Source organism: Salmo salar, chromosome 15 (assembly GCF_965601325.2).
Source record: "Salmo salar chromosome 15, fSalSal1, whole genome shotgun sequence".
Taxonomy (NCBI): Eukaryota; Metazoa; Chordata; class Actinopteri; order Salmoniformes; family Salmonidae; genus Salmo; species Salmo salar.
The window spans coordinates 51,109,273-51,253,451 of NC_138305.1; the positions used below are offsets into that span (position 1 = coordinate 51,109,273).

General features: G+C 43.3%; 3 protein-coding genes and 1 non-coding gene across 4 annotated transcripts; 1 reads left to right on the forward strand and 3 right to left on the reverse strand.

Moving 5' to 3' along the window:
- Window positions 1-14,428: 14,428 nt before the first annotated feature.
- trnat-ugu (transfer RNA threonine (anticodon UGU)) lies at window positions 14,429-14,500 on the forward strand. The gene has a single exon. It is a non-coding gene; the product is annotated as a tRNA-Thr (tRNA).
- Window positions 14,501-23,533: 9,033 nt separating this feature from the next.
- Window positions 23,534-38,733, reverse strand: LOC106571682 (isthmin-2). Its single transcript, XM_014145036.3, has 6 exons — window positions 37,297-38,733; window positions 33,717-33,971; window positions 28,639-28,966; window positions 25,917-26,057; window positions 25,639-25,707; window positions 23,534-25,507 (listed from the first exon to the last, which is right to left on the reverse strand). Exons 1-6 carry the CDS (start codon window positions 37,426-37,428, stop codon window positions 24,990-24,992), a joined length of 1,443 nt encoding a protein of 480 aa, XP_014000511.1. The 5' UTR covers window positions 37,429-38,733; the 3' UTR covers window positions 23,534-24,989.
- A 585-nt stretch (window positions 38,734-39,318) lies between these two features.
- On the reverse strand, window positions 39,319-63,043 carry sptlc2b (serine palmitoyltransferase, long chain base subunit 2b). The gene is made up of 12 exons (XM_014145035.3): window positions 62,789-63,043; window positions 59,545-59,736; window positions 58,510-58,664; window positions 57,304-57,452; window positions 55,921-56,045; window positions 51,379-51,472; window positions 50,844-50,949; window positions 49,243-49,462; window positions 48,530-48,656; window positions 43,530-43,665; window positions 43,115-43,244; window positions 39,319-41,649 (listed from the first exon to the last, which is right to left on the reverse strand). The coding sequence occupies exons 1-12, from the start codon at window positions 62,951-62,953 to the stop codon at window positions 41,497-41,499; spliced, it is 1,752 nt and encodes a 583-aa protein (XP_014000510.1). The 5' UTR covers window positions 62,954-63,043; the 3' UTR covers window positions 39,319-41,496.
- A 31,988-nt stretch (window positions 63,044-95,031) lies between these two features.
- LOC106571721 (SNW domain-containing protein 1) lies at window positions 95,032-106,699 on the reverse strand. The gene is given in 17 exon segments (XM_014145123.3): window positions 95,032-95,123; window positions 95,126-95,160; window positions 95,162-95,209; window positions 97,731-97,894; window positions 98,032-98,149; window positions 98,845-98,947; window positions 99,402-99,485; window positions 99,488-99,545; window positions 99,864-99,980; window positions 100,827-100,867; window positions 101,032-101,139; window positions 105,136-105,337; window positions 105,886-105,934; window positions 105,936-106,009; window positions 106,235-106,282; window positions 106,284-106,389; window positions 106,686-106,699. Coding segments are annotated over 17 exon segments (1,461 nt in total).
- Window positions 106,700-144,179: the final 37,480 nt, after the last annotated feature.

Here is a 144,179-nt window from a genome sequence, read left to right on the forward strand (position 1 = left end):
AAGAATGCAAAAACCTAAGAAATAAATTGAGAAACCTGTCCAACCAAAAAATATAGAGACCCAGAAAACCTGAGTCTACGCCTTCACTATGGTGAATCACTAAAACAATACAGAAATACACTACGGAAAAAGAAGGAACAGCACGTCAGAAATCAGCTCAATGTAATTGAAGAATCCATAGACTCTAACCACTTCTGGGAAAATTGGAAAGCACTAAACAAACAACATGAAGAATTATCTATCTAAAATGGAGATGTATGGGTAAACCACTTCTCCAATCTTTTTGACTCTATAACAAAGAACAAACAGCAAAAACATATACATTATCAAATACAAATCTTAGAATCAACTATTAAAGACTACCAGAACACACTGGATTCTCCAATTACCTTGAATGAACTACAGGACAAAATAAAAACCCTCCAACCCAAAAAGGCCTGTGGCGTTGATGGTATCCTCAATGAAATGATAAAATATACAGACAACCTTTTCCAATTGGCTATACTAAAACTCTTTAACATCATCCTTAGCTCTGGCATCTTAACCCAATATTTGGAAAAAGTGGAGACAAATTTGACCACAATAACTACCATGGGACATGCGTCAACAGCAACCTTGGGAAAATCCTCTGCATTATCATTAACAGCAGACTCTTACATTTCCTCAGTGAAAACACTGTACTGAGCAAATGTCAAATTGGCTTTTTACCAAATGATCATACGTCAGACCTCGTATTCACCCTGCACACCCTAATTGAAAAACAAACAAACCAAAACAAAGGCAAAATCTTCTCATGCTTTGTTGATTTAAAAAAAAAAGGTCTGCTATACAAATTGATGGAAAGTGGTGTTGGGGGAAAAACATACGACATTATAAAATCCATGCACACAAAAAACAAGTGTACGGTTAAAATGGGCAAAAAACACACATTTCTTCCCACAGGGCTGTGGGGTAAGACAGGGATGCAGCTTAAGCCCCACCCTCTTCAACATATATATATATATAAACGGATTAGCGAGGGCACTAGAACAGTCTGCAGCACCCGGTCTCACCCTACTAGAATCTGAAGTCAAATGTCTACTGTTTGCTGATGATCTGGTGCTTCTGTCACCAACCAAGGAGGGCCTACAGCAGCACCTAGATCTTCTGCACAGATTCTGGCAGGCCTGGGCCCTGACTGTAAATCTCAGTAAGACCAAAATAATGGTGTTCCAAAAAAGGTCCAGTCGCCAGGACCACAAATACAAATTCCATCTAAACACCGTTGCCCTAGAACAGTGGTTCTCAATCCTGGTCCTGGGGACCCAAAGGGGTGTACATTTTTGTTTTTGCCCTAGCACTACACAGCTGATTCAAATGATTTAACTCATCAAAAACAAAAATGTGCACCCCTTTGGGTCCCCAGGACCAGGATGAGAACCACTGCCATAGAGCACACAAAAAAACTATACATACCTCGGCCTAAACATCAGTGCCACAGGTAACTTCCACAAAGCTGTGAACGATCTGAGAGACAAGGCAAGAAGGGCATTCTATGCCATCAAAAGGAACATAAAGTTCGACATACCAATTAGGATCTGGCTAAAAATACTTGAAATCAGTTATAGAACCCATTGCCCTTTATAGTTGTGAGGTCTGGGGTCCGCTCACCAACCAAGAATTCACAAAATGGGACAAACACCAAATTGAGACTGCATGCAGAATTCTGCAAAAATATCTTCTGTGTACATCATAAAACACTAAATAATGCATGCAGAGCAGAATTAGGCCGATACCCACTAATTATCAAAATCCAGAAAGAGCCGTTAAATTCTACAACCACCTAAAAGTAAGCAATTCCCAAACCTTCCATAACAAAGCCATCACCTACAGAGAGATGAACCTGGAGAAGAGTCCCCTAAGCAAGCTGGTCCTGGGGCTCTGTTCACAAGCAGACCCCCAGGACAGCAACACAATTAGACCCAACCACATCATGAGAAAACAAAAAGATAATTACTTGGCACATTGGAAAGAATTAACAAATAAACAGAGCATACTAGAATGCTATTTGGCCCTAAACAGAGAATACACAGTGGTAGAATACCTGACCACTGTGACTGACCCAAACTTATGGAAAGCTTTGACTGTGTACAGACTCAGTGAGCATAGCCTTGCTATTGAGAATGGCAGATCTGGCTCTCAAGAGAAGACCGGCTATGTGCACACTGCACACAAAATGTGGAAACTGAGCTGCACTTCCTAACCTCCTGCCAAATGTATGACCATATTAGAGACACTTATTTCCCTCAGATTATACAGATCCACAAAGAATTTGAAAACTAACCCAATTTTGATAAACTCCCATTTCACCCAGTAGATATACCACAGTGTGCCATCACAGCAGTAAGATTTGTGACCTATTGCCACAAGAAAAGGGCAACCAGTGAAGAACAAACACCATTGTAAATACAACCCATATTTGTGTTTATTTATTTTCCCTTTTGTACTTTAACCATTTGCACATCATTACAACACTGTATATATACATAATATGACATTTGTAATGTCTTTATTATTTTGGAACTTCTGTGAGTGTAATGGTTACTGTTCATTTTTATTGTTTATTTCACTTTTGTATATTACTTCACTTGCTTTGGCAATGTTAACATATGTTTCCCATGCCAATAAAGCCCCTTGAATTGAATTTACTCAAATATCACATTCATATCCACCAGTGGAGGCTGATGAGGGGAGGACGGCTCATAATAATGGCCGGAATGGAGGGAATTGAATGGTATTAAACATGTATTTGATACCATTCCATTCACTCCATTCCAGCCATTATTATGAGCCGTCCGTTCCTCAGCAGCCTCCAGTGATATCCGCTGTATACATGAATCGGAACAAAGTTGGTTACTGTTTCAGTCATGTCTTTGGTCATGTTCGCGTGGTCAAGTGAGTATTTCGGTCTGTAATAAAGCCCTTTTGTGGGGAAAAAACAAATTCTGATTGGCTGTGTCGGTGCCTGACTCCCAAGTGGATGGGCCTATGCCCTCCCAGGCCCACCCGTGGCTGACCCCTGCACAGTCATGTGAAATCCATAGATTAGGGCCTAATGAATTTATTTCAATTGACTGATTTCCTTCTATGAACTGTAACTCAGTAAAATCTTTGAAATTGCTGAACATTTTGAGTTTATATTTTTGTTCAGTATTGTTTTCGTCCTCATTGCCAAACTTCATAAAGACCTTCAACTTCAAAACTCCTTTGCTTGTTATACAATCATGTAACTAAGAAATTATCTGGAAATAACTATGGTTTTGTTGAATAATCATGACTGGTTAGAGATATCTGAAGTAATACGGTAGTGGCGAAAGATATCATTGCTACTTAACGCGGATGGATCCATGTTCTGTTTTGAGATCCTCTAGCATAGGGTAGACTGGATGTTTCTGATTGGAACTGTGACAACGGGCAGCCTCTCCCTGCTTGGCTCGATGGGATGTGTAATGAGTTTGCCAAAACAGCCAGATATGTAGTCTTGTACCCTTACCATTTTTTTTAACTGACTATCATATTTGTTGATTAAATCTGACTTTATTAATATAACGTGGAGCTCCTCCTCACCACTCTATTGATCCTATATCCATTTCAAAGTAGTCAATTTTCTTCTTCTTTTGTGTTTGAAAAAAGCGTAACGCTAATATTGGTGATTTACCACCACCTGCAGTGCTGGAGTCCTGATATTTTTTTTCATTGTAGCCACTAGATGGCTGTGATATAGCTTAAAGCCATTTACTAAACATAGGCAACGTAATTTGAAGAAAAAGACAATGCTCTGGTTATTGGCTGATCGCTCCCAACCCATTGGAATCCCCATCCAGTTGACCTGGCTGACGACACCTTTAGTCCCCACATAAACTAAGCAAAAAAATAAACGTCCCTTTTTCAGGACCCTGTCTTTCAAAGATAATTTGTAAAAATCCAAATAACTTCACAGATCTTCATTGTAAAGGGTTTAAACACTGTTTCCCATGCTTGTTCAATGAACCATAAAAAATGTATGAACATTAACAACCCTCCAGACGAGCTTCAATGCCATTCAACTCTCCTTCCGTGGTCTCCAACTGCTCCTAAACACAAGTAAAACTAAATGCATGCTCTTCAACCGATCGCTGCCTGCACCTGCCCGCCTGTCCAGCATCACTTCTCTGGACGGTTCTAACTTAGAATTTGTGGACAACTACAAATACCTAGGTGTCTGGTTAGACTGTAAACTCTCCTTCCAGACTCACATCAATCATCTCTAATCCAAAGTGAAATCTCGAATTGGCTTCCTATTTCGCAACAAAGCATCCTTCACTCATGCTGCCAAACATACCCTCGTAAAACTGACCATCCTACCAATCCTCGACTTCGGCGATGTCATTTACAAAATAGCTTCCAATACCCTACTCAACAAGCTGGATGCAGTCTATCACAGTGCCATCCGTTTTGTCACCAAAGCCCCATATACTACCCACCACTGCGACCTGTACGCTCTCGTTGGCTGGCCTTCGCTTCATAATCGTCGCCAAACACATTGGCTCCAGGTCATCTACAAGACCCTGCTAGGTAAAGTCCCCCCTTATCTCCGCTCACTGGTCACCATAGCAGCACCCACCTGTAGCACGCGCTCCAGCAGGTATATCTCTCTGGTCACCCCTAAAGCCAACTCCTCCTTTGGTCGTCTCTCCTTCCAGTTCTCTGCTGCCAATGACTGGAACGAACTACAAAAATCTCTGAAACTGGAAACACTTATCTCCCTCACTAGCTTTAAGCACCAGCTGTCAGAGCAGCTCACAGATCACTGCACCTGTACATAGCCCATCTATAATTTAGCCCAAACTACTACCTCTTCCCCTACTGTATTTATTTATTTTATTTATTTTGCTCCTTTGCACCATATTATTTATATTTTATCTCTGAACTTTCTTCAAACTACAAATCTACCATTCCAGTGTTTTTCTTGCTATACTTTATTTACTTTGCCACCATGGCATTTTTTTGCCTTTACCTCCCTTATCTCACATCATTTGCTCACATTGTATATAATCTTTTTTTTTTTTTTTTTCTACTGCATCATTGATTGTATGTTGTTTTACTCCATGTGTAACTCTGTGTTTTTGTATGTTGTCGAACTGCTTTGCTTTATCTTGGCCAGGTCGCAATTTTAAATGAGAACTTGTTCTCAACTTGCCTACCTGGTTAAATAAAGGTGAAATAAAAAAAAAAATAAAAAAAAAAATAAAAGGAATGAATACGAATATGTACATAAAAATATATAAATGAGTGATGGCCGAACGGCATAGGCAAGATGTAATAGATGGTATGGAGTACAGTATATACATATGAGATGAGTATTGTAGGGTATGAAAACATATAAAGCAGCATTGTTTAAGGTGGCTAGTGATACATTACATCAGGATGGCAAGATGCAGTAGATGGTATAGAGTACAGTATATACATATAAGATGAGTAATGTAGTGTGGCAAACCTCTTCAAAGTTAGGAGCGTTTGTCACAAATTAAGTGGGAAACTGTCACAAAAGTCAGCCCAGAATGAAAGTTATTTCGAACATGACAGTACCTGTGTGTTTGTTTCGCTGTCCTGGTCCACCCAGGCCGCAGGTAATGTCAAGGATAGCAGGGTTCGGTACACAAATCTGGTTCTCGGTAGGTCCAGGTCTAAACGCCAACAGGTAAGTCCAAAACAGTCCAGCTCGTACACGGTAAATCCAGCCAATGTAGATTGTCTCTTTCTCTATGGTTCATAGATCCTTCTCGCCCTCTCTCTCTCTTCCTGGTTTTTCTTGTCCCTTTATCTGTGGGTCGGCTCCACCTTCTGAGGGTTCCCCTTGCTTCTGGGAATTGTCGTTTTGGCAGTCGGCCATTTTGTGATCTGTAGTTCTGATCGGGGTGGCCATTTTAGTGATCGGGCAGAGCCCGTTTATTAGTTCTGCCCTCACATATCTGCCATTTATCACTCGACCCCCTTCTTTGCCACAGTAGGTTCTGAAAACATATAAAGTGGCATTGTTTAATACATCTAGACGTTCCGCTAGCGGAACACCTGCTCCAATATCCAATGATAGGCGTGGCGCGAATTACAAATTCCTCAAAAATCCCCAAACTTCCATTTTTCAAACATATGACTATTTTACACCATTTTAAAGACAAGACTCTCCTTTATCTAACCACACTGTCCGATTTCAAAAAGGCTTTACAGCGAAAGCAAAACATTAGATTATGTCAGCAGAGTACCCAGCCAGAAATAATCAGACACCCATTTTTCAAGCTTGCATATATGTCACAAAAAACAAAACCACAGCTAAATGCAGCACTAACCTTTGATGATCTTCATCAGATGACACGCCTAGGACATTATGTTATACAATACATGCATGTTTTGTTCAATCAAGTTCATATTTATATCAAAAAACAGCTTTTTACATTAGCATGTGACGTTCAGAACTAGCATACCCACTGCAAACCTCCGGTGAATTTACTATATTACTCACGATAAACGTTCACAAAAGACATAACAATTATTTTAAGAATTATTGATACAGAACTCCTTTATGCAATCGCTATGTCCGATTTTAAAATAGCTTTTCTAGCCATCACGGGCTAGCTATTTTGACACCCACCAAGTTTGGCCCTCACCAAACTCAGATTTACTATAAGAAAAATTGGATTACCTTTGCTGTTCTTCATCAGAATGCACTCCCAGGACATCTACTTCAATAACAAATGTTGGTTTGGTTCAAAATAATCCATAGTTATGTTCAAATATCCTCTGTTTTGTTTGTGCGTTCAAGACACTATCCGAAGGGTGACGAAGGGTGACGCGCCCGACGCGTTTCGTGACAAAAAATTCTAAATATTCCATTACCGTACTTCGAAGCATGTCAACCGCTGTTTAAAATCAATTTTTATGCGATTTTTCTCGTAAAAAAGCGATAATATTCCGACCGGGAAACCCTGTTTTCGTTCAAAGACGAAAAAATAAAAACATGGTGTCGGCTCGTGCACGCGCCCCCAGTCTCATTGTTCTCTGATCGACCACTATCCAAATGCGCTACTGTTTTTCAGCCATGGCCTGCAAAGTCATCATTCAACGCTTTGCCGCCTTCTGAGAGCCTATGGGAGCCGTAGGAAGTGTCACGTTACAGCAGAGATCCTCAGTTTTCAATAAAGAGAGTGTAGAAGGCCAAGAAATGGTCAGAGAGGGCACTTCCTGTAAGGAATCTTCTCAGGTTTTTGCCTGCCATATGAGTTCTGTTATACTCACAGACACCATTCAAACAGTTTTATAAACTTTAGGGTGTTTTCTATCCAAATCAAACAATTATATGCATATTCTAGTTTCTGGGCAGTAGTAATAACCAGATTAAATCGGGTACGTTTTTTATCCGGCCGTGCAAATACTGCCCCCTACCCTAGGGTAGGTGGCAGGTGGCACCAAATCGGGTAGGTGGCACCAAATCGTCCCACCTACGCAACAGCCAGTCTAATCCCGTGGAGCGATATTCAAATACCTTAGAAATGCTATTACTTCAATTTCTCAAACATATGACTATTTTACACCATTTTAAAGACAAGACTCTCCTTTATCTAACCACACTGTCCGATTTCAAAAAGGCTTTACAACGAAAGCAAAACATTAGATTATGTCAGGAGAGTACCCAGCCAGAAATAATCACACACCTATTTTTCAAGCTAGCATATAATGTCACAAGAACCAAAACCACAGCTAAATGCAGCACTAACCTTTGATGATCTTCATCAGATGACACTCCTAGGACATTATGTTATACAATACATGCATGTTTTGTTCAATCAAGTTCATATTTATATCAAAAACCAGCTTTTTACATTAGCATGTGACGTTCAGAACTAGCATACCCACCGAAAACTTCCGGTGAATTTATTAAATTACTCACGATAAACGTTCACAAAAAACATAACAATTATTTTAAGAATTTTTAGATACAGAACTCCTTTATGCAATCGCGGTGTCCGATTTTAAAATAGCTTTTCGGTGAAAGCACATTTTGCAATATACTGAGTAGATAGCCCGGCCATCATGGCTAGCTATTTTGACACCCACCAAGTTTGGCACTCACCAAACTCAGATTTACTATAAGAAAAATTGGATTACCTCTGCTGTTCATCGTCAGAATGCACTCCCAGGACTTCTACTTCAACACCCAATGTTGTTTTGGTTCCAAATAATCCATAGTTATATCCAAATAGCTGTGTTCTGTTCTTGCCTTCAAGACACTATCCGAAGGGTGACGCGCCGGCGCGTATCGTGACAAAAAAATTCTAAATATTCCATTACCGTACTTCGAAGCATGCCAAACGCTGTTTAAAATCAATTTTTATGCGATTTTTCTCGTAAAATAGCGATAATATTCCGACCGGGAGACGTTGTATCCGTTCAAAGACTGAAAGAAGTAAAATGGAGTCGTCACATGCACGCGCGCACCCGTGTCATTGTTCTCAGATCGACCACTTTCCAAATCCCCTACTGTTTTTCGCCCAGGGACTGTAGAGTCATCATTCCCCATTCTGGCGCCTTCTGAGAGCCTATGGGAGCCTTAGAAAATGTCACGTTACAGCAGAGATCCTCTATTTTCCATAAAGATTCTATAGAAGAGAGGGCACTTCCTGTATGGAATCTTCTCAGGTTTTGGCCTGCCATATGAGTTCTGTTATACTCAAAGACACCATTCAAACAGTTTTAGAAACTTGAGGGTGTTTTCTATCCAAATAAAATAATTATATGCATATTCTAGTTTCTGGGCAGGAGTAATAACCTGATTAAATCGGGTACGTTTTTTTATCCGGCCGTGAAAATACTGCCCCCTATCCTAAACAGGTTAAATGTTTTACTCACGTTGGCTGCATTGAAGGAGAGCCCGCAGGTTTTGGTAGCGGGACGTGTTAGTGGCACTGTATTGTCCTCAAAGCGAGCAAAAAAGTTGTTTAGTCTGTCTGGGAGCAAGGCATCGTGATCTGCGATGGGGCTGATTTTTCTTTTGTAGTCCGTGATTGACTGTAGACCCTGCCACATACCTCTCGTGTCTGAGCCGTTGAATTGCGACTCCACTTTGTCTCTGTACTGACGCTTAGCTTGTTTGATTGCCTTGCGGAGGGAATAGCTACACTGTTTATATTCGGTCATGTTTCCGGTCACTTTGCCCTGATTAAAAGCAGTGGTTCGCGCGTTCAGTTTTGCGCGAATGCTGCCATCAATCCACGGTTTCTGGTTGGGGAACGTTTTAATAGACGCTGTTGGTACGACATCACCGATGTACTTGTTAATGAACTCGCACAACGAGTCAGCGTATTCGTCAATGTTGTTGTTCGCAGCAATGCGGAACATATCCCAGTCCACGTGATCGAAGCAATCTTGAAGCGTGGAATCCGATTGGTCGGACCAGCGTTGAACAGACCTGAGGGCCTGGCATTTCCTGTTTTAGTTTCTGTCTATAGGCTGGGAGCAACAAAATGATGTCGTGGTCAGCTTTTCCAAAGGGAGGGCAGGGGAGGGCCTTATATGCGTCGCGGAAGTTAGAATAACAGTGGTCTAGGGTTTTGCCCACACTGGTAGCACAACCGATATGCTGATAGAATTTGGGGAGCCTTGTTTTCAGATTAGCCTTGTTAAAATCCCCAGCTACAATAAATGCAGCCTCAGGATATGTGGTTTCCAGTTTACATAGAGTCCAATGAAGTTCTTTCAGGGCCGTCGATGTGTCTGCTTGGGGGGGATATACACGGCTGTGATTATAATCGAAGAGAATTCTCTTGGTAGATAATGCGGTCGGCATTTGATAGTGAAGAATTCTAAGTCAGGTGAACAAAATGACTTGAGTTCCTGTATGTTGTTATGATCACACCACGTCTCGTTAATCATAAGGCATACAGCCCCACCCTTCTTCTTACCAGAGAGATGCTTGTTTCTGTCAGCACGATGCGTGAAGAAACCAGGTGGCTGTACCGACTCAGATAGCGTGTCTCGAGTGAGCCATGTTTCCGTGAAACAAAGAACGTTACAGTCTCGGATATCTCTCTGGAATGCTACACTTGCTCAGATTTTGTCTACCTTGTTGTCAAGAGACTGGACATTGGCGAGTAGTATGCTCGGGAGCGGTGCGCGATGTGCCCGTTTACGGAGCCTGACCAGAAGACCGCTCCGTCTGCCCCTTCTTCTATGACGTCATTGTTTTTGGTCGCCTGCTGGGATCCGATCCATTGTCCTGGGTGGTAGGCCAAACAGAGGATCCGCTTCGGGAAAGTCGTATTTCTGGTCGTAATGTTGGTGAGTTGACGTTGCTCTTATATCCAATAGTTCCTCCCGACTGTATGTAGTAAAACCTAAGATTACCTGGGGTAACAATGTAAGAAATAACACATAAAAAAGCAAAATACTGCATAGTTTCCTAGGAACGCGAAGCGAGGCGGCCATCTTTGTTGGCGCCGGAAGTATTGGCCTAAATGGGGTGTGGGCATGGTTGACTTGGGGGGGTGTTGATTGATTGGTTGGGGTGGGGGTGTGTGGATGTGGCTGGTGGTGTTGTGGTCTGGATGTAGGTCCTCTATGTGTAGGGCCGGGGGGGGGGGGGGGCGTTGACTTTCCGCTTGGGGTTGCTCGTCTGTGGGGTTATATAATGAAGAGGTCTGGTCTGACCCGCTCAGGGTGGGGGTATCTTTCTCAAGGGAGAGCTTCTCCTGCTGAGCTAATTATTTGATTAGGTGAAAGTCCAGCTGAAACTGTTTGGAGTTGCCCTGTACCAATACTGTTCCAGACTTATACAAATTTATATTAGCTGACTCTGAGTCCTCATTGTCTAATATCCTGAGTTTCCACCCCTCGTTAACACCCCCCCTCTTAACAGAGGGGTAGTGTGTTAATATAGCACTGTGCCATGCCAGGGGATGGTCTGTGTGGAAGATTAAGTTGCTTATGTTCCCATTTTTATAACAGTCAGCAAAAAGTGTCTCTTGATCTTCCACAAGGAGCTCCATTTTATTACACTTTTCTTGCCTTATCATTTTTTTACATACAGAGGGTACTGTATTTGAATTACCTCTGAACAGCGGGAGGCAGCTTCAAAGTCCTCTGCATTTGGTTGGGGTAGCCTGTTTGATTCTCCCTGCCATTGTTGGGCTAAAGGGCTCGGACTCCTCTCACTTGACACTTCAGTGCTAATTGAAGTTGTATCTCCTTTTCCTAGAAAGCTTGCTAGTCCAACTCAGCATTCACTCCTCATAAAGTGAAATATAGCATTGTAATGTATTTTTCTTCTTGGCATTTGAATATAAAACATAGCTTCAGACTAAACATTACTCACTCAGTTCCAGGTTGGATGGTGTTTTCAGTTTGTGTACGAGAGCATTTGCTGTACAGCTTGGGCCTTCCAGGTAATTCCGTAATTCCGTCCAAAATCAGGTTTTTGGTTTTGAGTTTTGATCTGGAGTGAAGGTTATGCTGTGGAGGGTAGAATCCTGTACATGTCCCTGCCAAAGAATCCAAGTTTATCTAACTCAAAATCTATATTTTTCCAAGAACATGCTGAAAACTGCAGGAGCTCATCTGCTCATGACCTCTCTCTCTCTGCCTCTTATTAGCTAGTCTCTCTCTCAATGATTGATTGTACAGTGTAGGGCTAAACACAAATTATTTCAGTTTGTGCGTGTGTGATATGGGGGTTGGAGCCATGTTTATTTAGACACTATAAAGAAAAACTTTTAGAAACAATGGCAACACTGCCATGTTGATCTGAGCCTTGCTGTTGGAAAACCGAGTGTCCCTGCTTTCCTCTTCAGTCTGTTGCTTTCGCCTCGCCACTCAAACGCGCCCAATGTCTTCTGTCAGATGGGAAGAGGGAGCGGCACTGCTCGGCGGAATATCTGTATTGCTCCAGCAGGTGGTGTTTTTTCATTGTTTCGCCCACCAAGCAAGTTTTTGTGTCGAGGCTAGTGTCAAATGTATGGCTTATTTGCTATGTGAGGTTTACTTGATCTAATAGAAGTTTCGTAATGCATACGTTATGTGTGTGCTGATATAAGTAGGACACTTGACATCCCATTAACTTTGAGAAAAAACCCTTTATATCGTCGTTATCTCGAGATGGCTATGTGTAACGGTGTAAATAGGTTGTTACATTTCTGCATAAAATGGATATTATGCCACTTCGTGGTGGATTAGTGTGTTTACGCTAACTAAATTTCCCTCTTTGAAGTTGGTAGCTAACTCGAAAATGCATTTTCTTTACGAGTGCTATTTATATCCCGTTACTACTCATCATTCATCCATACTGTGTGTGTGTCCCACGATTGCAGGTAATTTATGACAAATGTATAAAGTATATGTTTTATAAATTCATGAGCACCAGCTAGCAGCATATTATCCTGGTTTTGTTAGCTTAGGAAAATGTGGTACATTCTATGTGTAATATATTTCTTCGCCACAAGAGTGTAACGTTGAGTCATTTTTCAAGGTCATTTTATATATTTTGAATACTAAAATGGATGATAGTTTATTCTGATGTTGTGAACATAAGATTACACATGAAAACAATATATATTTATTATAGTAAATTAGGAATTATTCGAAATTGTTAAATCCACTATACGATCACAATGACTTTGATAGACATTTCAATTGTTCTTTAGTTAGTATATTATACAGCAGATTTATGGGGAATTGCTGTGGGGGTGCTATTTATATCCCGTCGACAACTCATCATCCATCCATACTGTGTCCCCCCCACGATTGCATCTTTGGAAATAAATGAACTATCCATCCATTACTCCTTCCTGTGTTCTCACTATGGCCAGAAATGTCACATATGTATATTCTTGGCATGAAACTAGTAGCATAGTGTCTCATTGAATACAGGCAAACAACCCTCATACAATATTTAAAAAAAGATTACAACAATGAGATGTATCCACCAATTCAAAGAAAGGATAGACGAGCCTCATTGTGGACAAAGACTTACATTGTTAGGGCGGAGAGACATGTGTCTTGTCTGGTATCCATAATCTTTTCCTTCTCGCTATCTGATGGTCATGTCTAGATGGGATACAGCATTTGTCAAATTGACCTCAAAAGTAGATATTTTTTGTGTGCAATTTCGCTAACCCTAGCCCCTTTCCGAACCTTAACCTTATGCGCTAAACCTGCAACGAAAACCTGTATCCATTTAGACAAAACCCTATCTGACATGAGACAAATGCGGGGTTGACCACTGAGGTATAAGACCAGGTAGGCGGGAAAGGATATACGGACACGCCTGGTGCCCTAAATGATGAAGTGAGTCACGAAGTGAGTCGAGACGAACGGATTCGGCTCAGTATCCTACTACCCTTCCCAGCTAGCGAGTTTACGCTTGTGTCAAGAAACTTCATCGAGAATGTGAATCTTGTCCGCCAAAGTTGGGACTTGGGAGTATTCCGAATAATTGGTTGCATTATTATTATTTATTTTTGTACAAAAACGTAGACGTTAATGCCGTAATTGTACATTTTCGGTAAATCAATACATTAAATGTTCTTTAGCTGTCACCCTGGCCTGAAATTGGCTACACTATATAGCTACTTGCTTCCCTGCGGCAAACGGGAGCGATGGACACTTAAAGAATTGAGTGTGTGCGCGATCATGCGAGGGGGGGGGGTTCTGTCGGGAGGGTAGCAGACTGTATGCTGACAGTCTACTGACGGCCAGCATACAAATGGTTACTATCAATATTACAAGTTATTTTGTCGTGTAGGCTGCTATCCTACTCGAAATAAAATCAAGTGGGATGGAACAAATTACCCACGTTAGCTCCAGCCATCGATATGTGCTAGCCTACATCTCACTGAGGCTAGCTAATTGGCATGTCACGGTGACGTCCAGATGGTGACCGATACTACAAGTTATTTCTACCTCGCCCGTCGAAAAAACCCTGCATAAACTAGCTAGCTGAGTAAGGGCTCATAAGGTCAAAGACTGAATGAGCCGAATCCATTCGTCTCCACTTTCTACTCTCAGCTGCGCGACATACATCATCAATTTGGGCACCATGCCACAGACAAGGGGGTTAGTTATAAATATCTTCGAAAAGGAGTTTCCTTATAGGCCCTCGCTGTGTGGACTCTTGGTGCTTTCATGACAACTGGGAAGTCCGATTAAAACGAGGTCAAATCATGACGTCAGTGATCTTCATGTCGGAAAGTTTACGGTTTGATATTTGGTCGTTCAAAAGATTATTCCGACTCAGAGCTCGTTTTTTCCCGAGTTTCCAGTTGTCTTGAACACTCGGATGTCGGAGATTTCAGAATTGTCAGTTGTTTTGTCGCGGCATCAATATCAGAGAACACTACCAATGTAGTTTCTGCGTGCTGAAACCGGCTCTATAGCTCAGTGGCAGAGCACTGGTCTTGTAAACCAGGGGTCGCGAGTTCGATCCTCGCTGGAGCCTAATATAACAATTTTTCTGCCACACATGGTCGCTGAGAACTTGCGGAAGATAACCAATAAAATGACCATGGCATTTATCTGATGTATTTTGCACTCATTTTGGGTGTCATTTTAGATGGATGTCATTTTAGACACTTGTGGACTGAATTGCAAGTGTAAGAATGATACTTAGATTTTTATGATGCGCACATTGTTTAAACTCAGCCAAGTGTGAAATGTCTTCTGTGTTCAGCTATGATGTTACTATAGGCCAGTCAAAAGTTTATAAACAATGTATCCATTGTTTGAATTGGGTCAATATGCAAGTGTATGGATGAGTATAGCTATCATAATTTTCACAAAGCAGTGAAGAGGATTTAGTCAACATTTCAGTTGACTAAAAGCAAGCGAGTGCATTATTATGGTGCAGTAATAACATGTGTATAGCCCTATGTATGTTATGACATGTATATAAGACGGTAATAACAGGTCACAGAGATAGAAATGATAATGTGATCATGATGGAATTTTGAGTCTCTTGTGAAAGGAGTTCGAAGGAGTCACAAAACTGCACTACTGATAAAAAAATAGGCTTTTTAAAAGCTTTGTTCTAACTTCCAGCTCAATCAATTGAGAGAAGAGAGTATGACTCATGTGAATATACTGGGTGCTCAAGTATAACCTAGGCCTAACTGATGTGTCATAGATACGTGACATGCACTTGTTGCATTGTAAAAATCTGCTCATGCATTTCCCCCTAATTGAGTGTTAAGGAGAGGTGAATTATAATGTTCCATGTCTCTGAACTTCTCATTGAGTTAGACCTCCATATCCTCTCATCCACAGTTAGGTGTGTATGTGTGTGTGTGTGTGTGTGTGTGTGTGTGTGTGTGTGTGTGTGTGTGTGTGTGTGTGTGTGTGCGTGTGTGTGTGCGTGTGTGCGTGCGTGCGTGCGTGCGTGCGCGCAGAGGTGTGTGGGTATCTTCTCTCTGCCCATACATTGCGTTGAAATCTCATCTGCTCCAATGAAGAGGCAGGGAATTCCTTCTTTGGCTCAAAATAGGAGCATTGTTTTGCTAGCCAGGCGTAGAATGGTGTATGTTGAGCTAACTAATCCCACACTTCACTGCCTAAAAACACCTATCCCTCTCGGTTGCAGAGCAGAGCGGGCATCCCTTAGAAATACAATTACACCCTGATGATGGGGTAATTGTGGGAGTCATTTGTGGGAGTCAACGGATATCAAAGTGAGTTCAAAAGTGAATTCAAAATAGCAATTCACTGTGGAGGAGGAAGCAGTGATGCACATGAACATTGTCAATGTGAAGGTTGAATAGTTCTGTACGTTGCTCTGACTATGTTTATATCTCCTTGTTGAATGCATTGTGGAGTGCTGTCTCAATGTGTGGTTGGGGGGAGAAGAGAGGCAGGGGCACAGACAATGGATGACTATGGATCTGTTGGCTAAACATGAAGTTTCATGGTCATGATTTACTTTGACAGGATATCAGGGGAGTTCTTGCTGTTTGTGATTCTTCAAGGGAATAAAGTTGATCACTTCTAATGTCTTCGTGCATCAGATTAAGAAAGTCATTGTTCCACATGAGAGGCTCTCTGTTTCATAATAAAACCTGTAGCCTACCTACGACAAGTCATTATTGGTATGGAAATACAATTATCATCCTTGCTTAGGATGAACTCTATTTTAATTTGTCAGCCACACACCAGACAGAACAGTAAATTCAGGTGAAAAAGAAGACCAGTGTTTTCAGTTCAGATCACTATTAATAAAGGAGAGGAGAGGAGGAATCATCTCTAGACTATTGAGATGCTCCCGAGAGGCACAGCAGTCTAATGCACTGCATCTCAGTCCTAGAGGCATCACTACAGACCCTGGATCGATTCCAGGCTGTATCACAACCGGCCGAGATTGGGAGTCCCATAGGGCGGCGCAAACCCTAACCAGCGTCGTCCAGGTTAGGGTTTGGCCGGGGTCGGCTGTCATTGTAAATAAGAATTTGTTCTTAACTGACCTGCCGAGTTAAATAAAAGTTAAATAAAAAAAATATAAAATAATAAAAAAGATGCAGCCCATGGCTCAGTGATGCATTGAGGTATGTCCAACAGAGGACGCCTCACTAGACTGTTGAGATGCAGCCCATGGCTCAGTGATGCATTGAGGTATGTCCAACAGAGGACGCCTCACTAGACTATTGAGATGCAGCCCATGGCTCAGTGATGCATTGAGGTATGTCCAACAGAGGACGCCTCACTAGACTATTGAGATGCAGCCCATGGCTCAGTGATGCATTGCGGTATGTCCAACAGAGGACGCCTCACTAGACTATTGAGATGCAGCCCATGGCTCAGTGATGCATTGCGGTATGTCCAACAGAGGACGCCTCACTAGACTATTGAGATGCAGCCCATGGCTCAGTGATGCATTGAGGTATGTCCAACAGAGGACGCCTCACTAGACTATTGAGATGCAGCCCATGGCTCAGTGATGCATTGCGGTATGTCCAACAGAGGACGCCTCACTAGACTATTGAGATGCAGCCCATGGCTCAGTGATGCATTGCGGTATGTCCAACAGAGGACGCCTCACTAGACTATTGAGATGCAGCCCATGGCTCAGTGATGCATTGCGGTATGTCCAACAGAGGACGCCGCACTAGACTATTCAGATGCAGCCCATGGCTCAGTGATGCATTGAGGTATGTCCAACAGAGGACGCCTCACTAGACTATTGAGATGCAGCCCATGGCTCAGTGATGCATTGCGGTATGTCCAACAGAGGACGCCTCACTAGACTATTGAGATGCAGCCCATGGCTCAGTGATGCATTGCGGTATGTCCAACAGAGGACGCCTCACTAGACTATTGAGATGCAGCCCATGGCTCAGTGATGCATTGCGGTATGTCCAACAGAGGACGCCGCACTAGACTATTCAGATGCAGCCCATGGCTCAGTGATGCATTGAGGTATGTCCAACAGAGGACGCCTCACTAGACTATTGAGATGCAGCCCATGAGTCAGCGATGTATTGAGGTATGTTCAACAGCAGGGGTCACTCTATGTTAGGTTTTGAAGATCCTTCCTTCCTAGTGTCATGCTGAGGGCCTTTGCACTGCCTCACTTACATAGGTTAGTTAAGGCAGTGATTCTCAACAGGACCCTTGGGGGTACTTGGCCTATCCACAGGGGGTACTTGAGAAGACTCATTAGACCATAGGCCTACTGGTAAAATACACATGAGGGGGTACTTCAGGAGTACTTCAAACAGAGCTAAATGTACTTGGTGGTACCTTAACCAAAAAAGGTTGAGAACCACCGAGTTAGGGAATAGGATGAAGTTGCTCCCAGATCTAAGGTCAATTTCTCAATCACACAATTTCAATCAATCAGTAACCTTGTCCCCAGGCTCAATTGAGTGAGCTGGCTGGTGGATGAGATTAACCAATGAGTTATTACCATATTTATTCATGTTTTATCAATCTTTTACAACCTCCCATAGATTGTAGATTTCTCCTCTCTGAAGAACTGTTTGTGTGGTGACGTATCAATGATACGTTATCGGCCATACCCACCATACAGGCTACTGGGTAGATAAAATGAAATCCCAAATGAACTCAGGCAGTATGTAGGTTATACTTCACCTTGTACTACTAAATCTCATTCCCCTCTATGCCAACTTTATACCTGTACATATTGTTCCCAATAATTTCAGTAGTACTCCGCTTTCTTTATTCACAGAGGGAAAAGAGGAGCAATCATCATTTTGAACTGGTCCTTGGCTCAGTGGAAGGCTATAAGCACCGGAGGCTGTTCAATGTTGTTATTGTTATGGCTGGCTCGCTGCCGTCCCAGTAGTATCACTAGGCTGGCTTCTCTTCTCTAGGCAAGGCTGAGGCTCATCATGTTGCAGGGTATTGTCTTGGCTCGTCTTGTGGTTACATTAACAGCAGACAGAGAGAGGCGGGGAGAGAGAGGAAGAGATACAGAGAGAAAGAGAGAGACAGAGCAGATAACGCTAAAGAGAGAGAGAGACACGGAGAGAGAAAATGTATTATCCTCCTGGAAAACAGCATCTAAACAAACGTTTCTGGAGTATAATTTCACAGAGGAATTTGTTGGTCCTTTTTTTGGGGGACTTTTTTAAGGAGGATATTGCTGTCCCGTATTGGGATCATCGTGCTGAAAATTGCTCAAACAATGTATTGGAATCACTCCACTGTAGGAAGTAATGCCACTATATACAGTAGATATGTCAATGTCAACCACAATTGCTTTAACAACTTCTCCAGAACTCATAGAATACATGGAATAGAATACAACTTTATTATCCATTGGTTAGAAAGAACACACGTTGAGAGGCACAGGGTCAGCAGCAGTGCAGTGCCCTGGATGGAGAGCAATTGTGGGGGGTTAAGTTCCTTGCCCAAGAGCACAATGGCAGGAGATGGTACATTGGATCAGAGACCATGTGCCATCATCTACCAACTCTGTTGGAAATGTGACCACAAGAGAGACCTCACACATACTCAACCACAACATTCTAACAACATGCAGGGTGGAAGGGATGTGAACCATTTTTATTCCAAAAACAACCCCTGATTCCTGTCTTTCTGTGTACCTTTGATTGACTGTGTGTGTTGCTATGTTTGTTTGTTAATTGCATGTAAATCATAAAACCCTGCTCACAAGAAAGAAAGCATGTGACCGCCTCAGAGGCACACAGATGTTTACAGGTCTCCTGGGGTTACCGATTAGCTGGAGTAGATCACTTCTGTATGACAGTCTCCAATGGCGTCAGTTCTAGTAATTGATCCGTATTTGTGTCTAAGTGTGTGTGCATGTGTGGCCTGTGTACTACTCTCATATGCGGACCACAGTGTGTGTTTGGGGGTTGGGGACTCTGTTGGGGACATAGGGAGTGTAGTGGTGGAGAACTTAGTCCACTATATGCCGGTCCTGGTCCACTGCGGTGCACTAAACATGCTGAGGAAATCTCATATTCCTGTCAGCCTAGCAGAGTTAACAGGAGCGTAACCACCAAGTCCTGGCTCTAGGCCTGGCCAGTCATGACTAAGACTACATCCATATACTTTCACGTCATCCATCTGCACAGCTTCCTCTCCGATGCCTCACCTACTGTAACGTCGCTTTTACTAGTAGCCTTTTCTATTCCCCCTTATTCTTCGTCCACCCTTTGCTTCACAAAGATTTATCACGCATGGTATTGTAAGAGTGTATTACAGTGTACAGCAACTGCATAGTGAATTGTGTATTCTGATCTCAAGATCCATAAATGAATGTCTAGTTCTGTTATGAACATCTGTGTTTTGGTGAAATATGGAAATGATAGAACCATGCCGTGAGATGATGTGCGTGTCGCGCTCATGTTGAGTTGAGCAAATATATGCAGCTCATTGAAAAACACCTCTTTCTTGCATGATTCAAGATTTCAGATAACATTTTTAGTCAGTTCCAAAAATGTCTCCAATCCTTTTTATGCTCTTTCCTTGAGCATTTTATTTTCTCCTTCTCTGTAGACCTGGGTTCAAATACTATTCAAAATCTTTCAAATACTTTGTGCATTTCTTTTAGCCTGACTAGAGTGCCAGATAGGCAGGGATTACACTTGTGGGACTATTCTATTGGTCCATTAAGCCAGGCAACCTCAGTCAAGCACAGATAAAGTATTTGAAATGATTTCAAAGAGTATTTGAAGCCATGTCTGCTTCTCTGTTCTGTCTTCACATCTGTGGATATTTATCTACTTTTCAGAGAACAAACGTGGTCAGCATCTGTCTGGATGCATTCCACAGACAGCTCATCTGTAGTCAACTTAGAACTAGAACTAACTGTAAAACGTTATCTAGCACAGATTTGTTTATAGTTAAACGATTCTACCGGCAGCTCAAATACATTCAAATCTTCACATACTGCATTATATGTGTGCATACTTTCACATACCAATTTTGGGTACAGCCAGAAAGGGACTGGCATCTCATCGGAGCCTGGTTCCTCTCTAGGTTTCTTTCTAGGTTCCTGTTTCTATGGTGTTTTTCCTAGCCACTGTGCTTCTGCCTCTGCATTACTTTCTGTTTAGGGTTTTACGCTAGGTATCTGTAATACACATTGTGACAACTGCTGCCGTAGAAAGGGCTTTCTAAAATAAAGTTGACTGATTGAATTTAGAAACTTGGAACAATATAACTGTAGAACACACACACCATCAACTCCTTATTAACCAGTCCTGCATTTGTGTGAATGAGCGAACCAACACTGGTGTTTCTTCTTTAATTACACATATTTCAAATCAGTATAGACTCAATTGCCACCCTGACCCATGAGCAACCTAATGTTCCGTTCTAGAAGTATCAGTGTTCCTCTGGTGTTCTAGTTTCTTACAGGTGACAGAGAGGCAGGAAAACATGCTATGCTATGAATTATGGTGAGGACCTATAGGAATTAAGAGAATCTAAAAATGGTTAAAAAAAATGTTATACTTGACAGACAAAAAAGTAGAAGTAACAGAAAGTTCAAGACTGTACCTTCCTTTTGAGAAGGAATGATACGCCTGTGGATCTGCATTGCCCTGACCTCTGAATCTCCATTATTTAACCCCCCTGTAAGAGTATACAGAGTTACGGACAGACATGATCATGTAGCTACACAACTTTAAAGACCAGAACAAAGCTGTAAGAACATGTGGAGTTACGGACAGACACGATTATGTACAGATTACAGAACCGAGAACAACCCAGAAAACAGACGAGATTGTTGGCTATGATGCCATCTGTGAGCTATAGAATCAACAATCAATGCGGATGTGATGTGCCTTCCTCACCCTATAGCAAGTGAAACCACATTATCATCCCTGCAATTGATGCTTCTTTGTGTCAATAAGAAAGAGAACGAGGTTCCTGTGATTTCTGTAGTAATTAATAGGTCATCATGTTTTGGTCTAAGAAGCATTCGTTCCGTTATTAACTCCGGGTTCTCCAAAATCTGGGTTGGACTTTGAAAACAAATTGAAGCCATCTGGAGAACACAGTCGACGAAGCAAATTGAGTGTGATTCTGTTGATCCATGGTGTTTCACTACGGTAATGTAATAACGTAACCAGTCTGAGCACTCTTCATCCATATGTGATTGAATCAGGGTGCAAAGTTCAATCCTGCTTCTCATCATTTCAGTATAGAGAGTCAATAGTCACGACTAACGTGGCACAGAACTAACTTTTCATTTTGTTTCCAAAGAGGATCATTGAACTACATAATAAAGATACATTTATGAGCCAATGTTGCTTCGTGTCTTGCAGCTCAAGTTCAGGATTTGGAGGTGGAGAATAGAACTCACCTCAATGGTCTACTCAATCATTCTCCAATCCCCCACTTACTAAGAAAATCAACAACGACAGACAAAAGCCTCTTTGATCCTGCCTTTTTGTTTGCAGCCAACAGAACATAGAGGAGCTCGCTCCGAGAATAACCAACATGTAAAAATAAAACATTCTGCCTGTCCTAAAATGTATAACGTTTCAGACCGTTTGGTCTCCAATTGAAAGCAGATTGCTCCACACATGCTGAGGCTGGGGTTGAGCCTTGTAAGATCAGTCAGCAGGCCATGCCTGGATGGCCCTGGTTAAGGCACAGCAAGTGGAAAAACAAAGACATCAAAACGCAGTCAGCTTCTCTTCTTCTCTGCCTGCCTGAGACCCTGAGAGAGAGAGGGCATGCTCCACAGATCAGGTTCTTGTGAAAACGTTCAATTTGGAAGTGATACTACTGAGTAAAACACAGGGCCGTTAAAAGTTCACCGATGTTGCTTCTCAACTTTGTTTTTTTTTGGTGGGGGGTAGTCGACAGCCTTTTCTGATGAAGACCTTGGGCCAAAACATCAATAAACTTAAGTACCTCTAGAAAGAAAGATTTGCGGCCAACTTTTCTTATGCTTTACTGTGTTTTGAAATCTAGTAGATGAGTTGTGGATTTGTGTATGATGAGGAAGTCAACTACACAGAGAAACTACGCGGATTTCAAAGACATCTGATAGTATACAGAAGGACAGAACAAGGACAATCATGAGCCAGACAATCAATGCAAACGTCTTTATATTCCTCATTGTATTTGTCACAACATATTTTCATAGCACAGAAGTACAATAAAATGATAAAACGATACAGACACTTGATGGAGTTGCTGTTGGAGTGGTCATATCATGTGAGGCAGGTCGTTTCCCTTCTGACGTCACCGTGGTGTCAGTGTCTCAGTCCGAAGTAGGTTTTAAAGATTCCAGAACCTTTCCCGAAACAATTCCAGGAGTTTTCCAGAAATCCCAGTTGAAGAACTCCAGGTTGGATGATTCCCTCGCAGGTTATGCCCTGCTGATTCCAGAAATATTCCAGCTAGGATTTTTTTTATCTGGGTATTTTGGGAAAGTGAATGTTGTGAATTTTGCAACCCTAGTAGTGCACCATGTGGGTTTTAGTAGAGTCGTTTCAAAGCTTTAGCAGACTTAAAAAAACGGACAATAAATACTGTACAAGACAATATGGTACACTCTTAGAAAAAAGGGTTCCAAAAGGGTTCTTCAGCTGTCTCCATAGGACAACCCTTTTGGCTCCAGGTAAAACCCTTTTTTGTTCCAGGAAGAATCATTTTGGGTTCCATGTAGAACCCTCTGTTGAAAAGGTTCTACATGGAACCCAAAACCGTTCAACTTGGAACCAAAAGGATTCTACCTGGAACAAACAAGGGTTATTCTAAGCGTTCTCCTATGGGGACAGCCAAAGAACCCTTTTAGGTTCTAGATAGCACCTTTTTTTCTATGAGTATAGTTATACTAGTTTAAGAAATCACAAAATATCAACCATGCTTTTAAACAGAAACTCACATGATAATATACTTTACAAATGAACAATGCAGCATTTCTGGCAAGTTACCCTTTCACAATTATAACATTATAACATATAAACATTTGATTTTCATACATGCCATCATTTGTATATATATATATATATATATATATATATATATATATATATATATATATATATATACCTTAAATAAAGTGCCTTCCTTTAAAAAAACAAACAACATGTGATTTCAAAATGTAATGCATGTTTGCACACATTTAAAAAAAAATTGAATTCCTGAAAGAGGTTTGGAGCATAAATGTTAAGACTTCAAGCCAACAGTTCCCACTCCTACGAAGTCTTTGCAAAAACAATGCAACATATCGCAATGGAATAGAACAGCTATTCAACTTTAATTACATTGACAGAAAAAATGGCTTGCCAAAAACCGCACAGAGCATCATTTCATAACTTTATCTGAATTAATACTGTATTTATCCGCTCTTCATCCATTTACACTGTAGATCCAACTTTTTCGTTTCCGTAACAGGTACCATTCTCATCTTTAATGTGCGCTCTGAAGTACAGTCCGAAGTGCACTCTGAAGTACAGTCCGAAGTGCACTCTGAAGTACAGTCCGAAGTGCACTCTGAAGTACAGTCCGAAGTGCACTCTGAAGTGCGCTCTGAAGTAGTGGTTCCCAATGCTGCTCCACTGTTGAGGTACATATGGGCTATAATCTCTAACAATATGAGTCCCCCTGAGAAAACTGTAGAAACATCCATGATTGAAGGTTCTCAAACTGTCATTGTTGAAACAGAGGACGAGAAGTTCAGTCCAGACCAGAAGACTGTCTCCACCTCCAAGCTTCTAAGAAGTTGTTCTGTTGGCATATTATCAAGAATGAGCATGAGGTGCTGGGTGTGGTTGTTCGTGCTTGTAAACTTCTTTCTTTTGACCAAATTCTCTCCTCAGCTTTAGATTATATTTTTTAAGAATAACCTTTCAGCAAATTCATGTTTGTTCAATCATATATCCCCCTCTGGTACCTATCTAACTTCATCTTCTCATAGCAGCATAGTTATGACTATATTCATGTGTTGGGCATGACACATTCCACAATCCCCTTTTCAAAATAAGACTTACTACAGTATCAAACATCTCACACAGCAAAATCAAATCAGGAAGTACATTTGGGATGTTTATGTTGCTATCGTCAGTCACACAGAGCCACAACACCTACAAAAAGCCACAAACAGGCTAGACGACAATGTCATGCTTACATACAGACAGAAGTGCATACCAGACTAAGGGACAGACAGTGAGAGAGAGACAGAGAGCTTGGTACCATGCTGGATGCGAAACACGTCGGCAAGCATTGACAGGACTGCGTCTTTTTAGTTGTTGTTCAGTTCAATGAAGTTCAGTTCTGTTCTGTTGGGTCTGGTCACAGGGTGTTTAATGTGCCAAATCCTAACTTGAAATCAACTTCCACCTCAACCTTGCAACCGCCATACCTCCTTATATGCAAAATGCAAAAAGCTGTGCAAAACAGTCCTACACGTGCTCCCTTCTCAAGTTAGGATTGGGCCCCACTGTACGGGTGAATTCTGGGTAGTGTAGTTTTGGCTGCTGCGTGTGTTTTCAGTATTCCCGGGCCTCCTCCAGCTCGTTCATGAACACATCATGGTGGGGGTTCTCCGGGCAGACCAGGCCGTTGTTGGGCGGCCGCACCGCGTGGAAGCGGCTCCAGTCCCCTTTACACAGGATCCAGGGAAGCACGTCCACCTTGAAGTGGAGCTCCGGGGAGAAATCCGTGCTGATCAGGTTGGGCGTTCCCGCACCCTTACCCCGTGTGATCAGACAGCCACGGTCGTCGTAGCAACAGTGCTGGGCGCCGAGCGTAGTGACATCGCTAGAGAGGGCCGAGCGGATGCAAGTCCTCGCAGAGGGTTTGTAGATGTCCAGGCGTTCTTTAGGGCCACTGGCGTCATGCCAACGGAAGGTCCAGTCGTGTCCCTCGTCGAAAACGCTGACCACGGTGTAGGCGACGGCCGAGGGGTAGGCACAGGGGCAGCTGGGTAGTTCTGACAGGACCTGGTTGAGGTACCTCTGGAGGAAGTCGCTCTTACAGTTCAGCCACTTCTCACATGTGTCCACATCTAGAGGGAAAGGAGAGAGAGACCATGTTAGATGTAATTAGATCAGTAGGTACATTCTAACTACCCATGTTTGCTAGTTTGATTAACCTATTTGCTTAACCATTTGCTAAGTGTACATTGATTCGAAATACCTGTGCCAAACGGTTCAGTGCCGTTCTCCATCTCGAAGGGGAAAGGTTCAGCCACTGTGTTGACATCGTCTGCAGAGACAGGAACGGTACCATTTAGTTAGATCACGTCTCTAGCTCACATTCACAGATGATTCAGCTAATCGACTAGTCGATCAGCTAACTTAAATTAGCTGAATTGGGTTTGTAAGTGCTCGGCTGGAGCAAAAGCCTGTACATCCTGTGGCTCAGGACTAGGAGTTGGTGACCGGAATCTAGAATAAACGTTGTGTGAAGCTCACCTGGACAAGGCTCCATGTCACATTTGGTGGCCTCTGTCAGGGTGCAGCTGTAACCACAGGACCGTGTCCTCTTCCTCTCTCCATGACCACAGGTGACTGAGCACAGAGACCAGGCACTCCACTCCTCTGTCCCCTCCTTCTCTGTACGGGGGAAGACAAAACAACAAAACCGAAACTCATTAATGATAAGGATTTGGATTTACATAGTAGTTTCCATTTTGTGGGGTAACTGTAACTCATTAGCCTGGGACCAGACTAATACAGTTCTTTGTTTCACCTTTGGCTTAACTAGAATAACTTCTGTCTGGTCACAGTAAGCTAGTATCTGACTCCTTCCATAACGGATGTGTAGGAACCACAACTGCACACCCCTAGAATTCCCCTAATGCTCACTCTCTAATCAGAGAGAGTTGAATTCCTCTCCCAGCTGTAGGGTTCCCTAACTAGGTTCCGTAACTGTGTAGAACTCCCATTAAAAGCATTTGGTTTGTTCACCACATACATTTAACAAGCTATCACGGAAAAGGAAAACAACAACTTGAAAGGATTGATTAGGAGTGGGCACGAAGGGAAACTCTGCATATCAAATAGTGATGCTGGGAAACAACGCTAGATTAGGTTTAGATGCCTTTCCTGAACCGAAGTATAAGCCGGAACATACTGTAGACTCTTACACAGGAGTAGCGTTTCCCTCTCAAAGACCCCTTAATTGGCAGTTTTTCTAAAATAATATTATCTGCAAAAAAATCTATCGACTAAATGTTAATATTTGCTATTATAGCTAAGCCATAACAAGGCCTGTATATAAGTTTTCTATCTCAGGCAACAGTATAATTTTCCTCGGGTCTAACCTTCTCCCAGCCCCATAGTCCTGTAATGTAGACTCTGCCAAATTAGAGACAAGTCTCTGCAATGAGGCTGAAGTTCTCCATCTGCTTCTGAGAGGTTTGAGTCTGGTGTTAATGATACCGAAAACATGTCCGCCCTCGATTACAGACAAGACGAGGTGGGCGCAGAAATGGCAGCTTTGTTGGCAGTGCAGCTTGTGCCTTTGTGGCGCTGCCAGCTCACCATGTGGCCAGAACACAGGAATAGACTCTTCTCAGTACAGGAGCGTTTTAATTACAGAAGGGAAGCCCCAACATTACATTACGCTAGTCTGGCATAAATACTTTATGTTCACTACAATCTTATTTTACATCTGACCACTTAATAGACATGGTCGCCTTGTTCCTAACCAACATACACCTCATTTAGCAACGTTCAAGCCAGATGCACATGTGCATACACATCCTATACTCAGTGAAATTGTTCAACTGACTATGTTATCAGATTGTGCTGTGTTTTGGTTCATTGAGGTTTGAGGTTAAGAGCAATTGCCAGAGTTAACAGTCAGTCTCTTTTGTCTGAAATCAATCCCTTTGTCTGATCTGAAGGGTAGAGGCAAAGGGCACACTGGCTAAAATGACTGACTTAGAATTAAACAGGGAGATCCTCTGCCTGTGCACTATCAACGTAAACATTCATCAAACTACGAACTTGTAACCCCTCTCTGCCTATCCTCCTAGGCCGGATTCTCCCAGCCCACTGTCTTTTCCATTCCTTTAAAGTTTCCACAAGTTTCCACATCCATACTCTTCCCTTCTCTTTTCATTGGCTCTGCTCTGCAGGGCTGAATAAAGCTATCTGCCTGTGCAACCAGAAGGCATGCTGGTCTTTTCCCACCATGCAGAAGGAGAAAACAGACTGAGGAGAATTAAGAGAAACAAAAAACAATAGAGGAGTAAATGTTCTGCACAGCCCTGAAAGCCCCCAAATTCTTGAACTGTCTCAAAAGGCCTCGCCGCCTAGGGCCCAGGGCAGAGGGCCGAGCCAGGGTCTGGGGGCCTGGGGTCCCGGAGGGGGGATGAAAGACCCAGCCGAATGGCCCCTGTCATCCCCTCTTCCCAATCTGCCCTCTAATTGTTCACAAGCAGTGAGCTGTTTTGTCTGTCAGGGGGAACAGGCTCACGCTGCCATTAGCGAGTGCATCGGGCCCATCTTCAAAAGACAGCAGGCCTCCACAGTGAGCTGCGAGCTGGGACCCAGTGTCCACTTCAAAGGCTTGGGCTCCACAATGGGCCTGACGGTCGAGTGCTCGCAGAGTGGAGAGCTCTCTTGCTCGCATGCTCAGTCAATACTTCTGTCTCTCAACCTCTCTCAATTCTGTGTTCTATCTGTCTATATTGTACCACTTTTCTACATTAACTTCCTATAAATCTCTTTATCTCCCACCATTTTATCTCCCACCATTTCAAAACATCCTCAACTTTTGGATGCCATTTTATCAACTACTGTCAGACAGGCATGCCAAAGACCAGTGGATCAAAGATGAAAGTTTTTCCAATTAGAACGATTTTTGGAAAGACTTTGGTCCAGAACCGTTGCCTGGAAGCCAAAATGATTGCCTAGATTATCAGTTGCTACTGGCATGTAGAGAAATGTTGACTCTACAGTACTGTACTCAAAGTGATCCCAAGTTAGGTGTTAACTAAGATGGCTGGTGTGACAGCTAGACAGACACTGTGCCACTTAGGCGTTTACACAGCAGCACAATTCTGTTCTTTTGCCCAATTATTGGCAAAAGATCTGATCTGATTGGTCAAAAAAAACTATTATTGGCAAAAGATCAGAATTTGGCTGCCTGTGTAAACTCAGCCTTTGCGAAGACAAGAAGCCTCACCATAGTAGCTATGAGTGGCGTCCCAACCCTCGTTCCAGCGACTGTCCCAGTCTCCCCCCACTCCACTTGGGAGGGGCTCCTCACTACCGTACTCCAACAGGTAATCCTCCTCCTCCTCCTCCTCCTCTTCAGTCTCCTCCAGCCCTGAGCGGCCCGTCCCATCCTCACTGGAGTCAGCGTCTGTGTAGCCCCAGAACAGGGGCCAGAACAGCTTCTTACCGCCCAGCCAGTCTACAGTGGACGGAGAGGAAGGAGGGATCCAGTCCTTGTCCTTTACCAGATCCATCTCCACTTCTATGTTAGGGTCATCCACCACCTCAATGGTCACCTGGGACAGGGGGAGAGGAAAGAGGGTGTTAGTAAATGTTATTATATAACGTACAAGCTTGGTATCAAAGATATGCGCATGCTAAACTGGCAACCTCTACATACTCTGGTGTATTCGTGCCCACAAAGTCTGTACATAGACGTACTTTTATGTAAAAAAATTATATAAATTTATATAAATTATCTAAAGCGGGTGTTTTCAAAAGCCACAATGAAACCAAGATATGACTGAGCAAACTCATCGAAAATAATCTCAACCTCCGGAAGTATCAGGGAAATTGACCTGCCTAATTTATAGCTCTGACTTGGCCAGGCAGAAACGAGATATGCATTGAGCACTCAATCAGATGATCCTACTTCCTGAGCATTTATTATGAATTTGACTACTCATTAGATTGGTAGGTGACTACTCATTAGATTGGTAGGTGACTACTCATTAGACTGGTAGGTGACAACTCATTAGACTGGTAGGTGATTACTTATTAGACTGGTAGGTGAGTACTCATTAGACTGGTAGGTGATTACTTATTAGACTGGTAGGTGACTATTCATTAGACTGGTAGGTGACTACTCATTAGACTGGTAGGTGACTACTCATTAGACTGGTAGGTGACTACTCATTAGACTGGTAGGTGACAACTCATTAGACTGATAGGTGATTACTTATTAGATTGGTAGGTGAGTACTCATTAGACTGGTAGGTGATTACTTATTAGATTGGTAGGTGACTACTCATTAGACTGGTAGGTGACAACTCATTAGACTGGTAGGTGACAACTCATTAGACTGGTAGTTGACTACTTATTAGATTGGTAGGTGACAACTCATTAGACTGGTAGGTGATTACTTATTAGATTGGTAGGTGATTACTCATTAGACTGGTAGGTGATTACTTATTAGATTGGTAGGTGACTACTCATTAGACTGGTAGGTGCCTACTCATTAGACTGGTAGGTGACAACTCATTAGACTGGTAGGTGACTACTTATTAGATTGGTAGGTGACTACTCATTAGACTGGTAGGTGACTACTTATTAGACTGGTAGGTGACTCCTCACTATACTGGTAGGTGACTACTCATTATGCTGGTAGGTGAGTACTCATTAGACTGGTAGGTGACTACTTATTAGACTGGTAGGTGATTACTTATTAGACTGGTAGGTGATTACTTATTAGACTGGTAGGTGACTACTCATTAGACTGGTAGGTGATTACTCATTAGACTGGTAGGTGACTACTTATTAGACTGGTAGGTGATTACTTATTAGAATGGTAGGTGATTACTCATTAGACTGGTAGGTGACTACCAATGTAACAGTGTAGGTTCCGTCCCTCTCTTCGCCCCAACCCGGGCTCGAACCAGGGACCCTTGCACACATAACAACTGACACCCCACGAAGCATCGTTACCCATCGCGCCACAAAAGCCGCGGCTTTTAAAAAAAATTAGATTGGTAGGTGACTACTCATTAGACTGGTAGGTGACTACTCATTAGAATGGTAGGTGACTACTCATTAGACTGGTAGGTGACTACTCATTAGACTGGTAGGTGACTCCTCATTAGACTGGTAGGTGACTCCTCATTAGACTGGTAGGTGACTACTCATTAGATTGGTAGGTGACTACTCATTATGCTGGTAGGTGACTACTCATTATGCTGGTAGGTGACTCCTCATTAGATTGGTAGGTGACTATTCATTAGATTGGTAGGTGACTACTCATTAGACTGGTAGGTGACTCCTCATTAGACTGGTAGGTGACTACTCATTAGACTGGTAGGTGATTACTCATTAGACTGGTAGGTGACTACTTATTAGACTGGTAGGTGACAACTCATTAGACTGATAGGTGACTACTTATTAGATTGGTAGGTGAGTACTCATTAGACTGGTAGGTGATTACTTATTAGATTGGTAGGTGACTACTCATTAGACTGGTAGGTGACAACTCATTAGACTGGTAGGTGACAACTCATTAGACTGGTAGTTGACTACTCATTAGACTGGTAGTTGACTACTTATTAGATTGGTAGGTGACAACTCATTAGACTGGTAGGTGATTACTTATTAGATTGGTAGGTGATTACTCATTAGACTGGTAGGTGATTACTTATTAGATTGGTAGGTGACTACTCATTAGACTGGTAGGTGCCTACTCATTAGACTGGTAGGTGACAACTCATTAGACTGGTAGGTGACTACTTATTAGATTGGTAGGTGACTACTCATTAGACTGGTAGGTGACTACTTATTAGACTGGTAGGTGACTCCTCACTATACTGGTAGGTGACTACTCATTATGCTGGTAGGTGAGTACTCATTAGACTGGTAGGTGACTACTTATTAGACTGGTAGGTGATTACTTATTAGACTGGTAGGTGATTACTTATTAGATTGGTAGGTGACTACTCATTAGACTGGTAGGTGATTACTCATTAGACTGGTAGGTGACTACTTATTAGACTGGTAGGTGATTACTTATTAGAATGGTAGGTGATTACTTATTAGATTGGTAGGTGATTACTCATTAGACTGGTAGGTGACTACCAATGTAACAGTGTAGGTTCCGTCCCTCTCTTCGCCCCAACCCGGGCTCGAACCAGGGACCCTTGCACACATAACAACTGACACCCCACGAAGCATCGTTACCCATCGCGCCACAAAAGCCGCGGCTTTTTTTAAAAATTAGATTGGTAGGTGACTACTCATTAGACTGGTAGGTGACTACTCATTAGACTGGTAGGTGACTACTCATTAGACTGGTAGGTGACTCCTCATTAGACTGGTAGGTGACTCCTCATTAGACTGGTAGGTGACTCCTCATTAGACTGGTAGGTGACTCCTCATTAGACTGGTAGGTGACTACTCATTAGATTGGTAGGTGACTACTCATTATGCTGGTAGGTGACTACTCATTATGCTGGTAGGTGACTCCTCATTAGATTGGTAGGTGACTATTCATTAGATTGGTAGGTGACTACTCATTAGACTGGTAGGTGACTCCTCATTAGACTGGTAGGTGACTACTCATTAGACTGGTAGGTGATTACTCATTAGACTGGTAGGTGACTACTTATTAGACTGGTAGGTGACTACTCATTAGACTGGTAGGTGACTACTCATTAGACTGGTAGGTGACTCCTCACTATACTGGTAGGTGACTACTCATTATGCTGGTAGGTGACTACTCATTAGACTGGTAGGTGACTATTCATTAGACTGGTAGGTGACTACTCATTAGATTGGTAGGTGACTACTCATTAGACTTGTAGGTGACTACTTTTTAGACTGGTAGGTGATTACTTATTAGACTGGTAGGTGATTACTCATTGGACTGGTAGGTGACTACTCATTAGATTGGTAGGTGACTCCTCATTATGCTGGTAGGTGACTACTCATTAGATTGGTAGGTGATTACTCATTAGACTGGTAGGTGACTACTTATTAGACTGGTAGGTGATTACTTATTAGACTGGTAGGTAACTACTCATTAGACTGGTAGGTGCTTACTCATTACATTGGTAGGTGATTACTCATTAGACTGGTAGGTGACTACTTATTAGACTGGTAGGTGATTACTCATTAGACTGGTAGGTGATTACTTATTAGATTGGTAGGTGATTACTCATTAGACTGGTAGGTGACTACTTATTAGACTGGTAGGTGACTACTCATTAGATTGGTAGGTGACTACTCATTAGACTGGTAGGTGACTACTCATTATACTGGTAGGTGACTCCTCATTAGATTGGTAGGTGACTCCTCATTATACTGGTAGGTGACTACTCATTATGCTGGTAGGTGACTACTCATTAGACTGGTAGGTGACTACTCATTAGACTGGTAGGTGACTATTCATTAGACTGGTAGGTGACTACTCATTAGATTGGTAGGTGACTACTCATTAAACTGGTAGGTGACTACTTATTAGACTGGTAGGTGACTACTCATTAGACTGGTAGGTGATTACTCATTATACTGGTAGGTGACTACTCATTATACTGGTAGGTGACTCCTCATTATACTGGTAGGTGACTACTCATTAGACTGGTAGGTGACTACTCACTATACTGGTAGGTGACTACTCATTATACTGGTAGGTGACTACTCATTAGACTGGTAGGTGATTACTCATTAGATTGGTAGGTGACTACTGTAAGACATCCTGTACGTTAACACTCCAATTGGCATCCTTTTCTCTATATAGTGCACTACTTTTGAGCCCCAGGGAATAGGGTGTTATTTGGGCCACAGTCTCCATAGTAGAGGATGTCAGGACCAGGCAACAGGGGGGCTATAGTGAGGGACTTCCATCCCCATTAGAGGGCAGAGCCAGCCTGAGGTCATTACGTGCAGCTTCAGCTGACCACATCCTGGAATCGACCAGAAGATTTAACCAACTACCGTGAGATTGAGTTGAATGGAAGGGCATGCTGAAGACATTGAGGCTAATCGCTGGAGAAATCACAGGAAATGGGAGGAATGAAAGGGATTTTCTACTAGAGGTAGATTTATGTGATGTGGAGCTGACTTGTCCTTCTGCTGAAATTCTCTGAAATATCCCACTCATCATGCCACAGAGAAAATCAACACCATAGAAAGGAATTAAGTCTCTATACTGCCTAACCAAGTGGGCACTCTGCTACACATTGGTATTGGATGAGTTTCCCACCCTACAATGTAAAGAGAGAACAATCTCTTTGAGAGTGAGATTTTCTTTCAAATATCCAATGAATAATCATCACCACTCACCTGGATGTTGGGGTTCTGAGAGCTGATGTCTGCGTTGGCCAGCTCAGGGAAGTTCTTGAGGTCCAGAACGAAGGGTTTCATCTCCTCCTCCGGCTCAGGCTGGGGCAGAACCCCTACGGAGCGGTGCTGGGAGTGAGACCACCTCCTCTTGTGGCGGTGCTCCGTGTCAGGGGGGAGGAGGCTCTGGACCTGGTTCTGCTGCTCCAGGGCCTCCGGTCCACGATGGACCCCACTGGCGGGCGACTGAACACGAGCCTGAATAAAAAGATAGGAGACCTCAATTAAGCATCATGATGAAACACAGTGGACTGGACCATTTTGAAAACTTGGATGACATGAATAACACACAGTAAGTACATTTGCTACTGGCTGGTTTAAAGCCACATAGATTAAGTTGCTAGTTTAATTTAGCAGGTTGTTATATGAAAGCTTAAAAACATTGGGGTTTTCATTGTCAACCTCCTGTAACATTTCCACCATGTTACTACCATGTTTCCACTGTCCATGTTGTAAGACAGTTCTGAAAACCATGAGGGCAACAAACCAACCAACCTAGTCCATCCATTTCTCCTTTTTCCCACAGCAGCCAAAGCCCTGGCATCCAGGCCTTTGACAAAGAGGAGACTGTGCCAGATTCTCTAGTTTTAATGAGAGAGCCTCGGAGTCGTGGGACCCCTGGGACGGTGGGCAGGCTGGCCTTGTGTGTCTCAACCTGCCGTGCCGCCACACAGCTACCCGCTATACACAGCTACCCACTATACACAGCTACCCACTATACACAGACACAAGCTGTAGGGGTCCTCCTCAGTCAGATTCCAACCATCAGACACCTGTCAATGTCTTTTTCTGAACTGAAGCTCATCAGAGAGTAGGATGAAGTTCTCCCCTAATTCTGAGCTAAAATCAGTTTGACGTTTCTCCACTCTTATAGTTAAAGTTTGAATTTAGGGAGGGTGAGCTGAACCTAGATCAGTGCCTAAGGGTAACTTCTACTACTCTAAGCTTTTAATTCAGCCAGCATCTATAAATAAATAGCCCAAACATCTGACGGGGCCTCAGTGTCTGGAGCCGTGCCAGTTTGCGGTCGAAAATGTGGTGCCATTTAAAACAATGAGGGGGAAAAAAATCTGGAGCTGTGACAAAACAGTTGAGCAATTGTGGTTATGGGGCCCGAAAACAGACCATACTTTTTCAGTGGCTGCAATTGTCCCATAAAAAAAGTCCATCAGATCAGATCCAACCATGAGAACACATGGTCACCATTTAGAGGTAACCCCTGTCAAACAGCATGAGGACGGGAGAGGAAGACGGGGAGAGAGAAAGGGGAATGAGAAAGAGTAAACAGAGGAGTCTGACGAGGAGAGCGAGTCAGAGGGGGATCAGGAAGGCTTCCCCTGGGGTCTAGGCAGGTCCCTCTGAGGCTTAGCATTAAAAGATCTTCACTGCATGGTTTCTACCACTTGTATCCTAGTCTGACTAGAGAAGTATTGTCAGAAGTTAGATCTAGTTAAAGGAGCTCGTATAAGATACTCCTGACACACACAGATATACACCGACAAGACTAAGATTGGAGTCATGAAGGGCCACATATTTTCACACCTTCCTCATCTTGTCTTTTTTACACATCTGGATTCTGTATTCAGTCTCCTCCTCCTCTCTCCCTCCTCCTCTTTCTCTCTGATCCCACTCTCTCCTCTCTCTCTCTCTCTCTCTCCGGGGCTCCCCTGATGATCAAAGGCCTATTGGTTGATGGTATGCGGTCTGTCTTTACGAGCCACTATGGATGTGCAGCAGTGGGAGCCCTGGCCTTTCCGACACACAACAAAGGAATTACCATTAAATTCCTCTTCCGTCATGAAACAAAGCTTAGTGTCCTTTGTAGGGGGTGGCTGGGGGGACACTGGAGCCATTTAGGCCGGCCGGCCTAGTAGTCGGTGGTGACACACATTCAGCGGGGACAGAAGAGGAAAGGAGGGGAGGTGGATGTACAGTACTGTATGGATGATGAAGCAGAGGAGAGGAAAACAGGCAGGCAGGCAGGCAGGCAGGCGGCAGGCAGGCAGGCAGGCAGGCAGGCGGGCGGGCGGTGTGGCAGGCAGGCCTGATTTATGTGTCCACAGATATCAAAGCCTCTGCACTTGGCCATTTTCAAACCATTACAGAAGAACAATAAACTATGGGGTCCTTTGATCGCCTCTTTGAAAATGTGGAAAAGAAAAAAGAAAAAACAAGTGCAAGCGCTTGAAAGAGGGAGAGAGGAAAGGAGAGGAGGGGGGGGGGGGGGGTGAAACCGAACAGATAAATAAAGCAAACAGGTCTCAATATTTGGGAATGAGGCCATGCACACTTCACACCCCTCCTCTGCCCCCCATGATGATGGGGAAACCAAAAACAGGAAATTCCACATTAACTCAGTAAAGAGCCAACATAAACAATCAACCAGCCTGACCTCTGAACTTATTCCAGTGTGAGAGAGAGCTGCTGAGGGTTCCTTTTACCCCACTTGGTTATGTAAGCCCTTGTTATTGTGCCTCTCCTTCCTCTACTGTACAAACCACCCCCTCCTCTATCCGCTTACAGTGGCAACTAACAGGTCACCAAGAAAGGTGACACAGGGTCACACTCGCTGGTGCCCAAAATGCGCATTCAGCACCAACAGTCACACTCTTCCTCTCTTCCTCACTCCCCCTCTCAGTTTCTCTCTCCCTAGCTGTTTGACGTCCAACTGACATGAATCATCCATCAGTTATAGGCTATGGGCATCGGGACATCAATAGGGCACCCACTGGAGGAGACCCAGGGGAGAGAAAGTACAAAGGAACGACTTCATAACACAGATCTGGAATCTGTCTGTTTGCACCTTTCTTTCATTCGTACATCTGATTCTGTTCATGGTGACCTTCAAGCCCTCTATACACACGTCCATGAGCCGCACAAATACCCCCATTGGATCCGGTTACAGATGTGAGCGAGGTGTGTGTGTGTTCAAAGGGAATACAGCCTTCGAATGTATTGTAGCTGCTGTGTAATGCTATGCTGCTTAGCTCAGGCTGACCTTCTCTGGATGCTCAGACACCTTACTATACATGGAGAAACACAGAACAACACTTTGCGCCAAGGCCCTAGAGCTTTATTGAAACAAGTTTCCTTTGGTTCATGAACAGGGAATGGGCAATGACAGTCCGCCATGAGTGCACAGCATTGTAAGTCTGTCTGTGATGCCGTGATTATGGTTTGCTATCAAGTAAACTTTTGAATGATTTGAAAGATAATGCAGAATGTTTTTGGCAGGAGAGTAGTAGTTATTTTCTGGAAACGAATTAAGTTATCACATTTAATTTGACTTAAATAAATAATTGGCATGATGGCATCAAAATAACTCATACTGTAATTTACATGTAGACATGTTTTTGTAATATATTCAAATATTGTAGTAATTAAATATTAAATTATTTACACATGCTCAATTAATTTAAATACAATTTGCATCACATTTAACTCTTGTTACATTTGGAACGCATGGCACGGAATTGGCCAAATCTGTGTAGATGAAAATAATCAAGAAAATACATTTGCTTACCTCCAAAGACACGCCGTTATGCAGTTTGTTGTGCTGTTTGGTGGGAAAGCCCATCACCAATCCAACAAAAAGTACTAAAAAGATAATCAGTATTGTCAGACATCTCGCTCCGACTTGAATCATTTTCTCCATTGAAGTGACAACTAACAAGTAATTTGAAGTCCCCAATCTATCCAATTTATCCCTAACTTGTATATTCTTTACGTCGCGAGAGAAACGTTGTTTTCTGTCCTCTCAAAACTTCTCTTTCCAGAACTTGTTTCCTTACGAGAAAGTCACCTATTCAACCAGCAACAACAGCTTTAGAGTCTTCCTCTTGATAGAGATGCGCGCTGATGTCCGATGGCATCCGACGCACAATCCATATCCCTCTGCCGCACTTCGACGCAACTCTGACCACTCCGACTCTCAAAGCGACTGATTTCTCCTTTCACTGTCTGTCTGTCTGTCTGTCTGTATGTTGCGTCTAGGTCAATGTCTAGGTTCTTCAAGCCTCCCCATTTAACCAGACCAACTTGGGCTATAAGTACAAAAGACACACACACCCACGCGCTCTCTCAGTGCGCACCGGTGAACGGTTTATTCAACTAGGTTAAGAGTTGGGTACACTTCCTTATGGATGGGTGAGTGTTTTCTTCCAATACATTGACATCTGGAGTTGAGAATAGCCCGTTTGCGTTATCTCTGACGCGTTCATCCATTATCCAATTGAAGTCAGTTGATTATCCACAACGCAGGTTTGTCCAAATCAATCAGTGTCTGAGTCGCACTGGTTCGGTTACGCACGTCTTCACACCTTCTACACTGTTGAAGAGAGGAGTGATGCTTAAGAGGGGGTGTCTCGTGGATCTAGTTATCCAAATAGAGAGGGAGAGAGCCCTTTGGAGATGTGACCGGGACACAGAAACGACTGATAATTGGCACGCGCATAACGGAAGAGGAGATAAGTGACTTTGTAGACTGTATTAAATGGATTACCAGGGAGCCAACACATTCATTAGGCACATTAGTTTGTCACACATCAAGAAAACATTCCCCCTGAGCAAAGGCGCTGATCACAGCTGACGATAGGTCTACTTTCACACTACTCTCCATGTAAACATATGGTGTGTCAATGCAAACTTCACGGCAAGAGGCGTCACTCTCCAGTAACAGATCTACAGTTTTACATGCCGATATTGCCCCAGTTATTCACCTATTTTACTATATGAATATATTTCAGGTCGGCTTTTGTGTCAACCCTCTCCCTATCGCTCTTTGCTGTGTGTGTACTTTTAAATAAAATATGCTTTCTTTAAGATACAACTTGTTTCTAAGTCATTTCATGCTATTCATTGTGTAAAGTCTTTTTCCGATAGATTATGTTACACATTGTGTGTATATGTATATAGATAGATTTGTCTTCTACAAAGGTCTAACCAAGAGCTTGAAACAAAACAAAGACTGATTTAATCTCAGCACTGTTTCCAACAGCACAGTCAACATAAACCATAGCGTCAAAAAAACCCATCAAGTGGTTTATCTTCAAACATTGAACTTGCCAAGAGTGAAAGCTTACTGATAGCATACAGGTGTATATGCCTTTACAGAGTAGGCCAGATCACATGTCTTTCCATGGCAAGTTAAACAATGTAATGTTACATCAAAGGGCTTTTAAATCTTTTCATTTAAAAAAAAAAACATTTACTTTGAGTCAGATAATGATTAATTACATATGTTTATAGCATTATTGAAATCTAAACAGCCTTCCTGAGATAAATGGTCCCGTTACTGGATGTCAGCAATCACGTCATGCCTCAATAGAAAGGAGATGGGAACGGGATACAGAGGGTGATCCTAAATAGCACCCTACTCCCTATATAGTGCACCATTTTGACTAGGGCTCTGGTCAAGAGTAGTGCACTATAGGGAATACGGTGCCATTTGGGATGAAGACAGACTACATGGGCCCACCCAGATTTAACTAAACACAACAGAAAAGTAGCAAGTTTAAAATGTTACGTCTGGACAAATTATAGACACTTTAAATCTCAGCCATAGTTTAATAAGGAGTTTGTAGTAGTGGAATGATCACAGTGCTAACCGCAGCTCTCTTCCACATATTTCTACTTCCAATACAAATAAAAATGATGTACACTCACACACTACAAACTGGATATTTGACTAAAGACAATATTATACTTGAGCTGACCCATAAATTGAGCCATGGAAAGTCCAAACATTTAAACAAAACAAAGTAAAATTAAAACAAAAATCAGCCAATTCTGGAATGCCCTATTAGAGAAGAATCATTGTGAGAGAGAGCTGGTGGGAAAAGATGCTTCCTTTAAACCAAGCGTCAGTTAGCCAGCCGTAAAGCCTGTCATTTCAGTGGGGCTACATCATCTGTGCATTTCCAATGCCTGTCAGTAGTACTAGCACTGAAGATGTGGTCCGTCTGTTATTAAGACACACATACTCCATCAAAAGTGTTCCTAAAGGTTTCTTCTGCTCTCCCTGTAGAACCGTTTCGCTTCCAGGCAGAACTCTTTCACCCAACAAAGAACCCTCAAAAGAACCTTTTGGTTTAAAGGTTCTGGAACCAAAAAAAAGGTTATACCTGGAACCAAAAAAGGATTATACAGAGAACCAAAGACCGCCCCCCAAAGGTGTAGAAAATATTTAGAGCTGCCACAGAGACATTATATTAGAAAACATCTCAAAACGATGACATTTGTAATAAATAAAGGCGTAACACTTCCTCTATGTAATGCATTATATATAGCTCATAAGGCACTATAAATGCACTTATAATGCACCGTGAAGAGAGTATCAATAGGAAGTTTTACCAAATAAGGACATATCTGTACATCAGAGCAGCATGGCTAGGATGCAGCATCTTCATGCATACAGATAAACAGGTGGGTCACATTATGGCCAGCGTGTCATAGTTTGCGAAGACATCAACGCTGGTTATTAAGATAAGCACATAGAAGATATACAGTTCGAGACTCAAACCACGTGGTTCTTCAGAAAGGGTCAGTTTCCCGGACACAGATTAAGCCAATAATCTCATTCAAATCGTTTTTCGGTCCAGGACTAGCCTAAAAATCGGTGTCCGTGATTACCAACCCCCAAGAGAAACACTTCACACGACATGGCTCTTATCACGCTTATGAAATATGAAATACTCTAGAGCGTATAGACGTGTTAAATACTCTAGAGCGTATAGACGTGTTAAATACTCTAGAGCGTATAGAAATGTTTAAGACATTTGGGCTTAAGTCATTCGAGTGCAGGCATAAACACTAAATATTAAAGGCTGAAGAATGATAGGGGAAAAAAAGTTGTAATATATATATAACAAATATTCACAACATGGCAGCTCTTCAATAGGGTTCTTACCCTATCCTTCTAAACAGGTGTAATATGTAGCTTACACAGAGTGCGCGAGAGAGAGAGGATTAGCTCCGATAATAGGTCAAAGATGTTGAGATTTTACCTGTTCATTTACTGTGTAAACGGCAGATAATATCAACATTGGTGAGGGAAAGAGCCCAGTGACAATATTAAAGTCCAACACACCGATCAGAGTGGAAAGTTGAATATCAAATAAGCTACACTTGACGATGTACCTCGTTTGATATGAAGCCTATATGTTGCTCTACTAGTCATAAATGACATACATTATTTATTTACTTCTTTCTTGCATTATAACTTCTGCTGTTTTCCAACCCCTAGAAATATAATCCCTAGAACTAAATGTAGATCCCTGTTCTAGGGATTCCATTTCTCTGATTCATTTCCTCCATTGGTACAACCAAACAAATAGTGTATTTTAATGGCAATATAAATCCATGTCTTATTCTACTCTTCCTCCCCATCTTGTTATTATTGCACTAGAAGCCCCCATAATGCAATGTGCACACGGAAATAAGATTCAACATTTAGGTCCAACACAAAAAAAATGAATTCACAATAAGTTAAGATACATTAAGACAACCATAGGGGCTTACACACTTCGAAACAAACACACACAATAGGACCTTGGTGACTTTTTTTTAATATCCCTGCCCCACTGTAGTGTAGGTCAAGAGATACTCAAATCCACTAAGTTTCCACTTCTACATTTTCATTCTTTAGTCAGGGACTGATTTAGAGCCGGTGCACCAGGTAAGTGCAAAAACAAACAAACGTGCAAGTATGCCTGGTGCAGCTGGTTCAGTTAGTTATATGACAAGAAGGCTTGACGTGGCTGGGCTCCAGGAGCAGACTCTCCGCAGAGGACCATGGACCCAGGGAGGAGGGGAAATGATGATGTCTGGAGTACTTCAGCTGCAACACATCTCCAACCTCACTGATGGCCTCCAGTGCCTGGGGGAAGAAAGGATAGATGTTATCTTCTCAACAGAAGACATTATGTTTACTACACTTGGTGTCAGAAGTGGGATTCTTTACTGAGGATAGAGGGGAGAATTGAGGAGCTACACAACAGCAGCATATCGTGTGTATTAAGAACTATGAGTAATTCCTGTTGATCATAGAGACTGAATGGGGAGAGGTGTGCTTCTTCCACCATTGTGAGGGTTGCTGAACCATGACATTCACCTGACGAAATTGTTAGTGAAGAAAAATGGAGTCTACTTGCGTAAAACTAAAAAACTGAGCAAAAATAAATAAATTGGCCTACACCACTTTCCACAAGAGACTTTCTGTGTTGCGATACCATCGGTCCGCAACCCACCTGGAAACAATTTACCTTCCTTGATTTTCTCTTTTTTCCAACACCTTCTCTGAACTTTGAGTAAAGAGGGAGAAGAGTTTTCCAAAGAAGAAAAAAAACGTGGCTTCATGCATTTTAACAAAGTGAAGCTGATGTGCTTTAAATGGAGCATTAAAACAGTGTTGACATGCTCTTCCAAAAGATAAATAACTGTCCTTGGACAGACAACGCACATGCCCAAATAAAACTAAATCTGAGCTTGCTGCTCCGCCATAGTTATGGCACTGTGCTGTCTTCCTTCCAAGACTCCCACACCAGGGTTCAAGTAGTATTTGTGTTCTTCCAAATACTTTGAACACATAATTGAGCCTCCCTGGGATTGCCAGATGGGCGGGGTTAGCACTTATGGGATGATTTTGTTGGTTCTGTTGCACCAGGCGAGCTCAGCTTAAGTATTTGAAGAAAACAAACACTTGCTGAACCCAGGTGTTCTCTCACACCCCCGCCCCTCTAATAAAGCATGTATTGAAATGCCTTTCATGTCCTCCATCCCTGCAGCACATCAGCCCTGACAGTCAGAAGCCAGGCATGACTGACTCACTGCTGGGAGACAGTCAGTCAGTCACTGTAACTACTTTGAGGAGACGAAAAGATGTGGAGGAATTCCATCAGCATTCAAAGGATGATGGTGATGTCTCAAGGGAAAAATAAAGTCTTCACCATACATTCTAACAATGCACCTACTATTGTAACTAACCATAACCATTCCCATCAATTGGACTGGACACAATTCTAGGACCACATAGAAACTTTGGGTACATCTCAATACTTAAATGTAGTCTCCTCACCTAGTATCCTTCCTCCTCCTTTCATCCTATACTAAGATAAAAGAGAGAGTTGAATAGAATATAAATCATTCTGAATACAAATCCTATTGCGTGAGAGACTGACAAAACAAGGCTACACTTTTGAAAAAGTACCAGCGAGAGCCAGATAGAGATGGCTCCATGGAGAGAGGGAGGAGTCCTTTGACTACTCTGTACTGTGATTAGTTGACTCACTGTGTCAAGCATGTCTGGTGCATGTGTGTGTGTGCGTCTCTGATCGGTGACTCACCGTGTCCAGCATGTCCCTGGTGTGTGCGGCAGACACACAGAACCTGGCCCTGGACTCTATGATGGGTGTGGCAGGGAAGCCAACCACCACTGTCCCAATGTTCCTCTTCACCATCTCCCTGCCAAACGCCCTGAGAGCGAACCAATCAGAGATCAGGATTATGGACCACGTGACCAATGTGTTAACAATCTGCTTATTCTATGGCTGGCTGGCTGGCTGAGCAATGTCATGTTGATCGTGAGAGAGAAAAGTGAATATAACAGAAACAGTCTGATCATGTTCACTGTGGTTATTTACTCAGCAACTGGTGTCAGCTGACCAAGATGTGTGACTTGGCTGACTGATCAAAACCACTCCATCTTAGCCGAGGTTTGCGTTTCTGTAAACATCACGAACTAGCAGTTACCAGACCTACCCTATTTTGGCCGGCATGTAGAGCATCATGGGTACGACAGGAGAGTCATCGTTTCCGTAGATGATGAATCCCATCTCTCTGAGTTTCCTTCTGAAGTATATGGTATTTTCCGACAACTGCTTTAGACGCTCCGCCCCTGGAAACATTAACAACCAATTAAACCATTAGAGACTACAACCATTAACCAGTAAAAACATCAACAGGTAAACCACAACCATTGAAAGGACTGTGGCATTTACACACTATTTCAGCCCACAACCTTAGGCCTAACTTCCTTGTTGACTGAAAGGAAGGGATATATCTAGGTGCTCAAACTCAAAAAACAGCATCTGCCATTTCATTTTGAAACACAGAGCTGAAAACATAAAGCATTCCAGGCTCAAGTCTGAAATGAAATTAATTTCGCACAGACAGTCGTTTCCCCTGGTCCCTGGCTTTGGAATTCAAAGCCATTCTGAGAGAATTGTAGAATGATAAACATATAGGCTGAACAAAAAAAAAAAGAGAGTGATGCTTTCAGGAGAAGGAATTGCTTTCCACTTGTTTGAAATTCCTTTCATATTGAGGGGCTCCCTGGTAGGAATGTCCTGTCTGTCTCCGGTCTCATCCACATATTTGATTTGATCTTCAAACCAGAGAAAGTAATTCTGGTTGTGTTATGGACGTGGTTCCTTGAACCACACTCAATATGATGAGCAACCTTGCCCGAGACACTCAAGACTTATTAACTCTCCAAGTTTTGAACCCGTCAGTCATTCTGGCGCATGACACAACGGCCAAAACGTTAGCAGCCTCGATGCCACTACTAGTTATGCAGCTATTGGCAGTGACTACACTTCAAAGGCTTGAATCTCAAACCCACACGGAGCTGGGAACCATCGAACTGCCAATGTTACTCTTTCCTGAGAAAACTGTCAAGTGATTTAGACAAGACCGTGAGATCAGTCATTTCCATCCATCTGCTTGTCAGAGAATGGTCTGGAGCATTGTGATGGTTTGAACATAGCTGCTAGATCAGCCTCATATTCATTGAGGACCAAACAGAAGTGAATGGACTGAAACTGTGAGGCCCTACTTGGACTTGATCCAATAAGAATTGTTCATTTTCCGGTGTAAAACGTTTACCATTGCATGCCCTAATGAATACAACCTTGCTGTACTGTGGCCCACCTGGGAGGGACTTGTCCCTATCCACTGATACCGGGTGAGATATATGTTTTCATCCCCCAATGGGTAATGTTGGGCTATAGAGTAATCTGATCCTAGATCTGTGGTTAAACGCAACTTCTACCTTGGTGGGAGACGGGAGGAACCTCCCTGTTAGAGTAACAACCCTGGAGTGACCCGGACCCTCGCTGGGCTGTGTGCGCGTTTGTTTCAATCTGTTTTACCACAGCTCGTTCTCTGAAGGCCTGAAGGTCAGGGGAGCCACCTAGAACTCTAACCCCCAGCGTCAGGCCGCTTTGTACCCAGCTAGAAGGTGCAAAGACAAACACTTTTGCACAGACACTATGGAGCTCCAACACACAGACATCTGAAAGCTATAAAGCTCTATGTGGGGAAAGTCCATGCTACCACTTTACAGGCTTCAATCACCCAGAGCCCTCTGAGGGATGCAGGGGACTGTCCGGAGGTTTTAACCCAGCCTGGTGCTACTGAGAGGGGGATGTGCTGTGCTGTGTGTGTAGGAGTGACTGTCAACACACATTGCCTTTAGTTTTGAGTGACAGTTGGTGGTCGTAGCCCTTTACACTTGTACCTGTATACGGTTTGAAAATGGCAGATTTGGACACTGATAAGCGCATAAATTGGAATGCAGTGGCTTCACAGTAACATGCTATACATGACGTCAGACTTCAGGCTCCACGCTTCACAGCGCTGTATGGGTTTGGACTGACAGCTGTTCTGAACTTGAGCACCGCACATGACAAGAAGTAGTCCCAATCCCTCCCGCTAATTGGGCAACTTTTGCTCATGATTTGTTGTCCGAGTCAGGGAAATGCTGTACATTGAGGACTCGATGTACAGTATTTTGAAAGATGACATGTTGAGGATTATAATAAATACCGCTTGGATGTCATACAAGCAAGTTAAAGATCCATGAGTCCAAATGTGCACTTCGCACTTCCATATCATAAAACTCATGTCATATACCGTGTCAACGTTTATGATCACCATGTTTAAAATGTCCAGTTACAAGACAACATGGCGTTATACACTGGGTTGTGTTGACAGTTGTTCTGAACAGAATGAATCTGTTTATTGTATTGTGAAAAAAAAATGTTGCCGCGGAAACAGGCATCTGAATGCACTCACGACTCCATTCTATACGCACCAACATTAAACTGAACAAAATTATAAAACGAAACACGTAAAGTGTCGTTTCATGAGCTGAAATAAAAGATCCCAGAAATGTTTCATACGCACAAAAAAGCTTATTTCAAATTGAGCACAAATTTGTTTACGTCCCTGATCATTACACAGGTGCACCTTGTGCTGGGGACAAAAGGCCTCTAAAATGTGCAATTTTGTCACACAATACGATACCACAGATGTCTCAAGTTGAGGGTGCTTGCAACTGGCACGCGGACTGCAGGAATGTCCACCAGAGCTGTTGCCAGAGAATTGATTGTTCATTTCTCTACTATAAGCCTCAACCGCAGACCACGTGTAACCATGCCAGCCAAGGACCTCCCCAGTGGGTAGGCCTGGCTTCCAAGTGGGTGGGCTTATGCACTCCCCTAGGCCCACCCATGGCTGCGCCGTGTCCAAGTCATGTGAAATCTATAGATTCGGTCCTAATCAATTTATTTCAATTGACCGATTTCCTTATGTAAACTGTAACTCAGTAAAATCTTTGAAATATTTGCATTTCTATTTTTGTTTTTGCATTTATATTTTTCTGCCCTACTTCAGTATACAATTTGGTACTCTGAAATACCTAGTGAAAGCCTAACACTAAGATTGTATTTGAAAATGTAGCTAGTCAATGTAGCTAGTCATGTTGGCAATAGAACAAGCTTTCAAATTATGCCCACCCTGACCCAGACTGCGATTGATAATGGGTTGTTTTTGGATTGCGTAAACAACGGTAATTGTGTAAAGGCGTGGATGCAGGGCTGTGTTCCAAACAAAACAACTACAAGTGTCCTTGATCTACTTCCTTAATGACAGAGCTAGGAGAGCTAAAAAATAAAAGCACCACCTTATAGTTAAACTTCTTTGAGTCATAAAAGTGATTTGGAATTGCTTAGGAACTGTGCACACCTTGGAGAGGTGGGTGGCCACGTGGAGACACCAGTTAGCCCTCTCACTCAAACCCTTGTCATTTTTTTTTAACCTTGTGTGACATCTACCCCAAAACTCTCCAAGAATATTCTTATCAAGTTACTGAATGCATCTTCAGTATTTTCAGATTTCGTTATCAAATGAGGCAAAAAGTACAGTAAATGTAAAATGTGCATCAAATCAATAGTGTAATGTTTGGATTCAGTCTTGTGACAGGTGGACTGTTGGGTCCTCACCTTTAGTCTAATCATTTTCCAAAGATCTCCAAACTGTTCCCTTTTAATTGCTACCATGAAATCTTATTAAAATCTGTTCCTCACACACACACACACACACACACACACACACACCCACACCCCCCAGGGATGAAAAAAATAAAAACTTTTTCTGACACGCAACCACTTAGATGGTGATTTTCACGTTTTCAGAAATTCATAGAATGTTTGGGAATGATGCATAGTCAGGCATTTGTGAAAATTCTATAGCAATATAGAGTGGGAAAGCAGCCTTGTGTTTGGACAATTAATAGACACTGCAGTAAATAAAACCTAATAAAAACATCTGTCTTGTCCAGGACCAGCGCGTCATAACCAATCAGAGCTACAGTAGGCCTACATGCAATCAGTTTGCCTGACATTTTACAGGCAGTAGCAAGAGCGCAACTTTAGATCATTAGAAAGCAATCCCCAAAATACACCGGAATGGATTTCTGCAAATATGTAAATAGCAGTATAGTCCTCTTACGTTAGGGAACTTCACAATCCTATTGATCAAACAACCATGAACAGGTTGGCGCTCTCGCCCTCAGTTGCCTATGCACATAAACAACAACAAGATCAACAACTAATGCCTGCCTGAGCGAGATGAGCTAAAATCTGCTGTTATTGAACAGGGAAATGGATTCTTTCAACATCGGCCACTTTACTTTTAGTCACCAATAAGGCTGTGTGTGTGTGTGTGTGTGGTTGTGTGTCTGTCGGGGGAGTCCGAACAGGAATAGTGCCATGGCAACTATATGTGCCATTCTAGAATGATTATTATCCAGACTCTCCTTTGTTTACCTTACACTTTTAGCCACTTAGAAATGTATTATACAGGATTCATCACCTGGCTGTAGGTGAGTAATTGCCACTCCCTGAGTCAAAGTACAGATCAGACCAGTTCAAAGCTGGTGAGGAAAATCTATACAAACCCTACATGACATTAAGCTCCCACCTCTGAGCTGTCATCTGTTGGAGAGGGCAATGACTTCACGTGATAAGATTAACCAAGCAGCAGGGTTTAGGTCGACTCCAGTGGGCAAAACAGCTCCTAAGCTTTCCAGGTCTATACTTCCATCTTGTGGCTACTGATGGTAAAGACACTGTGGTGTCAGTTACTGCCTAACGCAATCGAAATACCTTTTGTTCTGTATTGCAGTCATCAACCCCTTGGCCTAGATTCAACACAACAAACACTGGATGAATGATTCATGTTTTTCAGTGCCAGGCAAGAACAAAAGCCTATAATAAAAATAAACGTTTTGTCACACCCGTGGTATACCACGACCGTCAGCCAATCAGCATTCAATGCTCGAACTACCCAGTTTATAACACCGTGTAGCTCTCCAGGAACTGAGATGAAAAGAACTACCTAAACAGATACTAAACCAGTTTTCAATCAACAACACAGTCTGGTCCCAGCCGAAGTGGAGGCTTGCTGTGTAAACTCACCCAGAGTGGTGTCGTCCTCTCCCATGATGATCTTCATAGAGGTGATGATCTGTTGTGACACGGGAGGGGACATGGCCGTGGCGTAGATTGAACTGTGGGAGTGGGACCGCAGGTAGTCTATCAACTCCTAAGGGTGAGAGATACAATAAAACACCATTGTCAATATAAATGGGTTTTATAATTACAATAATACTACATAAAGGTCGAACTTCAGATCGTGAAAATCTCAAATTTCTGTACAAGTCTCCTGTTGATGTGAAAGCATGATATATGTGACAATCTGAGTTAGGATCTCAAGTTAGGATTCAGCCCTTAGAGAATTTCCCACATCATGGGGCAATGATAAAACCAGTTTGTCTTGTTGATGACTAAACCTCCACATCTAAACTGTCCCAGTGAACTTTATCAGAAACCATCCTGGAAATCTTAAAGGCTTCTAGTCATTATAAATATGATGTCCCGTGTCAGTGCCTGTTATCTATACACACATACTTAGCTTTGTTGTAATGGAATGTTTTAGCACATTTACTGCCCTGAACATAGCTTTGAGGACCTTGGCACCCTGCCAAGAACATTTCTCCTAACCCGTGACCTTTCGTGGGAGTGACACACGTTGCCCTACTTCTTAGTCCCGTATTCACTCTGTTACCAGAATTGGCATGTGTGAAGACGGCAGGAAATCAGGGTTGCTTTAGAGCTGACATCGAACTCACCCTCTTCCCTCCGATGTATCCTCCAGCAGCACCAAAGCTCTTCGTGAATGTTCCCATCATGATGTCAACGTCTTTGGGATCCAGACCAAAGTAGTCCACCACCCCTCCACCTCGTGGTCCGAGAGCTCCGATGCTATGGGCCTCATCCAGGTACAGATAGGCCTTATAATGCTTCTTCAGGGCTATCACCTCAGGCAGACGTACTATAGAGCCCTCCATACTGGGGAAGGAGAGGAGAATGGTGAGAGGTGGAGGGAGGAGAGAGACACATGCACACTAAAACGATGGGTCAGTTAACTGTACTTTTCACCTTATGTTACTTTACCTACAAAGACAGGTGATTAGTTCACCCTAGGTATAATCTCTAAACAATGTACTGTACACTGAGTGGGCAGTTTATTAGGTATACCCATCTAGTACTGGGTCAGACCCCCCCTTTGCCTCCAGAACAGCCTGAATTATTTTCCTAACGTGTGCCAGGATGTTTATTCCCCACACCATTACACCAGTGCTACGAGGCTGTACCGCTGACATCAGACAGGATGGGGCAATAGACTCATGCTGCTTACGCCAAATCCTGACTGCCATCAGCATGATGCAACAGGAACTGGGATTTGTCGGACCAGGCAATATTTTTCCACTCCTCAATTGTCCAGTGTTGGTCATCATGTACCCACTGGAGCCGCTTCTTCTTGTTTTTAGCTGATAGGAGTGGAACCCGGTGTGGTCATCTGCTGCAATAGCTCATCCATGACAAGGACTGACGAATTGTACGTTCCGTGATGCTGTTCTGCACACCACTGTTGTACTGTGCCGTTATATGCCTGTTTGTGGCCCGATTCTTGCCATTCTTCTTCAACCTCTCATCAACGAGCTGTTTTCAGCCACAGGACTGCCACTGACTGGATGTTTTTTGGTAAACCCTAGACACTGTTGTGCGTGAAAAGCCCAGGAGGCCGTTTCTGAGATACTGGAACCGTGGCGCCTCGCACAGACTATCAAACCACGCTTAAAGTCACTTGTTCTAACGTTCAATCGAACAGTAACTGAATGCCCGTTTGCCTGCTTTATATACCAAGCCTCGGCCACAATGACTCCGTCTGTAGGAACGGCGTGGTGTACCAAATAAATTAGCCACTGAGTATATCTTATTTGCAGCTCCTTGATCTGTGTTTGCAGTGGGAAGACAATGACTGTTTATCTTAAGTTCCCTAAGGGTGTGTGAGACCATTTTAACTACACATTGGTGAATTATATTGATTAGGGAGAGGCAGCTTTACTAACAACCATATTGATCATTATGGATTGGTTGACTTTTTACGCTAAGTACCTTACGAAGAACTCAAGCCACACACTTTTTATGTCCACTTCTATGCGAAGTCTGAATGCACTGCAGTATGATTCACTCGACATCAATCAATTCTGCTAGAAAGAGCGTATCCGCATAAATCGGTTTGGTTTGATTTATATCACCTGGATTAAAAAGAAATAATATATATATATATATAAATAAAACATGCCTCCACAGAATCCATCTTGCCCTACATATGAGAGTTCAAAGGGTTAGAATCTGTTAGTCTTTCTAAAAAAAGGTAGAATACCTGTAGATTCCCTCGACCAGAATGAGTATCTTCTTCCAGGGCCTGTGTGTTCTGGGCTGGCCGTGAACAATGGCATCTCTCAACAGCTTCTCTAGACTCACCATATCTGGGAGCGGAGACCGACAGAACGGTGTTAGAGAAGACTAGGACATAGACAGGGTGTGAATAATGCAGCCGGAATACCTGAACGTTTTTTGACGTTCAACAATGCTACATTGTGTCCATGATAAGACAACCAGCTGACTAACACAGACTGGCACCCAGTCTCAGAGCAGTCTAAAACTAAAACGTTGGCATGAAAAGGAGCAGACTATCGGTAATGGTTGTATTCCGTGACACACCTAACTGATCACAAAAGGGAGGAACAGTAGATTATGTAGCGGTAAACATGTGTCGCCAATGGGCACACCCACTACTGTGCAAGGTAAAACCGACACCAAAGCACAGAGCCTTTGTGGAATTCTTATTGTATAGTTCCCCCCAGTGTGTAGTGGCCTTGGGGGTAGTTGAGTGGAACTAGTGTTAGTGTACTCACTGTTGTGTTTGAAGACGCGGATGGTGGCGCCAGAGAGGCGCGCCCCCAGCACCAAAGAGGCATGGTTCAACTCATCACTCAGAATCAAACAGCCCTGGAAATAACAAATTAACTTACAGAAAGTATTTCATACAACATTTTCAAACTGGCCCCTTACAGAGCGATGGAGGACATTCAATGGCATAGACTCCTTACAGGAGCCATTGTGTTAAATCAAGTAACTCATACAATATACTACATCAAACAGCCCTAGAATTACTTAATATTAATCAAATGTATTTACATAGCAATACAATATACTGAAGAACTAAAGTGGTATAAAGGACAGCTTCCCTGAAGGGGAGGGCTTTACAGACGGTCTCACAGTCAGTGACACCTCGGCCATCACGCGACGACACATGACACCGTTGCATAGTTACCTCAGGACAGGCTACACAATTTAATCATCTAGTGAATGAATGATTGAGCAGAATGAGCTCATTATTCAATGACGCAATTTACAAGAAGAAGCGAGGAAAGGAGGAAAAACGAGAGAAAAACGATTCTGGACCTTTACCTCCTCTCTAACCAGTGGTTCTGATGTTCGTCAGGAAATGTGTGTTCTTACTCTCACGAGGACGACCATGTGTGTGTGTAAGAGAGGGTACAACACATGCTATTCACACGCTCAAAATGCCCATGTGGGCTTGTTCACATTGGTCCGACGAAACGAGCACTCAAATGAAGAGTAACTGAACATAAAACAGCTATCCGCACCAAAAATACAGAACGCGCAATCGTGCAGCACTACGTCCCTGGATGGGAGACCAGATGCTGCTGGAAGTGGTGTTGGAGGGCCAGTAGGAGGCACTCTTTCCTCTGGTCCAAAATTAAATAAATAATAATATCCCAATGCCCCAGGGCAGTGATTGGGGACATTGCCTTATGTAGGGTGCGGTCTTTTAGATGGGACGTTAAACAGGTGTCCTGACTCTCTGTGGTCATTAAAAATCCCATGGCACCTATCATAAGAATAGGGGTGTTAACCCTGGTGTCCTGGCTAAATTCCCAAACTGGCCCTCATACCATCATGGCCACCTAATCATCCCCAGCTTCCCTTCCAATTGGCTCATTCATCCCCCCCTCCTCTCCCCTGTAACTATTCCCCAAGTCGTTGCTATAAAATGTGTTCTCAGTCAACTTATCCTGTAAAATAAAAAAAATACTAAAATACGTGAATGCCAATCACGGTGCAGTCTCAACCTTGAAATTCTGGGTAATTGAGACGGTTTCTCTTTCCTCCAGAGGAGGCAATATTGAGAGGCAATTGTTACAGAGAGATGCACTTTGGATCGACTGCTTAGATTGCGTCGAGCCAAAGGGTCTGAATGAACAGCTCTCCCTCATCTTTTTTGTATAGACGTTTTTCTTTGTTTATTTCTCCGTCTTTTGTTACTCAAGTGGAATGTATGTGTAGGAATCTCTAATCAGTCATACTATTGTTTGAATAACTTGTGTAGTTGCTGTTACTACTGACATGTTTGATTGACATGACGAGCGGGACGTTCCCCTGCGAGGTTATATAGCTGCCTCCCTATATCCTTTTCCTACTCAAGGCTCTGATGAAGGTGATTCATGGCAAAAACGTAAGCCTATTGTTTGTTTGTCCCGTTAATAAATACATCAGCTTTACACAGAAACAGTGCTCATTTTTCTTTAGTCTCCCGAAAAGTCAACAGTTAAAGTACCCTGGGGTAATTTAATTGTACTTTCTGTCAAAAACACACACACACACACACACAGAGCGAGAGAGTGAATGTGTCTGACACAGAGCGCTTCCTACATTTCACATTTTAGTCATTTTGCAGACGCTCTTATCCAGAGAGACTTACAGTTAGTGCATTCATCTTAAGATAGCTAGGTGGGACAACCACTTATCACAGGCATATTAAGTACATTTTTCCTCAATAACGTAGCTATCGGTAGAGTCAGAACTAGAAGGAGGTAGGGTTAGGCGACGTCAACCTTTGTCCTATGATGATTATGTACCATAAAACAGTGATAAATGATGCTATCGCCTCTATTGGCCATTTCAATACATAAAACTCAAACATAACCAAAAAGCTATGCTAAAACGACAGTTAAGCTGTAGCGCGAAATCGAATTTAACTGGACAAATCATGGCGAAAGATAATGTTGTTGAAAGCCTGGGAAGAGGCTAAGTGCAGGCAATAGCAAATGTTTTTGAATATTCCTTTCTGGTGGAATAGCAGACCAGGTGTGTGTGTGTGTGTGTGGCACGCACATGATGGAGCAGTGACTGTCTGATGAGGAACAGTCTTACCGTAGCGAGTTAAGTTATACATCACAGGCTTTATTTGCCTCATAAAATAATAGAACAATGAATAATTGTTTGTGCCATCTCTCATTAAGCTGCGATTGAGAATAGCCTATGCCTAGGCTATAGACCTTCATTCTTGAAAACCACAACAACACCTTCGTAGCCTAGAATATTTGGGGAAATAAGCCACTGTTCATAACTTCAAGGTGTCTTAAGGCTTTTATGATCGGCCTAGTAGGAGATACAGTTGAAGTCTTTTAAGAATGTGAAATGTCAGAATAATAGTAGAGAGAATGATTTATTTATTTCATCACATTCCCAGTGGGTCAGAAGTTTACATACACTCAATTAGTATTTGGTAGCATTGCCTTTAAATTGTTTAACTTGGGTCAAACCTTTCAGGTAGTCTTCCACAAGCATCCCACAATAAGTTGGGTGAATGTTGGCCCATTCCTCCTGACAGCTGGTGTAACCGAGTCAGGTTTGTAGGCCTCCTTGCTCGCACACGCTTTTTCAGTTCTGCACACAAATGTTCTGTAGGATTGAGGTCAGGGCTTTGTGATGGCCAAGTTTGGTCAGAAGTTTACATACACTTAGGTTGGAGTCATTAAAACTTGTTTTTCAACCACTCCACAAATTTCTTGTTAACAAACTATAGTAATTTTACCAATAATTGTTTACAGCCGTCATACCGCTCAGGAAGGAGACGCGTTCTGTCTCCTAGAGATGAACGTACTTTGGTGCGAAAAGTGCAAATCAATCCCAGAACAACAGCAAAGGACCTTGTTAAGATGCTGGAGGAAACAGGTACAAAAGTATCTATATCTACAGTAAAACGAGTCCTATATCGACATAACCTGAAAGGCCGCTCCGCAAGGAAGAAGCCACTGCTCCAAAACCGCCATTAAAAAAGCCAGACTATGGTTTGCAACTGCACACGCTGCTCGTTTTTTTTACTGAGCAGCGCCAGTCAAGTTCAAATAGGCTAAACTATTGTCTGTCATATCACAAAGTCGTCACCATCAACAATGGCTGTCAATCATCGTTGATCGACGATGCTATCATAACGTCGCCCGGCCCTACTTCCTATGCTACTACCCTCGGGGCCATTGGTGTCGTCAGGCATTATGACGATTGACTACCCCGTATCTCAATGTTTTGAGAACACATGGAGGAAACGAGATTGTTTTGGAATGGCGTTAACCCTTTAAGACGGACATACAACTGGTGAATGAAAACATAACATGTTTTCACCGCCAAAAGGAAATACGCTGTGTTCCCAACAGCGATCATTTCAGGGAAGGAAAGGTTACTTTAATACATTGACTTATAGAAAGTGAGAGGCAAGAGAAAGAGGGAGAGAGAAAGTGAGATCGAGAGAAAGGCACACACACACACAGAGACAGACGGATAAAAGTCATACATAAGCTAGGTTTACATGCAATTGGCGACAGATTTTCATGCAAGTATTCTACAATTCTACAATAAAGAAATATGCACGTTTCAACCCTACTGATTTGTCACAAAAACTGTTGCGTTAATTAGCAACTGTGTCTACTCCTGTCTTGGCAACTTCACTCTAGCCAACAGCTTGCAGTTAGGGCGCAGATAGGCTGCGAGCGGATAGGCTGCGAGCGGATAGCGGATAGGCTGCGAGCGGATAGGCTGCGAGCGGATAGGCTGCGAGCGGATAGGCTGCGAGCGGATAGGCTGCGAGCGGATAGGCTGCGAGCGGATAGGCTGCGAGCGGATAGGCTGCGAGCGGAGTCTACATGATGAGATTATTATGGAAAAGCATCGATCATCATGTCACCAGAATAAGACCCTCAATATTTATTGGAAAGCAGCATCAAGCTCAACACCTTGCACTTTCACCACCCTGTGAAGTTCATCATCATTTATTTCATCTGTCGCCTAATAAACGGCATGCTTTCCTGAATCGTAGTAAGCGGACTACACACCAGATCGCATGACTCCAAGTTTACTTCGATATGATGGCCATTAAATAAATATTTGAGCATAAAGGCAGTTCCATTGCTATTCCTCGCATAATTAATGTTACCGACATAAAAAGATTGTACTAAAACGTCGATCACAGCTTTCGTGGTTTTTATATGGTAGTACTTTATTTGCATTAAAACTATGGATGGAAATGTGGCTAGTGAGAAAGAGCGAGATCAGAGAGCAAGAGACAAAGCGAGGCATTCCAGCAGAATTCCTACCTTCCCAGCGAGAGCAGGAATGTTCATGGAGTTGGTAGCGAAGCCCATCCCAAACGCCATGGATGACTCCACCCCCAGGAACCTAGCAACCAACTGCTCCAACTCCTCATGGATGTCCAGGTTACCTGGAGACAGCAGAACATGTCAATACAATAAGGCCTTACTTCAAAAAGGTAGACTCAGCTAAATTACATTGCCACCAGCAGCACCGCAGATAGAGATAAGCGAGATGCAAGACTTTGCTCTCACACAGTATCTACGCAGGTGCACAGGTTCACAGCGTGGTAGCCTTGGGCACCAAAACAGAGGAGAAGTTGAGCCTCGCATTTTGAAATTGACCCACTATGCTGTTTACTTACTGCATCGACATCATCTCGCTGAGTCTATGAATAAGTATTCATGTCAACGTAAAGTGCATGACGTCAATAAAGATGCACGAACATAACTATCCATATCAGTAACAGTGATGCTCTATGGGCGTTTTCACACTTGGTCCCTTTCAGACAATTTTTGTGCAGTGTGTACACTTCAAAAGGAACTCGGATCACTCAAAAGAGCCCTTGAATCGAACTGAGACCATCTCGGAGGTGGTCGGATTTCAGTTTGCGGTCCGATTCCCTTTTAGGGCAATGTGAACACAAAGCTCTCCAGAGTTGCTTGTCATTATTCCCACACCACACACTAGACTAACGCAATACCGTTTCCCCTGCCATGAACCTTCACTTTGGTGCCACAAAAGAGAGAAGTTCAAGGTGGAGAAAAAAAAGTGTGCCGTTTTTGGATATTGATTAGCGATTGTCAAGGATGCACAGAAATTCCAAAATACGTGTGGTTTTTAGTTCAGATTATTGGTCTCCTCCCCTTCATCTACACTGATTGAAGTGGATTTAACAAATGACATCAATAAGAGATCATAGCTTTCCCCTGGTCAGACGGTCACGGAAAGAGGTGTTCCTAATGTTTTGTCCACTCAGTGTATGTCCAACATGTCATTATATTCGGTGCTCTGTCATTGTGTGGTACATAATAACAGAGGACGTGGCTTTTGTGTCCTTGTTTCTTTAAAAATGACAAAACCACAAAGAATACGGGAGAAACAAGACCAACAACAAAATGAGCGGAGTAGCTTGTCTGTACTAGTGCATATTTCATATCTGTGCTTTGTTTTAGATAGCACATGCCATTTAGCAGATGCTTTTATCCAAAGCGACTTACAGACATGCGCGAATAGACTTTGTGTTCGGGCGGTATCGGGAATCGAACCCACTATACAGCCGTTGCAAGGGCCATGCTATACCTGAGCTACAGAGGTCCACAGATATGAGTGTTTTAAAGCAAATGTCCCTTTTCCCCCACAAGAAGTTGATTATAACCATGTCTTACCCATCTCAGAGCGGGTGCTGCCCACTCCCACACCGTACTTGTGTGTCGACCCTGTGGCACTGTCAGCACACCTCCCAGTGTTCTCAGCAAAGCCCAGGTAGTTATAAGAACCCATGTTGATCACGTCTTTCACCACCTTGCCTGTGTGTCTGGCAGACAAAGACACAACTTTGAGCAACTCTGACAAGACATGGGCGGAAGTATTAAACAAACCAGTGTCAAACAGAGAACATACCCATGTCAATATGAAGGGTTTTCCTTTGTTTTTATAAAGTACTTCTCATTTTTGCCAGGCAGCTAAATTAAATACCTTACTGGCTAAATGTGTTTGAATAGGTTTTGTTTTTAACTGCATCTTGATGTGATGGGTTCCCTAACACTTACATTTGGTTGTGAAAATAAGCGAATAAAATCAAATAGGGCCTAGGTAAGAGTGAAAGAGGTCAATCATTAACACACAATAACATGGGATAAATACAGTTGGTGGTTTCTATTCAGCACATTTGTCCCGACAGTCTCCCCTTACAAAAAAAATATATCTATTTTGATATTTTTTTTCCATTAGTCTTTTGATACGGTCCTAAAATGTTTGGCATTTCAGCAGTCAAGTTAAAATAATGGACTTCCAAGAAGCCAAGTGTCACCAGTGAAACTTACCAAAAAACAACGTTTTTGAGTGGATTTGTCCTTTAAGTAGGGCAACAACCTGAAGTGTGATAGAGGGGGCATGATAGAGCCATGCCTTCCATGACATAGGTAGGTAAGGACATACACATTTTGGTATTCTATCCTTGTGGGGACCTAAAATGTATTTCAATTCAAAATCCTATTTTCCCTAACTCTAAACCTTAACCAGTAACCCAACCCATAACCACTATTCTTCCTCTTACCCTAACCATAATTCTAACCCTAATTGTAATCCTAATTGTAACCCTAAACCTAAGCTTAAAATAGCCTTTATCCTCATGGGGATGTGGGAAATGTCCCCACAAGGGAGAATTTTCCTTGTTTTACTTTTGGGGGATTTTAGGTCCCCACAAGGATAGAAGAACCAACCCATCCATCCACACACATCTTGTCTCCCGAGCTACTCCCATGATTTTCTGGGGCTGGGCCCTAGGCTACAGCACCAAACAAATGGTCTCGCAGTAGCCCCCCACACACTATAAGTAAGCCCTGTTAGGGATGTTAGGGTGCGCGACTCACTCGAACGTCCAGTTGTAGTCTTTGGAGGTTCTCTCCACCAGGTCCATCTTGGCTCCAGGGACACTGCAGATAGGCCTGTTCCAGTTGTCACGGATACGCATGTATAGATTCCTGGTGTAGAAGTTCTCAAAGTCCTGGTACAGCGGAACAAAGTCCTACAAAACAGACCGAGGGAGAGAGATCACTGTCAGACGTTAGAATGATTAGGTCTGGATCAATGCAAGCGCACAGGTGTGTCTTTCTTTCAAGCTTTCAGAGAGCTCGTTTGACATGGCTTACGCTTGCACTGAGCATTGCTGTTTACAAATAACAGGTTTGGGAAACGCTTACTCTGTTCTGGAACCTTCCTTGAGTAATTGTTAGGACATAACGGTTGCACTGAGCATAATGGTTGTGAAAAAGCTCTTGTTGAGTCTGCCTTGAGTTAGCTTTTTCGCACATTCCTGTGCTACATGGCAACATTTCCTTTCGTAGGATAGCCGGGAGAAAAGTCCTTATCCGTCGGGTGATTGGTTGAGCATTCTTGGGTGCGTGACATCACTCAGAGCCCTTACCAGGACACAAAACATGGCAGACAATTTCTCTCGGTTGAGATCTGAAACCAGTAGTAACCACCAACTTCAATTAAGTTAAAATTGAAAGATGTCTAATATTCCCACATCCGAATAAGACTGTCGCCAAGGAGACACACCTTATTCACACAGCGCTTGAGTAAATATTAGAATTGTAATAGTTGGATCTACATCAAAGCAACGAATCCAGTAAAAGCCAGTTAGGGTGGGAGCAGAGTGAGAGCGGTGAGAAGGGAGTCTGTAGAAGTTATCCCTAACCACTGATACAGGGTCAGATCTTAATGATTAGGTTAGGATTGGGGGGGGTGGGCCGGTGAGGTAATCTGATCCCAGATCAGTGGTTAGTGGCAAATACCTAATTCTTTAGAAAAATACAGACAAACAAAATGTATAGACACTCTGGATACGAGTGTCTGCAAAATGTAACAGTAAATATAACAAAAGTACTGTCTGCATCTCTTACCTTCTGTTCGTCCCTCTCTCTGGCCAAGTGGCATTTCTCGATGCCCCAGTTCCGGAGGAAGTCTCTGAGGTACCCGAAGATGGTGAGGATGCCGTAGCCCACATAGGTGAGAACCGCCACAAACAGAGGAGTCTCCTCAAACTGCTCCACAAACGGCTTGTTGTACAGGCTGGCATTATGCACATGGTTGTTCTGGAGAAGAAGAAATACACAGACAAACAGAGGACGGTGGTGTTACTTACTCAAAGGGATTTTGTATTGATCTTTGCATGAAATTTGGTTAAAGCCAAACAAGGTGACATGGAACCGCCATTGTTTTTGGGGTAGGCCTAGTTGCTGCTTAGCAAAGCGTACCCTAATGGCAGTTGAAGTTACTTCTGTCCCATGGGTGACAGCCAAGGTGAGAAAAATATTAACGAGTGACATTTGAGTGAACTCATTATCTCTTTGATCACATAGGCCAGGGCTAGACGAGAGTGAACATTTAAAAAGGTGTTTAGCTTCGCTTCTCGATCAAGAGAGTGTAACAACTACATTTAAGAGGCTCGTCGAGCCTTTATGGACATTAATACAACTCAGAGGGAAACATGAGGAAAAATTGGCCTAGGCCTTCTTTATTCAGAGATCGTTTGTTAAAAACACAGAGGGACAAGAACAGACCAAGACCATTTCAAGTTATATAATAAAAAACGTGAATGAGTGCAGTTGTTTCCCCCGTAAAAAGCCAGATCACATAGCCCCGAGGCTCAGAGGGTTATCCATAGGTTTCCAATTGAGGCTGAACTGTGGCTTATTGTCCTGAAAACTATACTCTGAAATCAAATGACCTGAAGTCAGTCGGCCTCGTCCCCCATTAAACCCCTGGCTGCTTAGCAAACACATGCGACCCAGTCATGCCCCTCTCTGAAATACCTTTGTGGTGTATGTGTTTGCACACGTACAGGCTGTGCTCAACTGAGCTCAGAACTGGTCGAACCGGCTACCAGGGTCAGTCTCCCACGGAGAACGAACATGAGGAAATAGCCCTCTAACTACTCCACTAACCAACATACACCCTGAGGTCTGACGGCTAACAACTAGACCTTTAAGCTAACTGAAATGCACAGAGACAGAGAGACAGAGAGACAGACAGAGAGAGACAGACAGACAGAGACAGACAGACAGAGACAGACAGACAGAGACAGACAGAGAGACAGACAGAGAGAGAGAGAGAGACAGAGAGAGAGAGACAGACAGAGAGAGAGACAGAGACAGACAGAGAGAGAGAGACAGAGACAGACAGAGAGAGACAGACAGAGAGAGACAGACCGAGACAGACAGAGAGAGACAGACAGAGAGAGACAGACCGAGAGAGACAGACCGAGACAGACAGACCGAGACAGACAGACCGAGACAGACAGACCGAGACAGACCGAGAGAGACAGACCGAGAGAGACAGACCGAGACAGACAGAGAGAGAGAGACAGACAGAGAGAGAGAGACAGACAGAGAGAGAGAGAGACAGACACAGACAGAGAGAGAGAGAGACAGAGAGACAGACAGAGAGAGAGAGACAGACACAGACAGAGAGAGAGAGACAGAGAGACAGACAGAGAGAGAGAGACAGAGACAGACAGAGAGAGAGAGACAGAGAGAGAGAAACAGAGAGAGAGAGACAGAGAGAGAGAGAGACAGAGAGAGAGAGAGACAGAGAGAGAGAGAGAGAGACAGAGAGAGAGAGAGACAGAGAGCTGCTTCATGTTTAAAGTGAAAAAATGCCGTTCAGAGAAAGCAGTTAGTGTCCTAGGCCCTATGTCCACTACCACAGACTACTAAAAACAGACAGATCTTATTTGAGCACCATTTATAGCTGTGCATTAGCAACGGTCCTAAGACCAACTGTCATGTGAGAAGAGACTGCTTTGAACCTGGGGTGGAAACTGGAAATGTAGCCTACAGTATGTGGGCCGTTGCACCTCAAAAAGCACAAGAGGATTTCAACACCCACCATCTCAGATTGTTCTGAAATCGTTTCTGTTGTTAGAAACAGATAAGATTAGCATTCCTGCAACATTATTTTGTCTCTGAGAAATTAAGCTAATTGACTGCACCCAAATTGGACATTTTAATTTAGAGGATTCATATAATATTCAATAAATATAATACCTGACATACAATTTGACGTTTTTTTAAACAATGAGTTAGAAACAAGGAATCCAAAGACATGGTCAAAAGAAATCGACTTGCATTGGATTTGTGCCACAAATGCTTAAAAGTTAGCTTTTTAAACAGTGTCCAGGTAAACAAAACCAAAGCATAGGTTGCTGCCATACCTTGTCCATAAATCGCTTACAGGGTAAGGAAACCAATGTCATTTTGTAATTTGGGTGAACTTTCCTGATAACAAATATCACCTAAAAGTAGGAACAGCACCATTTAGTGGTCAGAACCTGGTAATATCAAGATGTAGGATGGGACACAAACCTAACAACTTCAATGACTAATTTGTCTCAACTGCCACCACGTCCCTCTCGTCCATATCTTTCTCCTCAGAGACATTCCTGCACTGCCAGGGCCCACTCCCATAGCCAGCAGCCATTCTCCCCAGGTGCAGGCTGGGGAGAACAAAGTACTCTGTCTAGTTGTTACATAACAAAAGCTCTGCCTCCCCATGCTGACTGGTATTCTCCAAAGTGGTGTCAGTGTAAACAGAGACCAGCCCTTCTACAATCTCTCTCTCTCTCACACACACACACACACACACACACACACACACACACACACACAAAATTGCTGTACTACTACACACATACCAGTATTATCACGTCATCAGGTAGCAAAACGTCATCAGGTGTTTTGAGTTTAAAAGAGTGAATTTATGATGTCAATGATTCGTTTAAAAGTGGCTTTTGGGAAAACTAAATACAACCAATGTTCAAAATTAGTCAAGTAAGTGGTCGATTGTGTACTGTAAACTTTCCTTCACTTTCATCGATGAAACATAACAGCCTATCTGACAACACCCATAACCTATCCCTCAGTACACACAAATTCTGAGGCATGATAATTTAGTAAGAAAACATCCACTCTATCAAACTTGTTATAATAATACAACTACGACTAGGTAATAAAAGCTACAAAATGTAGCGAATTATTCAACTGTTTGATACTTCGTTGGGCTGTGGTTATTCAATCTACTTGTAAACAAAGGCAAGTGTTTCTTCCCTATTCCTGTGTAGCGGTAGCGTTGACGGGTGGGCCTCACCTTCTCACTCGGCCGCCGATACTTCTTCTGTTGCGGTTGTTGGAACAAACAATGATTCTTCACGAAACCGTTCCTTCCCGAAGATTTTTTACCGTTTGCGGTCCGGTGGCAAACATCTCCATTTATCAACTTATTCACCGAGCTCTCAGTCATACTTGGTGGCATTTATTCGCTTGAATATCCCGGTTGTATACTTGTTCACCCAGGGACTCTTCTCTTCTCCGTTAATGCCGGCACTAGCATTCTGCCAGCAGCACAAACAATGACGTCACAGTCGTATGGTAATGAAGAAGCCTTCAAAATAAAAGGCTGCATTTCCAAACATTGCAAAGTGGATAACTCATTCACAAGACATTGCATTTCAATCAAAGGCCACTTTTATTGTGCTAACAAGAAAATCCAATAAGTCATTTATGAAGAAAAAATAAATTTAGACCAATAATGAAAAAATACAATGTTGACACTGGTATGTTGAGAATATTGGGCTGTAGAGAGAAAACGTTTTTACCTGTCTCAGCTAAAGTGCAGTGGAAAATACTCAGTAGGGTCTCTACTAACTAAATATGTGTCGTTTTGCAGGAGGACTGTGTCGTACATATCCAGCAGCACTTCGTTCTCTGCCCCCTCCATAGCCCCCAATGCAATACACCATAATACACTGTACCATACACTGTACAGTACATGGGTTACATATTGGCTTGTAGAGAGACAACTTTTCTACCCGTTTTAGCTAAAGTTGGTAGTTCTCTCTACAACACGATGTGTATCGTGTTGTATCGCTGGGTGGAGAACGAAGTGCTGCTAGGTACATACAACAGAGTCCCCTTCCAAAACAACACATATTGGGTTAGTAGAGACCCTACTGAGTATTTCACTTCCCACTTTAGCTGAAATAAGTAGAAAAGTTCTCTCTACAACCTAATATGTATCCCATATTATAGTGTATTGCATTGTAGGCTATGGAGGGGGTGGAGATTGAAGTGCTGCTGGATATGCACGACACAGTCCCTCTTAAAAAACAAACTATATTTGAGTATTTTTAATCCCACTTTAGCTGAGACAGGTCGAAAAGTTCTACAAGCTAATATGTATCCCATATACAGTCTAAAACAGTGAATTGCATTGTGGGTTATTGAGGGGGGCGGAGCGAAAAGCCAGCAGTGGACCGTGCGACACAATCCCCCTCAAAAACTAAACTTATTTGGTTAGTGGAGACCGGACTGAGTATTTCCCAACCCAGTTTATATGAGGTAGTAGTTTCTTTACAACCCGATAAGTTTCCCATATAGAGTTTATTGTATTGCAGTGAATGAATGGGTGGAGTATGGAGTCACCAGCACTCTCTATTAAACCTGTTGCCCAGCACAAGAGAGCAATTTAAGTTTTGCAGACTATTGAGTAGGTTAATTCAAAGAACATATATTTGTATTGTATTAAAAGCTAATTTCTTTAAATATAGCCTGCACAATAGTTTTCAACATACTGTACCATTATTTGTGTAAACTTTCAAAAGAAAGGCTCGTACAAATAATACAATATAAAAAAAATGCTGCTAGGAGAACGGTAATCTCGGCTCTGGGGAAACTAATCAAAGCTTTATGCTCTCAATCTCACGCAAATTATCAATGAACCCACCAGGTACAACCCCAAATCCGTAAACACGGGCACCCTCATAGATATCATCCTAGCCAACCTGCCCTCCAAATACAGCTCTGCTGTCTTCAACCAGGATCTCAGCGATCACTGAGATCCTGCGTCCGTAATGGGTCTGCGGTCAAGCAATTTCCCCTCATCACTGTCAAACGCACCCTAAAACACTTCAGTGAGCAGGCCTTTCTAATCGACCTGGCCTAGCTATCCTGGAAGGATATTGACCTCATTCCGTCAGTAGAGGATGCCTGGTTAGTCTTTAAAAGTGCTTTCCTCACCATCTTAAATAAGCATGCCCCATTCCAAAAAATTTGAACCAGGAACAGATATAGCCCTTGGTTCACTCCAGACCTGACTGCCCTTGACCAGCACAAAAACATCCTGTGACGTACTGCATTAGCATCGAATAGCCCCCGCGATATGCATCTTTTCATGGAAGTCAGGAACCAATATACACTGGCAGTTAGGAAAGCAAAGGCTAGCTTTTTCAAACAGAAATTTGCATCCTGTAGCACTAACTCCAAAAAGTTTTGGGACACTGTAATGTCCATGGAGAGTAAGAGCACCTGCCAGCTGCCCACTGCACTGAGGCTAGGAAACACTGTCACCACCGATAAATCCGTGAGAAATGAGCTTTTCAATAAGCATTTTTCTACGGCTGGCCATGCTTTCCACCTGGCTACCCCTACCCCGGTTAACCACCTGCACCCCTCACTGCAACTTGCCCAAGCCTCCCCCATTTCTCCTTCACCCAAATCCATTTTGCTGATGTTCTGAATGAGCTGCACAATCTGGACCCCTACAAATCAGCAGGGCTAGACAATCTGGACCCTCTCTTCCTAAAATAATCCACCGAAATTGTTGCAACCCCTATTACTAGCTTGTTCAACCTCTCTTTCGTATCGTCTGAGATCCCCAAAGATTGGAAAGCTGCCGCGGTCATCCCCCTCTTCAAAGGGGGAGACACTCTAGACCCAAACTGCTACAGACCTATATCTATCTGACCCTGCCTTTCTAAGGTCTTCAAAAGCCAAGTTAACAAACAGATCACCGACCATTTCGAATCCCACCGTACCTTCTCCGCTATGCAATCTGGTTTCCGAGCTGGTCATGGGTGCACCTCAGCCACGCTCAAGGTCCTAAACGATATCATAACCGTCATCGATAAGAGACGATACTGTGCAGCTGTATTCATCGACCTGGCCAAGGCTTTCGACTCCGTCAATCACCACATTCTTATCGGCAGACTCAACAGCCTTGGTTTCTCAAATGACTGCCTCACCTGTTTCACCAACTACTTATCTGACAGAGTTCAGTGTGTCAAATCGGAGGGCCTGTTGTCCGGACCTCTGGCAGTCTCTATGGGTGTGCCACATGGTTCAATCCTCAGGTCGACTCTTTTCTCTGTATACATCAATGATGTCGCTCTTGCTGCTGGTGATTCTTTGATCCACCTCTACGCAGATGACACCATTCTGTATACTTCTGGCCCTTCTTTGGACACTGTGTTAACAAACCTCCAGACGAGCTTCAATGCCATACAACTCCAACAAGGCCTCCAACTGCTCTTAAATGCAAGCAAAGCTAAATGCATGCTCTTCAACCGATCGCTGCCCACACCTACCCACCCATCCAGCATCACTACTCTGGACAGTTCTGACTTAGAATATGTGGACAACTACAAATACCTAGGTGTCTGGTTAGACTATAAACTCTCCTTCCAGACTCACATTAAGCATCTCCAATCCAAAATTAAATATAGAATCGGCTTCCTATTCCACCACAAAGCATCCTTCACTCATGCGCCAAATATACTCTAGTAAAACTGACTATCCTACCGATCCTTGACTTCGGCGATGTCATTTACAAAATAGCCTCCAACACTCTACTCAGCAAATTGGATGCAGTCTATCACAGTGCCATCCGTTTTATAATCAAAGCCCCATATACTACCCACCACTTCGACCTGTATTCTCTCGTTGGCTGGCCCTCTCTTCATATCTGTCGCCAAACCCACTGGCTCCAGGTCATCTGTAAGTCGTTGCTAGGTAAAGCCCCGCCTTATCTCAGCTCACTGGTCACCATAGCAGCACCGACCCGCATCAAGCGCTCCAGCAGGTCTATTTCACTGGTCACCCCCAAAGCCAATTCCTCCTTCGGCCGCCTTTCCTTCCAGTTCTCTGCTGCCAATGACTGGAATGAACTGCAAAAATCACTGAAGTTGGAGACTCATATCTCCCTCACTAGCTTTAAGCACCAGCTGTCAGAGCAGCTCACAGATCACTGCACCTGTACATAGCCAATCTGTAAATAGCCCATCCAACTTTCATCGTCACCATATTGTTAATTTGATTTATTTTTCTCCTTTGCACCCCAGTACCACTACTTGCACACTCATCTTCTGCACATCTATCACCCCAGTGTTTAATTTGCCATACTGTAATAATTTCGCCACTATGGCCTATTTATTGCCTCACCCCCCTTATCCTACCTCATTTGCACACACTGTATATAGACTTTCTCTATTGTATTATTGACTGTATGTTTGTTTATTCCATGTGTAATTGTGTTGTTGTTTGTGTCACACTGCTTTGCTTTATCTTGGCCAGGTCACAGTTGTAAATGAGAACTTGTTCTCAACTAGCCTACCTGGTTAAATAAATGTGAAATAAAAATTCTATAAAAAAAACTACAAGTGGCACTGTGGGAGACGCCCACTGCAAATTATGCAATATGAGATTACTATAGAGAATGATACAGGTCCTTTTGTGGCAAAACAATCGTTTTAGCATGGTGAGCATCATTGACAGCTTCCAGCCATTTTAAAGTATTGAAAGTAGTCAACTGGTTGTGGATTTCTATGGGTTGTAGCCTCAATGGCGCTACCCATGCTGTCATAGACGATGTAAGGAGTGACTACTCTGACAATGGAAATGCATTTCCTCAAAGATGAAAGGAGGCGAGATCAGATGGGACCATTCTAGCCAATGAGAGGGCAGATACGCGCGTCAACAACAGGCACAACTTCGATAGTCTTTTTTTTTTTTTTTACAAAATGCCACGTGCTTCCACTTACAGTATATCACTGCATTCGTAACAACCTAACCATTACGAAACTACTATTCGATCAAATAAGCCTCACGTAGCAAATTAGCAATTACATTTTTTGTTGACCAAATTCGACACTCTCATTGACCTCCATACAAAAATCCCTCAGTTCGTGGTTTTATTTTCATGGACAGATTATGGGCGGAATAAACCCTTTTGCCTCGCCTCTTCCTCTCTCCCTTTAGTGGGTGAAACCGTGACGACTTCTTTCCCCATGACCTATAACCTTACCTGTGTGTAGAGGACTTTGGCCTTGAGCAATTAGCAAAAAGGAAAAGTGTCAAGGATTTTTCCAAGGAGACTCATACAGGCAGTTCCTATTTGAATTAGAAAAAAATATTCCCTTACATCCACTCACTGAGCTAGTTGTCCCTGAATAGGATGCTTGTGTAAAGAGTATTTTGGGGAAACTGAATAGAAATACATGAATAAAATACATAGGGTGTACTGTTCTAATGAATGACTCACATTGGGTGTGTTCGAGTAGTAAGGCTAACAAAGCTGACTTTAGACTAAAGTCGACCAGGGAAGTCGGGGGAGGTGCATCTGCAGATAGCTGAAAGGCGGACCCTGTAGTGGTTTTCCAACAGTTAAACTCAGATCAACATGGCAGTGTCACCATAGCTGTTATTGGTTATAAATGTTTTTCTTTATACATGTGTTAATAAACTGTTCTATACCCCATATCACACACTCACAAACTGAAAACATAATGTGTTTACAATTAATTGTTTCGGGAGAGGTCTCAAATATCACTTTCATTTGTATCCCCTGTAGCTTTTAGATTCACAACAAAGTTGGTTCCTGTTTCATATATGTTACAAATTTGCAAAACGTACAATATGTTACTAATTTGCTAACGTATATGTTACGAATTTGCAAAACGCATGATATGTTATGAATTCTAGCTATGTGTCTAGGTAGCTGGGTTAGGGTTAAGGTTAGTATTAAAAGTTTAGGAGTTAGGTTAAATGGTTAAGGTTAGAGTTGGTGGAAGGGTTAGCAAAAAGGGTTAGGGTGAGCTAACATGCTAAGTAGTTACAAAGTATTTAAAAAGTAGTCAGTAGCTGAAAAGTTGCTAATTAGCTAAAAGGCTAAAACTGTCTGTGATGAGAATTGAACTCTCAACCTTTGGGTTATACGCCCGACCAGCCACCTTACTTTTGTGCTTGCCTTAAATCTTATCTGTCTTATATAACCATACCAAATGTAACATATCATACTAAATGTAGTGTCTCGGATTTATGTACAGAATAATACGAAATGCTCTGAGACCAGATTGACTAGCCAGGGGATGGCTGGATGGTGCTGCTTGGTGAGAAGCAACTGCAGGGACTTGAAGGCGATTTAATCAAAAACTGCATGACCTTTGCTCACATGGTTTTTTAAAGTTCATGCAGTTGACGTGTAGACACAAGTCAGGCAATTTTTATCCCAATTTTATGCCTTTCTGCAATCTTCGAATATGAACAATTTATCATTAATGAGCTTGAGGAAAACAGAGGATTTGATCTTGATTCGATAACCCTCACAGCTACATGTATGTTTCACCAGATGTATAAATCTGAAGCATCTGGCTGACATTTCAACTCACCATCAAATATGATGATGAGAGGAAGCCCAGTGGCCGGCAGTGGGAAGATGGACCGAGATGGATTTTGGCTGACATTCTGCACATTTTCTCATTGATTAAACATCAATACAATACAGTTTTTGTTCCCAAAAGTAGAATCTGTTATGAACAGAGTGGACTGTTTTGTAGACTTTACCCTTTGCCAAAGCTTTAAAGAATGGTATTGTTTAGAAGGAGTGCAAGGGCAAATTGAGTTATTGCACAAGCGCACTTCACAGAGTAGGCGTTCCCCAACGGAAATATGCAAATACATGCTAGAATGTGCCAATAGGATCTCTTGTGCTTGCTCTGCCCACCTCCTTGCTTGTTCTGCCCGCTATTCATAATTTGCTCCCATTGGAAACAACAGGCTGTGGTGTATCTTGGGTTAATTATATGAATCTTTGGTTTTCACAGATCATGTTGGTGTCCAGTTGCTAGGCAACCATTTTATGTTGGTCCAGATGAAAATAGTCTGTCAAAAATTGCTAGCGCACATCAAAATTCTCAAACTAAATACATAATGCAATTCCAACCACAAAACAGTTTAGATTTGATTTTAAGACGCAAAATAAAACAACTTGCCTAGCTAACAGCGAAATTATTGTTTTTGACTTTGTTGTTATAATTCTAATGCGCAGATTCTGCGAGTAGATTGAGAGAATCTGCCAGGACTGAATGGGAATATGTGAGATCTAAGCACTATCAGTTCAGTTTTTGGGGTTTTCATCACTGGTTATTTGGATGTATCAGGATTGGGCAAAGGTGGTACTTAAACTTCTTTGCCTGGAGTGCTTCCTGCCTTTACCCAGATGGATCATAAGGGGGGACTGGGAATTTCCTCTTGCCATGGTGGAACTCTCAAATTCTAACACATATGAACACAGAAATTCATCACACATTTTGTCATGGAATTATTTATGTTAACAACTAATCAGTGATCGCACACACAATCCAGCTGCATATTGAACGTTGAGATGACCGAAAGGTCAGTCTCTTGGGCACATGACATGCAGTACAAGGAGTGGAATGTTAATGAAACAGACTGATAACCAGTTCAACAAGGAGTGTAATGTTACAGAGACTGGCAACCAGGCTAAGCTAGCTAGGTAGTTAGCTAGCAAACGTAACTATACACAATAATACCAAAGTCAATATCAGCAGGTGAAGTAGCTAGCTAGCTGTGAAATCTCCTAAACAAACTGCACTATCAATTTATGAGTCTACAATCTCACCATGTTCAATCTGCAGATCGTCTGCCTGAGTGTGGAGTTAAGTAATTTTAAATTCTTTGAGTGGAGTCAACAGCAATTTGGCCATACCACAGAGATTCTGTTTGGGCCACACACAATACACACCAGGGGAGAACAACTGCCCACTGTCATTGAAGCCACATAAATTTAAGGCCGACCGCCGTACTGCATTGTTAGCAGAAAACAGGATCCTCCATTATATGGAATGGCAAAGTAGCCATCTTCGTGGTCAGTCTTCGTGTAAATAAATACAAATTCAGAAGACAATGGTGTATTAGACGCAATAATTGGTACCACATGTATGTGCTTGAACCCATGATTTTATTTAAATCGTACACAGAAGAAGTTGGAAGGCTAATGTAGTTGCTAATTGCAGCCTGCAATACCCTGTTTGGCCTTCAACTTGAGTTACTCAATGAGAGGTGGCAGCACTGAGCTAGCCTGCAACGTCACTTCCTAAAGTAGCTCAAACTGAGCATGTTATGTTGTTTCCGCTAGTTACCACAGTCACAAAGTGGCTATATTAGCTTTTTGGTCTTCATTTAACGTTAGGGTTATGCATAAGGTTAGCAGTGTGGTTAAAGTTAGGGATAGGGTTAGGTTTAAAATGAAGAAATTGAAGAAATAGGCAGGGTTTATGACTTTGTGGCTGTAGTAACTAGTGATGACCATGTTGTGTCTCCATGAGACGCCATCTTTACCGACCTCATTTGGCTTCAATGCGCTATTGAATCTTCACATAGGAATGAATGGTGTCACATGATCAATGGCTTTGTCCATTCATATACACTGAGTGTACAAAGCATTAGGAACACCTGTTCTTTCCATGACATACATTGACTAGGTGAAAGCTATGATCCGTTATTGATGTCACTTGTAAAATCCACTTCAATCAGTGTAGATGAAGAGGAGAAGACATGTTGATTAAAATGGGATTTGTAAGCCTTGAGACAATTGAGACAGATTGTGTATATGTGCCATTCAAAGGGTGAATGAGCAAGACAAAAGATTTAAGTGCCTTTGAACGGGGTATGGTAGTAGGTTTGAGTGTGTCAAGAACTGCAATGCTGCTCAGCTTTTCATGCACAACAGTATTCCGTTTGTTTCAACAATGGTCCACCACCCAAAGGACATCCAGCCAACTTGACACAACTGTGGGAAGCATTGTAGTCAACATGGGCCAACATCACTGTGGAATGCTTCAGACACTTTGTAGAGCCATGCCCTGACGAATTGAGGCTTTTCTGAGGGCAAAAGGGGGTGCAACCCAATAGTAGGATGTTGTTCCTAATGTTTTGTCCACTCAATGTATACAGTCATTGGCCACACACACACACACACACACACACACACACACACACACACACACACACACACACACACACACACACACACACACACACACACACACACACACACACACACACACACACACACACACACACACAGAGCGAGAAGGGAGAGGAGAAAATCATGTTGCGTGATGGTAGTTGAATAAAAAATTAAACATTTGAATAATTTGGTCCACTGTTTAGTTTGAGCACATCCAGGGCCAGGGTCTGAGATTTGGTGAGGTCCCTGGCTATTTGGAGAACAGCAAAAAATTACCCCAGACAGTATCACACTGGTTCCTGTAGCTTCCTTCACCTCAGTCAATCTACAAACATATAGCCTATTAACTATACAATTAGCCACTACACATTAACTCAGCACGGGGATTAAAAACAGAGGGATTCTCAGAAAAAGTATTTTATTCACAAAAGGTAAAAAATGTTTGGTTTACATAATTTTTTTGTTGTTGCAGTTTTACAGCTAATTTCCTGCAATTCTACACATTTTCATTTCAAATCATTTATTGGTAATAATTAAGAACCGTACTGTGATTCTTTTCAATTAAAATGTAAAAAAAAAAGCTTCTTAGCAAATAGCAATTTCTCAAGCAATAATTTTGCTAGGGAAAAATCCAAAACAAACTATTATTGGCAGAGGTTTGGAACTCTCTTTCTTATTGGTCTATTCAATCATTTACTGCCTGGTGATGTCACCAGGTAGGCCAAAACTCCATCCCACCAAAACAGACTGACATTTATTTTCAAACAGCTCTTACACTAAAAAGGCATTATCATAATTTGCACAGTATTGTTCCAACCTCATAGTGTGTAAATATGTATATATAAACACGGGAAATCTTTTTTATTTTTTAATTTTTTTTTAAATAAATGTGCTAAAATTTCTAAAAACGTATTTCGTCATTGTGTATAGATTGACGAGGGGGGAAAAAAAAAAAACAATTGAATCCATTTTAGACAAGGCAAAACTAGCCAGTTATAGAATATTGTGTTGTGGGACTGCTGAGCTGACTGAGGACCCCAGGGATTCAATTTGCAGTAGGTGATATCTTTTCCACAGTTGCATGACATGAGCAAATGTTGAAAGTAAGTTGCAAGCTACTTTCGTAGCAAGGCGTTGTTAGAACGTAGCAAGGTGTTGTAAAATGAGTGTCTTTTGAAACACATTCCAGACACAGGGATCGTGTCCCGAAATCTGGCTTGCCTACTACCACTTAAACTGCATACTGTGTACTAATCGTACAGCGTACTATTTAGCACAGGGGTGGGCAATTCCAGTCCTCGAGGACCTGATTGGTGTCACAGTTTTGTCCCAGCCCTAACTAACACATCTGACTCCAATAATCACCTAATCATGATCTTAGTTTATAATGCAATTTGATTAATCAGCTGTGTTTGCTAGAGATGTAGAAAAAGTGTGACACCAATCAAGCCCTCGAGGACTGGAGTTGTCCACCCCTGATTTAGCGCATACTGTTTAGAAAAAAGTATTCAGTATGCCACAAGCAAAACGTACTACTTTTAGGCAACGTTTAGACAAAACGAACTCAGACTGGGAAAAATTGTGACTTCGGTGATCTTACAGTCAGGGAAGTCGAAGCTCTAGGATGATGCCCGAGTTTCTGACTTGTAATTCCAAGTTGGATGACCGTTCAAAAAATGTATTGCCCAGTCGGAGCACGTTTTTTACCCAAGTTCCCTGTTGTCTTGAACACACCATCAGTTACAGTGTCATATGGAAAGTGTCGTCTGTAGCCCCACCCAGTGACCCTTCGAGATGTTCTTTTTGCCTAACGTTAGCTAAGTACACTACATGACCAAAAGTATGTGGACACCTCCTCGTCAAACATCTCATTCCAAAATCATGGGCATTAATATGGAGTTGGTCCCCCCTTTGCTGCTGTAACAGCCTCCACTCTTCTGGGAAGCCTTTCCAATAGATGTTGGAACATTGCTGCGGGGACTTGCTTCAATTCAACCACAAGAGCATTAGTGTTCGGATTTTCGTTATTTAGCCCTCCGAAAAGGCTCACCAGGAAGCACACAATGTCATGACTCGTGTTTTGTCCTTAATTTTATTTGAAATCAAATGACCACAGGTCATAAACCTGAAATACAACAAACAAGTAATGACAATATATTATTCAGATATATTATTTAGTATATTATTCAAGTAATATAATAATAATAATACATCAAATAAGCCTGCAACACCATCAAAGATGTGGCGAATCTGGCTTAAAACAGCACCGACTACATCACCCAGAATGCCCAGCGCCAGAGGAGCATGCGCACAGTGACTCTGCTGTCACAGGACACAGAACCCAGGCCACCACATGCCTCGTCCAAAGGATTTACACACAAACGCAACATAATGCGGCACTCCACCATGGATCACCGAACCAAACCACCGCTATCACCACCGCCACCAGAAACCAGCAGAGTGCTCCGAACAATCAGCACAATGCAAATGGCTGATAATAATAGCCTAATGCTATATAGCATCTGGGTCGCTGAGCTACCGCACCCAGCGAGCTACAAGTTACTCCCGGCTAACTAACACCGACACAGTGAGGTAAACGTTCAGTGCACAAACATATAAGTGACTTAAACATCAATGCTAGACTGAGTAGTTGGCAGTTACATACCAACGGGCTGTGTGCTCCTGATGATTGTCTACGGGGAAGTGATTACCAGGTGCTGTAATTTAAGTCTCTAGTGAAGCTACGCATGCGCACATAACGTAACATATTTGAGCATCTAAGAAACTTAAAGAAATCACTCGTTCCCCATTTAATTGAACACATCAGACCCATTTGCTTCTCTTTTATCTATTTATATATATCTTTTTTTTTTTTCCTGAGTGAGCTAGAAATCTCAACACCTCCCACTTGGCCGACTGATCGAAGATCCAAGGAGGGCACAGTCTCTTGAGTCTCTCAGTGAAAATTTCTAACTAAAGTCCAGTCTTTGTAGGCATTTACAAACATGTATTAACTAAGGAGGTAGGCTCCACCACCTTTCCTCCTACTGAGTGTAGGTTTGCCCTCGAAGCACTCAGTTGCCTCCCAGGGTTACCCGCTAGCTAAGCAAAGAACACAGAGTCACAGTCTTTGGGTACCCATGGCGAGGACTTATCTTACCTCCTCTTGGTCTTCAGCAGGAATCAAGATCACCAACCTCCTCACATCCCTGCGAATGACGATTTTCGTGTGCATGGTAGAGTCCTTTCTCCGGGCCCTGGGAACCATGGGAGCAGGAAGACCCATGCAGGTTGTTATGTCCGCATCGCAGACAACCCCCTTCTCGTCTGGATATGTTGTAGCAACCCGGCCGAGCCGGAACTGCCCCCTCAGAGCATTCTGGTCCGCAATCCAGACTACGTCTCCAACTTTGATACTTCTCTCTGCTCGGTGCCACTTGTGTCGTATGAACAAGTTTGGTCCTGCCAGTTCGCTCCATTTCTTCCAGAACCTGTCGACTCCAGCCTGGACAGCCCTCAGCCTGTGCCAAGAGCGGGTTTCCATGTCGATTCCGTGTATGTCACCTCCCTGTCCGGTGCGCCCCAGGATAAGGGAGTTGGGGGTCAAGTACTCCACTGAGTCCTCTTGTTCCTGTGCCCTGGCGTCGATGGGTCGCTCATTAGTCAAGTTGGCTGCAGAGTAGAGAAGGGTCTGGAACTCCCCCCAGGTGTAGCAGCCAGTTGTTCCGCCAAGACTGTTAAGAGCTGTTTTAAGGAGCTTAACAGCTGCCTCTGCTGCTCCATTCCTGTGTGGCGAGTCTGCAGGATGAAAGTCCCATTTCCACTCTGTGCTATTTCTGTCAGCCTTGTCTTCAACAGATGCCTTCTGCAAACAGGCCAGGTGCTTGTGTAGCTCTCTCAGAGCAGTGAACCGGGAGTAGGCCTGAAGAAAGCTCTCAGAAGACTGGTCATCGATGAGATCAGCATGGACGGCTCTGGAAGTCATGCAGCAATACACGACTCCCCAGACCTTTTTCTTGGTTCTTTTCTTAACAGCGTCCCTCACTTCAAAGGGTCCAAAGAGGTCTAGTGTAGTATACTCGAATGGGTTCGCTCTACTGGTACGTTCCTGAGGAAGAGCGCTCATCACTTGCCGGCAGAGCCGGGCTCTTTGCTTCTTGCAAGTGATGCACCTGTTGACCACCTTCTTCACTGTCCTCCGACCTTGCACAACCCAGGCCTTTCTTTTAGTGTGCAGCAGTGTGGCAGCCACCCCTTCATGATTCGCTTCGTGAGCTTCCCTCGCAAGCAAGGCCCCCAGCCACGACGGGAACGGGATTAAAGGTACAGCGGTTCCGTCTTCATTCCAAGACTGGACTCTACCACCACAAAGTAAGAGTCCATTGTTGTCATCTTTCATCACAACAAGGCGGTTTAAGGTCGTATCCTGAAAGTTCACGCCGTCTTGGGCTGCAAGGGCTAGGTCTTGGAAAGCTGCTGTTCTCTCTCCCACAGACAGCCTGGGCCCCCTCACCTCCCCGTTTGCTGAGCTCGAGGCTTGGTAGCTTGTCCTCAGCCAGGATTCTGCTGCTCTTCGAACCCAGGCGATTGTTCCACACAATTTAGACAAGCTACTGAATCGTTCGGGCCCGACAAGGCGCACTAGAGCTACACCCCAGGGCTTCCTCTTTGGCCTCTCTACTGCTGGAATTGGACCTTGGTCTTTCATCTGCGGTCGCGGTGCGGAGTCTTGCAAGTCTGCCCCAACATCAGTATTGCTGGGGCCTGACAATTTTTCTGCCTGAGACCTGGTGACTACAGCTGAGAACGCTCTTCTCTGCAACCTTTTAACGTCATCAGCCACGCTGGTCACTATCTCACTGGCCGTCTTCACAGGCCACTCAGCCTCAGGCCAACTCAGGAACTCTGGGCCTTGTTGCCACTCTGACCCTTCATCGAGTTCCTCAGGAGTTGCTCCCCTTGTGATGATGTCTGCTATGTTCAGGTTGCCCTCAATCCACCTCCAGTCTTCCACTGGTCCAGCCTTCTGGATCTCTCCGATGCGGTTAGCGAAGAAAGTTTGGTAGCCATAGCTATCCTTGTGAATTGCTCCCAGGATAGTTTGGCTATCCACGAAGTGGACCCAGCGTGCGACCTTGATGCGGCAGTGCTTTACAAGGTATTTTCTCAGGCGGATCGAAAAGACAGCACCACATACCTCTGCCTTAATCACGTTTCCTTTCTGGTTGAGAGGGGTAAGCTTTGCTTTTGACTCAACCAGCCTCACTACGACCCCATTCTGCGTCTCCCAACAGAGATAGAGCACCACGCCGTAGGAAGCCTCACTCCCATCTGAAAACATGACTCCCATTGGATGGCCTATGGCTCCAGTTGGTGTGAGGCTTCTTTCGAACCTGATCTGGGCAAGTCTCACATATTCTTCGAGGAGTCTTATGGAAGCCTCTCGTAGTTTTGGTGAGAGTGGGTCATCCCAAGTGTCCTTAACTGGACTGCTTATACTCGCTTCTTGGTAAGCTTCTCTCACAAGCATAACCCCTTTCTGCTTTGCGGGTGTGGCAAGACCAATGGGGTCGTAGAATCCAGCGATCTGGCTTAGCAGCATCCGACGGGTCAATGGGTTTGGAGTTTTACCCCTGACTTCCTCTTCGCGCAAATCAACTCCTGTTCTCATCTTTCCTCTCTTCTTTGAGAAATTTACAGAGGTCATCACACGAAGTTTGTCGGTCTCTGGTTCATAGCCGACTCCAAGTGCTTTGCTCTCTTCGTCCCGCATCTGGTTGGGTAACACCAGCGTTTTGGGCACACTCACAGTTGTCTTACTGATACTGGCATCAGTTGTGGTTGCGGACCTCCCACTTTGGCCTGATAAGACCCATGGCTTAAGGGAGAAGCCTCCAGCCTTTAAGATCTTTTCCACTCCTTTGGTGATTTTCTCCAGTATCTGCAAGTCATTGTGGGACGTCAAGATGTCATCCACATAACTATCTTCTACCACAACTCTGCGCTCCTCAACCATGTCTGCAAACTGGGGCAGGTTGGCTGTTTCTCTCATTGCCACCTGGGCGATACAACCAGCAGGTTTATCGCCAATGTTGACCCTGACGACAGCAAAGACTTCGATCACCTCCTCAGGATTGTCTCTCCAGAGGAATCTATGGAGGTGTACTTCTTTGTCTTCTAGCCAGACAGAGTTGTACATTTTTTTCACATTGCCCAGTGCGGCGTACAACCCAGTCCTGAATCTCAGAAGCACGCCCCTTATCTGATTTAGGACATCAGGACCCTTGTACAGTAGGTCATTTAAACTTATTCCCATGAATTCTTGGCTACTGTTCCAGACAATTCTTACAGGGGTAGTGGTTGAGTGAGGATTAGGAGCAACTAAATGACTGATATACCACTTAGGTCCCTTCCAGCTATCGATTTCCTCCTGGGTGACTTTAACGGCAGCCCCTCTTGAGACCATATCGTGGATTTGCTCTCTGTACGCAGCCTTCCATTCCGGCTCCCTCTCCAGTCGTTTCTCAGTGTTTAAAAAAGTCGCTTCCACTGCACGTCGATTGTCAGGCAGTGTTGTGGGGTCTCCTTTCCACGGGTAAGCTGCGTCCCAGTGAGGGGAGTCGCTGTGCTTGTCAGCTTGCACGTAGGTCAGACATTCCTTTATTTTCTCCAAGTCTCTTTCCTCTCCTAGGGTCATTTCCTTGCCTCCAGGGGGGCACCTACCGCATCTGCAGCCACCACACTGAGGATCACAGGCGACGCCAATACTGTCCCACTTAAACCATTCAAAAACTTCTTTGTGGGTAGTTGCAGTGTTTCGGAGGATTGCGTCTTCTTCCACCGAAACTCCACTGGGTCCTCCCGTCTTCACGAGAATCTCTTTGTACGCCCTTGAAGCTGTTCTCATTGACCTAGCGAAATGTGTTTCAGACCTGTGCACTGCTAGGTCTATCACTTCAAAGAGGTCAGGATGCGTTCCACCAACAGTCTTCCCAAGGGGACCATCCCAGAGGACGAGGTCTCCAACTACTCTGACTGGCTGTGGGACAAGGCGACCCTCTCTGTGGCTAATCAACAGGTCGATCTTTTCGGGCCGGACCAAGTCCTTGAGTTGAACATTTGGAAAGAACTTCTGCAGTTGCTGTGGCGTGACAGCTTGGTTCACCTTCGCAACATCTTCCAAGCCGTAACAGAGGAGTTTGTGCTCTGCTATTGTACCTCTGGGAGTTTTTACTCTCAGCCTCAGGGTATACTTCATGGTAGTAATGGTTTTCTCCATCCCTCCAACACCTTGGACAATCAACTTAATGTTCTCACCATTTAGCTTGAGACGCTGTGCTGCTTTATTAGAGATATAATTAGTATCTGAAGCGAGATCAATCAATGTACCGATTAGCTGGCCAGAGTTTGTCGTCACATCCAACAGCATCATTATGACAGGGCACCCTTTTGGCTCACAACCAATGCTAGCACACACTTTTGTCGTGATCTTATTTGAAAAGGCTTCTTTGAACTCTGCTCGCACCTCTGGAGAAAGTTTGGCAAGGAGCTCCTCCTGTTTGTTGGTTAGTCCAAGCCCCCTTTTCCCCAATATAATAATAATACATCAAATAAGCCTGCAACACCATCAAAGATGTGGCGAATCTGGCTTAAAACAGCACCGACTACATCACCCAGAATGCCCAGCGCCAGAGGAGCATGCGCACAGTGACTCTGCCGTCACAGGTTGCTATGAACGCTGTCACAGGACACAGAACCCATGCCACCACATGCCTCGTCCAAAGGATTTACACACAAACGCAACATAATGCGGCACTCCACCATGGATCACCGAACCAAACCACCGCTATCACCACCGCCACCAGAAACCAGCAGAGTGCTCCGAACAATCAGCACAATGCAAATGGCTGATAATAATAGCCTAATGCTATATAGCATCTGGGTCGCTGAGCTACCGCACCCAGCGAGCTACAAGTTACTCCCGGCTAACTAACACCGACACAGTGAGGTAAACGTTCAGTGCACAAACATATAAGTGACTTAAACATCAATGCTAGACTGAGTAGTTGGCAGTTACATACCAACGGGCTGTGTGCTCCTGATGATTGTCTACGGGGAAGTGATTACCAGGTGCTGTAATTTAAGTCTCTAGTGAAGCTACGCATGCGCACATAACGTAACATATTTGAGCATCTAAGAAACTTAAAGAAATCACTCGTTCCCCATTTAATTGAACACATCAGACCCATTTGCTTCTCTTTTATCTATTTACATATATCTTCTTTTTTTTTTTTTTCCTGAGTGAGCTAGAAATCTCAACAATTAGTGAGTTTGGGCACTGACCTTGGGCGATTAGGCCAGGCTCACAGTTGGCATTCCAATTCATCCCAAAGGTGTTTGATGGGGTTGAGGGTAGGGCTCTGTGCAGGCCAGTCTAGTTCATCCACACCGATCTCAACAAACGATTTCTGTATGGACCTCGCTTTGAGCACAGGGACATTGTCATGCTGAAACAGAAAAGGGCCTTCCCCAAACTGTTGCCACAAAGTTGGAAGCACAGAATCGTCTAGAATGTCATTGTATGCTGCAGCGTTAAGATTTCACTTCACTGGAACTAAGGGGCCTAGCCTGAACCATGAACAGCCCCAGACCATTAAGACCTCCACCAAACTTACAGTAGGCACTATGCATTGGGGCAGATAGCGTTCCCCTGGCGTTCTCCTTACACCACTCCAGCCGACGCTTGGCATTGCGCATGGTGATCTTAGGCAAGAGTGCAGATGCTCGGCCACGGAAACCCATTTCATGAAGCTCCCAACAAACAGTTATTTTGCTGACGTTGCTTCCAGAGGAAGTTTGGAACTCAGAAGGGAATATTGGACCGCTGGCACTTGGCGGTCCAGTTCTGTGAGCTTGTGTGGCCTACCACTTCATGGCTGAGCATTTGTTGCTCCTGGATGTTTCCAATTCACAATAATAGCATTTACAGTTGAACGGTGCCACATTGAAAGTCACTAAGCTCTTCAGGAAGGCCACTATATTGCCAATGTTTGTCTACGAAGATTGCAGGGCTGTGTGCTCGATTTTATACACCTGTCAACAACGGGTGTGGCTGAAACAGCCAAATCCACTAATTTGAAGGGGTGTCTACATACCTTTGCATATATAGTGTAGCTAGCATTTGGAACAACATGCTGTATTTGGAGTAGCATGAGTTTACTGTAGGCCTACGCATGTATCAATTGAAATGGGGGACTGTACCCGCTGATATGGCCTTGTTTTTTTGGCTTGCTCCTCAAGAAAAGCTTGCGACCATGACAGAAGCCAAACGTGAGTTGGCTTGGGGGTGTGGTTTGATGTGGATATTTCTTGGATATGTTCTTGCCACCACCACGTCACACCCATCTGTCAGAAACTTGCCAACAGCTGTTTCCCCTCACTCAATCACAACAAACAATCCTCCTGCAGGTTGAGTTCAATAACTACAGGCAGATGTATGGTGAGATGTCGGAGAAAGCTTTTAATATGTCAGTAGCCTACAGAGTAATGAGAGGAATGCAATTGTTGAATTTATGTAGATATTCTAAACGAAGTGTTTTCAAATGTACACTACCGTTCAAAAGTTTGGAGTCACTTAGAAATGTCATTGTCTTTGAAAGAAAAGCATATTTTTTTACCATTAAAATAATTGCTCAGAAATACAGTGTAGACATTGTTAATGATGTAAATGACTATTGTAGCTGGAAACTACAGATTTTTTATGGAATATCTACGTAGGCGTACAGAGGATAATTAACAGCAACCATCACTCCTGTGTTCCAATGGCACGTTGTGTTAGCTAATCCAAATGTATCATTTTAAAAGGCTAGTTGATCATTAGAAAACCCTTTTGCAATTATGTTAGCACAGCTGAAAACGGTTGTTCTGATTAAAGAAGCAATAAAACTGGCCTTCTTTAGACGAGTTGAGTATCTGGAGCATCAGCATTTGTGGGTTCGACTCTAGGCTCAAAATGACCAGAAACAAAGACCTTTCTTCTGAAACTCGTCAGTCTATTATTGTTCTGAGAAATGAAGGCTATTCCATGCGAGAAATTGCCAAGCAACAGAAGATCTTGTACAACTGTGTACTACTCTTTTCACAGAAGAGCGCAAACTGGCTGAAACCAGAATAGAAAGAGGAGTGGGAGGCCCCGGTAGACAACTGAGCAAGAGGACAAGTACATTAGAGTGTCTAATTTGAGAAACAGACGCCTCACAAGTCCTCAACTGGGAGCTTCATTAAATAGTACCCGCAAAACACCAGTCTCAACGTCAACAGTGAAGAGGGGACTCTGGGATCCTGGCCTTCTAAGCAGAGTTGCAAAGTAAAAGCAAAATCTCAGACTGGCCAATAAAAAGAAAAGATTAAGATGGGCGAAAAGATTTAGATGGGCAAAATAACACAGACACTGGACAGTGTTATGGACAGACAAATCTAAGTTTGAGGTGTTCGGATCATAAAGAATAACATTCGTGAGACGCAGAAAAAATGAAAATATGCTGGAGTGCTTGACGCCATCTGTCAAGCATGGTCATTTGATTCACGTCTAGTGTGATTGAGGCAAAATAATAGCAAAAGTTAGTGAGCTAGCTAGCGTTAACCAACTTAGCTCTGCTAGCTAATGGTACATCATCACATTTACTTCTGTTGAGTTAAGACAGAACAAAGGCTACAAAACATTTCCATACACACAACAACTGTTAGATACTGCTACCTAACAGATAGCTAGAGGCTAACTAGAGCTGAACTGGCTGTGGTAGCTACTAGCTAGCCGCTAGTAGTTAATTCACTTCAGTCGAGAGGGGATGAAACATTAGCTAACGTTGTAACATGTCAGTTAAACTACTAGCTCAACACGGAATATGCAGTTGAAGTCGGAAGTTTACATACACTTAATTTGGAGTCAATAAAACCCGTTTTTTCAACCACTCCACAAATTTCTTGTTAACAAACTATAGTTTTGGCAAGTCGGTTAGGACATCTACTTTGTGTATGACACAAGTCATTTTTCAATAAGTTGACTGTGACTTTAAACAGCTTGGAAAATTCCAGAAAATGATGTCATGGCTGTAGAAGCTTCTGATAGGCTAATTGACATAATTTGAGTCAATTTTGGATGCATTTCAATGCCTACCTTCAAACTCAGTGCCTCTTTGCTTGACATCGTGGGATTATCTAAAGAAATCAGCCAAGACCTCAGAAAAACAATTGTAGACCTTCATAAGTCTGGTTCATTCTTGGGAGCAATTTCCAAACACCTGAAGGTACCACGTTCATCTGTACAAACAATAGTACGCAAGTATAAACACCATGGGACCACGCAGCGTCATACCGCTCAGGAAAGAGATGTGTTCTGTCTCCTAGAGATGAATGTACTTTGATGCGAAAAGTACAAATTAATCCTGGAGTCCTATATCGACATAACCTGAAAGGCCACTCAGCAAGGAAGACGCCACTGCTCCAATACCGCCATAAAAAAGCCAGACTACGGTTGCAACTGCACATGGGGACAAAGATCGTACTTTTTGGAGAAATGTCCTCTGGTCTGATGAAACAAAAATAGAACTGTTTGGCCATAATGACCATTGTTATGTTTGGAGGAAAAAGGGGGAGGCTTGCAAGCCGAAGAACACCATCCCAACCGTGAAGCACGGGGGTGGTAGAATCATGTTGTGGGGGTGCATTGCTGCAGGAGGGACTGGTGCACTTCACAAAATAGATGGCATCATGAAAATGAGAAATTATGTGGATATATTGAAGCAACATCTCAAGACATCAGTCAGGAAGTTAAAGCTTGGTCGTAAATGGGTCTTTTAAATGGACAATGACTTCCAAAGTTGTGGCAAAATGGCTTAAGGACAACAATGTCAATGTATTGGAGTAGCCATCACAAAGCCCTGACCTCAATCCCGTAGAACATTTGTGGGCAGAACTGAAAAAGCGTGTGCGAGCAAGGAGGCCTACAAACCTGATTCAGTTACACCAGCTCTGTCAGCAGGAATGGGCCAAAATTCACCCAACTTATTGTGGGAAGCTTGTGGAAGGCTACCCGAAACACTTGACCCAAGTTAAACAATTTAAAGGCAATGCTACCAAATACTAATTGATTGTATGCAAACTTCTGACCCACTGGGAATGTGATGAAAGAAATAAAAGCTGAAATAATTCACTCTCTACTATTATTCTGACATTTCACATTCTTAAAATAAAGTGGTGATCCTAACTGACCTAAGACAGGGAATTTTTACTAGGATTAAATGTCAGGAATTGTGAAAAACTGAGTTTAAATGTATTTGGCTAAGGTGTATGTAAACTTCCGACTTCAACAGTATATATATTTTTTCTGTTGTCACGTCCTGGCCAGTATAAGGGTTAATTGGTATTGTAGTTTGGTCAGGACGTGGCAGAGGATATTTGTTTTATGTGGTTCAGGGTGGTGTTTTGTAGTAAGGGCATTTAATTTAGTATTCCGGGGTTTTTGGGCACTGTTTGAGATTCACGTATTTCTATGTTGATCTAGTTAGTTGTATGTCTATGTTTGGTTAATTGGGGTGGACTTCCAATTGAAGGCAGCTGTGTGGTGTTGCCTTTGATTGGAAGTCCTATATTAGTTGGGTGTGTTTGTCTGTTTAATTGTGGGAGATTGTTCTGAGTTTAGCCTTGTAAGACTGTGTGTTGATCGTTCGTTCTCTTTTTGTTATTTTGGTGTTCATTTTGGAGTTAATAAACCTCAAGATGAGCTTACATATACCTGCTGCGTTTTGGTCCTCCTTAACGCTCGACAACCCTGACATCTGTCAAACAGCAGTTACCTTGTCAGCAAGATCAGTCAACTAAAGAGTAGCCAGTTTCTGCTCTGCTTGCTTTAACAACCCGAGAAAAAAAAGTGCATCACAGACAGGAGCTGCCTCTGTTCATCTTTCACGTGGTGGTCCTATACGCCAGCCTTTCAGAAGCTTTGCCTTCACACAGGCTCTCCGCAAGCTCTGTGGTGTCTGTGCGGTCCTAAATCCAGCCTGCTCAAACCGGCAAGCAGCCTACCTGACCGCTCTGAGGAGTCCACATGGTCCTAAAGCACACTGGCGCTGTGCTTTATATCACAGTGCAATTATAAAACTGTTGGGGAAGAAAATGCAATTTCAGAATGTGCATTTTCGTCGTCGTCCCCATCCCCAGTGAAAGTTGTGCCCCTGACAATAACCATATGACAATCACACTCTCACCAAGACGCATATGGTTCTCAGAACATTATGCGCTGGCTGGGGATCATTCAAAACTATTTTGCCCAGTCAGAGCTAGTTTTTTTTTAAATTCCAAGTTGTCTTGAATGCACTGAAGTTGGAAGTCTGAGATTCCGCGGTCCCAGTTGTTCTGAACTCTAAATTATCTCTAGTGACGAGAACCTTGTCGTGATGACGTAGCACAACATGATTTCCAGGTGTGCATTCAGTTCCATTCAACATTTTCTACATTGCGTGATGGTTTGTACTGAACGACAAGTTTCCCCAAAACGGTGCGCACTGTTCTTCAACAGCCTTTGAGGTATGTTTGCTCATGTTTGGTGGGTGTGGCGAGGTGTGGCTTATCAATATCATGGGTGTGACCATTTGAAATCGCAAAACTCGTACAGCAGACACCTTACACAATGTCCCTCAGGGCCACTATAATCTCCCTGTTCTTCAACTGCTCGTTCAGTACAGTACCGTTTCTGTTTAATTCAATGTTGTACAGTGTTTTTTTCATACTGAATGCAGCCCTGATTTCCCAGATGGGCCACTTAGAAGTTAAATCATAGTAAAAATAGTTATTTGACCATTTCCTCATACAGAGTTTAATTCAGCTGCTCTATCAATCACTACATACATTCAGTCTGAGACTGCCATTTTAGAAGTTGTTTCCTGACGACTCATGCAGAGATTAATTCAGTTGCTCGTTTCTGCTGACGTCAAAGTGAGGGGCATTGTACAAAGCCAATGACTGGAAGGTAGCATAGCAGTTAGAGCGTAGGGACAGTAACCGAAAGGTCGCTAGTTTGAATACCCAAGTCGACAAGGTGGAAAAATCTATCGTTGTGTCCTTGAGCAAGGCACTTAACCATAATTTGCTCCAGGGGCTCCGTACTACTATGGCTGACTCTGTAAAACAACACATCTCACTGCATCTATCTGGTATTACTGTATGTGACAATGAAACCCATGTGTTTCAGGCTCTGGCCCAACCTATTGGTTTCTGGGACCAATCAGAACGGTTTGAATGTGTTTGCATTCGGGGAGGAGATCAAATCCAGACTCATCGTGGAGAGCAAATGTTAGTGGGCCTGGCGTGTAGACAGGTAGCCAGGCAAATTTTATTCACTCATAGAACATAGACTATCACTGGCAGGAGTTTCATCAATGTCCTTTCTGGAGTAGATTATCCCTTTGATACAGTCACAATCGCTGATCACAGGATATGTTTTCTCACCCACTCAGTCACCATAAGACCTAGCTTACCCACAATAAAGAATGTGTCCCAAATAGGACCCTATTCCCTTTGTAGTGCAATACTTTTAACCAGGCCCATTGGGCTCTGGCCAAAAGTAGATCACTATATAGGGAAAGGGATATTAACTGGGACTCACACAAAGTGAGTCAAGTACATATCACAATTGACTTGTTATGATTGATCATATTAGAAGCCAACTCTTGAACACACTAACATATAGCTAGCGACATACTGCCACAATGACATGCCTGTGTGACCTGATCCTTATCCACTCTATCAATGGGCCTTTTTCCTACCTATAAAGTATCCCTTCTTGGTAACTCTTTAGAATAGGGATCATAAAGGGTTCATCATTTGTTTATTGGCCATCAATGGAGACACTATAAATCATTAATTAAACAGATAACATTTGTTGGTTAAAATGGTAAGATCATTCATAAACATTACACCAGTACAAGGTGGAACATTACAAGCTCAGTGGTCATAGCCTGTTTTGCTTAGTGTTGCCGGCTAAGACATTCCTGGAACAGAAAACAAACACTCCTGATCTATGGAATCAGTGGAATGTCAGATAGTGAATTTAAAACAATAGACCTTTCTTCCTGAAGTCAAGTGCAGGACTCTGAAGTAGAGCCTTAAAACCCTTCCAGGTCATGTTACAACATCGCTTCCTGTTTGGTCAATATGTTTCTGCACACACACACACACACACACACACACACACACACACACACACACACACACACACACACACACACACACACACACACACACACACACACACACACACACACGAACACACACACACACACACACACACACACACACACACACACACACACACACACACACACACACACACACACACACACACACACACACACACACACACACACACACACACACACACACACTACAACAGCCTTGAGGTCTTCTAGATACATATAAATAGTGCTGGAAGATAAACTGTGCTTCTCCTTGATGCATTATTAAAGTCTGTCTTTCAGATGCTATAAACAACAACACACTTGGTAAGTGTGTGGTCTCTTGGCACAGTAAACTAAAGTGGATTATGGGGTTAGCCAAAGGGTAAATAGAATCATCAGACACAACTCTGAACACACCACACAGTTGGATCAATACAATAACAACCAGTAACTTGGTTGGGAATATATCAATTGGTAAGAGTTTGATTGAATAGTATTTCACTTCTTACCCTACTAGATGGCACTGTGGAACCATAGAAATAGTATAAAGGAAACTTACTCTCATATCACCAAATATTGAAGTCTTTCTTTGGTTTAATACCACTGTTGTATACCTCAATATACGACAGCAATGTTCTTACACAATGTGAACTCTGAGATTAAGACATTTTATTTACTGATAACATCAAACCAATTGATTCTCTGTCCGATTGATTTTCAACGGGAGAGTTTGTACTCTATACAAGGTTATATACCATTCACTGTGCTATAATAAATGATCTAGTCTGGCCCTGCCAACCTGCATAGAGGTCATTAAGACCAGTAGGGTGCGTCCCAAATGACACCCCATTCCTTCCAAAGTGCACAACTTTTGACCAGAGCCCTATGGGCCCAGTTCAAAAGAAGTGCATAAAGGGAATAGGGTGCCATTTGGGAGGTAGCCTTAGAGCTTTTCCTAAGTTGAGAGTGGAGATAACACTGTAACGCTTTAATAAGATCAAGGACAGGGTTAAGTGGGAGGAGGCTGTGGATCTAATAGACGACGCACTACATTGTCACAGTGTTGCCACAGTGTTGCCACAGTGTTGCCACAGTGTTGCCACAGTGTTGCCACAGTGTTGTCACAGTGTTGTCACAGTGTTGGCACAGTGTTGTCACAGTGTTGTCACAGTGTTGGCACAGTGTTGTCACAGTGTTGCCACAGTGTTGCCACAGTGTTGCCACAGTGTTGTCACAGTGTTGCCACAGAGTTGTTACAGTGTTGTCACAGTGTTGCCACAGAGTTGTTACAGTGTTGTCACAGTGTTGCCACAGTGTTGTCACAGTGTTGCCACAGTGTTTTCACAGTGTTGTCACAGTGTTGTCACAGTGTTGTCACAGTGTTGGCACAGTGTTGGCACAGTGTTGCCACAGTGTTGCCACAGTGTTGGCACAGTGTTGTCACAGTGTTGGCACAGTGTTGTCACAGTGTTGTCACAGTGTTGTTACAGTGTTGTCACAGTGTTGTCACAGTGTTGGCACAGTGTTGGCACAGTGTTGTCACAGTGTTGCCACAGTGTTGCCACAGTGTTGGCACAGTGTTGTCACAGTGTTGCCACAGTGTTGTTACAGTGTTGCCACAGAGTTGTTACTGTGTTGCCACAGAGTTGTTATAGTTTTGCCACAGTGTTGCCACAGTGTTGTTACAGTGAGTAGATTTAGTAGTGATTGGAATATAATAAATTCTGATTGATTGGGTATTTTCTTTGGCAATATAAGCTTCTCCAGTAGACTATTCATGGAATAGAATTAATAACGAACTATTGGCAACACCCATTGATCAATTACCTTTCAATGTTTTTAGAGGTCTGCATTTTCGGTACGATTTTTGTGATCGGATATGTAGCCGTTAAATATACACAGCCACTATTGTATCAGCATTTAACTTGCCTGTGGTAAAACACTTTCACTGATCTGTTATCCTACTCATGTATGCAAATTTAGAGATGCATAGATAATGTTGTTGTTGCAGATGAGGCACTTAGGTAAGAGACCAGTAGATATACATTACCCAATTAATTTCCTGCTAAATTAAATCCCTGCAAAACAATCTCCACAATATGACAGATTAGACTACATGTGTCTGTAATCGTAAACATGCATCAACCCTAAATTAAATATCCACATAGGAACAACCACTTAATTATTGTGTGTCTCCTCTAACAGGTAAACACGTCCTTGGTAATGTACTGCATGTTGTTGGCTGAGTTTTACATTCAATTGATGGGTTCCTTTACTCACTACTGTAGATAAAACAAAATAGTTTTGTCACATACACCGGATAGGTGCAGTGAAATGTGTTGTGGTACAGGGTCAGCCATAGTAGTGCGGCACCCATGGAGCAAATGAAGGTTAAGTGCCCTGCTCAAGGGCACATGGACATTTATCACCTTGTCGGCTCGAGTATTCGAACCAGCGACTTTTCGATTACTGGCCCAACGCTCTAACTGCTATGCTACCTGCCTATTGATTGATGACCCAGGCTAATGCCTAGATGATATATTCACAGCCTTTGTAGTCATTTCCCTATGTTGATGTGATCTTATGAAATCATCAAGGGGCATCGATCTCTCCCTATACACCCTAGACAGCCTATTAGAGACCAATGTTTCGACAAAATAACTATACATACACACACACACACACACACACACACACACACACACACACACACACACACACACACACACACACACACACACACACACACACACACACACGCACACACACACATACACACACATACACACACACATAATTCAACGTCATTTGTCATACTTTAACGCCACGCACTTAATAATAAATGCACAAATAACAGAAGAAATGATGAAATAAGCTCTAATATACAGGCTGATGAAAGACAATAGATGATCACCTGGCAGTCCATTTATTTATAAACCTAAGCATTACAAATCACATTGTCGGCACCGGCTAAGGTCCTCCTAACCAGGAGATGGATGAATTCATCTCAATGTTATTGTCGGTTAATACATTGCAGAGGACAAAAATGCCCTATATCAACTATATCTAACAATGGGACATTTCAATTTACAGTATGTGTATGGTTAATGGGGGATGATGATTTTAGAAGATTTTAGAATCATTGCCTATTATAATTGACCAGTGAATGTTAGAAGATAGGGAGGGGAAGCAAAGAGGAGCAAGTGAAACGTGGAAGAAATCATCATCGTAGACATCGCCACCATCTAAAAACCAAAGGACACTACTATTAGCCATTAGGCCCCACAATAACACAGCTGGTCTTTTATTAAATGAAGACTTTGTCCCAGCCATCACTCAATCACACTTCACAGCACATTCCAGAGCTGTCAGTCTGCTAAACACTGAATTCCAGGCAGCCATGCCTCTCTCTCAGCCACTGTGTGTGTGTGTGTGTGTGTGTGTGTGTATGTGTGTGTGTGTGTGTGTGTGTGTGTGTGTGTGTGTGTGTGTGTGTGTGTGTGTGTGTGTGTGTGTGTGTGTGTGTGTGTGTGTGTGTGTGTGTGTGTGTGTGTGTGTGTGTTGGGGGGAGGGTTGTCTCTGACTGACACAACCATTAGAGTGTTTTTACGGCTGTCTAACCCTTCTCCTTATAATGGATTATCCTCCCTGGGAATGGGAGAGGAGAGGGGAAGAGAGGAGAGGGGAGGGGAGGGGAGGAAAAGGGAGGGGAAGAGGGTTTGAAGTATCAAGCTTTATTAGTCGTATGTACGGGATACACATGGTATACACCATCCAACAAAATGCTTCTTGGAGATTCCTTCTTCGACAATGCAACAACAATAAGAAAATATAAGAATATGAAAATGAAGTCAATGGCTCAGTAGAATAGAAAACATTTTAGCGTAAGTATAATACTGGAATGCACAAATGAGAGGAGGAGTGGAGATGAGGGGAGAGGCTCTGTTCAGCTCTCCAGGATTCACAGGGTTGTCCCAGTGCAGCAGAGGTGGTTCGTAACCACACTCGCTTGGTGAGTAACCTTGCCTGAGTTCTTGCGTAATGATTAGACTTTAACTCAGTGGGCTAAGACAGTCTTGTGGCGAACAGGAGACATGGGCCACTGCTGAGGAGCGGTGACTCTCTCTGCAGCTCTCCAGGGTTCAGAGGGTAGCCTCAGCTATATACCCACTCACTGACTGACTGACTGCTGACTGACTGACTGACTGCTGACTGACTGACTGACTGACTGACTGCTGACTGACTGACTGACTGCTGACTGACTGACTGCTCAGTCGTCAAATGACTAGTCTCACGAGCGATAGCCAAATCACAAGCCACATGAATGTCAGTCAAGTGAGACTAATCCAATGAGTTTAAAGCTCAGAACCCAGACTACCAAACTAGTCTGGCAATGTGATGAGTGAATGATGCAATTCAGGCAACATTGAAGACCTAACGAAAAGAAAGTGATTGGCTGAATGAGAATGTCCTTCTGTTGATCATTTACACCCTTTAAGTGACCACGGTGAAAGAAAGAAATATTTCCTGTACAACTCAATATTGTTTCTTTCTGGATTTTGCTCCATTCTGGAGCAAAGATAAGAACCTATCAATCATGTATGTGTTCTGTCTGCACATTGAAGAGTCCATTATAGAAGGACACAATAGTGTTTGGCTGTTTATGTTCAAAGCCAAACAAAAGCTGGCCAAAGAACCAATTTCCTCTTTGTTACCTTCATGAATAAGAAACGCATTCATCTTCCACTGTTCCACATTCACAACCCAAACAACAGAGTAGTGAAGAGCCATTATCAAGCTGTCTGAGAAAATGAAATACACCTCACGGTCTCAACAATAATGGTCAAAGCTCAACTGAGAATTGAAGGAATACTGTACACTGGGGGTGTCTGTGGTAGGGCTAACCCACTGGACACAGATGTCAGTTCAACATCTAGTTCTGATGTACATTTGGTTGATTTATCAACTAACCTGAATTCAACAACAAATTCACCATGCCAATGGATTTCAGATCAATTCCATTATGTTGATGACTATTTTTCAAACCCAATCAGTTTTCCATATTGATTCAGCTCATTGATATGGAAAACACAAGTTTTCCATATTCAACGTCATCACATAGATTTTTGTTGTTGAAATGACAGAAACAACATTGATTCAACCAGTTTTTCCCCCAGTGGGACGCTTCAAAAGCTAAATTGAATTTGTAGACGATAGCATCATAAAGGCTGAGGTGTTCCTGGTATTGTTGTGTAAAGGGCTTGGCCAGTCCCATTATAATACTACAGGTAGATATCATCTTAAACCATCATTTGTGCCAGGAGTTTTTTCCCTGACCATACGGCCTGACTAGGAAACACTGAGCCGTAGTTGTAGCACAATACAAACGCTCAGAGGTCAAGGTCACTTTGTCAGGATATCTCTTAGTCCTGTCACCTATGATGTCAACACATCAACGTTACAGATTAGATCAGTCAAGGGTGCACATTTGTGTTTGAACAACCCACAATAAATACATTTTACCAGCAGTAAGTTACACGCACTGCAGATTTTGCCAGCACCATGAACCAGTAGACGCAGTTATGTGAAATGTTTACATAATGTTTACAAATTCACATAACTGTTTACCTTGCTTTTTTTCTACCTCCCGAGGTGTACTGTAATTACATCAGACCAGTAATAATTTTGTTTATTGATTCCTCTTGCTGTGGCCTGATTCTCTCACTCCACAGCTTGTCTCACACCTCCACAGCGAGTCTATTGTCTCCACCGTGGTCTGAAAAGCATCTCCCGCTGAGAGGCTATCAGATGACAATCACCGATTCCGCTCTTCTCCACATGCTAAAGGTCAACACAATAAAACACACCACTTTACAATGAAGCTAGTCACGCTTTAATGTTTCTCAGAGGGCTGCAGAGACAAGAGGACACGCAGGTACACACACACACCATGTCATCCCTGTGAAGCCTGTAAACAAACTGTGTGTGTGTGTGTCTTGGTGTAGTGTGTGTATGAGCGCATCACGTTCAGCCCGACCTCTCACTAGGGGAGGAAATTAATTCTGATGGCAACATAAGAGCTGTGACTAGAGACAGGCAGTGAATCCTTGAAGAGACACACTGGTGAAGTGGAGTGTGAAAACTGTCTATCGGAGAATCGGCACGGGGGCCTAGATAAAGTTAGAGAACAGTCCACCATCTAAGCTGCTATACTTGGCATCCTGTGATGATGCTGTAGTTATTGCTTTGCTCTGGTATCAGTCTTTTCTGTGTGAGTAGGAACTCTAGGGGCCAGATTGTAGTGTTTGGGAGGAGAAAATGTATTTCAACTGCAAATAGAATTACAGTACACCTCGGGAGGTAGAAAAAAAGCAAGGTAAACAGTTATGTGAAATGAAGACACGTCGCAGCTTTGATTTGGGTGTTTTATATTCTGCACTTGACAACCCTACAGTATGTCTCTACAACAGACAACAGTATTTTTAAGATTGCGCGATTGTACTGATAATGACCTACCTCTGACAGAATATACAAAAGCCTGAGCTAAATGTAGAAACCCACAACTTCCTTTCAACTGAACTAAATACATATACAGAATAAACCCTCTGCTAAGCTACCCTCCTATTCAAGCATGAGGGCGGGATGACGGTGTAATACTGAGAAATCCCCAGTCTGCTGGACTGTATAATGTCGTGTTGATTATTTCTTTGAGGCCTGGATGTAGCTCCATAAATCATTAAGAATTATAATTAATGGAACCAGTTTTGTTCTAATCAACTCAAATCTCCCATTCAGTTTGGAATGCGGCCCAAATGGCACCCTATTCAGTGCACAACTTTTGACTGGACTAGAGCCTTATACTGGGACAAAAGTAGTGCACTATGTAGGGCAGGGTTTCTCAAACTCAGTCCTGGGGACCACAAGGGGTGCACGTTTTGTTGTAACAACACGGTGGTGCAGGACCAACTTTGGGATACCTTGATGTAGGTAATAGGGTGCCATTTGGGATGCGCATCATATTTCCGTTGGTAACGCTTGGGAATTGATGGGTCCTCCACCACTTCGGGTATTTCATCTTATGTAAATGTGAGGCATTATTCAAGATGTGATAAAAAAATCAAAAACAAATCTGGGGAAACTGTGGCACTCTAAATAAAACGATTACAACAAGAATAGACCTAACAGAGGGTCTGCATTCACTGACTGAGGAGAATGCATCTGGGTCATGTTCATTACGGCATGCAATAGAAAATGTTTAGAAACAGAAAAGATACTTATTGGATGAGTCAGGTAGCCCCTCCCAGTGGCAGTCTGTTCTCTTCTGGTTGGTGTTGAATAACCTTGACGATTGCATTCTGCTAGTACATTTTGTATGACACCATAGCACGGTAAAATCTGATCACAAAAGGTTTATAACATTTTTACTAGCACAGACTTCTCTGGGGTAAATACAGAGACATGTTTATTCCATTATATGAAATGTATTCAGTGGTAGTACTGTACAATAAATTAGAGTAGGTTTACATTGTAACCCACCAGTAACAGAGGTTGTATAGTTATTGTCAAGATGCCATAGAGTAGATCACGAAAGACCTGAAAGGGGAATTCAATCACAGGAATGCTATCAAAACGGCATAATACTATTTCTTACAAATACTAGGGGGCTTTACTTAAAGCTCCCGTTACAGGCAGGATGGTGCTGTACGTAAAGATAAAGGGATGCTGTAAAGAAAAATGTCATTATCAACAAATAATCCCTGCTAGCTCCTGGGGGGGGGGGTCCTGACCCAACTCTCCCCCCCTCATCCTCAACTTTCCCTCACATCCTCCCAAAAACCCAGGGTTACATTCAGTAGGTACGGAAAGGAGAAAACAGCTTCAAAACTAAAATAAAAAAGGCCCATTCTCATTGGACACATTCAGGCGTTCAGGTGAAAAAAACCCCACATTCAGTGACTTCTGAACTTCGACGTTTTGAAACATTTCCCAACATTTTATGCATACTGAACGATATCCTCCCTTCCCATCAGACCGAGGTTCTCGGTCTTGTTCCAATCACTCCGTCCTGTGTTTCTTGTCATGGTCATAGTCCTTGGCGCCTCTGCTGGTGGAGGGGCTCTTGGAGCCCCCGTGCTGCTTAGCCTCCTTAAAAACGTGTCCAGACCGAAGGGATCCTCCTCAAACTAGACGAGGACCATGGTCCGTACCAGACAACTCACGGTCAGGAACAAACCTGGGAGAGGGGAAGGAGAGAGTTAGGATACGTTTGACTGTTTCTGAAACAGTAGAGAAAATGCTGCAAAAAGAAATCTTTGTGTTTTGGATCCTTGTAGTTATGACCCATAGTAAGTATAATACAGGGAATATTTTCTTTAATGGTTTATTTATACAGGTATATGTAAATATACAGCTAACTAGATAAATAAACTAGCTTCTACCCCATAAGCCATAGGACTGCTGAACAGTTCATCAAGTGGCTACCTGGACTATTTGCGTCGACCCCCTAATTTTATTTGTATTTATTATCATTTTTTGTACAGACTCTCTTGCACAGGCTGGATGTACATTCACTGGACTCTAACCACACACAACTCTTTTTATTATTTATGCATAGTTTATGCATATTTATGCATATATGTACATCACAGGAGGTTGGTGGCACCTTAATTGGGGAGGATGGGCTCGTGGTAATAGGTGGAGTGGTATCAAATCCATCAAACACATGCCATTCCGTGTACTCCATTCCAGACAATATTATGAGCCTGCCACCTCTCAGCAGCCTCAACTGATGTATATTACCTCAATTAACCCGTACCCCTGCACACTGACCCGGTACTCCTTGTATATATCCTCATTGTCATTTTATATCATCCTTTAGTTTGTTTAGGACTTTCTTTAAACTGCATTGTTGGTTAAGGGCTTGTAAGTAAGCATTTCACTGTAAGGTTTACCTACACCTGTTGTTTTCGGCACATGTGACAAATAAAATGTGATTTGATCAAGGAAACACTTTAGTAATAAGGGACACAAAGTATATTGAAAGCAGGTGCAATTATCATCCCATCAATGTCATAGAGATGGTACCACTATGGTGTCTGTGACAGCATGGGCAGCGCCATTGAGGCCCTCAATTTTAAAGTAGTACATTTTCTTATTTTGTGAAAAAAGTATAAAGCTTATGTTGGTGATCCACAGCCTGCAGTGCCTGAATCCTGAACCAAATATTGTGTCATTCATTTATTGTGGCCACTAGATGGCGATGTTAAAGCCATTTACAAACCATAGGACCCAATTGGAAGAAGACAATGCTCTGATCATTGGCTGTTGGTTCCCAACCCATAGGAATCCCCACTGATGATTACTTAAAAAATGGTGGAAGCCCTCAATGGAAATGTCCATGCTAAAATGGGTTAGATCCAAGTTGAGTCCTCTATCCATCTCTATGGGTCATGAATAAAAAGTCCCAGTTGCCAATTATTTTGGATACCATGTTTAGAGGAGATCTCGGTGACTTTGAAAGAGAGATCTCAAAAAGGACCATAGGGGGTTTAACTCTTTATTTTAGGCACTAAACTCAGTTTTTCAACTGGTACCCGACTACCTTCAGAATAGTCTTGTGAGGCTTGTTGTTGTGTCCTTGAGGAAAACCAACGCCATCGTGTTCGTGAGAGTCTCATCTCTCCATAGAGGGGTCATAATAGTTTGTTGGCCAAACTGTTGGGACGCTACAGAGAATTTTGTGAGAAGACCGATTTCCCGGGATGTCTCATGGTTTGACAAACACTGCTCTGGTAGCTCTGCCGCCTTTCACGCAGATGCGGCGACATCAGCAGATGCAGAGGTTTGAGACGCAGCCCATGCAGAAATGTGATATCTAGATATATATTCTAGCTTAATATAATTCGATTTCCACGGGGACATTGACACAAGGGGGTTAAGACACCATATTAGTGTTTCCTTTATTTTGGCAATTACCTGTATGCATTGGTGTGTACTGTTTGGAATGCTGTCCATTGAACTTTCTCTGTGTATTATTTCCCCCATTAGAAATGTGATCGAAACAGGTGACGGCAATCTGTCAGATAATAAATACTGTTCTGTAGTGTTTAGAAGGCTATAGCTAGTATCGCATTCCACCACCAGTCCCTGTTAGTGACCGGGTTATCTGTAGAAAACCCAGTAAAGAATCCTAACCTATAAACCAGCCAGTAAAACGAACTGAGAGTGGATTTCAGTAGACATAATGGACCTTAGCGGAGGGATACTACGGATGAAGCAAGCTTCTCTGCTCTGGTTTACGCACTATACTGTAGACGCCTGCATGATCCGCTCATGTGCAATATCACTATTACACTACAGACTGCATCGTCCTTGCATTGCATACGTAGGGTATCAAAATTAGGCTTAAACATTGCATTTCTCAGCAGTCGACTGCATCTCTCAATAAATCTCTCCCCAGAGAGGCATCAGCGGCAGAGAAACAGATGGCCTATGATACCTGTTGCTCTGCACAAGATATACTGCATATGGATATAGTATAAGCCAGGTCTCTCCAACCCTGTTCCTGGAGAACAACCTGTCCTGTAGGTTCACTCCAACCCTGATCTAGCACACTCGATTCAAATAATGAACCGGTTGGTTGGCAGAAGCAGGTTAGTTACAACCTACAGGTGGGTAGCTCTCCAGGAACAGGGTTGGAGAGCCCTGGTATAAGCTATAGTCAAGCAGGGTAATTTAACAGACGGAGGTGGTACCTGTTGCTCTACATGAGCTTGTCCAGGTCGTCTCCGTACATGTCCTTGTCAGAGCTCTTGGTGGGCCGGTAGATGTTCTGAGCCATGTCTCTGCCACTCCTGAACGGCTGGTCGTACACATTGTACACCTCATCCTCCCCGCCTGCAAAACCGCTGTCCATATCCTTGGGGGGTGAGGGGGGGGGGGGGGCAGTGGTTAAACAAAGAACGTCAGCCAGTGTAACAGGTGAGATCTTAAGTCACTCTAGTAGGAACACCACTACAGGAGAACCTCTGACAGCACAGCAGGTGTGTGTGTCACCTTGGTCTGGTTGAATAGTCTCTGGTCGTAGTGACCCTCACTGGAGGCTCTAGAGTTGGGCTGACCCAGAGCGATGAGCTCACTGACATCCCTGGCCTGGTCTCTCTGCAGCTTCGACGGCCCGACGGTGGGAATAAACCAAACCAGACGGTTAGTTAAGGAAGAAGGCGAGAGAGAGAGAGACAACATATGGATACGGGAGAGCTTGGCTTTTAGTAGAGCACCCCACCTCGGTAGCTTGTGTGTGAAATGAGTTGCTGCACCAAACCGCACACATAGCACATCACTGTCTGCTAACATTATCACAATCCCAACATATCTGCAGATAATCACATCCAGCAGAAGCGGCTGCAAGGTTAAGTATACGCTCTGGGCTAACCGGCTCTTCATAATGAGGCCATTTACAACCAGCAGTCAGGCCTGTCGTTGTAATCAGTGGTCGTCTCCCTATCCTTTCTTCCTACTGCTCTCCCCCCTTCCCCCTGCCATCCTCTGACAGCTCCACTGCAGAGACAGACAACTGGAGCAGAGTAGCCTAATCTCTATGTCTGTCTCTCACCAATTTGCTCTCTCATTTTCTTTGCCTGTCTCCCTCTCGGCCTGTCTCCCTCTCGGCCTGTCTCCCTCTCGGCCTGTCTCCCTCTCGGCCTGTCTCCCTCTATGAAGCACTGCAGCTGTAGCAGACAGGATGATCAGGGGGTCTGGGCTGGGTGCTGCTGTGGCCAGCTGCGTTCCTTCAGCGTTCCTGATGAACCATGAATGATTCAGCAGGTGTGTGTGTGTGTGTGTGTGTGTGTGTGTGTGTGTGTGTACCTCTTATCGGGGGCGGCTCGGGAGATGTTCCTGTCGTGCTGTCTCTCTTTCCTCCCGTCATGGCGGATCTCGTCACGCTCTCTGGCCTCACCATCCTCACCACCTGCCACCGGAGAGAGAGCGGGAGGGAGAGGTGGCGTAGAAGAGAGAGGATAGAGAGAGGAGAATAAGGGTGAGAGGATGGAGAGAGAGTTAGAGTGACGACAGAGAGAGCGGAGGTATGGAGAGCGAGAGCCTGCGAGAGAGAAGGAGCAAGGGTGTTGCCAGGCGGCTCACTCACACATAATCAAGACTGACAGCTGAGTAGTCTGCTCTCTGAATGCACAGAGCTACTTGGACAAGATTCTGAGAAGGGTCTAGGGGTTCGTGTTTCTCAATGCTGCATTTGGTTAAACACTGTCAGTATATTTCATTTCAAATATATTGATTGATTTGTCACAGACCATCCACACGACTTTACATTGGCAGTCCTTGTACAGGAAAACATGACATCACAAACAGGTGACCTGATCCTAGATCTGTGGTTAGGGTCAAGCAGGAAGAGGTTGTGGACTGACCTTTGTCCCCTCCGTGACCTTTGATCCCTGCCCCACGGTCTGGTGCCATCTGAGCCAGCTCTCTGAGCTTTTCCTCCTTCTTCCCTTCTCTTTCTGGGCCATCTTCTTCTCCACCTGGGCTCTCATCTCCACAGCCTCTCTGGCCTGGATGCAGTAGACATTCATTTAAATCAACGTCACATTATAAACATTAGGCTACAATCATAAATGTGGCTTGGAGGCATATAGGCTTAGACACAGCACAACGAAGAGAAAGAAAACACAGAATCTTAATTTTATGATGAGAGAATCACTCTAAAGGCTTGAGCCAATATCATACAGAAAAGTAGTCGGCTTTGAAATTGACACAAAGAGATGACCATTCACCCCCCAAAAAATATATATATATATTTCAGAGAGGCTCGGAGAAGAAGTCGCTAATCACAGGACAAGCATCGGTTCTCAAAACCACAAACAGTGTACCTTTCTGTCAGCAATGTAGAGCGCCTCGGCCAGTTTGGCAAAGTTCTCATTGATGTGAACGGTCTGCAGTCCTCTACCGTCAGCTGCCAGATGCTTGTCCAGGGGGGTGGTGTAACTCTAGAAGACAAACCCAGAACATTGGACTCAACTTTGGGAACACTTTCTATGAAACACACACTCACACATAATTAAGTGGTAATGCCAGAGAAGCCGGTGTTTGGAGGATATACTGGCACAGGTCTTGTTAGGCTTTGTCTCGGCCCCGCGAACCGTGCAAAGATCGCCACATTTGCATAAGCTGTTTTCTAGTGACTTTTATTTGGATACATCCATAACAATGAGCTAATGAGGCGCTATTTCGCCTGGCACAGAAAATGTGCTCTCTCGTCAGGACACTGTTGTTCAGAGGAGCTAGCCAACAACACAGCTAACACAATCACTTCAAACTGGAGCTGGAAAGACATCAAACAAGTTGCACTTCGTTTCACTATTTTTGCTTTTTAAATAAAAAAATACATTTATTTTTATATATCCATAAAATGATGCCAGCTGATTCATAATTTCGATTGGCTGAGAAACGCTGCCTGTCTATCGGCTTTTAATAGTGGAGATCAAGTTTAATAAAGTGCCTGGCTGGGCTGATGAGACAGTGGATTGCTCAGTCAGATGGAACAGAGTAAACAGGCATTTTAACATCATAGGATTTAGCCAGTGGTAATTTGTGGAATAGACACAGGCTGGAATGCACTTTTAACCAATCAGCATTCAGGATTAGACCAACCAGTTGTATAATGCCTTATAATAAAAATATAGTGCGTTACACAACTTTGCCTTAGGCAGTCATAAAAAACCCTAGTCGTAGAACACAGGAGTGTACTTACAATGTCAGCAATCCTGACCTCAAATAAACACAACCTCCCATTGAGTCAGTGTCTCCAGTGGGAGAGAGCAGAGTTGGTATACCTTTACGTTCTTCCAGTTTGAGATGCAGGGAGGAATCTTCCTCGACTGTCATCTGGTTGGACAGAGAAAACGCACCACATCTTTGCTCAACATTTACACAGCTAGAGAAGAAAGTACATTTCATTTTGACATGGAAAAGGATCAGCTCAACACATTATTAAAGTAATAAAAACACTATTGGCAACTTAAAATCTTGAGATGAGTTAAGTCTGTATGAACCCCAACAGTACCTTTCTGCTTGGCGAGTGCATGACAGGTGCAGGAGGGGAGGGATGTCCACGAGGAATCTTCTTATTGATCCTGGAATAGCAACCTTGACACATCATATCCTAGATGATTAAATAAGCGAGTGTGCTTCTAGCTTTATTTAGGGGATGTGCATGACTCAAGTTATCCTAGCACATAGGCAGTTTGGCTGCTTAGCAACAAAACCGACGAGTGCACAACTATAGGACAAAACAGACGAGGTTGGCTTAGACTGTTGACAACATGTAAGCTATATTTTGTCTTCAATGTTTATTCCCAAAAACAAATACATTTGCACAATGACCACGTGTCATCTCTCAAATACATTGTTACAGTTGCTTGTTAACTAGCCAGCGAATTTTCAGTCAAAACAAGACATGGCATCAAGTACAAGATAAAACTAGCTGAAATGAGCCACCTACGATTCCCCACATGGCAGATTCTTGTCATTGTTGCTAGCTATCTGGCCATCCAGAATCATATAACACACTGCCTTCTGCCTCATTGATGTCAAAACATTGTCATTTTAAAATGACATCGAATTCATCTTTAGATTGTTCTATACAATATTATAACCTTAAAATACTTGACAGTGTTGATGACATAAGAACATTCATTTGCAGCGACCGTTAATAGTTTAGACTGCGCCGCTCTTGGTTGCGTCTCTTCCATATATGGGGTTGTGAGGTGGTACCATTTGGAGGCGTTTCCGCTGGTTGGACCAATCAAAGTCTACTTGATACCTTGATCGTTGTCACCTCCTTGGCTTTCATTGCCTACAACCACGATCAATCTACATTTCTATGGCGAGTTAAAGAGAACAACTGACAAATACACAATGAAAACAGGAACAGATTGTCTTCGTGGAGGGCAGATACTCAAATTCAGTCTTTTAGCCTTGTGTATACACACACACACACACACACACACACACACACACACACACACACACACACACACACACACACACACACACACACACACACACACACACACACACACACACACACACACACACACACACACACACACACTCTACAGGTCACACGTTTCAGAACACCACCCTTTTCCCAGTTGTTATTGAAATTCACAGTTTAATGTCTTAATGTACTCTGAAATTAAAGCATAGAACAAATAAACAACTGGAGACAAAAAAATAAAACCATGGATTCATTTTGTTTAACAAAATTTTATTAAATTTTTGACTCATCAAAGTATCCACCTTTTGCAGACGTAACAGCCAAACACACTTGTGGCATTCTTTCTACAATGGAAATCAAATAATGTTCGGAAAGTTCTTCCGAACACTGTTGCAGGAGTTCCCACAAATGTGTTGCACTTGTAGGTTGCTTTGCATTCACCCTGCTGCCCAGTTCATCCCAAACCAGCTTGATGGGGTTTAAGGCTGGAGACTGTGCTGGCCATTCCATGATTTTAAGCCTACCGTCTTGTTCTTTTCTTCTAAGGTAGTTCTGAAATAGACTGGAGGTATGTTTTGGGTCATTATCTTTACGATGAACCCCTGCAAAATGCTGTGGTAGCTGTTTTGGTTCAGGGTGCCACTCACTGTGCAAGTTGCCAACTCTGGATCCAGCAAAAGTGCCCCAGACCATCACGCTTACTCCTCCATGTTTGACAGTTGCTGTCACACATTGAGGAACCATTCTTTCGCCTACTTGACGGCGTACAAAAACCCTGCACGATGAACCGAAGATTTCACATTTTGATTCATCGGTCCATAAGACGTCTTTTAGGTCTTCAGTTGTCCGTTGGCGGTGCTTCATGGCCCAGGCAAGCCTCCTTCTTATTTTGCCATTTTAGCAATGGCTTTCTTACTGCCACTCAACCGCTCAAACCTACAGCTCGAAGTATTCTCTTCACAGTCGAAACAGACTTGCTTAAGTTGACCAGTGTTAAGCTGTGTTTGAAGCGGTTGTCCTGTGAGCCACCTATCACGCAAGCTGTTGACTTTCAGAAACTTCCGATTCTGTTGTGGCTTTGGGTCTGCCAGACCTCTTCCTGTCAGAGTTTCCAAGTGCCTTTTGATGGTGTAGGAAACTGTACTCACTGACACCTTGGCTTTCTTTGCAATTTCTCTAAAGGAAAGAACTACACTTTTAAGGGTTATAATGGTCTGTCTGTCTTCCTTTGTTAATTGCCCCCGCCCCTCGCCATTATGATAGCAATATACTATTTCCTGCAGTACAATACTGTCCAAATAATGCTTAAGAGGGTGTAGTATCACAGTCTGTTCCAACACTGCTTTTATACAGACAGTTTATACAGACAGAGGGTTTGTAAGTAATCAACAAAAGTTGGGATACCCGTAGGAACTGTTAGCATCAACTTTCAAGGCTTAATTTACTTCCATTGCTGCAGAATAGCTAGCTGTAAGTTACTTGTTCCCTGAAAAAGGGACTCTGGAATGTACATTCTTTTTCAGTTTTTGGTAACCTAAACTTTGTTTTAAACCTTTGGCAGTTTACCGCTTACCTTTGTACCATTTCAGGTTATTCACTGGACTTGAACTGCTTAAAATGTAGAAAATAGTAAAAATAAAGAAAAACCCTTGAATGAGCAGCTTCAAATAAAGGTGTAGGTGTATAAAATCAAGCACACAGCCATGCAATCTCCATATACAAACATTAGCAGTAGAATGGCCTTACTGAAGAGCTCAGACTTTCAATGTGGCACCGTCATAGGATGCCACCTTTCCAACAAGTCAGTTCGTCAAGTTTCTGCCTGGCTAGAGCTTCCTCAGTCAACTGTAAGTACTGTTATTGTGAAGTGGAAACTTCTAGGAGCAACAACGGCTCAGCCACGAAGTTGTAAGCCACACAAGTTCACAGAACGGGACTGCCGAGTTCTGAAGCGAGTAAAAATCCTCTGTCCTCAGTTCCAAACTGCCTCTGGAAGCAACGTCAGCACAAGAACTGTTCGTCAGGAGCTTCATGAAATTGGTTTCCATGGCCGAGCAGCCGTAGTACACAAGCCTGCTCAATGCCTAGCACCGCCATTGGACTCTGGAGCAGTGGAAACATGTTCTCTGGAGTGATGAATCACGCTTCACCATCTGGCAGTCCGACGGACTAATCTGGGTTTGGCGGATGCCAGGAAAGTTTGGTGGAGAAGGAATAATGGTCTGGGGCTGTTTTTAATGGTTCAGGCTAGGCCCCTTAGTTCCAGTGAAGGGAAATCTTAACGCTACAGCATACAATGACAATCTAGACCATTTTGTGCTTCCAACTTTGTGGCAACAGTTTGGGGAAGTCCCTTTCCTGTTTCAGCATAACAATGCCCCCGTGCACAAAGAGAAGTCCATACAGAAATGGTTTGTCAGGATCGGTATGGAAGAACTTGACTGGCCTGCATAGAGCTCTGACCTCAACCCCATCGAACACCTTTGGGATGAATTGGAACACCAACCGTGAGCCAGGCCTAATTGCCCAACATCAGTGCCCGACCTCACTAATGCTCTTGTGGAGTTGTCCCTGCAGCAATGTTCCAACGTTTAGTGGAAATCCTTCCCAGAAGAGAGGAAGCTGTTATAGCAGCAAAATGGGGACCAACTCCATATTAATATCCATGATTTTGGAATGAGACGTTCGACAAGCACATGTCCACATACTTTTGGTCATGTAGTGTAAATATATATTTAGTATTGTATTCAGCGGATTTAATTTAGAAAAAGCCCATATTTTAACTCACGAACCGGCAGTCACTAGTTAGCTTTTCAGTTGACGTTAGAGCCGTTCTGCTGCGGAGCAGCGCCAGAGTTCTATTGAGCATTGACCACTTTTTGATCATGATGACTGTGATGACATTCCATTCACTCTGAACATGCAAAATTCTCAGAGTAAATCGTTGGTAACTTTTGGAACCATATATGGTAGAGACATGGGGTTTGGACTATTGTTTTTCTAACAAAATGTTCTATTGAATAGACATATTTGTATAAACCTTGAATGAATTAATTGAATGAATTTATTATCTTCCATTTTGAAACTCATAGAGAAACTCATAAACAACAGTTGGCATCATCCATCACATTCAAAAACCGTACCTGATGCACTGTGCCGGGCCTGTTTGTCAGCTGCCCTCACAGGCATAGCTGCAGCTATCTTCTGAGAGACCTGCTTCATCAGAGCATCGCGGGTCTTCTCCGTCAGCTCTTTGACAGCCTCCTCGTCAGGCTTCTGCAACTCTGTGGCATCGTCGCTCAGCACTTCCTTAGGAAGCAGGTCTGAGCACTTACTGAAAATCACCTGCACAGGGAGAACAGAGGAGACAGCTGAATATATCGAAACTGAACTGTACACTGGTCCTCCGTGACAGTAGTTATTCAAATGATGGCTCTCTGTTTAATACAGGATTGTGGCAAGAAACATCTTTGTTTACTTGGTAACTAGATGACAATAACAAAAACATAACTATGGTGGGTCACAGCACTTGAAAGAGTCTGGAGACCACTGCTCTATAAAATAAACATGTGGGCACAGCGATTCATAGGCAATTTCGTCCCCAGCGTCATGGTCCCGGAGGGCTCAGTTGGTAATGCATGACGCTTGCAATGCCAGGGTTATGGGTTCGATTCCCACGAGGGACCAGTATGAAAATGTATGCACTCAATGCTGTAAGTCGCTCTGCATAAGAGCGTCTGTTAAATGCTTAATGTAAATAATGTAAAATAAAGCCACATGAAAAGGACCAATGGATTTACTTTAGACTCATATGAGAATGTCTCGTACGTACAACTACATATTAGATCTAGGTAAACCAAGCAGACCAGCTGGATATCTATTAATATTCTTACCTTGTCCTTGCCCTGTCTGGCGATCTTGCCCTCACCGTCCACCTGTACGCTTCTTCTTCCTTCCCATCTCCAGAGGGAACTGGGCCACGTGGATCTCAGGGAACGCAGCGCCATCTCCAAAGTCCTACAACACAAGGAAGGTTGTCAAACACTGAGAGACTAGTAGTAAGAAGCAATGTGCAGATGTACCCATCTCCACTGTCCTACAACACAGGGGAGTCCAACACACAAACTGAGAGGAAAAAGCTATATCCCATGATATCGCTTTTCTGAACATTCAGGGCGTCATTTCTAACACAACACAGCTTCATTGAATCCATTAAACTGGGTATGGAGCAAAGCTTAGTACTTCCAGAGAGCGGGTCACCCAGCTCTTCCTGTAACCGTAGGGAGGGGGGTTCTCTGCGGGAGGAGACGAGGGCGGTGGAGTGGGACCTCTGTGCCCGGGCCCTCTCCTCGGACTCCAGCTGGTCCTGGGACAACTGAGTCGGCGCCGGTAGGAAGCTGCAGGCAAAAAAACTAAATTGTCATTCTTCTTGCACTATTAGCTAGGATTTCCACTTCCGACATCTCGACTGTAAACAAGGCCATCTAACGTTAGTGCTAGGCCAGGACTCATCTCAGGAGTTAGCCATAGCTAGCTATAAGCTAACGAACAAAACATCGATTTCAAAACAATAATATGGCAGTAAAACCTTAGTAACTTTACATAATCTTAACATGACATTTTATCACTTAAACGTCTGATTGGAATTGTTTTACATTCTGTAACATAAATAAGGCCTTTCCACAACACTCACCTCATAAGTGACATTCTTGTTTATTCCACAATGTCTATGATCTCGTGATGTTTGCTTCAACGTTTTTCTGAAAAGGGCGAGGAAGAGGGTTGAAGTGAGAGGTTTCACTCTCAAATCACATTGTATTTGTCACATGCTTCGTAAACAGCAGGTGTAGACTAACAGTGAAATGCTTACTTAACGGTCCTTTTCCAACAATGCAGAGTTTAAGATGTGCACCTCAGCCACGCTCAAGGTCCTAAACGATATCATAACCGCCATCGATAAGAGACATTACTGTGCAGCCGTATTCATCGACCTGGCTAAGGCTTTCGACTCCGTCAATCACAACATTCTTATTGGCAGACTCAACAGCCTTGGTTTCTCAAATGATTGCCTCGCTTGGTTCACCAACTACTTCTCCCATGGAGTTCAGTATGTCAAATTGGAGGGCCTGTTGTCTGGACCTCTGGCAGTCTCTATGGAGGTGCCACAGGGTTCAATCCTCGGGCTGACTCTTTTCTCTGTATACATCAATGATGTCGATCTAACTGCTGGTGATTCTTTGATCTACCTCTACGCAGACGACACCATTCTGTATACCTCTGGCCCTTCGTTGGACACTGTGTTAACAAACCTCCAGATGAGCTTCAATGCCATACAACTCTCCTTCCGTGGACTCCAATTGCTCCTAAATGCAAGCTAAACTAAATGCATGCTCTTCAACCGATCGCTGCCCGCACCTGCCTGCCCATCCAGCATCACTACTCTGGACGGTTCTGACTTAGAATATGTGGACAACTACAAATACCTAGGTGTCTGGTTAGACTGCAAACTCTCCTTCCAGACTCACATTAAGCATCTCCAATCCAAAATTAAATCTAGAAACGGCATCCTATTTCGCAACAAAGCATCCTTCCCTCATGCTGCCAAACATACCCTCGTAAAACTGACCATCCTACCTATCCTCGACTTTGGCAATATAATTTACAAAATAGCCTCCAACACTCTACTCAGCAAATTGGATGCAGTCTATCACAGTGCCATCCGTTTTGTCACCAAAGCCCCATATACTACCCACCACTGCGACCTGTATGATCTCGTTGGCTGGCCCTCGCTTCATACTCGTCGCCAAACCCACTGGCTCCAGGTCATCTACAAGTCTCTGCTAGGTAAAGCCTCGCCTTATCTCAGCTCACTGGTCGCCATAGCAGCACCTACCCGTAGCGCACGCTCCAGCATGTATATCTCACTGGTCACCCCCAAAGCCAATTCTTCCTTTGGCCGCCTCTCCTTCCAGTTCTCTGCTGCCAATGACTGGAACGAACTGCAAAAATCTAGCTTCAAGCACCAGCTGTCAGAGCAGCTCACAGATCACTGCACCTGTACATAGCTCATCTATCTGTAAATAGCCCATCCAATCTACCTCATCCCCATACTGTTATTTATTTATCTTGCTCCTTCGCACCTCAGTATCTCAACTTGCACATTCATCTTATGCACATCCTACCATTCCAGTATTTAATTGCTATATTGTAATTACTTTGCCACCATGGCCTATTTATTGCCTTACCTCTCTTATCCTACCTCACTTGCACATGCTGTATATAGATTTTTCTACTGTATTATTGATTGTATGTTTGTTTATTCCATGTGTAACTCTGTGTTGTTGTATGTGTCGAACTGCTTTGCTTTATCTTGGCCAGGTCGCAGTTGCAAATGAGAACTTGTTCTCAACTAGCCTACCTGGTTAAATAAATGTGAAATAATACAATTCTTAAAAAAAGATAAAGATAAAATAAGAATACAAATAGTGACAAAAGGAATACATATACAGTGAATAAAGAATAACGATAAAGAGTTGTGCCCTCTTCACAACTGTGTGGGTATGGACCATGTTAATTCCTTAGTTATGTGGACACACATGAACTTATAGCTCTTGACCTGCTCCAGTACAGCCCCATCGATGTGGATGGGGGCGTGCTTGCTCATTAGTTTTCTGTAGTCCACGATCAGCTCCTTTGTCTTGCTGACATTGAGGAAGAGGTTGTTGTACTTGAACCATACTGCCAGTTCTGTGGCCACTTCCATCTAGACTGCTTCATCATCATTGGTGATCAGTCCTACCACCGTTGTGTCATCAGCAAACTTGATGATGGTGTTGGAGTCGTGCGTGGCCACACAGTCGTGGGTGAACAGAGAGTAAAGAAGGGGACTAAGCACACACCCCTGAGGGGGGTCTTACTCACATCGACTACAGAGAGCGAGATCACACAGTCGTCCGGAACATCTGGTACTCTCATGCATGGTTCAGTGTTGCTTGCCTCGAAGTGAGCATTTAGCTTGTCTGTTAGGCTCACGTCACTGGGCAGCTCGTGGCAGGGTTTCTTTGTAATCCATGATTGTTTGCAAGCCATGCCACATCCATCCTGCTAGAGCCGGCGTAGTAGGGTTCAATCTTAGTCCTGTATTAACACTGCCTGTTTGATGGCTTGCCGGAGGTCATAGCCATCAAACAGGGTCTCCAAAATCTATCCAAAATATGTGCTTATTTTGGACCTAAGCTTGCCACCTTTGGGACAATGACTCCCGTTGTTAGGTCGGAGACTTGAGCATCTCGTCATTATACATATTTTTTTACATTTTCTTTTATTTCACATTTATTTAACCAGGTAGGCAATTTGAGAACAAGTTCTCATTTACAATTGCGACCTGGCCAAGATAAAGCAAAGCAGTTCGACAACATACAACAACACAGAGTTACACATGGAGTAAAACAAACATACAGTCAATAATACAGTAGAAAAATAAGTCTATATACAATGTGAGCAAATGAGGTGAGATAAGGGAGGTAAAGGCAAAAAGGCCATGGTGGCAAAGTAAATACAATATAGCAAGTAAAACACTGGAATGGTAGATTTGTAGTAGAAGAAAGTGCAAAGTAGAAATAGAAATAATGGGGTGAAAAGGAGCAAAATAAATAAATAAATAAATACAGTAGGGGAAGCGGTAGTTGTTTGGGCTAAATTATAGATGGTCTATGTACAGGTGCAGTGATCTGTGAGCTGCTCTGACAGCTGGTGCTTAAAGCTAGTGAGGGAGATAAGTGTTTCCAGTTTCAGATATTTTTGTAGTTCGTTCCAGTCACTGGCAGCAGAGAACTGGAAGGAGAGACGGCCAAAGGAGGAATTGGCTTTGGGGGTGACCAGAGAGATATACCTGCTGGAGCGCGTGCTACAGGTGGGTGCTGCTATGGTGACCAGTGAGCGGAGATAAGGGGGGACTTTACCTAGCAGGGTCTTGTAGATGACCTGGAGCCAGTGGGTTTGGCGACGAGTATGAAGTGAGGGCCAGCTAACGAGAGCGTACAGGTCGCAGTGGGGTTTTGGTGACAAAACGGATGGCACTGTGATAGACTGCATCCAGTTTGTTGAGTAGGGTATACATATACAATTGGATATAGCCAATTTTGACTCTGTGGCTGTGCTATCTAGTGGAAACTGTTGTATGGGAGAGTAGGGGTGTGTGGAAAGGAGTGGGTGTGTCGAAAGGAAAATAGTGGGCGTGTGGAAAGGAGTGGTTGTGTTGAAAGCGCTCTGCTATAGATTAGATGGTTTTGACTGAGCTGTGTTTTTTTCTTTTACGTTGAGCTACCAGAGGATGAGTCTGAGGATGAGTCTGCCAGAGGATGAGTCTGAGAAGGATTTCACTGTATATTTTCAGTTATAAAGTTATATGTTTTATTTTTTATTAAAAGTGCTGATGTAACTCTACCTACATGTACATATTAATTACATTACCTCGACTAACCGGTGCCCCCGCACATTGACTCTGTACCGGTACCCCCTGTATACAGCCTCGCTTGTTATTTTACTGCTGCTGTTTAATTATGTTACTTTTATTTTCTATTTTCTACTTATCTATTTTTTACTTAACACTTTTTTATCTTAACTTCTTAAAGTGTTGTTGGTTAAGGGCTTGTAAGTAAGCATTTCACAATTTGATTTGATGATGGCTATAGTGTTGCTTCTTCATGAGTTTTATGCGTGTGCTTACAATGACTTGGTTACTCGGTAACTTGTCAAGCGGGAGCGAAGGGCACAGTGTTGTTGCCATTCATGCCTTTCCCATTGAGTAGTAGACTGTATGTTTGTATCAAGGTTACATCTACAGTATGGTTATCAATATCAGTTATTGTTTTGTGTAGGCTGCTATCCTACTTGAAATAAAATCATGGGAGGGAAAAATCCTACCCTACTGCTAATGGCCCAGCAAAGACAATTCAGGTCAGGAGCCCCTGCACCAAAGCAGCAAAGCAACTCATGCCAAACATTTAAGACTAGATAGCACATTAATCAGTGATCACCAAGGATGTCCAAGGTGAAATAGCCATTTTGCTTATGAAATCTATCGATAGGCTATTAGATGTAAAATATATAGGGTGAAGTCAGAAAAAGTGGAACCTCCTTTTTTAGGCCTAGCTTTCTACACTGTTGTAACTGCCTCAAAATGATCCAAATTAGGCTATTGAGAAGATGGCAGAAAGAGCATCGATGACCCAAAAGATAAATGCTGCCTTGTCTCATTCATCTCCCTGTCACTCATCCTCTATCCTCTGACAGTGTTATTTCACCAAACCCTGTCAGCTCACATCCATCACAGCATTTCTGTATCAGATCAAACTTCATTAGGTGTCCATTCGTCCAATAGGAAGACACAATAAAGACCAAAATAGCAATAGCCTAAGTGCCTCTTCAACACTGTTGACCTTTGTGTAGGTCCTTTCTAATACTTCCACTGAATGGAAATCCCTCCTTGAGACTTTCTCCTATAGGATATGTATTGTATTAATACATAACAGTGGGGCTCATCCCATGTGGAAAATATGTAGAATAATGTATTAACAAGGTTCTTAAATGTTCTATCTGGAACTTGTAAGTGATACATATGGCAGCAAATACACTTACACGATTCATTGAAGATTCTTGTAATATCCAACTTGTATGTTGCATGTATTGTATAAAAAACATACAAGAGACATGTAAACTAATCCGTCTAAAGTCTCAAATACCATATCTATGTAGGAAAATGACCTCAATCATGTATTCAAATGTGTTTTGCCACATACATGTATATGTTAACACATAGACATGTAACCCCCATGTCACCCTTTGACTTTTTCCAAATTTTGTTACATTACAGCCTTTTTCTAAAATGTATTAAATAAAACAATTTCCTCAGATACCACATAATAACAAAGGAAAAATAGTTTTTGGGAAATGTTTGCAAATGTATTAAAAACAAAAAATAGAAACACCTTATTTACATAAGTATTCAGACCCTTTGCTATGAGACTCAACATTCAGCTCAGGTGCAACCTGTTTCCATTGATCATCCTTGAGATGTTTCTTCAACTTGATTGGAGTCCACCTATGGTAAATTCAATTGATTGGACATGATTTGGAAAGGCTCAAATCATTTTGGAAAGGCTTTAATCCATTTTAGAATAAGGCTGTAACGTAACAACATTTGGAAAAAGTCAAGAGGTCTGAATACTTTTCGAATGCCATGTACATGCTTCACTTTTTTCCCTCTTCCTAGACCTGTTGGGGAAGGAGAAAAATGCAGCATTGGACAAATAAAACAGGAGTTAATTGAGAGAAAAAAGAAAATGGTTGCAAATGCCAGAGCCCACATGTGTCTGCGAGCAGGAGTTCTGACATACTGTAGAGAGCTTTCAATTTTGTGCAGATATGGGATGTGCATATAGTTTATTTATCATCCTGTGTGTGGCTCGCTTGGTAGAGCATGGCACTTGCAATGCCAGGGTTGTGGGTTTGATTCCCATGGGGGACCAGTATGAAAAATGTATGCACTCACTACTGTAAGTCGCTCTGGATATCTCTTGACACATTGATGAAAATAATGGCTGCTATACCTTCAAGCTGCATACTGGACCCTATTCCAACTAAACTACTGAAAGAGCTGCTTCCTGTGCTTGGCCCTCCTATGTTGAACATAATAAACAGCTCTCTATCCACCGGATGTGTACCAAACTCACAATTGGTCTACACGGACAAGTTCTGGTCTGGTTTAGATCTTATCTGTCGGAAAGATATCTATTTGTCTCTGTAGATGTTTTGTCCTCTGACAAATCAACTGTAAATTTTGGCGTTCCTCTAGGCTCTGTTTTAGGACCACAATTGTTTTCACTATATATTTTACCTCTTGGTGATGTCATTTGGAAACATAATGTTAACTTTCACTGCTATGCGGATGACACACAGCTGTACATTTCGATGAAACACGGTGAACGCCCAAAATTGCCCTCCCTGGAAGCATGTGTTTCAAACATAAGGAAGTGGATGACAGCAAATGTTCTACTTTTAAACTTGGACAAAACAGAGATGCTAGTTTTAGGTCCCAAGAAACAAAGAGCTCTTCTGTTGAATCTGACAACTAATCATGATGATTGTACAGTCGTCTCAAATAAAACTGTGAAGGACCTTGGTGTTACTCTGGACCCTGATCTCTCTTTTGACGAACATATCAAGACTGTTTCAAGGACAGGTTTTTTCCATCTACGTAACATTTCAAAAATCAGAAACTTTCTGGCCAAAAATGATGCAGAAAAATGTATCCATGCTTTTGTCACTTCTAGGTTAGACTACTGCAATGCTATACTTTCCAGCTACCTGGATAAAGCACTAAATAAACTTCAGTTAGTGCTAAACACAGCTGCTAGAATCTTGAGTAGAACCAAAAAATGTATCATATTACTCCAGTCCTCTGCCTGGCAGGTTCCCCTCTCTCCACTGGGATTCTCTGCCTCAAACCCTATTACAGGGGCTGGCATACTGGTGCCTCTCCATGCCGTCCCTAGGAGGGATGCGCCACTGAGTCGGTTGAGTCACTGACGTGATCTTCCTGTCGGTTGGCGCCTGCCCTTGGGTTCGTGCCATGGGGGAGATCTTCGTGGGCTATACTCGGCCTTGTCTCAGGATAGTAAGTTGGTGGTTGAAGATATCTCTCTAGTGGTGTGGGGGCTGTGCTTTGGCAAAGTGGGTGGGGTTATATCCTGCCTGTTTGGCCCTGTCCGGGGGCATCGTCGGACAGGGCCACAGTGTCTCCTGACCCCTCCTGTCTCAGCCTCCAGTATTTATGCTGCAATAGTTTATGTGTCCGGGGGGTGGGGGGCTAGGGTCATTCTGTTATATCTGGAGTATTTCTCCTGTCGTATCCGGTGTCTTGTGTGAATTTAAGTATGCTCTCTCTAATTTTCTCTCGCTCTCTCTTTTTTCTTTCTCTCTCTTTTCTCTCTCTCTCTCTCTCTCTCTCTCTCTCTCTCTCTCTCAGATAAGACAGGAGAAATACTACATTCTGTTATATCTGGAGTATTTCTCCTGCCTTATCCGGTGTCTTGTGTGAATTTAAGTATGCTCTCTCTAATTCTCTCTCGCTCTCTCTTTTTTCTCTCTCTCTCTTTTCTCTCTCTCTCTCTCTCGCTCTCTCTCTCTCTCTCTCTCTCTCGGAGGACCGAGCCCTAGGACCATGCCTCAGGACAACCTGGCCTGATGACTCCTTGCTGTCCCCAGTCCACCTGGTTGTGATGCTGCTCCAGTTTCAACTGTTCTGCCTGCGGTTATGGAACCCTTACCTGTTCACCAGATGTACTACTGTAATGGTTTTCTTAGAGAAGTGGAGGAGTCAGGCGCAGGACAAAGGGATAAAGGTAAACAAACGTGTTTACTAAAAATATCAATAAATCTTCTCATAGAAAAATACATAGTTTGGAGAAATACCTCCAACTACACAAAACAGACAAACAATCACCGACAAGACAAACAGGAAATGCAGAGGTTAAATAATGAACATGACTAGCGAAATGAAAAACAGGTGTACACAATAAAGACAAAACCAAACGAACAGTGAAACATCGATCGGTGGCAACTAGTAAGCCGGTGACGTCGACCGCCGAACGCCGCCCGAACAAGGAGAGGGGCCGACTTCGGCGGGAGTCGTGACAGTACCCCCCCCCTGACGCGCGGCTCCAGCAGCGCGCCGACACCGGCCTCGGGGACGACCTGGAGGACGGGGAGCAGGGCGATCCGGACGGAAGCGGTGAAAATCCTGGATTAACGATGGATCCAGGATGTCTTCTGCCGGTACCCAGCTTCGCTCCTCCGGGCCATACCCCTCCCACTCCACTGAGGTTCCTCCGCCCCCTCGATGTCCAGAGGGGGCGGAGGAACCTCCCGTACCTCAGACTGCTGGAGCGGACCAGTCACCACCGGCCTGAGGAGAGACACATGGAACGAGGGGTTAATATGATAATCAGGGGGAAGTTGTAACCTATAACAAACCTCGTTCAATCTCCTCAGGACTTTAAATGGCCCCACAAACCGCGGACCCAGCTTCCGGCAGGGCAGGTGAAGGGGCAGGTTTCGGGTCAAGAGCCAGACCCGATCCCCCGGTGCATAAACCGGGGCCTCACTGCGGTGGCTGTCGGCACTCGCCTTTTGCCGCCTGATGGCTCGTTGAAGATGTACATGGGCAGCGTTCCATGTCTCCTCCGAGTGCCGAAACCATTCATCCACCGCAGGAGCCTCGATCTGGCTCTGATGCCATGGTGCCAGGACCGGCTGATACCCTAGCACACACTGAAAAGGGGTAAGGTTAGTGGAAGAGTGGCGTAGGGAATTTTGGGCCATCTCCGCCCAAGGGATAAATGATGCCCACTCTCCCGGCCGGTCCTGGCAATAGGACCGCAGAAACCTACCCACCTCTTGGTTGACTCTTTCCACCTGCCCGTTACTCTCGGGGTGGAACCCTGAGGTAAGGCTTCCATAAACCAGGCGTTCCATAAACGCCCTCCAGACTCTAGACGTAAATTGGGGATCCCGATCAGAGACTATATCCTCAGGCACCCTGTAGTGCCGGAATACATGGGTGAATAGGGCATCCGCAGTCTGTAGAGCCGTAGGGAGACCGGGCAAAGGAAGGAGATGGCAGGACTTAGAAAACCGATCCACAACGACCAGGATAGTGGTGTTACCCCGTGACGGGGAAGATCCATCACGAAATCCACCGATAGGTGTGACCACGGTCGTTGCGGAACGGGAAGGGGTTGTAATTTCCCTCTGGGCAGATGTCTAGGTGCCTTGCACTGTGCGCATACCGAACAGGAGGAGACATAAACCCTCACATCCTTGGCTAACGTGGGCCACCAGTACTTCCCCGTAAGGCAGCGCACCGTCCGACCTATACCATGATGACCAGAGGAGGGTGATGTGTGGGCCCAACAGATCAAACGATCGCGAACATCAAACGGCACGTACACGCGCCCAACGGGACACTGGGAGGGAGTGGGTTCTGCACGTGACGCCCTTTCGATGTCCGCGTCCACCTCCCATACCACCGGTGCCACCAGGCATGAGGCTGGAATTATGGGGGTGGGCTCTGTGGACCGCTCCTCTGTATCATACAGCCGGGACAGTGCGTCTGCCTTGACGTTCTGGGAACCTGGTTTATAGGAAAGAGTGAAAGAAAAGCGTGTGAAAAACATAGCCCACCTAGCCTGGCGAGGGTTCAGTCTCCTCGCTGCCTGAATATACTCCAGATTTCGGTGGTCAGTCCAAATGAGGAAAGGGTGTCTAGCCCCCTCAAACCAATGTCTCCACGCTTTCAGAGCCCCGACAACAGCTAACAACTCCCTATCCCCCACGTCATAGTTTCGCTCCGCCGGGCTGAGCTTCTTCGAAAAGAAAGCACAGGGGCGGAGTTTTGGTGGTTTACCCGAGCGCTGAGATAGCACAGTCCCTATTCCAGCCTCGGATGCATCCACCTCAACTATGAACGCTAAGGAGGGATCAGGATGCGCCAGCACTGGAGCCGTGGTAAACAGAGCCTTCAGGTTACCAAAAGCTCTGTCCGCCTCAGCCGACCACCGCAACCGCACCGGTCCCCCCTTCAGTAAGGAGGTAATGGGAGCCGCCACCTGGCCAAAGCCCCGGATAAACCTCCGGTAGTAGTTGGCAAACCCTAAAAACCGCTGCACCTCCTTTACCGTGGTTGGAGTCGGCCAATTACGCACGGCTGAAATACGGTCAGTCTCCATCTCCACCCCTGACACGGACAAGCGGTACCCAAGGAAGGAGACGGACTGTTGAAAGAACAGACATTTCTCCGCCTTGACGTAAAGGTCATGCTCCAACAGTCGACCAAGCACCGTACGCACAAGGGACACATGCTCAGCGCGGGTGGTGGAGTATATGAGAATATCATCTATATACACCACTACACCCCGCCCGTGCAGGTCCCTGAAGATCTCATCCACAAATGATTGGAAGACGGATGGAGCATTCATTAACCCATACGGCATGACGAGGTACTCATAGTGCCCAGAAGTAGTGCTAAATGCCGTCTTCCACTCATCCCCTCCCCTGATACGCACCAGTTTGTACGCGCTCCTGAGGTCCAATTTTGTGAAGAAGCGCGCCCCAAGCAATGACTCTGTCATACTGGCGATCAGAGGCAGCGGGTAACTGTATTTAACAGTAATCTGGTTCAAACCTCGATAGTCAATGCACGGGCGTAAACCTCCATCCTTCTTCTTCACAAAAAAGAAGCTTGAGGAGACAGGTGAAATGGAGGGCCGAATGTATCCCTGTCCCAGAGATTCAGCGACATGTTTCCATAGCCGCCGTCTCCTCCTGTGACAGAGGATACATGTGACTCCTGGGAAGTGCAGCACCCTCCAGGAGATTTATCGCACAATCCCCCGGTCGATGGGGTGGTAATTGAGTCGCCTTCCTTTTACAGAAGGCGATTGCCAAATCGGCATATTCGGGAGGAATGTGCATGGTGGAAACCTGGTTTGGACTTTCCACCATAGTGGCACCTAAGGAAACACCTAAACACCTCATTGAACACTGACAGGACCATCCCTTGAGAACCCTCTGTTGCCACGAAATAATAGGATCATGAGAAGCCAACCAGGGAAGCCCCAACACAACGGGAAACGCAGGAGTGTCAATCAGAAAGAGACTAATACTCTCTTCATGACTCCCCTGCGTCACCATAGCAATGGGAACTGTGACCTCCCTAATCAGCCCAGACCCCAAAGGACGACTATCTAGGGCATGTATAGGGAAGGGAACATCAACGGGAACAATAGGAATCCCTAATCTATTGGCCAAGGACCGATCAATAAAGTTCCCAGCTGCGCCTGAATCTACTAGCGCCTTATGCGGGGAATGTGTGGAAAACCCCGGAAATCTTATAGATAACCACATGTGAGCAACAGGGGGGTCTGGGTGAATCGTGTGCCTACTCACCTGAGATGAACCACCAGTGTTCCGCCTACCACCTCGACTACCTGGAAAACCTCCCCAGCACCGACCAGCAGTGTGTCCTCTGCGGTCACCTCTGGTGCATGGAACGGTTTCCCCTCCGGTCTCCCTAGTACCAGCCCCGCCCAACTCCATCGGTGTTGGGTCTAAGGGACTGGAGGATGGAACCAACGGACCCCGATCCGGACGTCCGCGGGAGGCCAGCAGGTTATCCAGCTGGATAGATAAGTCCATCAGCTGGTCCAGGTGGAGGGTGGTGTCCCTGCAGGCTAGCTCCCTATGAACGTCCTCTCGCAAACCACACCTGTAGTGATCGATCAGGGCCCGCTCATTCCATCCCGCACCAGCCGCCAGAGTTCTAAAATCCAGTGCAAACTCCCGAGCGCTCCTCATCTCCTGCCTTAAATGTAACAAGCGTTCTCCCGCCGCTCTTCCTTCTGGTGGATGATCAAATACTGCCCGAAAGTGGCGGGAGAAGTCCTCGTAGTTATCCCGAGTCGGGTCTTCCACCTCCCAGTTGGCGTTGGCCCACTCCAGGGCTTTACCAGTCAAACAGGAGATGAGGGTGCTCACTCTCTCGCGTCCCGAGGGCGGCGGCTGGACAGCCGCCAGGTAGAGCTCCAGCTGGAGTAGGAACCCCTGACACCCGGCAGCTGCTCCGTCATACGCTCCCGGGAGCGAGAGCCGAATCCCACCGGATCTAGACGGCGGTTGGATATGATCTAGAGGTGCGCCGGGTGGTGGTGTGGCTGGGTCGACGGGACATCCTTTACTCTCCACTCTCTCTATGGTCAGCAGCACGCAATCCATGGCAGTCATAAGATTCTGGATCATACTCGCCTGCTGCTGAACGCGCTCCTCTATATGAATAGGAGGGCTGGCTGCTCCTGCTGACTCCATTGTGTGGTCGGTGATTCTGTAATGGTTTTCTTAGAGAAGTGGAGGAGTCAGGCGCAGGACACAGGGATGAAGGTAAACAAACGTGTTTACTAAAAATATCAATAAATCTTCTCATAGAAAAATACATAGTTTGGAGAAATACCTCCAACTACACAAAACAGTCAAACAATGACCGACAAGACAAACAGGAAATGCAGAGGTTAAATAATGAACATGATTAGCGAAATGAAAAACAGGTGTACACAAAAAAGACAAAACCAAACGAACAGTGAAACATCGATCGGTGGCAACTAGTAAGCCGGTGACGTCGACCGCCGAACGTCGCCCGAACAAGGAGAGGGGCCGACTTCGGCGAGAGTCGTGACAACTACCTTGTACCAGACCTGCTGTTTTCAACTCTCTAGAGACAGCAGGAGCGGTAGAGATACTCTGAATGACCGGATATGAAAAGCCAACTGACATTTACTCCTGAGGTACTGACCAGTTGCACCCTCTACAACCACTCTGATTATTATTATCTGACCCTGCTGGTCATCTATGAACATTTGAACATCTTAACATGTACTGTTATAATCTCCACCCGGCACAGCCAGAAGAGGACTGGCCACTCATAGCCCGGTTCCTCTCTAGGTTTCTTCCTAGGTTCTGGCCTTTCTAGGGAGTTTTTCCTAGCCACCATTCTTCTACATCTGCATTGCTTGCTGTTTGGGGTTTTAGAATGGGTTTCTATACAGCACTTTGTGACATCAGCTGATGTAAGAAGGGCTTTATAAATAAATGTGATTGATTGATTGATTGATTGATTGATTAATATACCCTAGACACCGACCTGAGCAACCCACGCACTAAGGAGAAATCCTTATCTGTTTTATAGGCTTACTGCAAGTAGCCTAGCTGCACCGCCCCCTCACACTCGGACAATTAGAGAGTGAGCAAATTATTGTGGCCCTGGTGGCACAAAATAATCAAAAGGTCTGACTGCACAGAGATGCTTGGGAACATGGTAACAACGAGGGACCAGAGTGTGTTTCAGGGGGAAAGGGGTGTATCTGAGCTCCATCAGCTAGGACTTGACATTGGTTAATTAAATCTCCCCATTCTTGCTCAATTTTGCATGCTTTCTCAAACAGCTACAACTTTATATGCATTCGCACATCTAGTCCTCTCTTGAGTTGGGCTCCAGGATGGAATAACTGTTGAACATCTGAGCTTGTGGTTGTTTGTGGTGAAGGGTGGGGCGTGTATGTATCCCACATCTGATTTTAGGGACAATATAGGATGAATCACAACAATTGTTTGCCAAAATAATACTTACTTGCCAAAAACGTCATTTTTAAAATGCTAATTCTGGTTATAGGTAACAATCCTTCATATGAACTGCCTACATTATTACTCATATGATTCGTTAATTGTGGAAATAAACTAAGATATGCATGTTTTTTTTATATATATACACTACCGTTCAAAAGTTTGGGGTCACTTAGTAATGTCCTTGTTTTTGAAAGAAATGCACATTTTTTCCCCAATAAAATCAAATTGATCAGAAATACATTGTAGACATTGTTAATGTTGTCAATGACTATTGTAGCTGGAAACGGCTGACTTTTAATGGAATATCTACATAGGCGTACAGAGGCCCATTATCAGCAACCATCACTCCTGTGTTCCAATGGCACTTTGTGTTAGCTAATCCAAGTTTATCATTTTAAAAGGCTAATTGATCATTAGATTATGTCAGCACAGCTGAAAACGGTTGTTCTGATTAAAGAAGCAATAAAACTGGCCTTCTTTAGACTAGTTGAGTATCTGGAACATCAACATTTGTGGGTTCGATTACAGGCTCAAAATGAAACAAAGAACTTTCTTCTAAAACTTGGCAGTCTTTTCTTGTTCTGAGAAATGAAGGCTATTCCATGTGAGAAATTGCCAAAACTCTGAAGATCTCATACAACGCTGTGAACTACTCCCTTCACAGAACAGCGCAAACTGGCTGTAACCAGAATAGGAAGAGGAGTGGGAGGCCCCGGTGAACAACTGAGCAAGAGAACAAGTACATTAGTGTCTAGTTTGAGAAACAGACACCTCACAAGTCCTCAACTGGCAGCTTCATTAAATAGTACCCGCAAAACACCAGTCTCAACGTCAACAGTGAAGAGGCGACTCTGGGATGCTGGCCTTCTAGGTAGAGTTCCTCTGTCCAGTGTCTGTGTTCTTTAGCCCATCTTAATCTTTTATTTTTATTGGCCAGACTGAGATATGGCTTTTCTTTGCAACTCTGCCTAGAAGGCCAGCATCCCGGAGGCGCCTCTTCACTGTTGACGTTGAGACGGGTGTACTATTTAATGAAACTGCCAGTTGAGGACTTGTGAGGCATCTGTTTCTCAAACTAGACACTCTAATGTACTTGTCCTCTTGCTCAGTTGTGCACTGGGGCCTCCCACTCCTCTTTCTATTCTGGTTAGAGCCAGTTTGCACTGGGCGAGGATATTGGAAATTTAACTTACTTTTTCGAACATAACATAGGTACAGCAGATCCCCTTATTGTATGGGACACTTTTAAATGTGCCTTTCGAGGCCATGCAATTCAATACTCATCTTTAAAACAAAAGCAATTTATGTCAAAAGAGTTCATATTAACAAAGGAAATAGAGAGACTAACAGCACATATAGATAGGGCTGGATGGCATACCAGTTGAGGTACACCAAACCTTTTTTGATGTACTCAGAGGACCGTAATTATGTTTATGTTTTAAAAATGGTATATTATTAGATACTCAACAAGATGGTCTGATTTCTATCATGACACTAGGCGAGACCCAAATGCAGACACAGGAGGGAGATGGTTGGAGTTTAAGATGTTTAATAAATCCAAAGGGAATAGGCAAGAGAATGGTCGTGGGCAGGCAAAAGGTCATAACCAGATTCAGATCCAGAGTCCAGGAGGTATAGAGTGGTAGGCAGGCTGGAGGTCAGGGCAGGCAGAATGGTCAGGCAGGCAGGTACAGAGTCCAGAACAGGCAAGGGTCAAAACCGGGAGGACTAGAAATGGAAAAAAGGCAAAGCAGGAAAAACGGGAAAAGACGCTGGTAGGCTTGGACATACAAGACGAACTGGCACAGAGAGACAGGAAAAACAGGGATAAATACACTGCGGAAAACAAGCAACACCTGGAGGGGGTGGAGACAAAAATGAGGACAGGTGAAACAGATCAGGGTGTGACAGATTTCATTATTATTGAAACAGGACCCAAGTGGTAAATATAAAGATCCAGTCCATTTAAAAAAAATGGAGACCCCTTGCACTTCAGTGTTGTGACGCAAAACTTATAGGAAAATGCATAGCGCAAATATTTAAAAAGGGATTGTCAGATATTATTCATCCTAATCAGACTGTTTTTTTTAAATGGATGATACATTGGAGATAATATAAGACAAGTCCTGGAAACAATAGAATACTATAAAAAATCTGGGAAAACAGGACTGGTATTCATGGCTGACTTTGAAAATGCTTTTGATAAAGTACAACTGGAATTTCTATATAAATGCCTGGAATATTTCAACGTTGGAGAATCTCTTGGGTTAAAGTTATGTATAGTAACCTGTCATGACTCTCCTGTGAAGATCCGAAGGATCAGGTTACAGTGGGTCAGCTCTCTCCTGCAGAGGGGAAGAGGGGTGAAGTTGGCCATTTTATGACGGTCGTAAATACCTGCAGGAACTCTCTCTCCCACACAATGAAAGGGAAGTGAAAAATCCCTTCGTTACAACAGAGAGAGATTGTGTAGTACTGGGACATCAAAAGGTTGAATAATGAAAAAATATTTCTGTAATCCAAACAGTTGGAATGGTCCGTGAGTACTTAAAGAACAATCCTGTCGAATTTGTTACTAATTTGTGATGTAACTAAGGACAGTATAACAACATAACTGTATCTCTGAATGTGTATTTTTCCCAGTTGTCAGGTTCACATCCAAATGTTGGGGAACTTAAATGATTCAATATGAAACTATTTGTGAGAAGATGAAATGTGATGTTAGCCTTCTAAATGAGAGAATTGTTTTTCATATGAAGTCCTAACCAGTCAGTGACCACACCCACGTGAGCACAGACATTATGTCAGCGTCATGGAACGCCCCCTTTTTCCACAGTGTGTAAAAGGACTCGTGACGAAATTTACATTAGACCAGCAGAACCGACAGCGTGAGCTGGAAGGTACAAAATGGTTAGACACTCTGAAACTTTCAATAGAGAAGAAGAAAATCTTTATTGACCAGACAGCGTGAAGCGGTGGCTACATAGCTGAGAAATGGTTTAAAACTAGAGACCAAGCAGGCGGACGGTGTGAGCCGGACATCATGAATGGTTAGATTCTACAAGACCAGTACACGGACAGCGTGAGCTGAAAGGTACAAAATGGTTAGAAACTCTGAAACTTTCTCGAGTGAAGAAGATGAAGACTACACAGGAACATTCAGTCTGCAGCTGTTTAAGTACTTTAGTCGACCGAGAACCACCGGTGGTACTCTGAAAGATCCATTCTGACGTATTAGCATTTCCATGAGCATAGTTATCCTCTTACATCTAGACGTTCCGCTAGCGGAACACCTGCTCCAATATCCAATGATGGGCGTGGCGCGAAATACAAACTCCTCTAAAATACAAAAACTTCAATTTTTCAAACATATGACTATTTCACAGCATTTTAAAGATAAGACTCTCCTTTATCTAACCACACTGTCCGATTTCAAAAAGGCTTTACAACGAAAGCAAAACATTAGATTATGTCAGCAGAGTACCAAGCCAGAAATAATCAGACACCCATTTTTCAAGCTAGCATATAATGTCACAAAAACCCAGAAGACAGCTAAATGCAACACTAACCTTTGATGATCTTCATCAGATGACAACCCTAGGACATTATGTTATACAATACATGCATGTTTTGTTCAATCAAGTTCATATTTATATCAAAAACCAGCTTTTTACATTAGCATGTGACGTTCAGAACTACGCAAACTTCCGGGGAATTCGCTAACATTTTACTAAATTACTCACGATAAACGTTCACGAAAAGCATAACAATTATTTTAAGAATTATAGATACAGACCTCCTCTATGCACTCGATATGTCCGATTTTAAAATAGCTTTTTGGTGAAAGCACATTTTGCAATATTCTAAGTACATAGCCCAGGCATCACGGGCTAGCTATTTAGACACCCGGCAAGTTTAGCACTCACCAATATCAGCTTTACTATTATAAAAGTTTCATTACCTTTTGTTGTCTTCGTCAGAATGCACTCCCAGGACTGCTACTTCAATAACAAATGTTGGTTTGGTCCAAAATAATCCATCGTTATATCCGAATAGCGGCGTTTTGTTCGTGCGTCCCAGACACTATCTGAAATGGTAAATCAGGGTCGCGCGCATGGCGCAATTCGTGACAAAAAAAATCTAAATATTCCATTGCCGTACTTCGAAGCATGTCAACCGCTGTTTAAAATCCATTTTTATGCCATTTTTCTCGTAAAAAAGCGATAATATTCCGACCGGGAATCTCCTTTTAGCTAAACTGAGGAAAGTAAACAAAGCTTTCGGTCGACGCGGGCACGAGCCTGAGTCTCACAGTACTGTAACCAGCCACTACCCAAACGTGCTACTTTTTTTCAGCCAGAGCCTGCAAAGCCACGATTCAGCTTTTTACCGCCTTCTGAGACCCTATGGCAGCCGTAGGAAGTGTCACGGGACAGCTAAGATCCTCACTCTTCAATAAACAGAGACAAGAAGAACGACACCTTGTCAGACAGGCCACTTCCTGCCTGAAACCTTGTCAGGTTTTTGCCTGCCAAATGAGTTCTGTTATACTCACAGACACCATTCAAACAGTTTTAGAAACTTTGGAGTGTTTTCTATCCATATGTAATAAGTATATGCATATTCTAGTTACTGGGTAGGAGTGGTAACCAGATTAAATCGGGTATGTTTTTTATCCAGCCGTGAAAATACTGCCCCCTAGCCATAACAGGTTATCAACTGTATGTAGTGTAATTAAACAGTCCTACATGAATTTGGAGGGCTGAAATGATTCAATATTAAAGCATTAGACCTCTCACTAAAGGCTTCAGAGTTAGTTATTCTTAAATACAAACTGGTTCTCTAGCAGATTAGAATGTCTCACCTCATGTTCAAGAATGGCCTTTTTAATAAGAATGTCTCACCCCATGTTCAAGAATGGCATTTTTCCCTCACACTTTAAAATATTTGAAAATTAAATTGTCTCCAAAATATCGCTATTTTTAAAACAAGCCATAGAAAGTTGGTGGCAATTTCAGTTTAGTCCACCAGAAAAGACAGAACAAATATTATCGGCAAATGATTATGGCAGCCCCCCGCACGACTCTGATTCAGAGGGGTTAGGTTAAATGCGGAAGACACATTTCAGTTGAAAGCATTCAGTTGTACAACTGACTAGGTATCCCCCTTTCCCTTTCCTTTAAACTCAAATATACTAATTGATAAAAAAACTATAAATTGTATAATCTTTGTAAATGATATAAATAGGACTGGTGGAGTTATGTCTCACTTGCAGCTAACAAAAATATATGGAAATGTCTGCTCTATCCAAAATTACAACCAATTAATTGCAGCATTACTGCAAAAATGGAAGAGATAAGTGGAAGGGGAAGAAAGTAAGGAATTTACATTTACATTACATTTTAGTCATTTAGCAGACGCTCTTATCCAGAGCGACTTACAGTAGTGAATGCATACATTTCATACATTTTTTCTTTCTTTCCCGTACTGGTCCCCCGTGGGAATCGAACCCACAACCCTGGTGTTGCAAACACCATGCTCTACCAACTGAGCCCTAGTCAACAGCCAGTGGAATCGCGTCACGTGAAATACAAATACCTCATAAATGCTATAACTTCAATTTCTCAAACATATGACTATTTTACACCATTTTATAGATACACCTCTCCTGAATCGAACCACGTTGTCCGATTTCAAAAAGGCTTTACAGCAAAAGCAAAACATTAGATTATGTTAGGAGAGTACCCTGCCAAAAAAAATCACACTGCCATTTTCAAAGCGACTAGCATGCATCACAAATACCCAAAACACAGCTAAATGCAGCACTAACCTTTGACAATCTTCATCAGATGACACTCCTAGGACATCATGTTACACAATACATGCAATTTTTGTTCGATAAAGTTCATATTTATATATAAAAACAGCATTTTACATCGGCGCGTGACAGTCAGAAAATATTTTCCCTCAAATGCTTCCGGTGAATCAGCGCTACAATTTACAAAATTACTATTCGAAAACATTGTTAAAATTTAATATTGTCATTCAAAGAATTATAGATTTACATCTCGTGAATGCAACCGCATTGCCAGATTTCAAAATAACTTTACTGGGAAATCACACTTTGCAATAAACGACGTGGTATGCTCAGAAAAATAGGCTAGGTGATACATGTTAGCACCATCTTGGAACCATCTAAAATCAAAAATACTATCGTAAATATTCCCTTACCTTTGATTATCTTCACCAGAAGGCACTTCCAGGAATCCCAGGTCCACAACAAATGTAGTTTTGTTCGAAAAAGTTAATAATTTATGTCCCAATAGTTCCTTCTTGTTAGCGCGTTCCGAAGGCTACTCATAATGTACTGAAGCGCGCGGGACTTGTTGTCACGAATGTGCAAAAAATATATATTTACGTTCGTTCAAACATGTCAAACGTTGTATAACATAAATCTTTAGGGCCTTTTTCAACCAGAGCTTCAATAATATTCAAGGCGGACGATTGCATTGTCTTACTAAACGTTTCGAAAGGGGAGGGTATCCATGGGCGCCCGGTTCATAGTAGTAAATGGCCCTCCCCCTGTGACCAACTTCCCAAGCCTCTCTTTGGGTCAGTTTCTACCATAGAAGACTCAAACCACTTTGTAAAGACTGTCGACATCTAGTGGAAGCCTTAGGAAGTGCTAAATGATTAATAAGTCCCTGTGTGTTTCAATGTCAAAGGTTTGAAGTGATTCCACACATCAGATTTCCATTTCCTGTTAGGATTTGTCTCAGGGTTTTGACTGCCATATGAGTTCTGTTATACTCACAGACACCATTCAAACAGTTTTAGAAACTTTAGAGTGTTTTCTATCCAAATCTACTAATTATATGCATATTCTAGTTTCTGGGCAGGAGTAGTAACCAGATTAAATCGGGTATGTTTTTTATCCGGCCGTGCAAATACTGCCCCCTATCCCCAACAGGTTTTAATGTCATGTTCCAACACGTTTGTGCGAGTAGGAACATCATTAAAGAGACATGGAAAACTGTGTAGTAGCCTCACAATATCGTCAGCCTGTCCGCCCATTAAATGAACCAGACCTGACTGGAGAGACAGCAGCATTTCTGAGTTGGGCAGTCTCACGCACTGCTGCTGGGTATTGCGCAACTCTAATCAATCTCCATCAACATCAATAATATGACAGTCCACTATCATAGCAGTAGAAGCAGAAGAGACAGCAGTACCTTCCGCTGTTTTTGAACTATCCACCTGGGTGATGGGTCGGGTGTGGTATGCTTTCAACATGTTAAAATGTGGCACACACGAGATTGGCGTTTTCTATCAGGAGTTTGAAGCACATAATCAGTTTCACTTAATTTATTTTCAATCAAATAAGGACCAGAGATACGAGCTGACAGTGAAGATCCTGGAACAGGCAATAACACCGGTACTTGGTCACCTGGCTGTAGTGGACGAGAAACAGCCTGTTTATCATAGTGTCTTTTCATACTCCTCTGTGAGGAAGACAGCGCTTCCTTTGTGAGAGCACAGGCTTGGTGTAGGTGCTCATGAAAGCGACTAACGTAGTCCAACACATTCTCATCTCCAGTACACAACTCTTGGGACAAAAACTGTTCTTTAAGGACTTTCATTGGTCCTCACTGTGTGACCAAACACTAGTTCAGCCGGGCTGAACCCTAGGGACTCCTGTACAGTTTCACGAGCCGCAAACAAAACTAGAGGAACTCCCTCATCCCAATCTTTCTCAGATTCCAAACAATATTTACGTAGCATAGACTTCAGTGTCTGATGCCAACGTTCAAATGCACCCTGAGACTCTGGGTGATATGCGCTTGACACACGGTGCGTAATTGACAAGGATTTTAACACCTGCTTGAAGAGCTTTGACAGGCAATTTGTACCTTGATCAGTTTGTACCACCTTAGGTAACCCGAATGTCGTGAAGAATTTAATTAAGGCTTTACTCACCACCGGAGCTGTAATCCTCCTCAGAGGAATGGCTTCGGGTATCTTGTTGCCATACACATAATTGTTAACAGAAACTGGTTACCTGATTTTGTCTTCGGTAACGGTCCAACACAATCAATCACCACATGTTCAAATGGTTCACCTATGACAGGTATAGGACAAAGAGGAGTGGGAGGAATAACCTGATTTGGTTTTCCTGTTATCTGACATGTGTGGCATGTCCGACAGAACTGAGCCACATCTTGTTTTAAACCTGGCCAAAAGAAATGTTGAAGGACCCGATCATAAGTCTTGGTGATTCCTACATGACCAGACCACTGGTGATCATGAGCAAGGGATAACACATTTTGTCGAAAGGCTGTAGGAATCACTATTTGGTAAACAACATTCCAATCTCTGTCTGCGTCAACAAGGGATGTCCATTTATGCATGAGGAGATTACCATCAAGGAAGTAAGCCACGTTCTTCTTCTTTACCTACTCCAATGAGACAACACTAGAAAAACATTTAGCAAGCTTGTTGTCAACCTTTTGGTTAGCAATCAGCTGCTCACGAGTGACTGGTAACTGTATTGCCTCAGCAATAAGTTCAACATACTTTGAATCTTCCCTTGGCTGTTTGTCAGAGGTGATCAGCTTCTCAGAAGTAGCACACAACCCATCCTCTTGATTTAACAAAAGGTTAAATAAAAAATATATATAACCTCAATAATCAGTTCATTACAAGTCTAAGCCAATCATGTACAGTACTGTTTCACTTTCCCTTTTAGAACAGCACACAACACAGATCATATCCTTTTGTAAACAATATAGCCTACAACAGATTTAAAACTGGCAATACTCACTCACTTGATGAGATCCCCTCCCGACAAACACATTCAATGTGATGGCTGTGATTGCACACTCTCAGCAAGTGCTCTGTAGTATGGCTCATACTTTGACACAGCAAGTCTGACACTGTTTATGAGATTAGTTAGACAAGACCTGTTCTTTGACTTGATTATTTTCATCTGTGAAAAGGCCATCTCACAGAGATATGTTGATCCAAAGTAGGCCTTCACCTTCAGTGAGCAGGATGAAAGGAGGGGAAACTTCTGTGTTTACAAGACCCCAAAAGTCACTGTCTCTTGATCTTGCTTTCAACTCGATGTCATATTGCAATTCAATTATCTCCATGTCAACTCCGATTGGTAAAGCAAATACCTGCTGGAATCTGGCGGACACCTCCTCAATCTCAATGAGGAGGAAAGGGTTTGAGATAAATGCAACAACCTCCCCTATGTCATTTAACTCCTGAAAACACCTGTTGAATTCGGAAGCCAGTTTCTCCAGGTGGGCACAGAATTCTTGCGGGAGAAAAGCATCTTTGTTTCCAATGTTTTGTGACATTTTCTCCGGGTTTGGGAAGTGCACCAGCCTTCCATTCCTCAGCTGAGAGGCCCACACACCCACCTTGGCCTTAATGGCATTGACAGCGCTGATCATGTGTGCCACGTCTTTGTCTTTTCCCTGAAGCTCATAGTTGAGCTGGTTCAGTTTTGCTGTTATGTCCGTGAGGAAACCTCAGTCTAGCAGCCATGCATCATCAGACAGTTCCTCATGCTCCTCATTTCATGACTCCAGAAATGATTTGATCTTGGGCCCAAGTCAACAAATCGCTGCAGTACTTTCCCGCGACTCAACCACCTTATGCAAGCGTGGAGAATCAAGTCACCGTATGCCTCATCAAGCTCAGGTAATAAAGATTTAAAACAAGCGGTGCTGAAGTCCTTTTGTGCGAATCGAATTAACAATCATAGCGGACAGACATAACTGGTGTGCCACAGAGTGGGCTTGTCTCACCTTACTTCTTCCAGCTCCACATGTCCACTCGGAGAGACATATATGATGACACTGGCTACGCCAACAACATTGGGCTGTCCCATGCTATAAGGCTAGCAAACATAAAAAATGGCACCTTTTTAAATTTAACCTTTATTTAACTAGGCAAGTCAGTTAAGAACAAATTCTTATTTACAATGACGGCCTACCGGGGAACAGTGGGTTAACTGCCTTGTTCAGCGGCAAAATGACAGATTTGTACCTTGTCAGCTCGGGGATAACCAACTGGAGGAACAACATGCTTCTTAATGGAAAGAACTCACTGGGCAGTGGGCAAAAACTGGTTGAATCAACAAAGTTTCTATGTCCTCTCAACCCCAAAAATGAATGTGATGACATTGAATCAACGTGGAAAACTGATTAGATTAGCAAAAAGTAATTGTATTTTTTTTTACCCAACTTTTAACTTAAATCAAATCAAATCCAATTGTATTTGTCACATGCTTCGTAAACAACAGCTGTGGGCTAACAGTGAAATGCTTACTTACGGGTCCTTCCCAACAATGCAGAGAACAAGAAAATAGAGAAATAATAGAAAAGTAAAATATGTAATAATATAAGTAATAATAGATTCACAATGAGTAACGATAACTTAGCTATATAAAAGGGTTACCAGTACTGAGTCGATGTGTAGGGGTATGAGGTAATGGAGGTAGATATGTACATATAACTAAGAATAAAATGACAGATAGTAAACAATAGCAGCAGCATATGTGATGAGTCAAAAGAGTTTGTACAAAAAGGGTCAATGCATATAAAACATTTTCTCAATGATGCAGCTGTTGAACTTTTTGAGGATCTGAAGGCCCATGCCAAATCTTTTCCTGAGGGGTAAGAGGCGTTGTCGAGCCCTCTTCACAACTGTGTTGGTGTGTTTGAACCATGATAGAGCCTTAGTGATGTGGACACAGAGGAACTTGAAGCTCTCGACCCTCTCCACTACAGCCCCGTCAATGTGAATGGGGGTGTGCTTGGCCCTCCATTTCCTGTAGTCCATGATCAGCTTCTTTGTCTTGCTGACGTTGCGGGAGAGGTTGTTGTCCTGGAACCACACTGCCAGGTCTCTGACCTCATCCCTATTGGCTGCCTCATCGTTGTCGGTGATCAAGCCTACCACCATCATGTCGTCTGCAAACTTAATGATGGTATTGTAGTCGTACGCAGCCACGCAGTCGTGTGTGAACAAGGTGTACAGGAGGGGACTAAGCACACACCGCTGAGAGGCCCCCATGTTGAGGGTCAGCGTGGCGAATGTGTTGTTGCCTACCCTCACTACACACAAATCCAATTAATGGTGACATTTTTTGTTGATTTCACATTAAATTCAGATTAGTTGACAACTCAACCAAACGTGAATCAAAACAACTCAATCAAATATAAATCAAAACTAGACTTTGAACTGACGTCTGTGCCCAGTGGGAAGTCTGTCAAACTAAGAATCTGCTTCTCCAAAAATCCTCCCCAACCAGCTCTGCTAATTATGGGTGGACTGTTCCAGTTGTAACAAGCACAAAATACCTTGGCTTCCACTTGGACAACCAACTCAGTGGGGACCAACACATTGGTCCCCACAGGCAGTGGGAAAGGCTTCAAAGTGTCTCCATTTTTTGAGAATAACCAAGTTTCCATCCAACCTTTTTGCGAGTAAAGTACATGTCGCATAAAACATGTTATGACAGGCCTGATAGAAACAGGACATTTGTCTGTAAACTTTCCAAATGTCGACAAAACAAAATACGCTAGACAAAGTGGGATCTATTTGTGTCAGTAAAATGAATAGTGTGAGAAATGTCGGTGGAAATGCTTTTATGCGCACATATTGATATAATAACCATCATATCTTGGCTTCCCAGGCCCAGGCCGATAGTGGTCAAGTTCCTGAGGTTCAAGGACAAGGTAGCTGTTCTGGAAAGAGCCAAGAATTTGAGAGGAACGTATATCTTCGTCAACGAGGACTATCCTGAAGCTGTGCGCCAGAAGAGGAAATAACTTATCCCAGCCATGAAAGCTGCCAGAACACGTGGGGACATTGCTTACATCTGCTATGACAGGGTCATTGTCCACCCTCCCTCCCAGAAGCCTGGAAGGGATGAGAGAACCAAGCCTATGGGTTCGTAGCTTCAACCCCACAGCACACACACACCAATGGATTAATGGACTGCTGAATGTATTTTTTTTCCCTTGCTTTGTTTGCTCTTTTCAGTATTATGTCTATCTTTGATAATCTACCGAGGAAAGGGCTGAAAATAGCCCATATTAATATATGTAGCCTTAGAAATAAGGTTTATGAAATCAATAACTTGCTAACATCAGAAAACATTCATATTGACCATTTCTGAGACTCACGTAGATAATTCATATGATGATACAGAGCTATACAAGGATATAACATATATAGAAGAGACAGAAACGCTTACGGGGGAGGTGTTGCTGAATATATTCAGAGCCATATCGCTGTAATGCTTAGAGAAAATGTTATGCCAAGTGTTAATTAAGTGTTGCAGGTTCACTTGGCACATCTAAAGCCTTTTTCTTTTGGGGTGTTGCTATAAGCCACCAAGTGCTAACAGTCAGTTTCTAAATAATATTTGTGAAATGCTTGACAGTGTATGTGATGTAAACAGAGAGGTCTACTTTCTTGGGGACCTGAATATTGAGGTCCCCAAGAAAGCTTCTCACTGTAACCAGTGCCTGTAATCTGGTTCAGGTTATTAATCTACCAGGGTGTTTACAAACACTACAGGGACAAGATTGTCCACATGTATCGATCACATTTTTACTAATACTGTAGAACTTTGTTCTAAAGCTGTATCTGTACCCAGTGGATGCAGTGATCAAAATATAGTGTCTATATCCAGGAACAGCTAAGTTACAAATGCTGGGCCTAAAATACTGTATAAGAGATCATACAAAAGATTTTGCTGTGACTCTTATGTGGATGATGTAAAAAGTATTTGTTGGTCTGATGTAATTAATAAGGAGCATCCAGACGCTGCACTTGATGAGTTTATGAAATTGCTTCTTCCAATTATTAATAAACATGCACCTCTTAAGAAACTGACTTTTAGACCTGTTAAGAACTGTTAAGGCTCCATGGATTGATGAGGAATTGAGGAATTGAAAAACTGTATTGTTGAAAGAGATGGAGACAAATTTGGGGCTAATAAGTCTGGCCAGTTATCATGCGATCAATAACTGGTGCATTCCCAAAAGATAACAACCCCGGTCTAGAGCGGTAACACCAATGATCGACTTAAACACTTTACAAACTCAGCATGCTGAAAATAAACAAGACTTCTGCAGCATTGCACACCCCAAACAAACTGCTGCGCCAACCCGAGAGCTACTTCCCAGAGAGCCGGAAGAGCCATCTTTATTTCCTCCTTTCTGACTGCTGATGCGCTCTTAAAGTGGTGAAGGCTCTGTGCAGGATTTTGCCACAATCTGACTGGTTGACTTACTACAAATTGAGAAATGATGGGACTAAACGCAACCAAAAAAAGAATACTTTACTATGAAGCCGAAATCAATGATATAAAACAACTTTGGAGCACTTTAAATTAAATTATGGGCAGAAAGACAAATTCAACTCCATCTTTTATCGAATCAGATGGCTTATTCATCACAAAACCATTTGATGTTGCCAATTATTTTAATGATTACATTATTGGCAAAGATGGCAAACTTAGTCAGGAAATGCCAACAACGAACAGTGAGCCATCTTATTCATGCATAAAAAAACAAATAATGAAAGAAAAGCATTGCAAGTTTGAATTTTGTAAAGTTAGTGTGGGAGAGGTTGAAAAGGTATTGTTAACGATCAATAATGACAAACCTCTTGGCATTGACAACTTAGATGGAAAGCTACTGAGGATGGTAGCTGACTCTATAGCCACTCATATCTGTCATATCTTTAATCTGAGCCTAGAGGAAAGTATTTGTCCTCAGGCCTGGAGGGAAGCCAAAGTAATTCCGCTACCCAAGAGTGGTAAAGCGGCCTTTACTGGGACTAACAGCAGACCTATGAGCTTGCTGCCAGCTCTTAGCAAACTGTTGGAAAGAATTGTGTTTGACCAAATACAATTACATTTCTCTGTAAACAAATTAAGAACAGACTTTCAGCATGCTTATAGAGAAGGGCACTAAACATGTACTGTACTGCACTGACACAAATTACTGATGATTGGTTTAAAGAAATTGATCATAAGAAGATTGTGGGAGCTGTACTGTTAGATTTCAGTGCAGTTTTTGATATTATTGACCATAACCTATTGTTGAAAAAACACATGTGTTATGGCTTTTCAACATCTGCCATATCATGGATTCAGAGCTAACTATCTAATAGAACTCATAGTGGTTTCTTTAATGGAAGCTTCTCTAATATCAAACATGTAAAGTGTGGTGTACCGCAGGGCAACTCTCTAGGCCCTCTACTCTTTTATATTTTTACCAATGACATGCCACTGGCATTAAACAAAGCATGTGTATCCATGTATGCTGATGATTCAACCATATACGCATCAGCAACCACAGCTAATAAGGTGACAGAAAAAACCTTAACAAAGAGTTGCAGTCTGTTTTGGATTGGGTGGCCAGTAATAAACTGCCCCTGAACATCTCTAAAAGTAAGAGCTAAGTTTTTGACCTCAGCTGAATCTGGTAATGAATGGTGTGGCTGTTGAACAAGTTGAGGAGACTAAATTACTTTGCGTTACCTTAGATTGTAAACACTAATGGTCAAAACATATAGATTCAATGGTTGTAAAGATGGGAGAGGTCTGTCCATAATAAAGAGATGCTTTGCTTTTTTGACACCACATTCCAAAAAGCAAGTCCTGCAGGCTCTAGTTTTGTCTTATCTTGATTATTGTCCAGTCGTGTGGTCGAACACTGCAAGGAAAGACCTAGTTAAGCTGCAGCTGGCCCAGAACAGAGTGGCAAGTCTTGCTCTTCATTGTAATCAGAGGGCTGATATAAATGCTAGGCATGCCAGTCTCGCTTGGTTAAGAGTTGAGGAGAGACTGACTTCATCACTTCTTCTTTTCATAAGAAACATTAATGCGTTGAAAATGCCAAATTGTTTGCACAGTCAACTTACACACAGCTCTGACACACACACTTACCCCACCAGACATCCACCAGAGGTCTTTTCACAGTCCCCAAATCCAGAACAAATTCAAGAAAGCGTACAGTATTACAGCGAGCCATTATTGCATGGAACTCCGTTCCATCTCATATTGCTCAAATGAACAGCAAACCTGGTTTAAAAAAAACGATAAAGCAAAACCTGACAGCACAACTCTTCTCTCCTATTTGACCTAGATAGTTTGTGTGTATGTATTGGTATGTAGGCGACATGTGCCTTTTATTTCTTTTTTCTTTTTATGTTGTTCTGTCCTTGAGCTGTCCTTGTCTAGTAACGTTCTGCATGATGCCATGTTTCATGTTTTGTGTGGACCCCAGGAAGAGTAGCTGCTGCTTTTGCAACAGCTAATGGGGATCCTAATAAAAAATAATAATAATAAATACCAAATATCAAAGGGGACTTGGAGTCACACGATAATATGGCGTATGATATGGTGTGTGGTCCTCCCACTATGACTCGTCTGGAAAACATGCAGTTTATTAGGCTACAGATTAAATAAATCATGATGAACTTCAAAGGGTTTTGTAAGTTCAAGGTGATGAGCTTGATGCTCCTTTCCAATAAATACCAGAGTGGGCACACTCACTATGTAACGCATTTTCTGTTGTGAGAAAACCTTCAGTCGAGTTGAAAATGCAGCGGAAACCCATTTCCCTTGTATTGTTTATTTAGTACATGTACATTTAACCGAAAAAGGTATTTTGATGTGCACTACATCATCACACACAGCCTTTTATCCGCAACAAGTCAATTTGGTGGTAACACATCTCTGGCGGGAAAATGCGCATATTCTTTTCTTGCTTGTGAACGCAAGAAATGGCCTTCCCACTGATGACCTTGTGGAACTCTACACCACCGAGTATGCCTAGAGTATGCCAGTGTGTTGCTGGTGGGCTGCACAAAGGAGCATTAAGCTGCACTGGATAGGGTACAGAAAAGGGCAAGCAAAATAATAACCAAAAAACTAAGATTGTTTTTCTGCATAATTCAGTCTTGTTGAGTACAAGCATGAATAAAATAAACCCTCCCCCAAAAAATGTTTGTCAAACTGTTTCAGCCACCTGATTCTAACTAACCTACACCTGCTCAAGAAAACAATACGAGATCATTTCAATTCATAAGGTTAAGTGCCCCCCTTCCTTCAGTCAGTACTAGTAGTAACCTCTACAGTAAAGTGTAAAATATCTTCTCTTCACTGCCTGAGCTGTGGGCAATGAAGAGGTAAGCAGGGATCGTTCCATTTCCACAGTTTTCCTTCCTCTTCCCCTCTCTGAGTGTTACTATTCCAGTAACGGACGTTTCTGAAAGGGTGTGAAACTAAGGGTTATGTAAACGTGACCACATATTGAGGCCGCCACGGTGTGTGTGCATGTGTGTGTGTGCGTGCGGATGTGTGTGTGTGTGTGTCGCCATGCATGGAGGATGTAAAAAAAACTATATTTTCTGGTCCCCTGCTTAGTGCTCAGCTGCTACCCCCCTCCTCTCCCCTCTCTTTCTTTCTTTCTTTCTCTCTCTCTCCTTTCTCTCGCCATCCCTCTCTCCCTCCACAGACTCCTTAGGTTGTTTCTGAGTGTGCTGATTGGCTAGTCTGTTGAACAAGGAGTTAGCAGGGGGCAGTGAGGCAGGTTAACCTGAAGGGACAGAAGACATTATCCCTAAGCAAAATAGCCTGGAGGGAGCCCTCTAGCCATTGTCAGTGTCTGTCTCTGTTTAAACCATCAGATTGGATTTCTGTTTAACCAAACAGAGCTAGAAAGCCAGCCAAATCTGCTGAAAACATTGGGTTTTGGGTTGAAGAAAGATAATTATTATATGACAATTTGGATGCGAATGTCATATTCAGCAGTGAATGACTGATGATTGCATTGACAGTAGCCACACTGCTGCTGGAGTGATTGCTCTGAGCCCTGAACCTGTCAGCAGAAAGACTCACCAAGCAGCTCACAAGCTAGGGTTTCTTGGTTTCTAATGAGTAGAGAGCTGTAACCTTGAGTATACTGCAGCTCTCGTCCTCCCTTTTCTCTCTCTCCCTATCTCCCTTCTATCGCAACCCCTCTCTCTCCTCCCTCATTTCTCTTTCTCTCCTCTCTCTCACATCTTTTATTCCCACCCCCCTCTCTCTCTCACTCCTCTCACCTTCTCTCTCTCGCCTCTCCCTATCCCCCCCTCTCTGTATGTCTGTCTTTCTCTGAGTAGGAGAGGCAGTTATTAATGTGACAGAGGGTAAAAGGACAGTTCGGATGAGATCAATCACTGGGTCCCAGGCAGGCAGGCAGGCAGGGGACGACAAGGGCTGCTTCCCAAGTGGTACCCTATTCCCTTTATAGTGCACTACTTTTCACCAGGGTCCATAGGGCTCTGGTCAAAAGTAGTGCGCTGTGTAAGGAATAGGGTGCCATTTGGGAGGCAGAAAATGAGACACGGTACAGACGGACGCTTTTAATAGACCCAATCATCTGTGGGCACCGGCCAGCCTCCTTCTTCTGGGCCACAGGTGGCAGTTGGCATTTTTTAGCTGTCTTCTCCTCCTTCTCTCCCTCTCCCTCTCTCCTCCTCATCTCCCACGCCTTCTCTCTCTCTCTCTCTCTCCCTCCCTCTCTCTCTTTCGCTCTCTCGCTCCCAGTCCCACAACACTCTGAGGAGTGCCTCCTCTGCTGAAAGAGCGATCATTTCAGGGCTGAAGTTAGATCACTCACTTGGCGTATGTATGTGTGTGCGTGCTGCAGGATGTTTTCAGGCTGCAGTGGATGAATCGAGTTAGAATGATCAATCAATCAACCAGTGTTTACCTATCACATTGATGAATAAGGACAATTATCAACCGACGCCCAGCCTAAAGTATCTATTGATAAGATCTCAAGCTTAATTCTCTTGAATATAAAAGGTTTTAAAAGGAATGGTGGAGAGAGAGAGAGAGAGAGAGAGAGAGAGAGAGAGAGAGAGAGAGAGAGAGGGAGTGAGTGAGGTTAGAGTGTGGAGGAGAGAGGGAGGGAGGGAGAGAGAGAGAGGCCAGTTCCCAGAGCAGCAACAATGGACCAGTGATGGAGTGGGAGATGCAGAGTGAGGTAGAGAGAAAGAGATGGAGGGAGAGAAGAAACAGAGCATGGTGGAGAGAGCAAAAGAGAAAGAGAGCCTGTTGTATTTACATGTAATTAGACATGGCAGAATGAAAGGAAAGAAAACAAGCTAAAGTGGGTCAGGAGCAGCCACACACACACACGATCCTACTTACAACTTCAATGACTCCACAACATGTTTGATACCACATATTGTTTTTTATCACTTTGGTACATTTTCACAACTCTTAGTACAAAATTCCAAACTGGTCACGCTTGTAATGCAGCCAGTCTTTCATTCAAAACCTGTCATTGTGTATTCATTTGGATTGTAAAAATCTTTCACCACGCAACCATTGATTCAAAATATAAGTTGATTGTGAAATGTAATGAGATCATTGGTTTTATCACCAAAACACAACATAATGATATCTTTTTCAATGTAGTCGTTTGAACTACCAGTTAATCCAATAGCAAACGATGCAAGATACGTGTTTCAAATCGCCCTTAGAAGTTCTGAAAGTAATATGCTACAGTACTGTAAATTACAGTAGATTACACAGTCTTCACGTTAGGCAATACACTTACATTATCCAACAAAATTGACAGAAAATCTATAATTTCCATAATATCTATCCAATGTGTAATCAAAGGTGTGCTCAATGAAGACATTCTCTACAATCATTCATACAAAGAATATATATTTTTCAGATATAATAGCAACATCGGTCTACTGTCTGTAATGAAATGTAAGAAATTAAATGAAAAAAAATTGAATGAATGAAAATAAAACCTACTGTTTATCATGTATTCATTTGCATCATACCTGTTTTGAGCATTTGGCCATAGATTCTCATCCACATCACAGTGAATGTCCTCATTGTTCATGCACAGCGGGAAACACCTTTTGGCATGGCGAATCCAAGCTTGACATTGGTCTGCATTGATGTTGTCGCATGCCTCATCCATGGCCAGGAGGGTTGCACGCTCATAGGGATGGCGATAGCACACCTTCCACCTCCATGCTGAAATAAATTCCTCAATAGGGTTGAGGAAAGGAGAGTATGGTGGCAGGTATACAGTGCATTTGGAAAGTATTCAGACCCCTTGACTTTTTCCACACTTTGATACGCGACAGCCTTATTCTAAAATTGATTAAATCGTTTTTTCCTCATCAATCTATATAATCTCATAATGACAAAGAGAAAACAGGTTTTTAGATTATAATTTTTTTTTGACAGACGCTTGGCATTCAGGTCAAAGAGTTCAATCTTGGTTTCATCAGACAAGAGAATCTTGTTTCTTATGGTCTGAGTGTCTTTTAGGTGCCTCTTGGCAAACTCCAAGCGGGCTGTCATGTGCCTTTTGCTAAGGAGTCTTCTGTCTGGCCACTACCAATAAGGCCTGATTGGTGGAGTGTGCAGAGTTGGTTGTTCTTCTGGAAGGTTCTCCCATCTCTACAGACGAACTCTGGAGCTCTGTCAGAGTGACCATCGGGTTCTTGGTCACCTCCTTGACCAAGGCCCTTCTCCACCTATTGCTCAGTTTGGCCAGGTGGCCAGCTCTAGGAAGACTCTTGGTGGTTCCAAACTTCTTCTATTGAATAATTATGGAAGACACTGTGTTCTTGGGGACCTTCAATGCTGCAGAAATGTTTTGGTACCCTTCCCCAGATATGTGACTCGACACAATCCTGTCACGGAGCTCTACGGATAATTCCTTTGACCTCATGGCTTGGTTTTTGCTCTGGCATGCACTCTCAACTGTGGGACCTTATAAAGACAGGTGTGTGGCTTTCCAAATCAAGTCCAATCAATTGAATTTACAACAGGTGGACTCAAATCAAGTTGTAGAAACATCTGAAGGATGATCAATGGAAACAGGATGCATCTGAGCTCAATTTCGAATCTCATAGCAAAGGGTCTGAATACTTACGTAAATCAGGTATTTCTATTGAAAAATTTGTATCAGTTTGCAAAAATGTCTAAAAAACGTTTTGCTTTGTCAGTATGGGGTATTGTGTGTAGATTGATCAGGATAAAAAAAAAAATATCAATTTTAGAATAAGGTTGTAATTAACAAAATGTGTAAAAAGTCAAAGGGTCTGAATACTTTCTGAATGCGCTGTAGGTTCACGAATCGGGGATGGGCCCAAAACCATGCCTGAACCACTTCTGCAGGGTGGAACCTGACATTGTCCCACACAATGACATAAGTGACCCCTTCACCTTGACAAGCCTGCTCTATTTCATTGATAAACACAATGAGGTGTACAGCGTTGCAGGATCCAAGTAATGGCCTACGTCCTACCACACCATCTTCAGAGATAGCTGCGCACATGGAGAAGTTTCCCCCACCTTGTCCAGGCCCTTGGACGGTCGCCCGTCGGCCGACGAGGTTCCGCCCACGGCACCAGGTTTTGACCAGGTTGAAGCCTGCTTCATTAACAAAGATATACTTGTGACGGTTCACAGCAGCATCAAACCCCATCCCCCTCTAAAAATATATTTTGGTTACTTATTTTTACAGTATAGTTCCAGGATGATATTGTGAAGTAGCATGTGCATTAACAGTAAAAGCAATACAGTACATAGTGCTGTACCTGAACATACTCGGCCAGCATTTGTTTCACCTAGTCGTTGTTTCCTTCAAAAGGTGCAAAAGGTGGTTGTTGGTAGAATGATGAATGCCACGTTGGCAAAGGTGTCATTGTTCTCAATCAATGGCCTGCTTTGTTTCAGACAGCCCTATGTCATTCCTGGACCTCACCATTTCCACCAGTGTCCACTCCTGCTGGTCGGTCAGCACACGGCTACCACCATGGGGTCTTCTGTCTTTCTGAGGGTAGAACAGAGTATACTGTCAATAGATCATACTGTACGAATATTGTAACATGTTTTGTGAATTTACATGCATTACAATATGTAATTTGCTGTAAATGTAATAGTAAAGCATAATGCATATCCTGCTGACTTATAGGTTTTCTTGGCGAAATGTTCTTTCTTGGCAAATATTTTCAGATTGGGGTGAACTAATTTGGCAGCCTCGGCCATGGTAAGGTCTCTGTTTACCACATGGTCAATGACGATGGCTCAGACTTTATTAGACAGAACGGTTCCTTGCTGTCTGCCTCACTCTCTCTGATGTCCACCTCTATTGACGTCACCAATGCCCACCTCTTTGACCTCTTTGATGGGGCCCATGCCTACCTCTTTGACCTCTTTGATGGGGCCCATGCCCACCTCTCTGACAGGCTCCTTGTCCACAATCTCTTTGATTTCTTCCTCTCCCTTGCTGTCTATTCTGCTACATGTTGAAAGAAATTGCAAATGTTCACACACCTCCTTTCACATCTATATGATGACCAATTGTGGTTACCACTATGTGAAATCAATTAGCAATAACGAGTAGTCATTATGTATGGTTATCATGTATCATACATGTCATTTACATGTTAATACTTTACAAACACACATTTTATTTCTCTAGTTCTCAAAATCCATATATATACTGCTCAAAAAAATAAAGGGAACACTAAAATAACACATCCTAGATCTGAATGAATGAAATAATCTTATTAAATACTTTTTTCTTTACATAGTTGAATGTGCTGACAACAAAATCACACAAAAATAATCAATGGAAATCCAATTTATCAACCCATGGAGGTCTGGATTTGGAGTCACACTCAAAATTAAAGTAGAAAACCACACTACAGGCTGATCCAACTTTGATGTAATGTCCTTAAAACAAGTCAAAATGAGGCTCAGTAGTGTGTGTGGCCTCCACGTGCCTGTATGACCTCCCTACAGCGCCTGGGCATGCTCCTGATGAGGTGGCGGATGGTCTCCTGAGGGATCTCCTCCCAGACCTGGACTAAAGCATCCGCCAACTCCTGGACAGTCTGTGGTGCAACGTGGCGTTGGTGGATGGAGCGAGACATGATGTCCCAGATGTGCTCAATTGGATTCAGGTCTGGGGAACGGGCGGGCCAGTCCATAGCATCAATGCCTTCCTCTTGCAGGAACTGCTGACACACTCCAGCCACATGAGGTCTAGCATTGTCTTGCATTAGGAGGAACCCAGGGCCAACCGCACCAGCATATGGTCTCACAAGGGGTCTGAGGATCTCATCTCGGTACCTAATGGCAGTCAGGCTACCTCTGGCGAGCACATGGAGGGCTGTGCGGCCCCCCAAAGAAATGCCACCCACACCATGACTGACCAACCGCCAAACCGGTCATGCTGGAGGATGTTGCAGGCAGCAGAACGTTCTCCACGGCGTCTCCAGACTCTGTCACGTCTGTCACGTGCTCAGTGTGAACCTGCTTTCATCTGTGAAGAGCACAGGGCGCCAGTGGCGAATTTGCCAATCTTGGTGTTCTCTGGCAAATGCCAAACGTCCTGCACGGTGTTGGGCTCGTTTGACCGTTTGAGCAGACACATGCACATTTGTGGCCTGCTGGAGGTCATTTTGCAGGGCTCTGGCAGTGCTCCTCCTGCTCCTCCTTGCACAAAGGCGGAGGTAGCGGTCCTGCTGCTGGGTTGTTGCCCTCCTACGGCCTCCTCCACGTCTCCTGATGTACTGGCCTGTCTCCTGGTAGCGCCTCCATGCTCTGGACACTACGCTGACAGACACAGCAAACCTTCTTGCCACAGCTCGCATTGATGTGCCATCCTGGATGAGCTGCACTACTGAGCCACTTGTGTGGGTTGTAGACTCCGTCTCATGCTACCACTAGAGTGAAAGCACCGCCAGCATTCAAAAGTGACCAAAACATCAGCCAGGAAGCATAGGAACTGAGAAGTGGTCTGTGGTCCCCACCTGCAGAACCACTCCTTTATTGGGGGTGTCTTGCTAATTGCCTATAATTTCCACCTGTTGTCTATTCCATTTGCACAACAGCATGTGAAATTTATTGTCAATCAGTGTTGCTTCCTAAGTGGACAGTTTGATTTCACAGAAGTGTGATTGACTTGGAGTTACATTGTGTTGTTTAAGTCTTCCCTTTATTTTTTTGAGCATTGTACATATAACAGCTTCCATTCTTCTGGGAAGGCTTTCCACTAAATGTTGGAACATTGCTGCGGCGACTTGCTTCCATTCAGCCACAAGAGCGTTACTGAGGTCAGGCACTGATATTTGTCGAGTAGGCCTGACTTGCAGTCGGCGTTCCAATTCATCCCAAAGGTGTTTGATGGGGTTGAGGTCAGAGCTCTGTGCAGGCCAGTCAAGTTCTTCCACACCGATCTCAACTAACCATTTCTGTATGGACCTCGCTTTGTGCAGAAAAGGGACTTCCCCAAACTGTTGCCACAAAGTTGGAAGCACAGAATCGTCTAGAATGTAGCGTTAAGATTTCCCTTCACAGGATCTAAGGGGCCTAGCTCGAACCATGAAAAACAGCCCCAGACCATTATTCTTCCTCCACCAAACTTTACTGTTAGCACTACGCATTGGGGTAGATAGCATTCTCCTGGCATCTGCCAAACCCAGATCCGTCCATCGGACTGCCAGATGATGAAGCGGGATTCATCACTCCAAAGAACGCGTTTCCACTGCTTCAGAATCCAATGGCGGCGAGCTTTAACCTCTCTAGGGTCGGCGGGACGAAATCGTCCCACCTACGTAACAGCCAGTGGAATCCTGTGGCGCGTTATTCAAATACCTTAGAAATGCTATTACTTCAATTTCTCAAACATATGACTATTTTACACCATTTTAAAGACAAGACTCTCGTTAATCTAACCACACTGTCCGATTTCAAAAAGGCTTTACAACGAAAGCAAAACATTAGATTATGTCAGCAGAGTACCCAGCCAGAAATAATCAGACACCCATTTTTCAAGCTAGCATATAATGTCACAAAAACCCAGAAGACAGCTAAATGCAG

Coding starts and splice junctions, on each gene's coding strand:
- sptlc2b (XM_014145035.3), bottom strand. CDS start 62,953: ATGCCACCAAGTATGACTGAGAGCTCGGTGAATAAGTTGATAAATGGA. Junction 58,665..59,544: donor GAGAGAGGGACGAACAGAAG/GTAAGAGATGCA, acceptor TCTGTTTTGTAG/GACTTTGTTCCGCTGTACCA. Junction 43,245..43,529: donor TACATGCCGGCCAAAATAGG/GTAGGTCTGGTA, acceptor GTTCGCTCTCAG/GGCGTTTGGCAGGGAGATGG.
- LOC106571682 (XM_014145036.3), bottom strand. CDS start 37,428: ATGGAGAAAATGATTCAAGTCGGAGCGAGATGTCTGACAATACTGATT. Junction 28,967..33,716: donor CTCAGAACCCCAACATCCAG/GTGAGTGGTGAT, acceptor CCCCTGTCCCAG/GTGACCATTGAGGTGGTGGA. Junction 25,708..25,916: donor TGACATGGAGCCTTGTCCAG/GTGAGCTTCACA, acceptor CTGTCTCTGCAG/ACGATGTCAACACAGTGGCT.